The sequence below is a fragment of the Heteronotia binoei genome, chromosome 11 (genome assembly GCF_032191835.1).
Source record: "Heteronotia binoei isolate CCM8104 ecotype False Entrance Well chromosome 11, APGP_CSIRO_Hbin_v1, whole genome shotgun sequence".
NCBI classification, from domain to species: Eukaryota; Metazoa; Chordata; class Lepidosauria; order Squamata; family Gekkonidae; genus Heteronotia; species Heteronotia binoei.
In genome coordinates, this window is record NC_083233.1 from 50495279 (window position 1) to 50639457 (window position 144179).

A 144179-nucleotide genomic window follows, 5' to 3' on the forward strand; every position below is an offset into this window, starting at 1 on the left:
CTAACATCCTTTAGAATAGTGAGGGAGTTTAATTTTTTTTGGTTGAACAACCCTTCAACCCCGTGTTATTAATGGGGAATCTTACAATAATATTGTAAGAGAAAAGGGGAAAAACCCTAAGTAAACAGTTACTCTGTGTCATGAGTTACTTATGACTCAAACAAATTACTCCCCTCTCTCAACTAAATTGCACCTTTAGTCTAAATAGCATGGAACCATTTTGTTTTCACTGGGGAAACAAGGCCACCCAGAGATGAGGCTGGAGTGTCTACTTTTGACAGCTACCTTCAGTGAGTCAGAATACTATATGTATAAGCTTTAAGAAAAACAAGCACCTGCATACTTTCCATGCATCAGTTATGGAGTAAGGAAAGAAGTCATGACAACTCATAGGGCCTGGGGTAGGGAGTTAGAATCAGTAGATGTATAATGCAAGACACATACCCTCCAACCTCAAGGTCTCCACATTCCAAATTTACTATAGTTGTGACTTTGCTACCTTCCCATTAAGAATCTTGTTCTTTTCAGTCCTCATTAATCATATACCCTGGGGCTCTGAAGAGAGCACAGCCTCTTCAGACTTAATAGTCTGGAATGCCTGCTCCCTGAACCGCTCAGATTCTGAGATAATTCGTTTCCCCCAACCTCAATACTGTAAGACAATCACATAACAGCACTGAAGAACAGTGGTTCAAACTAAAATCTGCATCTGTAACCCCAGAGCTCACCAGGCCCCCCCATACACCTCCATTGAGAGTAAGGTTGGTGACTGTATGACAGTGAAATCCTTAGACGAGGCAGAATTTCTACATGAATACATTAAGCTTGTAAATTAAAAATATTTGCAACAGCCTGATGTTGTCACCTCCTAGAACAGGATGTTATGAGCAATGGCACACTGTTAATGATCAGCTGAACATCAGTCAGAAAAACAGGCACATGGGCCTGCACGCACCCCTCACTGCAGACAGTACTCCCCAAAAAGGTCAATTTTTAAATAAAGGCAGTATGTCATGAAACATGCAGCTCTTGTTTCATGTGATTTTGCATGGGCATATAAACAGCATATTTAAATCAGGCCTCTGACCAATTAATGTATCAGGTAACATGAAACTGGATGCTGTACACTGAATATCTTAGAATAAAAGTATTTGGATGAAAATATGCACACCTTCAGTGCTTTTTGTTTTAGAAAATGCTGGTACTCATATATAAGGTTGCATGCACTGATTTCCACCAAATCCTCCGAGGACTTTAAGAGCCCTCTAAAAATCTGCCATTATACACTATCGAGGAGTACCACCACAAAAAAGTCCTGCTTTATAGGAGAGTAGACAGACCTCTGTACAAAAGCAGGATACTTGCATAAATGAAGTGCTCAAGAGTATTCATGTAATGATGAGCAAAGGGCTACTTATGGAAATAATATTATTTCACTCTCTTGACTTAGTGGGAAGCAAATATCTGCCAGGAATCTTTCTTCTCTGTTTCCTCTTGCTTGACCAACTTCAAAATGAAACAATTTATGGCATCACCACTTCAGTCTGAATTTTTACAGCTGATCTACAAATTTCTTACAGCAGTACCAAAATTTATGTCATTTTTGGTCTAGCAATTCAATTTCTATCTTAACTATTTGGAGAAAAGTGTAATGGAAGAGTATTCTGCTTCTGAGAACCAGGTGATAGGTCTTAATGGAACAGTACTTGTCCCCTAACTTTCATGATTTGGAACACCTATTATAGACCAATGTGCCAGTGCAAGGTACAATGGGAAGGTGCTCAAGTCAGCATCACATAAAAAGTAGGCATCAATTACCTTTATGTAATCTGTTAATTCACCAACAGTGATACAGACCAAACCTCAATAAAATTATTCCATCACCTAAGAAGAAACAATTTAATCAGGTCTAAATGTAGCACACCAAGACTGCACAATACAGTTCAGGTGGGAGCACACTTCTGTATATGACACTTGACAATCAGCCTTGTTTCTGAAAGGTCATCAAGGACCAATGGCCAGAAGACAGTTTTACTTCTTCACAATCTGAATGACATCTTCATCTTCCAATGTATGATCTTTGCCAACTTTCTGTGGATTGTGTTTGACAGATGAGCCCCACACAAGTGCACTGAAACAGAATGTAGGCAAATTAATTGAACAGTCTATTATTTATACAGATGCATCAGCAAACTTGTTGCCCATTCTTCACATTAATTCAAAAGATTATTGAAATCTAGCTTTCCTTTACAATCTCTATGAAACTCTCAGCCATGTCCTACAAGAAACTGCTATGCTACCATCTTCCCCCTTCCTCTCTCCTATTATTTTTCTTGCTTTTCTCATTCAATGAACATCTTGCATTATATTATCAAATTACTGCATAATACCACCATTGTTCCAACATTCTGCTGGTCGTACAAAAAGCATATTTTTATGAAAACAGGTTTACAAAAAGCAAAGTACAATAATTCCCCCCAGAGGAAATCTGAACAGTGTTACGGACTACCTAATCAGTTATGTGTTTGCTTTCTTTCAAATACAGAACGGGGAAATGCTGTCAACAAACCATTTAGAGTATCATAAAGTTTGATCTGAAAATGTCGGCAAAAGATTCAGAGTATAAATTGGTAGAGAAGCAGCAGTTTGTAAACCAAACTTACTATTTAAACTCTTTGATAAGGTTTTTGTGAATCTTCATGCAGAAATCCTCCACAGTGGTCCTGGAGTATGGCAAAACTACTGGTGATGTATAATCTGGGAGCTGCCCTTTGGGCTTTGTGTAACTGCAAGTTCAAATTAAAACCATTAACACAAACGCTTCAATTTATTTTTTAAGCAAATAACCTTCAAACACCATTTCCCGTTAACTAAGAGCTCATCTTCCTTTAAAGCTCAGTTCTTGCAAACAGCAGATAAAGATGTTTCTTCTTAACTTTTTCGTCAAGGTGGGAACTGAAAAACTTCTGTAGAAGATCCCCTGACAAAGCTTATAGTGAAACGTGTTCGTATCCACAAGAGTCAAATAAATTTTCTACTCTGCACCTTGATCTCGTTTTCTCCATTTACTGGTACGGCCACCACTTTCTCTTCTTAACTATGTCACTTCAGACTGCAGGTGGGGAATCAGAGAAGACACCAAAACAGAACCCTTCTCATTAACTTGTTATTAGTGGAAGGACATGGATGTGCATTCAACCTCAAGAACCCCCCATCACCTATATTAAACCAGGGATTCATACTTGTAAGACTGCAGAGCACAGCCTCCAAGTACTATTTTACAACTTTTCCTCCAGTTGTCCAAAGGAAAAATTCAGGCCCGTGCAAAATGTCCTCCCCAGTTTCTCCCCATCACAGAATAGACTGACTGATGTGTTCAATGTTTCATTGCAAAGCCACTCAGAGGGCTAGCCTGCTGTGCTTTCAGGCAGAGAACTAGAAGTGGGAGGCTTGAACTACAAAAGAAGGCCAATTACAAAGAGCAAATGGCAGGACAACATAATTACACAGCAGTAGGAACAGGATACTGAGGCATTTGCAGCCCTGACAATGCAAAATTCAGACTCACATTCGTACAAGTTTCAGGTAGTCCCAGATTTTCTCTAACAGGTCATCAAAGTTCCACCGGTGGTGAGCAGAGATTGGAACACAGTGGGGCACCTTATAAATGATGTCTAGCTCCTCAATGGAGATCTGGTCGATTTTGTTCAACACATAAATGCAAGGTATGTAGACTCTGTAAAGGAAAATAAATTATATTAAAAAACTGTAAAACAAGGCACATGGATTATTCCCTATTAGGAAAAAACTTCAGTTCCTAGGACAACATGACAGGAAGCATTTTGAAACGAACCCTTCAATTAGATACACCCACAAAGACTCAGAGTTCCAGAACAGCTCACAATCTCCTTCCCTTCCTCTCCCCACAACAGACACCATGTGAGGTAGGTGGGGTTGAGAGAGCTCTTTGAGAACTTCTCTTGAGAGAACAGCTCTGAGAGAGCCATAACTGGCCCAAAATCGCTCAGCAGCTGCATGTCAAAGAGTGGGGAAACAACCCCAGTTCTCCAGATTATAGTCCTCTGCTCTTAATCACTAAACCAAACTGGTGGAAGGGAGGGGGTGGAAGGCTGACAAATCCTAGACTCACCTGCTTGGCTCTCTTTCTCCTCTCTCATGCGGGGTTGAGAATTCCAAGGTTTTTGTTGTTTTGTGCTGAAAAGTCAGGAATTTTCTCTGCTTCTTAAATTCCGCCCCCGCCCCCCCCCCCCCAATCCTGAGTACTCTACTGGCCTGGCGGAGATTGGTGCTGGTTAATAGTTTACATCATCAGCTTAATTGTTCACATCACATTTAATCAGAGAGCATGCATGAAAGAGTGTGCACACAAGCGCACAGTAAGTCAGGGAGGCTTGTGGAAGCTTACAGTTGAGTTTGTTGTCTCTGAGGAAAGAGTAATTTTTCTCCTTGTGCTTTCATTCTTGGTAATTTAATTTACAATTCAATTAGCACCACTCTGGCACCCCCCCTTGAAAAAATTCCTGGCTACGGGACTGCCAACACTTAACATCATGGAGCCAAATTGAGCAAGGCACTCACTTAAGCTGCAGAATGGCAATGGACAGAAGCCTGGGTAGGGCAATAGGTGCCTTCCCCACCCATTCCCCACATCCATGTTACCCTTTTATAAATAAGGCCCATTTCTCTGGGAATAACATTTTCAGCTACTAAAAGGACCAAAAGCAAAAAGCATCTGCTGCTGGACTCATCTAGGAGGGGTGTATAGCCTCTCACGTAATTCCTAACACTGAACTTTCTTGCTCCATTGGAGCACATCAGACAGTGAAAAAATCCACAGTGATGCACACTCCTCCATTAAAAAAACATCTATTTAACATTCTGCAAATGTTGGCATCCCTATGCATCATGTACCCTAGTTTTCGGTTTCCTGGGGGAAAAATGGGGAGGCATTTATGACACAGTATGAGAGCTCCAGCACACAAACCCAGTGCAATCAACTAAGCCTACAGGTTCTATTCAAACAGTCCAATTTATAGATCCTCTTGGCTTACCTGTTTCCTTCAACCACATCAATGAGGTCATCTGCAGTAACATCACTGCGCAATGTGACATCCGCATTGTGAATTTTATACTCCGCTAAGATGCTTTTCACTGTTTCGGTGTCCAACTCACTCTGTGGGCACTGATGCGAAGAACATAAAGAACAGTTTAGATAGTCTAGTAATTGAAGAACACTTCCTGCCCCAATAAATAACCATCCCTTCACAATGGATGAGAAGCTTGATCTTTTCTGTTGCTTTGTGGGATAGGTCACAAGTCAACTGGCAGTGTAGGAGCCCATCTCATGAGCCCATCACATGCTATACTGCCCTGTCAGTTTTGGCAGCATGAGTCTTGGGACTTCCACTAAGGGAGAGGGAAGGAATGTTTCTGAGCAGGGATAGTTCCCACTACATATTGGAAAGGTCCTGTGGGCACCAACCCATACTGAGGGCATCCCAGCTCTCCAACTGGAAACCCTCTCAAAGGAAAGCACATCCCTGTACACCAGGGGTGGCCAACAGTAGCTCTCCAGATGTCTTTTGCCTACAACTCCCATCAGCCCCAGCCAGCATGGCCAATGGCTGGGAATGATGGGAGTTGTAGGCAAAACACATCTGGAGAGCTACCGTTGGCTGCCCCTGCTGTACACCCATTCTGGCCTCCACTGGATCTGCATCTGCACCTTATCTAAACCTCTCCTCTAAAAGAGAGAGAACTCTCAATACTAATCGTAACCAATGTTCCCTCTAAGCTGCAGTCTTGTGAGCAAAAATTCTACTTTGTGAGCTACTAGTATTAAAGTTGTAAGCTACTAGCATTACAGTTGTGAGCTACTGCATAAATTACTGTGCTCTAGAGTCATCCTTCTTGAGCTAAGACATCCTTCCTGAGCTGGAGGCTAAAAATCTGTGAGTTAGCTCACACTCTCAGCTTAGAGGGAACACTGAGCCTAACCAGAGTGCACACTGCTATACACTTTTCTGTTGGGGGTTGCACAGTTCTAACAAGAGCACAGTTCTTCACTCCCCAGTCCCTTTCACTAAGTATCTTATTGCTTTTTCAAATCATATGATACAGGAAACATTCATAGCAGTGGGCTCTTTGCTTAGGATTACTACTGAGGAGTTCTCCCACAACAGCCAAAGCCTGCATTGCAGGTTTAGAAGAGGAAGAGATTGGATTTATATCCCACCCTTCACTACCCAAAGGAGTCTCAGAGTAGATCTCCTTTCCCTTCCCCTCTCCACAACAGACACCCTGTGAGGCAGGTGGAGCTGAGAGAGCTCCAACAGAAACTGCTCTTGAGAGGAACAGCTGTGAGAACTTGCGACTGACCCAAGGTCACATCATCAGGTGCATGTGGAGGAGTGGGGAATCAAACCTGGTTCTTCCAGTTACAAGTCTGCACACCTAACCACTACACCAATCTGGCTCAAAATAGCGAAGAATGCTTTGAGTTTCTATTTCAATTACAACATTTTTCTAAGAAACAGTGAGCTTTTTCCACGTCCTATTAAAATTGCATAAAGCAGATTGTATGTTATCATGCTTACAGTGGCTGTGAGATTGATGCCTCCTTTATCCTTTTTCTTAAAGCCAATATTTGGAGGTTTGCTATTCAGTCGTATTCCAAAGCCCTCCAACTCATTCTCAATTATCTTCTTATGTCCAAGAGGCTTCAGAACATCCAGAACTATCAGAATAAGGTTGCACGTTCGAGCAACTGCAGAGAAAGAAAAGGATCTGAAAAAGATGCTTTCTCAATCCCTTCAGAAATACTGGGAGAATGGCGTGTGCCATTTTCTATTACAAGGTAAACAAGAGATCCTAGCCAGCCTCGTTTTGCAATCTCCTGTTCCAAGCAAGAATACAAGTTATTCATATTCTTAATGGTGAAGTGCATAATGGGAAGGAGGGTTGACTGAAGATTATACCATGGTATAGTCCATACTCTCTGCTGCTGTAAGTATGCTCCTACTATGTAATTTTTGCTTTCACTTAATGTGTTATGTTAATGCTTATGCTGTGTTTCACCTCTAGCTGGTTTTCCAGATCTCTACAAGTCCAATGTCTATTGCAGTGTCTCCTGGATGTTCCACTCCATTGATTGTACTGATTTACTCTATGTAATCTACCATGACTATAAATAACATAAATACTATAAATCAGGGGTGTCGAACTCGTTTGTTATGAGGGCCAGATCTGACATAAATGAGACCTTGTTGGGTGGGGCCATGTCTGGTTGGGCCGGGCCATGTCAGGCTGGGCCATGTGTGTAGCTATTTAAGATTAGGTAGCAGAGATATAAATTTTATAAAGAACACAGAAAAACACAAATATCTTTGTTTAAAAACTTAAAAACATGCTTAAAACGTTAGCGTGCATTGGTCTTAAAGGCGCTTTCTTTGTATTTCTCCCATGGGATCCAGGGAACTGGGCAAAGGAAGCTCTGGCTCTTTCCTTCCTTCTCCAGGGACTGGGGGGGGGGGGGGGGGGAGGGAGGAGCCTCAGTCAATAGAAGGAAGAGAGGCTTGGCTCAGTACCTCTGCTGTGAAATTGAGAGAGCCTGGCAAACCAAGCTATTCCTCCCCACTTCCTCCCCAAGGGAGGAGCCTCAGCCAATGGAGAAAATAGAGGTTTTGCTCTGTAGATCCTGTGCAATTGAGCAAGTCTTGCAAAGCAAGCTGTTATGCAGAAGGAAGCAAGAGAGAGGGAGAAGGAAGCAGATGACAGCCAGTTGCTCGGGGGCCTGATAGGAGCCCCCCGGGGGCCTGATTCGACCCCTGAACTGCATGTTTGACACCCCTGCTATAAATATAATAAATAACATAATAAATAAATTCAGATGCAAGCAGCAGCAGGTAAAAAGCCACACTGTTGCTTTTCATCTATGTGGTACATTTTTATCCCTCCCTCCCTTCTTCAGAGTGAGAGTGATGCACATGGTTCCCCTCTGCCATTTTATCCTTGCAACAACTTTATGAGTTAAGCTGGGCCAGTCATCTTTTCTCAGCCCAAGCCTAAGGTCACCTGTAAACTTTATGGCTGAACAAGGATTTAAACCTAGATCTCTCCAAGCCTAAGTCAAACTCTCCAACACTTACCACACCACAAATGTTACCAATGACTAAGAAGGCTGTATTACAGCGGAAAGACACAGGGAAACTGGAGGAAGATTCCTTCCCCAGATGCTGCAAGGCTCACCTGCAATGACTTGGCGACCTCTGCCCTTCCCATCTTTGGCACCCTCAATAATTCCAGGAAGGTCAAGAAGCTGTAAGCAGAGGGAAAGAATGTCCATTAGACAAAATTAAGAAGACAGATCTTACATCCCTCTCTAGCCATGTAGAAATTAGATATGACTTAACATAAAAGATACAGCCTTGACACATGAACACAAGAAGCTGCCTCATACAGAGTCATACTTTCGGTTAATTGAACCAGAGCTGTCTACTCCAACTGGATGTCTATGCTAACTGGCAGTGGCTCTCCAAGCTTTATATTGGCTTTTCTCCTCAAGATCACTTTTTCCTCCCCTTGTTCTTAAGAATGTTTCTCAGCCAGCAGTAAAGTAAGTAACAAATGACTCATTACCATGCTCAGAACTATCCTGAATCCGTTTCTTTTTTATTACATTTCCTCTTCAGGTAAAAAACAAACAAAAAGCTTCTTAAAACATAATAGTCACCCACTGCCATTTCAGTCACATTATTAGACAGCCTCACTCTTTTTCTTTGGGGGGGGGGGTATTTGTGTGTGTGTGTGAATGTGTTAGTCATATCAACCTATTGGGGGCTTGGAGGATATTCAGAGAGGTGGCTGAAAAGAGCCTGCCCCTGTCCTCTTGACTGGGTAGTTCAAGGAAGCCTCTCACCCAGGTACCCAGCACTCAAAAGGAACCCAAAACACACATTGAGAGTTGTTCTTGAACAGCAGACTGCATCCTCAAACATACCATTCTCCTCTGCTCCAAAGTTCTCACCTGAATCTTTGCTCCTTTGTATCTAATTACCCCAGGCACAGTTGTCAATGTTGTGAACTCATAGGCTGCCACTTCCGAGTACACTCCAGCAAGGTTGCTCAGCAAAGTAGATTTGCCCACCGATGGGAAGCCAACAAATCCTATGCGAGCATCACCAGTCTTTGCAACATCAAAACCTTCAAAACAGCAATTAGGGTAATGTCACTGACAGATTGCAAAACAGGTAGAAATCAACCTTCCTCTCAGCTAGAGAATAGACCCATTTAGATCTCTAAAGGCACTCACCTTGCTTTATAATGCAAGGTAACAAACATCATGTACAGAGAAGGCAAAACAATAAAGATAAAGAACGAAAAAGAACGCATGTTTCTCAAATACTGTTACTATGCCCCTCAATGAGTGAGATAAATGCTGCCCACAGAAGCTCTTTACTCTTCAGATTTCTGGGCATGGCCTTCGCTTATGTGTATCAAGGAATCCCTTTTTTCTAAATCCAAGTTAACTTCCATATCAGCCCTACAGTAATAAAGAGGCACCTTTCTGCAAGTTCTCTTTAAATACATACACAAAATTTCAACTAAAAGGAGTCTCAATGTTTAATTGCTGAAACACGATCAACTATTTTATGAAAAAAGCCATAAATATGCGAAATTCTGCAGCCTATATACATGGTTTATTTTATTAATACTCTATTTTCCTCCCCAATTGGGACCCAAGGTAGCTTACAACATTCTCCTTTCCTCCATTTTATCCTCACAACAACCCTGTAAGGCAGGTTAGGCTGAAGTGTGTAAGCAGCCCAACATGGATCTTCAAGATTCTAGCCCAGCACTCTCATCAGTATACTACACTGGCTTTCTAAGATATCCTATACAATATCCTTGATTCGCATGACTAGACAGAGTTTGCTTGCTTGGCATTTGTATACAACTCACAGGGTTATAGACAAACAAAATTACATATAAATAAATTATACACATATAGTGCTGTATTTGGTACCATTTATTTCAATTCTAGTAGTCAAAAGCATAGACTACTTAGCTATATGCCCACCCCATACTAAATTATAGTTTTAGGTTGAATCACTATCTTCATCATTCCGTAGGAAATACGCACCTTCCCCTGGACCACCCCCTCCACCTCCTTTTGGGGTGATGAGCTCTCGACGCAGCTTGGCCAGACGAGCCTTCAGCAGCCCTAGATGGTGAGCTGTGGCCTTGTTCTTTTGTGTGCGGGCCATCTGCACAATGGTGTAAGAATATATAGTAATTCAAAGGACTAGGGCTTTTTTTGAGCAGGAACACACAGGAATGCAGTTCTGGCTGGCATGGTTTTGGGAGTATGGCCTGATATGCAAATGAGTTCCTGCTGGGTTTTTTCAACCAAAAAGTGCAGTGCTAAACAATGGTGGTGTCAGGGGGTGTGGCCTAACATGCAAATGACTCCTGCTGGGTTTTTTTACAAAACAGCACTGCAAAGGACTATGAGAAAACTTGGGGCACAAGGCTAAGGTTACAGACTCAGGGAAGCATGGATCCTTATAGAAGAGCACAAGTATTGTTCTCATGGTAGGAAAATATCTTATGGGAATTTTACCTCTGTGATCTAGAGGCCTCTGGTCCCAACAAAAGGAAGATAGGATAATTTCCACTGTCAGCAAATCAGTGAGAGCACTGAGACCTATCTCTTTGGTTAACAGGAATCAGTGCTCAGCCACAGAACCTGCTTACAGTATCTTACCTATGCTACAACAACAAAACGCTGAGATTTGCAAAGTGTTTTTCCCTTGCTTCTGGGAAATAATACACATATTTGGAATGGGGGGAAGCTTCTCAGTCAGATAGTAACTGCATCCATACAGCCCAAGTTATCACTGTGCAATCAGGCTTTGTAAAAAACAATTCTCAGATAGCGCAAAACTCCTCCTCTCTCCTAGACTTGTCCAAAGGTAATTCTAGTTCAGGATTTTGTGTCCAGCACCCACCCAGGTGCTTTTGGGAAACTTACAAGTAGAACACAATGGCAGGACAGCCATCCATCACTGTATATCCTGTCACACCTGGTCCAGCGGTCATTTTGTAGAAAAAGAGGTGCGAAAGTTCATTAGCACAACTCATTTGCATAGCACATTTGCAACTGCCACACACCTCTGACATCATTGGAAGGTGTACTAAATTATATCATCTCAGCATCTACCTTAAAATGATTCTTGAATTATCATTGTCATAGTAAAGCCTTAGTCCCATCATACTTTTAAAATTACTTTCTTCTATGTGGCCAGTGGTCACAGTGGCATGTTGAAGATTTTTGTCTGCTTGATTGGTTATTTTCCCATTTTTTGGAGAAAAATATTAGAGGAGGAGGGTTGAACAGTGGAGCCCATAAGCAACTATTTGGGGGAAGGGGGTAAGAAAGAGAGCAAAATAAAATTTAGAGGTTCTGGAGCTCCATTCCTTGGAACTCCTGCCCAAAATGAGGCCTGCCTGGTATTTACAGGTTAATTACTTCTGAATGCCAGATGCCATATAGCTATTATAAATGACAGCTATTGACAGCTCCAGCCTCCATTAATTTATTTACTCTTCCTTCACCTGGAGCCATCTAAACCACCATCCGTCACCATATTTTGCAGCAAATGAGTTCTCAAATTAAGTATGCAAAGTGCTTTCTTTCAACTGCGTTGAAACCCCTGCAGTCAGCTTAATTGGAGAAAGATTTCCCTGCCTCCACGCCATTCGAATCTGCTACGCCTCTTATTCATCATCGAGCTTCCAGCCAGATGCCCGCGATGAGTAAAGGAAGCGGCCTTCTCTTGTTCCCAGTCGTAGACTGCCGCTGTTCAGGAAGGCTCCCCCCCACTGTCACAGAAAGGCTCCTACTCTCTATCTTGCCAGTTACCTCAGCCTCTATTTCGGCGATCTTCGCTAAGGTCGTGCTCATGATGATAACGGCGGTGGCGACAAGCACAACCTCACAGCTCTTTCTCTTCAGCACTATGCCCGCGCCGGCGCAGGACTCAGCTCTCGCGAGACTTCCAACAAAAGGATAGCTGGTGGTAAACGAGAACTAATTCGACGTTCTTTGCACACCTCTCTATGGTCCTCCGATGGCTCCAGAAGGGAGGAGTGACATAGAGTGAGGAGCTAGAGCAGACACACGGTAATCGGGCGTGAACGGGCGAGGTCATTTGAACAGCTCCCACGCGCCCTGCGGAGGCCCGGAGGAGGGGTTATTGCTCTCTACCTTTCGACATTAGCTCTGCCTGAGGTGTAGTAACATAATTACATGCCTTTGACCATGTGCAGAGTTCCGTCTCATCAGTTAATACCACATGTGCATTTAGAATGGGGAAGGTGACATAGTGTAATAGTTACGAGTGTCAGATATAAGACTGTGACGTTTCTTTCAGTGAGGGTGACGTCCTGTCAGACTTGAACTCGTTTTGTTCTTTCTAGAACGGGTGGGGAACAGTGGCTCTCCAGATGTTTTTGCCTACAATTCCCATCAGCCCCAGCCATTGGCCATGCTGGCTGGGGCTGATGGGAGTTGTAGTAAAAAAAAAACATACGGAGAGCCACTGTTCCCCACCCCTGTTCTAGAAGATAAGCACAATACATGCAGGAGAAGAGAAAGATTAATAACCCATCACCTTCCCCTCTCCCGCCCCAAACTCGGGCTAGATAAAAGAGCAATTCCCTGTACATTTATATTGATTAGCCCAGCGCTATCGTGTAATTGCCCCATTTTATTATATAGAGAGAATATTTGTCATACTGTCCACCAAAAGCGTTCGAGATAGCTTACAATTATAAACTAAAACATTTTTAAAAACATAGTCAACAGAAAGTCATCTTCAGCTAACGCTGGAAACTTAGCACACCAGCCAATTATTTATTTATTATCCAGCCAATTATTTATGTATTATATTTTTTAGAAATTATGACAACCACCACAGAAAAAGCTCTGTCTCAAATTAATATGAGAAAAATTGTTAGCCTTTCAACTATCCCAGTTCCTCTCTCTCTCTCTCTCTCGGCTTGGCTTCGCGAACGAAGATTTAAGAAGGGTGCAATAGTCCACGTTTGCTGCAGGCTCGCTGGTGGCTGACAAGACCAATGTGGGACAGGCAGGTCCGGCCACAGCGGCTGCAGGGAGCCCTTCCCAATAGGCACAGGTGTAAAGCAAGGCTGCGTTCTCGCGCCAACTCTCTTTACGATCTTCTTTAGCATGATGCTTCAAAGAGCCGCAGTAGATCTAGATGAGGACGATGGTGTCTACATCCGCTATCGCACCGATGGCAGCCTGTTCAACCTGAGGCGACTAAAGGCACACTCCAAGACAATGGAAAAACTCATCCGAGAGCTACTGTTTGCTGATGATGCTGCACTCGTCTCCCACTCGGTATCAGCTCTGCAGCATCCCAGTTCCAGAATGGTTTTAAATGTCAGCTAGCACCAAGTTAAGCCCAAAAGCAAATAATTTGCCAAGATAAACCTTTTTACACAGTTGAAATGTTTTCTACAGTTCATACCAGATATTAATATTTCTATGCATTTTGAATTAGCTGAAGCTTCTCAACAGTCTTCAATAGCACCTCCAACTAAAGTGCATTTCAGTTCCGCAGGGCCTGTAAGACAGCCCTCTTCCGGCTGGCTTACAACTAACTGACAGTGGAAACTTTATGGAAGGTTGTAGTGTAGCATTTTGGCAGATCGTTTGTTCTATATGTTTTCTATTTTACTGTTTTAAATTGTTGCAAATTGATGTATTTTTAAAACCAAACTCTATGTTAGATTTTATATGTTGTGAGCCACCCTGAGCCGATTCAGTGGGAAGGGCAGGATATAAATTGAAATAAACTGAAACTGAAATAAACGGAAACGGTTTGTCTACCTTGGACATGATTTTATAGCATGGATACCTAATCAAACCTCTATAGTGAGACTTGAGGTTTGGGGCTAGCTGCGGTCCTTAGTGAAGGGAAACAGTGGAACCTCTTTTGATTTGTGCTGGAGTAGGGAGATTTTAGACTGTACCCACATGGCATGTAGAGTGAACAATGGAAGACTTATTCCACATCCAGTCCACACATTTCTGAAACAACACACCAGGATCTGTCCCTGTAACTTTGAGTCTTGTCAAGTGCAACTAATGAGAATCAGAACAAATAGTTTTCTTTTTGCCCTACTTAGTTGCCACACCAGTGCTTCATATACACAAATGCAATTTGTTACTATGATTTGATAGGAGTGACGTTTTTTCCACACTTATTTTCTTCTGCCCCTTTAACTGACATGGGGTTACCTTAAATATTCCATTCCTTCTGAGGGTAATAAGTGTGTCAAGTTACCCCTCCTCCACATAAACACAGGCACGCTAGAAATTCTTTAAATAAATAAAGTTTGGGTCTGAAAGGTTCTTGTTTTCTATACCTGTAAAGTCCTCAAGTTGGCAGAAATCTCCACCATATTTGTGTGGTGGCCCTTTTCCATCTATTGATAAGATAGGGATCTCAAATTTGCTATTATAATTGCTTTGCTGAGTTAAAACAAAGATCCATCCTGCTCAGGACACATAAATAGATAGCAAACACACAAAGAAAGATTTGGAGAGGGAGAAAGTACTTCCTTTTGCAAACATAAACGACTGAAGAGACAACAGAACTTCCCTCCCACAAAATTTTTTGTCAGGTATTTTGCATGCTATTGTGAAGTAAAATTATTTTCCCAGCATTTGAGGGCAAGTCATACAAAAGTGCCTCTTCAGACTTTCCTGGTAATCAATTACTTGGATTGTATGTGATCCAACTTTCAGCTTTCTAGCTAGGACGAATTATTTGGGGACTGCTCCAAAATGAGTCCATTTTGTGGGCAATTCATAATTGTTGCACTTTTGCTTTTCTAGTAATAGCCATACTTTGGTCATAGACCAATTTTTAAAGCATTTAGCTCTAAAGAAAGAATCCTAACCAACTCCAGTGAGTGCTTCTAGCAGAATCAGCAAATCTCCACAGTCCATTTTGCAGGTCAGCTTGCTTTGTATCATGAAGTAAACTTGGGAGTTCTAAATTTTGAGTTAGACAGCTGTTTTCAAACTGATCTAGTAATCATAGAATTTTAGACATCAATTTTTGTACCAAATTTCAAGTTTCTGTGTGGAGCAACTAGCCTTATGAAGGACACATTGAGTCTACTGTTTAGAAGGCTAATTGAAGCCTTTTAGATTTTTTTTCATAAGCAGAGTGAAATGGCATGTACGCATAGTAAATTTCTAGTGGTTGTGAAAATAGATGAGTCTTGTAGGACAGTAGTTTTCAACCTCTCCTGACCTGGGATTCAGTGGGTCAAGCAAACATGTGTCAGGAAGTCATGCAATACCAGAACCACATGACAGGAAAAAGGGAAGCCCTAACTTAAAATCTCACTGGTTTCAAGACCAGGGTCACAGGCAGTGGAGCAAGAGAAGCAGGGACAAGAAAGACAAACTGAGCAGCACGAAGGAGTATAGTGGTGACAGTTAAGCGACGGAGCCATAAAGAAATCCTTTTTACCTCTTAACAGCCTCACCTTTCCATCCTACAGTTTTTGTCAGCAGATGTGCAAAATGAGACAAGCCTTCAAAAGAGCAGCAAAATTAATTTTAAAAATGTAAAAAACTGAACAAGTGGCTTGGAACTGTTATAACAGATGAGTCTCTACATCCCATTTTGAAGCTCCCATTAGAGGTTAAAATTACTGGATCTTCTTCGTGGTCTCTGTGCAGTCCCACACATGGGTTTTCCTATCAGGACGAACCCTACCTCGGAGATTTTAAATAGCTAGCCTAGGCGTTATTTTTGGCGCGCACTCCCTCCCGCTCTGGGGAGCAGGCATCCACTGCGCATGCCTGTAGCGCGAGGGAGGCGCCCAACCCACTCAGTTTCTTTCCAACCGCCGCCCGGGATAGTCCTACCTCGTTGCGCTCCTCACTTACCTCAGATATCTAGCCTTCGTTTTCCTCAAGTTTCCTCTTATTTCATCCTTCGCTATTTCTTCATATTCTTATCTTCAAAAAAAAAAAAAAAAAAAAAAAGATTTAGATAAATATCTTCCCCGCTTTTTCCTCAGACCTCCCTTCCCCCCCCCCACCCCCCCCCCCGGGCGTATGGAAGGAAGGGACAGTAAAATAACTTTCAAAAGGTGCTCGCGCTGTAGGGCGAAAATCCCTACATCGGACGGGCATTCGCTTTGCTTGTTCTGTTTGGGAGAATCCCATAAAGTGGACGCCTGTGCGCACTGCCTTCAATTTTGCAAACAGGCGCGAAAAAACAGAGCCGCTAGACTCAGAAGCCACTTAATGGAGTCTGTGCTCCAGCCTGATATGTCGCAATCTTCGTCAGCAAGTAAGTCGCCTCCCCTACTGACTCCCCAAGGGGACGGCGCAAGGTCGGCAGCTTCAGTGGCCATTGCTCCCAGCAAGCATAAGTCCGGCGATGCCGCGAAAGCCGGCGACGGCGCGAGAACGTCAGAACAAACGGCCGCGGCGACTAAACCAAAGGGCGGGAAGCACACTAAGAAACATAAGCATTCCGACCCGAAGGGCCAGAAGGATTCGAGAAAACCGTCCGATCCGAAGGCTCCGCGGAAACCGACAGACCCGAAGGACCCGAAGATTCCGAAGGACTCGAGAAAATCCTCCGAACAACAGAATGAGCCTGAGACGCAATGCGAGCCTTCCACTCCCGGATCCGACACCCAGGAAGTGACCACCCCGGCTACGGAGTCGCCGCACCAGCAGACGGAAGAAGTTATTCCCATTCCGTCCCGATCCCCTTCCCCGCATGGATCCATGCTAGACCCTGCGCTGGAGCCGATTCGAGACCCGCAACAGTGGACTCGACACCACATCAATCCTAGATCGTTCCGCGATATGTCGAATCCCATCCAGTACAAACATGATGCTTACAGGTACTTCGATGCGCATCGGTTCCCAGCCAGGTCTCCCAGCATGGAGAGATATAGGTACCATCATGCGCGTTTCCCGGAGAGATCCCCTAGTAGAGGGAGGGACCGCCATCGCTACAACCCGAGATCTCGGTCCCCATCCATGTCCCCGAGGCGACGCCATTATGCTTCAAGGTCTCCTTCCATCGAATCCCATGCATGCTGCGGATACCATCATTCTCGGTACCGAACCGATTATCACATGAACCCATCCAAGGAAGCGACTCCTGTCCAACGGAGCAAGCAACCACCGAGACAGCCGTCTCCGACTCCTTCCACTTCGACTTCTAAACCTAGGGGTGCGATTCCAGTGGAACCCAAAAGCACGACTCCAACCAGACCGGACCTACCTGAACCCGAACCTGACTCTGATGCTGAATCCGAAGCTCAATCATCGGATTCGATACAGTCCATGTCCCCTGGGTCCCCTGCTTCAGATATCGCCAAGCCCGCGGATTTGTCACCTTCCGAAGGGGCAAAGACATACCTGGACTTGATTGCCAATATGGCCTCTGCACTTAACGTAACTCTTACTTCGGATGCACCCAAGGTGACAGACGTGGTACACGACCTGGTGCACTCAGATTTACCTGCTGGTTCCTTTCTGCCGATGCTGCCGGTACACCTAGAAGCCATCAAAGAAGCTTGGGACAACCCAGCCTCCATTCCCCCGACTTCAAAACGAATCGAATCCCTTTATAGGATCCAAGCACCGGATTCGAAGTTTTTATTTAGCCATCCAGCACCGAATTCTCTGATAGTGCATTCATCTTCTAAAACCAAACAGACCCGCCACCCGGTACCCCCTGAGAAGGAAGGCAGGAAGTTAGATACTCTTGGAAGGAAAATGTATTCAATCTCGACGGCAACTGCCAAGATCAACAATTACCTAGCATACTTCGCCGCGTATTCCCACAATATCTCCTCCCAACTGAATACGCTAGTCTCTGCCCTGCCTGAGCCCTCCCACAAACAAGCCTGCAAGCTACTTCAGGAGCTCAACAGGATTTCAAAGCAACAGATAAACACCATCCGTCACTCTGTGGGGTGCACTTCCAAGGCGATGGCCGCCTCCATTGCCCTAAGACGACATGCTTGGCTTCGATCCTCTTCGTTGCAGCCTGATCTAAAATTCAAGATAGAAGACCTTCCCTTCGATGGCCAAGGTCTCTTTAATGCCACAACGGACGATATACTGTCCACCGTGGACGACAGCCGCAAACGAGCGAAAAGATTGGGGGTAGCCCAACAGCAGCAACAACAACAGAGCTATAAGCCCAGATCATGGAAACCAACCCCCTTCAAACGTTCCAGATCCCCTCGACAATCTGAATACTGGAAACGTAAAGCTCCTCCTCCAAAGCAATCCTTTAACCAGAGACAGCAGAGACCACAACCACCTAAAAAGGCTGCATCTTCATCGAAGCAGTCTCTTTGACTTTCTACCTCTACCACTTCAGCACGTCTCCAGGCTTCTTCCATTTCTCGACAATTGGCAACAAATAACCACAGACAAATGGGTTCTGAACATTATTTTGAGGGGCTACTCCATAGAGTTCCAAGCACCACCAAAAAGACATCATTTTGTTTCCACTCCCCCATCACCTTCCCTTCAGGAAGAAATAGACACCTTAACAGCCAAAGCGGCTATAGAGCCTGTCCCAGTCCAGTATCATCGGACAGGTTTTTATTCCAGGTACTTTCTAGTCCCGAAAAGGGATGGGGGACAGCGCCCGATTCTGGATCTAAGAGCCCTAAACAAATTCATCCGCCACAGAAAATTCAGAATGATCACCTTACAATCGATTCTGCCATTAATCCCCAGAAACTCCTGGATGGCACTGGTAGATTTACAGGACGCATACTTCCACCTGACAATACACCAATGCCACAGGAAGTTTCTGCGTTTCGCCGTTGGCAACAACCACTACCAGTTCCGAGCTCTGCCCTTCGGACTTTCCACGGCACCACGGACATTCACAAAATGTATGGCGGTTATTGCAGCGTACCTCAGGCAACGCGGCGTTGCAACCTACCCATACATAGACGATTGGCTCCTTGTGGGAGCTTCAAGGACACAGTTGATGAAGGACATTTCCATCACACTTGCGCTCCTAGCAAACCTGGGCCTCCAGGTCAATCATCAAAAGTCACACCTTACCCCAACTCAAGACATTCAGTTTATTGGGGCTCGTTTGTGCACCACGGACCACAAGGCGTATCTTCCTGTGGACAGGATATCCTCCATTCAGACGCTGGCCACACAAATAATGCAACAACCCAAACAAGCGGCCTTCAACATTCAGCGCATGTTAGGACTTATGGCAGCCACAACGGCAGTTCTGACACACGCAAGACTACGCATGCGAACCCTACAAATCTGGTTCGTCCGCGCGTTTCGACCCCAACACCAATCTCAAGGAACGGTCCTCACTGTTCCGAGCCACATCCTCCCTTCGCTCGAATGGTGGACAGTTCGAGCTCACCTGCTTGCGGGAATGCCCTTTTTACGGCCAAGTCCATCAGCAGTGGTTACAACAGACGCCTCGAGATGGGGCTGGGGAGCTCATCTCGACGTACTCACGGTCCAGGGGCAATGGACACCGTACGAACAGTCGCTCCACATCAATTGCTTAGAGCTTCTAGCTGTTCACAGAGCGTTAAAATCGTTCCTTCCATCTCTTCAAGGCCTACACGTACAGATCGCCTCAGACAATGTGGCGACGGTTTTTTATATAAACAGGCAAGGAGGGACAGCATCCACCCGCCTTTGCAAAAGAGCAATGCACCTGTGGCATTGGAGTATTGCCCATCAGATCCACCTCACTGCGGTACATCTTCCTGGCATACAGAATGTTCAAGCGGACAGACTGAGCAGATATTCCATCAACGACCACGAGTGGTCACTCCACCGGTCATACCTTCTGCCAGTATTCCGGAAATTCGGAACTCCGTCAATAGATGCGTTTGCTGCACCAGACAATGCACAGTGTGCGATCTTTTTTATGAGAGGTCCGCCCTCACAACAGTCTGCAGGGGATGCCTTCATACAGACGTGGACCGGTCCACTACACTTCCTCTTCCCTCCCTTTCCGTTAATAACACGGTGCATACAGAAAATTCAACTGGACAACACAGATTGCATTCTCGTGACGCCATGGTGGCCACGTCAGCCATGGTTCACAACCCTTCTCCTCCTGTCAGAAAGCACTTACCATCACTTCCCTCTGGCACACAACCTCCTGTCCCAACAGAACGGCAGGGTTCTGCACCACGACCCGAACAGACTTCGCCTGACGGCCTGGAGGATATGTTCTCAGACTTTCCTGAAGGAGTAAGACACGTTCTCCTTAATGCAAGGAAACCGTCAACAAGGAAGTCATATTCCATGAAATGGAAAAGGTTTTCCATCTACGCTACCAAGCATAATTTCAGACCCTCCTCGGCTTCCATGCCTCAAATCTTAGCATATACACTGCATTTGTCAGAAAAGGGCCTTACGTACTCCTCTCTGAAGGTGCACCTGGCAGCAATCTCAGCTTTTCACCCGCATGTACAGGGTCGAACTGTTTTCTCACACCCTGCTGCGAAATCCTTCTTAAAGGGAATCTTACATTTGCACCCACCACTACGGCAAATGTATCCTAGCTGGAGTTTGTCACTAGTGCTTAGCCAACTAGTAAAACCGCCTTTTGAACCTATGGCTACGATACCACTTCACCTCCTCTCATGGAAAACGGCTCTTTTAGTTGCACTCACCTCTGCTAAAAGAGCAAGTGATCTCTGCGCGTTCAGAGCGGACTCGCCTTACACCATGTTTCACCATGATAAGGTGGTGTTACGGCCAGATCCCGCTTTCTTACCGAAGGTGGTCTCCGCATTCCATCTGCATAGAACCACTACCTTACCTGCCTTTTTCCAACGGCCTACGGATAAGGGCCAAGAAGCTCTACACTGTCTAGACGTGAGAAGAGCACTCGCCTACTATATAGATCGATCTGCATCGTTCCGCACAGACTCCAGACTTTTCGTGGCCTACGGCCGCCGTCATAAGGGAAAAAAGATATCTACGCAGAGACTATCAAAGTGGTTGGTTGCTGCTATAGAGCTGTGCTACAAGCTCGCGAAGCAACCAGTTCCATCTGCCATAAGAGCTCATTCTACAAGAGCTTTGTCAACGTCATCTGCCCTTGCCAGGGGTGTATCCATGGAGGACATTTGCGCTGCTGCCGCTTGGTCTTCCTCCTCGACCTTCGCCACGCACTACGCTTTGGACGTTCGTGCTAGGCGGGATGCATCCTTTGGACAGGCAGTTCTTCGCTCCATCTTTGACTAAGAAGCTGGTCCGGGCTTGGTGAGTAGTTACTTACCTTATAGCCTATAATGTGCTGCCTATGTTGCACTAACCTTTGCACTATTTTTTCCTCCAACTCTAGTGCCAGCACCCACCGCCTTGCAGATCAGCTTATCAGTCACCCATGTGTGGGACTGCACAGAGACCACGAAGAAGATAAACAGGTTACTCACCTGTAATTGATGATCTTCGAGTGGTCATCTGTGCAGTCACACACGCCCGCCCAGCCGTCCCCGCTGCTGGCTACTTGTCTTATATATCCGCGCTCCTATTATGTCAGCGGCGGGGAAAGAAACTGAGTGGGTTGGGCGCCTCCCTCGCGCTACAGGCATGCGCAGTGGATGCCTGCTCCCCAGAGCGGGAGGGAGTGCGCGCCAAAAATAACGCCTAGGCTAGCTATTTAAAATCTCCGAGGTAGGGTTCGTCCTGATAGGAAAACCCATGTGTGTGACTGCACAGATGACCACTCGAAGATCATCAATTACAGGTGAGTAACCTGTTTTTTTCTTAAAAGATATTGTTTACATTATTTCTAGTCCACCTTTCTCAATGAGATTCAAAGCAGATAGTATTACATGAATTATTGTAATCAGCAGGACAAGCCTTTACAAATTTTCTTCAGCTCTAGGAGCCAGCCCCAAAATTTAGGAGCCAGACTCATTCAGTCTTCAGAGTAGCATATTATTAATTACCTAATTTTCTAAGTAGTGTTGTTATAAAACCTATTGCTAATATCTTCTCATAATTTTATTGTATGTAAATACAGATAGTCCTCGTCAACACTACAACAAAAAGCTAACTCCTTTCCTAGGTTAAGCTGTCCCCTAATTATGATCATTCCACTGTTACTTTAAAAATTCAACTTAATTGAATATTGGAGCCAGTATAAAAAGCAACTGGTTAAGAAATGACGTCATCTACAAGCAATGACAAAAACTTCACACAAATATATTTTAATGCAATATGACAAAATGTATTCTGATGTGAAATGACACACTTTGTAATTTTCATGGAGACACAACAATAAAATAATTGCTAAAAACACTAGGTGCCACAGCAGCCTGGCTCCTAAGACTTGTCAAGTCCTGCAGTAGTATGATACATTGTGGTGGTATATTATTGGGGGGGGGGACTCTCCCCAGTCCTGAGGGTGGAATTGGTGGAAACCAGTGCAGCTTTATATATGAGTACAAGCACTTTCTAAAGCACTCCATCTAATAATCAATGTAATGAATAGATCTTGGATTGCTGACATTTGAAACAAAGCTGTCCTCTGAACAAAGCATACATATTATTCTTCATGTTCTACATCTTGAGAGAAATATAAATGCCCCTCTTTGAGACTATTGCAGTTATAAGAGTATATTGAGTTAGAAGGTGCCTTGGAAGAGAAGCATAGAAGAGTACTAATGGAAAGAGAAGGTGGCCCTAAGGGGGGGGGGACTGGAAAAACAAAGAAGAGAATGGATGTAGGGCTGGGGAGGATGGCCAGGAGCTGGAGAGGTTAGGGTGGCTAAAGTTCAGACAGCCAAATCTCAGCCTCTAGGCTTTATATTTAGCACATTTTTAACCCATCCTTCTTCCAAGGTGCTCAGGGCAAAATACATCCCTCACAAGCACCTTGTAACACTGGCCCTAGGTCACCCAGCCAGTTTAATGGCTGGGCAGGGATTTGAACTGGGGTCCTCATCAGGGTACAATAAGACCCACCCTGCACAGCCCAGTGATTCAATTCAGAGAAATTGCAAAATATGGACAAAACATCACGCACAGCTAATCAAACAAAGCTCCTGCGGGAGCAAAAGATAAAGGAATGAATTGCCTAGTAACTATATAAGCTGGGAGGGGCCTCCTCCCATCCTAAAATGTCTTGATTTACTCAGTCTGGAGTCTCGAGTGAGAAAGCTGGGCTATAAATTAAGTAAATAAATAACAGCCAAACAGACAGAGTTTGGAGACACAATTGTACCATGCCAACACATTTAAAGAAAGCATCATCCCTTCAAGATCAGTTAAGGAGAACAACTGAAAAAAGCTAACAAACCCAATGTTGAAACCAGAGGTGGTTTTAGGGAAAGAACAAGAGGTTATTACACTCCAAAAGAGCAGTGCCATTTATTCTGTTTCAGTATTAAGAAGCGTATGAAATACCACCTGTTTAAATATGAACATCACTTGTGCCGAGCAGATTTTTATTTCTGTGACAGTAATTGCTTCCGGCAATGAGAAAGCAGATTTAAAGGACAATACCGCTAGCGCTGCTGCACAAGGATTTGATGTAGGGTTTTTTTGTTTTGTTTTTTGCCATCAGCATATCTGGAATAAAAGGATTCAGCAAGCCATACATCATTCATACACACATGCCTTGTGCTTTAGAAGACTGCCATAGAAGTAAAAAAAATTATTTCACAGGGGAGTCAAGGTACTGGGGAGGGGGGCTCAAGCAGATGTTAGGATACTGCGTGGGGGAGGGGGTTTGTTGAAGGCATGTTGCTCATTTGCACATCAATCCTCACAATGGTTTCACATTTTATTTGCTGCTCAATGAGGAATTCCTTGCTAAGATTCCAGGAGTGGAAGTTTTGCATGCAATTTAAACATGCCCTGTTGCCCAGTCAAAAATGCATCCATAAAGAAAAGTGATACTTGAAAGAAGGGGAAAAAAGAAGCACTCATTATTCCTCCCTGGGATAGTGATCTGAAAGACATGCCCCAAAACTGAAGTGCTTTTCCTAGCTCTAGAGGTGTTTGTTGTGATTGCCACAGGTCAGAGGCTCCTGAAGCAGTGTTCCCTCTAAGCTGGTTAGCGTGAGCTAGCTCACAGATATTTAGCCTCTGGCTCATACCTTTTTGTCTAAGCTCAGGAAGGATGACCCCAGAGCACAGTAATTTATGCAGCAGCTCACAACTTTAATACCAGTAGCTCACAAAGTACAATTTTTGCTCACAAGACACTGCAATTTAGAGGGAACATTGTCCTGAAGAGATACCAACATTTACAGTGGCTTATTTTTCAGGTCCTAAAGCAACATATGGGCAACTCATTCCAAAAGTAAAAGCTGGAGAAAACATGCAGGCAAACTTCAGAGACTCCTGGAACACTCAGGAAGGTAAGGCTAAGGCCCTATCCTAGCTGCAATTATTTGTCTGGTATTTGAATCTAATGAAGACCGGCTCGAGCAGGGCCTCCATAACTTCTTCGGATCTAAATCAGGGTCTTGAATTGAACTGTTCTCCTGAGCCCATGCACAGAAGAGGGGGAGGTAGAGTTCCTTTCGCAATCTAGAGGCGGTGGGCCCAAGAAGGGCACTCCCGCACACCATGGGGACGGTTCAATTTCGGGAGGGGGTCTCTGCCTCAGCCAAGATCCCCGCCCCCGCTCCTTCCTTTGCAAACTAAGCCTGCTTGTGTCTTATTCTGTCCAAAGCTCAGGGATCGATTTCCCCTAGCGGGAGGGGGAAGCTTTCTCTGTAGCTCTACGGGGGCAGAGTTCTTGAATTGCACCATCTGCATTTACCAAGGGGGGAGGATTAAAGTCTACTCCCCCCCCTTTCAGACGACAGATTATTTTTATGCATGTATTGGGGGGGCGGATATTTGCAAACCAGTCCCACCCGCCACCCTGATCAGCCTGGGGCGGGGGCCTTTGCCGCTGCTTGCTCGGCATTGGCAGATCTGTGCTGGGGAGGGGGAGGGCTACTGCAGCAGCCCCCAGCCCCCGTGGCCAGGAAGGGGGGTTGGTGGTGGCGTGGGGTGGGGGCCGGCCTGCCGCCTCTGGCTGCTTTTGCATTGGCGGATGCGGGGAGGGAGGGGGGCAGGAAGCGAGGGAGGGGGGAAGAGCTTTAGTGGCTGGAGAGAAAAAGGTGGGTGGGGGGGTCCTTTATCCATAGGGTGGGGGGCGCCGAAGCTGGAGAAGAGACAGCAAAGTTTGCAACGCGGCAGCCTGGGCGGCCCACCAGCGAAGGCCGAAGCGGCGAGCAGAACCCCGCAGAGGACAGAGCGAGAGATTTTCTTTCAACGGGGGGGCTTTGTACTATCAGCCCCCCCTCTTCCTCCCCCCCAGGGGTGAAAGTGCAAGAGGAAGTGCAGCCGCTGCCATCTTTCCTCCTCTTCAAACACACACACATACACACACACAGAGGGAGGGGGACGAACAGATAGACAAGACAGAGCGCCGGCAGTCCCCGAAAACTTCCAAGGTTTCGACCGCGAAGAAAAGGAGCTGCCGCTGCCTCCTCCGACACCGGCTGCCTTCCCCGGTCCGCCGCAGCGCCTCGTGGCGGCCGCAAAGAGCTTGCAAGGAAGCACCCTCCCCCCTCTCTCCGGCGGGGGCCTCGCTGTTGCTGCAATTGCTGGTCCGTGCGCGCGCGCCCCCCTCTGCCCGAGCCTTTTGTTCCTCCCTCCCTCCTTGCTTCTGTCTCTCCGTCTCCTCTTTCCTCCTCGCTGCCTCGCGATCCCCGCGCGCCTTTGCCAAGCACAGCGTTGCGCGCTCGCGCACAGCGCCGTTGGGGCCTGGGGATTTTCTGTAAGGCGCGAGGGGTGAGCGCGTGCGCCATTCCTCCTTTTCTCCTTTCTTTCCCCCGCCCCATCTCTCTCTGTCTTTAGGCGGACGCGCGCACGGGCACCTTCGACGGGAGCGGCTGAGCGCCGAGACAGCGCGCCCCCTGCTGGCCGCAGCCGGGGAAGGCAAGCGGGCAGGGCAGGCCGGTCGCCAGCCTCGATGGAGCGGGTGAGTGAGGCGGCTGTCGCTGCAGCCGCCGCCGCTGCTGCCGCCAATTCCTGCGGTCCGACCCCGCCAGGCTGCTACACGTACCAGGTGAGCCGCCACAGCGCCGACCTGCTGCACAGCCTCAATCAGCAGCGCAAGAACGGCGGGCGCTTCTGCGACGTGCTCCTGCGGGTAGGTGACGAGAGCTTCCCAGCGCACCGGGCAGTGCTGGCCGCCTGCAGCGAGTACTTCGAGTCCGTCTTCAGCGCCCAAGGGTTGAGCGGTGGGGCCGACGGAGGAGGTGCAGGAGGGCCCGGGGCGCAGGACGGGGGCGCCGCTGAGGCGGCTGGGGGCGGCGGCGGTGCAGGGGGTGCCTCCGGGGTCGGCAGGGAGCTGGAGATGCATACCATCAGCTCCAAGGTGTTCGGGGACATCCTAGACTTTGCCTACACCTCCCGCATTGTGGTGCGCCTGGAGAGCTTCCCCGAGCTCATGACCGCTGCTAAGTTCCTCCTCATGCGTTCTGTCATTGACATCTGCCAAGAGGTCATCAAACAGTCCAACGTGCAGATATTAGTCCCCCCTGCTGCTCGCCCGGACATCATGCTTTTTCGCCCTGGGGCAGCCACCACTGATCTCGGTTTCCCCCTTGACATGACCAATGGCACTGGACTCGCACCCAATGGCAACGGAATCGCTGGAATGCCTGAAGATGAGGCCACCAGGGCTGCGCTCTCTGCAGCTACCCAGTCGTCCTTGCCTGTCCTGCAGGGGGTAGACCGCCTGCCTATGGTGGCAGGACCACTGTCACCACCCCTGCTGGCTTCACCCTTCCAGAATGTCGGTCCTGCTGCTCCCTCGTTGAACAGCAAAAGGGGAAGGGGCCGGCCCCGCAAAGCCAACCTTTTGGACTCCATGATGTTCAGTGCTCCAGGGGGCTTGAGGGATGCAGGTATTCTTCCTTGTGGCCTCTGTGGGAAAGTATTTACAGATGCCAACCGCCTACGGCAGCACGAAGCTCAGCATGGGGTAACCAGCTTACAGTTGGGCTACATAGACATCCCCCCACCAAGGCTTGGTGAAAACGGGGTGCCAGGTCTGGATGACCCCGAGGCCCCCCGAAAAAGAAGCCGGACAAGAAAGCAGGTGGCTTGTGAGATCTGTGGGAAGATTTTTCGGGACGTGTACCACTTGAACCGACACAAGCTGTCACATTCTGGTGAGAAGCCTTACTCCTGCCCGGTGTGCGGGTTGCGGTTCAAGAGGAAAGACAGAATGTCCTATCATGTTCGGTCCCATGACGGGTCTGTGGGAAAGCCTTACATTTGTCAGAGCTGCGGAAAAGGTTTCTCTAGGTAAGATAACCGGTTTTGAAAGTTGAAAGCAAATTCTCTTAACTCCTTTAGTGGCCAATGTAATACTAGTTAAAAGACCAGTGTGGAGGTCTGCCTCACTGCTCCACAGGTTAAAGTGGAACTTTGTAAGAGCTACAGTAGACCAAACTGGTATTGTCCAAGGCCACAGGCAAGGAGCAGCCTTATACTTCAGATCTCAGCTCAGTTTGCCAGTATTCTATAGTGTTTATTATAGTAAATGCAACACGTGGAAGGGAAGATGCATAACTCCAAGCATTTGTGTTATGGAGATGCAATGGCCCATGGCTCCCTTGTGAATGTGTTTGGAGGGGCATGGCTCCTTGACAACTATTTCATTTTTGTTGTGGCAAACAGTGATGTATGTATTCAGGCTGTCATAGGCAAAGGGACTCTAACAGCCTAATCCTATTAATATAATGTGTATTCAGATGTAAATCCAACTGTGTTGAATGTGGTTTGCTCCCAGAGAAGCATTTTAGAGAGTAAGAAGCCCTATTAAATTCCATGGAGTTTGCTTTTGAGTAAATGCGTTCAGAATTGCACTGCAAGAAGTCACAGCCATTTAGTGGGCATGTAGCCAGCAAGGCTGTGTGCACTTGCAGGGAGGAGAAGGGGGCTTCTTGAGAGACTGAAAATCTACGGAGTGCAGGATCTGGTTTGGAAAACAGCACATTTGTCTATCATGTAGCCATATAAAACTTATTGGAGTCCATTTATTTACTGCATTGATACACCAGTTTACTTCCCAGTGAGGACCCAATGTGGATTATAACATTTCTCCTATTTTATCCTGACAGCCACCCCATGAAGTAATGTATACTGAATGTGTGTGATGGGCTCAAGGTCACCAGGCAAGCTTTTGTAGCAACCTGGAGATTTGAACCTGAGTCTTCCAGTTGCTAGTCTGAAACTAACCATCAGATTCTGTTGGCTTAGTTAATGAGGCTTCTCATGAGGAGAATGGTTTGAAATGAACAGTCTTTTTTCTAGCATTTTGCCTTTTTCCAAATTGGGTGTATGGCAAGATTATCATAGGGGAGATCAGTTCTGGTTTTTGTGTTACAGTATGTAGATATCAGTAGCATAGAGTAAAACCTGAATTCTTCTCCCAACTTTGTCAAGAAGAATCTAGAGCATTCCCGTCATTCCCTCCTTCTTAGAAATAGATGAGAATGTTTGGAATGAGATCTGCCTTGCCTGTATATGATGACCTTGATCATGTCCAATTCATGGATTGAGGGCGAATTCATATGACTTAAAAAAAACAAACAGGGGCAGTATTCTCTCTCACCTTTGTGGTGATGCCCATGTTAAACCAGGACTTTACTTTCTCAACTACTGCTTTAGAAAACCAGGTTTGTTAAACGGTTGACACCAAATGCATGTCCCTCTTCAGTGTGGCTCTCTCTATGGAACTGATGTAAAGGGGAAAAGCAGATAGCAGCAAGAAAGAAATAAGAGTACAAAGCCTGTCTTCGTTTGCCCCTCAGTCCAGTAGGTTTCAACAATTTCCTACATTATTGTATTATACGTTACACTAGTTTCAATGGCATCGTTGGCTCGGTTCACACCATTGGCTCGGTTCACACCATTGAGGCTGCAGTCCTGTGCAAATTTACTAGGGGGTAAGACAATCCCACTGAATATAGTCAAAATTCTTACTGTTTGTGCACAGAGGATTGGGCTGTAAAAGGCCATCCCATAGATCCTGTTCTAAGCCTTTCCAGATGGCCCTCCATGCCATCTCCAGCGTTCCTGTATTTTTGTGCTTGTGCCAGCTGCCAGTTATTTTTCAGTGATTCTGACATACATATGCATGTTTTAAAGAAACATGGCAGTGGTGGTGTTGGCGGCCACTGTGAGGAATAGGTGCAGGCTCTTCCCTCACTGAAGGGAGGAGTTAGCAGCTTAACTAAAGCATCTCTGGCATGTACCCATGTTTAAAGCCTATATCCTGCCAAGACATGTGTGTTTTCATTTGTGCTTGTAGGAGCTTGGAATATACTGATTTGAATGTTGGTAATTTGTCAACATCTTATGAAAACAGTGTTCACAGAAATTAAGAGTGTTTCCTGAAACTTTTTTCTTTAAGGTTTGCTTAGTTGTTCTCCCCAACCCTTGAGTGGTCATAGGAAACCTACAAAGTTACCTAATACTGAATCAGACCTTTGGTCTGTCATGCACAGTACACTTTATGCTGCCTTCAGCTCACCAAAGTCTCAGACATGCTTCCCTCATTCTTGCTGCTTGAGATCCTTTTAACTAGAATTACAGAGATTGAACCTGGACACATCAACATGTAAAGCATGTGATCTACCTCTGAGCTGAGGCCCTTTAGGCTCTTAGCTCATTCTGAAGTGACTCCAGCATTGAGGTTTGAGTGATCATACATTATGAAGTTGCGGCCTCTGGTCTTTGTAATCTCACATTTATCTCTGTGAAGATATTTCTGTTTTATTAAAGGGTAACATTCTTCTGTGCAAACCCAAATGAAATGATCAGTAGCCGTGCACTTGGGGGGGTGGAATAATGTGCCCTTAGTTAGGGCTTTTTTGTAGACAAAGCCCAGCAGGAACTCATTTGCATATTAGACCACATCCCCTGACACCAAGCCAGCTGGAACTGTGTTCCTGTTCAGAAAAAGCCTTGCCCTTAGTATTTAAACAAAATGGCTATCTTTTACTTCCCAGTTAATGTAAAATATGGAAACATACAGTGCAATCCTGAGGTTACTTCCCTGAGAGTAAAGCCCACTAAGTAGACCTGGTTAATATGTGGTGTAAACAAGCAGCTGGTAGAGCTCAGGAAGTAATCTGGTTGGGAGGCTTTATATAAGGGTCAGTTAAAGGCAGGACTGACATAAGACATTTTACCATTCCAGGTGACTTTCTTGTGGAATTTGGGAGTTATACTGCAGGATCGTTGTAGTTTTGCAAGAGATTCTGTCTTTGCACCTGTTGAATTCCTGCATTGCTTCACTGGCACTGGTCTAAGTACATTTGCTCAAAGAATTAACTTCGGATGTTTGTCCAGTTGACCAGCCCTGGTTCAAGAAGAATGGGCACTGTTATGGGAAACAGAGTCCATTTGGAGTTCTGTTTTTGCTTTGGTATTTCACCAGTCCCATCTGCAGTTAGACCTGAATTGTTGGCATGCGGAAGGGCAGCAAGAAGTTACTAGTAAACTGTAAGATTCCTCTTTAGATATACAGAGTGGTATGGCAGTTGAACTAAGAATTTTCTGCAGCAAAAATCAAAACCTCCTTCTCCCACCCCTCTGCTTTTTGCAAAGAAAAAAAAAGAGGAGCAGATATTTAAGACTTCTTCCACTTTGGATATGAAATTCATCTTGTATTACTTCTTGGTGTACAAGACAATGGAAGCTTTTGTGGAATCTATCAAACTTAGGTACATATATTGCTTCAGAGTCTGGATGACTGAAACTCCAAATATAAATATGTTCACTGTGAAATAAATGTCATGACTTTCAGGGGAACAAATTACCAACCACAGGTTGTCAGGATTGGTATCTTTGACAAGTCCCGATGACACAAATGGGACTTCTGAGTAAGCATGGTTAGGATTGAGCCATTATACTCCCGCCATAATAATGTTTATTTGAAAGTAAGTATATTCAACATTGAGGCATTACAGAACAAACCTAGACATTCTTGCATGGAAATAAACAAATTTTAGTGGGACACTGAAGCAGTTTTATTGTTCAAACTCTGTTAATGAGAGCTCCTGCAGTTTTTTAAGCTTGAGACACAGGAAGAACTTACTTCTGTCCCCCCCACCACCCCAAAGAAAAAGCTTTTTCTTTTGTTTGAAGGAAGATTAATAACAAAGACTAAGGGACAACAAATCCTATTACAACCCCCATTCCTCTGAGCGTTACATGTGCCCAACAGACTATCTTAAAAAGAGGTTCTGAAATGTTCTCTAGCCAAAGTTTTTACTGATTTAAGAAAGCAGTGTTGTCAACTTTTCCAGTTTTGCCTTTCAAGAGTGGCTTGATTGTTAGAGCAGCTTGAATGTAGGAGTCTGCAGGTGATGTGTGGCATGCTGATGTCTTGAACCACAGGCCAGGATGTGTATATTCTATAGTATATTGGGAACCAGGACCTAAAAGTCCCTTATTTAAAAAAAGCCATATCTGTGCTTTCAGCATGGTCAGGATTACTGAACTTTTAAAGCTATGGTATTGAATTGGTTGGGGAGTGGCTATGGCTCAGTAGTAGAGCATCTTCCTTGCACGTTGAAGGTCCCAGATTCAATCCCCCTCCTTCATCTCCAGTTTTAAAGGGATCAGGCAGTAGTTGATGTGACAAATCTGCGCCGGAGATGCTTCCAGTCAGAGTAGACATTACTGACCTTGATGGATCAATCAGTGGTCTGACTTGGTATAAGATAGTTTCATGTGTTCATGTGATTAACTGGCTTGCTTGCTTGGGGACCTTCCAAATGATTTTCAAAAGCACTCCCAGTTACTCCTTTCTCTTTTCTTCAAAACTGGAACTCGCCATGTTTCTCTCCCATCAGCAAGACTGTTAGTAGTCCCTTGTATGTTCACAATATCAGCAATAAAAAACAAAGCTGGTTAGCTGACCTCATCACCAAGGCAATCACCTGTCAGGCTAGAGCATACTTTAACAGTGCACTTTTGCAGATTTACATATTAGTAGGGCTTATTGAAGTTGGTGAGGCTTACTTCCAAGTATCCTGATCCAAGAAGCATGTTTTCCCTCTTCAGAAGTGTTGGTTTTATTGGTATACATATTTACACAGATTTCATCTATTAATTGATTTCTTTAGCTGAACAGATTTCTCTAGAAATCAGTGTTAATGTTTGTAGCAGCCCTTAAAATTGGGAAACGATTCATGAAGCATTGTTGCCATTAAACTGGAGGTGTCTTTGAGCATACAAGTGACTTTTAGACCCAAACCAGAGTATCCTGTTGGGCAGGTCTATCCCACCTGCCTTACATCAGACTTAACAACTGAACTGAAGAGCTGTTTTATCTTCTGTCTCCAGATTCCATTGAGCCCTATGTAATTGGCTGAAGACAGAAAAACTGGGGGAGGAGGGTGGGATAATTAGTTTCCAAGCAGCTTTTGGGTTTCAGACAATGCAAGGCTTTCTTCCCACCAGGGGGAAAAAACTCCTCCCGTTAACAAAATCAGCAGCTTTTCAGGCTCCCTGTATTCAAAACAAAGCTGAAAAAATAGACCTAACACAACAGTAGTTTTCAGTTTCTCTTGCATTCTCTAATGGAGATTTTCTGAATTAGTAGAATTAAGGTTACAGTCTTAATAGTGCAGTCCTATTACTTGGGAAGTCCTCCTTCTGAACCCTGTGGGTTCTCTTAGAAAGCACTCAGTCCAGCAAATGTTAGCTGTGGGTAAGGCCTCTTGAAATCCAAGGAATATGAGCATGAAGTGCAATACTTTACATGTTTAGTTGGAAGTAAATTCCCACTGAGTCCAGCAGGTTTTATTCATCAGTAAGTGTGCATGGGTTTGCAGACTAAGAAGGATTTGAGGTCTCTGACTGCCAGGTCAAGGAAGTTTTCTGTGGTGACCTCATCTTAGAATGGGCTGCCTTTTCTCAGTTCAGGGGGCAGCATAAAGCTGCATTGTTTAGATAGGTCTTTTCCTGACTTTATTCCAATTCTACTTAGTTGCATTGTTGTTTATAGTATGTCAGTTTTTTTTGTCACTGTTAAATTATTAAATTAAATTTATTATAAACTGCTTTGTGCAGTGAGGAAAAGCAGTATAAAAACACAGCAAGTAAGTAACTTAAATCCTGTTGTTTTCAATTAAACATCACAGCTGGCTTGTGTTAGATTTTGTTCTGTGGGTAACTTTGGAGTAAACCTGCATAAAAGCAAGGGGCTTGGATCTACTGCTTTTTAAAGAGAGAGGTTCCAGGATGAGCCACCAGCTTTAAAATGTTTTGGATAGCTTACGTTTTTTCTTTGAAACTCCAGCACTCTGGTATTTGTATGTGTTGCCTTAATCATTCTAGCTTCCATTTTGTTAGAGAGCATTTGCAATCTTGAAATTTTATTTTTTACTTATATTTACAATTTAGACACCCACTTTTCAGGCACTGCATGCAGGGAAGCATACAAAAGTACTTAAAACATTAAACTGTATGTAAATAAAATTTCTCAGGAAGTTTATGGGGCTGAAGTTTTCAAATGAGTGTGTCTGAAAAGCAATTTCTAGATTTCTAGCTTCAGTAGAAATAGCAGTTGTCCAGATGCTCACCACTTACTGTGAATCAGGTAAAATGTGATACATTTTATTGAGGCCAACCTGACTTTGGCTTTATATGGCTTTGTTTCTTTTTATGAATTAGATAGGTCTTGTAGCCTGCTTTGGAAATGTTGTCCAAGATCATTTAACTTTGGCTCATACCCTCTTCTGAGAAGAAATACTTGGTGTGACTGGAATCCTGCACACAGGACACTTACATCCAATTGAATTTTGTGAGACTTATGCTGCTTAGCTCTGCACAGGAATGAAACCATTGTTTTCAAAGGAAATTTGTAGAAGAAGGTTTTTGTACAGAGCATAAAAACATTGTGAGCCACATCGATAAAATATAACTGATTGTGTGAGTGAATTGCACAGCTTAGCTAATGTGTCAACTGAAAATCTTTGTTGGTTTGGATGCAAAAGTAATTGTAGATTTATTCTTTTTGTGCATTTTTTAAAGGCCTGACCACTTGAATGGACACATCAAACAGGTGCACACATCAGAGAGACCTCACAAGTGTCAGGTAGGAATGACGGGGGAGGGGAAAAGGAGGGTATTCAACTCTGATAGCGTGAGCATGTAAAGAATGTGAAAATGCATTTTATGGTAGTGGGGGTGGCCATTCCTTGCAAATGTCCCAAGAGACTGTCCGCTCCTTTGCATCTGTCTTTGCCAACCCAACCCTCATCCTGATGTCATCTCTTGTGTCTCTGTCTCTTCTACATCCCTTCCCCCTTCCCAGATGTTCCTTCCTGCGTCTCAAGCCAAACCCCCACTCTGGATCTGTTTCTTTGCAGCTTTGTCTTTGTCAATACTGCAGATGGTTTCTCTCTTCTCTTCTGTGTATCCACCAACAAGTGGCTCACGTATCATCTTTTAATTTTGGGAAAATTCTAGCTAGCAATTGCGCATTAACATGTTACAGCTCACTCCCCCACTGCCCCCACTTTGAACAGCCTTCAGAACATTGCACTGAGCAAAATTGGAAGCTTTTTCTTTTTCTTTTCCCAGTGAGGAGCAGTGTGTAGTATCAGCTCAGTATTAACTGTGACACTGTGTATGTGTGTATTTTCAGTGTATTTTCAGTTACAGTTATGCTTTAGTGTGAAGAAAAACTCAAAACTTTTACATTTAAACTGAAATGACAGATTTGCATTCATTATTAGATTAATGGGGATTTCTGGTTTTTGAATTAGGTAGCCTGTAGACACCAGAACATGATGCAGTTGTCATATTTCCCAGATCGTTGCAACTTTCCCTTCCTGTTCATGCATAGACTTCCCCTGCCTCTCCCTCTTGTCAGGTTCATTATTAAATATAACCATTGTTAACGTTTGATAAAGTGAATCAGGGTGGGGGAGCAAGTGCCCCTAAATTGTTACTTTCAAAACCTGATTTTAATTAATAAGTGTCTCTGGACTCCTTTGAAGTAATTGTTAATAATGGTAACATGTAAGGCAGTGCCAGGATTTTGGAACCCTTCAGGTGGTCCCCTGGGTCTTGGGGTTGGGATTGTAAACTGATTAATTCAAGGTGGGTAGCTGTTTTAGTCCTTCGGTAGCAGTAGAAATGATCAAGAGTCTAGTAGCACTTTAAAATTTGTGGCAGAGTATGAGCTTTCATGAGTCACTGCTCTCTTCTTCAGATTTGAAGATGCAAACAGTGACTCATGAAATCCCATACTTTGCCACAAATTCTGTTAGTCTTTAAGGTGCTACTGGACTCTTACTCTATTCTACTGATTAATTCAGTTATTCTTGATGTTCTTCACAAAGAATGTCAGCTCTGTTAGGGCAGAAGACCTTTGGTCTTTGGGTTGGCAAATGCCTGTCCTTTGCTATCCTTCAGAGCCAACTCTTGTGTGCAAGACCATCTTATTTGCCACCTTGTTTTTAAGATAAGGTGGAGTAAAATAAAACCCCTTCTTAACAACAAAGACAATCCTTCCTAGAGAGTCAGAACTAGTGGGCTTGTACAGGAAGAGGTGCCCCCTGGCACAAGTTGGCCTGAGACATTTGGGAACTTAGAAGTTAATCTTGGGCCCAAAGGGTAACAGGCAAGCAGTGCAGGTCCTGAAAATATGGGTGTGCCTCCTTGTCCTTGGTTAGTAGGTGGATGCCTGCATTCTGTCCTTCCTGCTGTCTCCAAACACATTCCAAAGGTAAGCCCAGGTTGGATATGTTCCACATTTGGCAGAAATCAGGAAATACTAGTGAAATCTGTCAGACAAACTCCTTTTAAAAACTTTAATATTTGTGTGTACAGCAACTTTTCTTTCTTGCTTCATTACTTTTCCTGCTGAAATTTTGTTTTAGTTTTGGGGAAGGGGAGTATCCCCTGTAGAAACTTTGAGTAAAGTCTATACCCTTGCTTTTCCCTGCCTCTTCTTCCCTGGTGAGTTAGGGAGGGATAGGGAATTCTAAGTCCACTTTTGCCAATCTAGATTATGCTTTGGGTGACTGCTAATTTTTAACTTGGAGATTTCTATAGAGCCTTACACATAGTCCCAGACTCAAATCCTAGGCCCCTGACTATATTACATGCACTGCAAACCAGGTTGCTAAGGAGCTGACTGAGATGGTCTATTTGCTGTCTTTCCCTCTGCTAATCTTTTCCATGTTGAGTAATAACAAAAGGTGTTTGGAGAGTCAGCAAACCTTATTGGCCTCCAGGCCTTCACTTGTAGGGATTGTGAGCTTTTTATTTTGGTTTTTGTGCAATGAAATGTTTCTTTGCCAGTTTTCAATCAGACTGCCACAGTAGCAAACCTTCCCACAGGGAGTGGGAAACTCAGATGCAAAGCCCAGGTGTGACCATTTTAGGCACAGTATAGTTCATTTCTGCATAGTTGTGGGCTTTACCTTGTTCTGGCAGCAGTCAAAAAGACCAGGTTTTGAAGAAAGAGAAAAGGCAAAAAGAGCCCATTAGTCCAGGATTGTGTTGTGGGCTGCTACCCTGTAAGCATGTAAACCTCCCAGAAAAACCAACCATCACCATTAAGGACAGCAAATCTTAGATTTTCTTTTCACAAAAGCTAATAGATCAAAGACAACTGATTATTTATGCTACCTTTCTTGTTCTTACCTTTGCTTCAGAGGTAGCAACCCAAATTGTGATGATGTTGGGGAGTCTTGGCAGTCCTGGCAGTCCTAAAACAGCAGCCTGATATTTATGTGAACAGAATCCAAAATGGCTCCCATTGACTTCTGTGGAAGTTGGGAAGAGCTCAGCACCTTCAAACTTGAGCTTTCAGATTAAGCTGCTTAATGTGTCTCAGGCCTCAAATGGTTTAAGATCTATGACTGTAAATTGATTTGAAACAGTAAATAAAATTTCCCTTCTTCAGACTGGCGGGAAATAAAAGGTGTCTGGCATGGTGTGCTAAGGATGCACTGTAGGATTTTATGAATACACATTTTTGTATCTGGATTTAGCAGTCTGTATTTATAGGTCAATTCAGGGAGCTATAAATTCTAAAATCCGAAGTGACCATTGAATTGGCCCTCCATCAGTTTCAGTCTTGAAGCTACTTAGAGAGTGTGAGGCACACAATTTAGTGGCATTTGCAAACTGATAAGCTGTGTTGCCAAGCTTTTTAACTGGCCTGTGTAACTGTGCCTTTGCATTGATTTGATACACAGACATTAGCAGGTAATAGTGTTTATCTGCATTCTTTGAAAGGCTTGTTGATAATATGCAATCAGGTTGTAGCAGAACACCAGAACAGGACTGTCTACATTTTGAAAGCAGTTCTTCTGTTCTTCCTTGCCCAAGCCTTATTCACTTGTCTTGAACAGCACCAGAAAATTAAGTTGTCTGTTGGTCAGCCAATCTGAATGTTAAGTTAATTGAAAGCATGCTGTCTTCCAACAGCTGTGCACAATTTGTTTTTGTTTTTTCTCACCTCTTCTTATAAGTCTCCTTCTGACCTGTTCATGACTCCAGCTCTCAATGCAGAGAGACTTCTGGACAAGTACTGTTTTCTCCTGCTGCCATGTTGTAGTAGCCTAGCCACCTGCTCTACTGCTCACTCTAGTCAGCCCTCTGCCTCCCACTCATCTATAGTCCAGAAAGCATGGACTTCAGAAAGCATGTGGCTGTAGCAAAAGCCCCCCCCCCTTTCCTTGAGTTCATAAAAGATAAATGCAGTCTTTAAAATAAGTCTGGAAAAACTGTTGACTAACATAAGCTTTACTAACATGCACACTCATGCACATGTCTCTGATATTTATTTATTTACTTACTTCATTTATACTCTGCCTTTGTCCGCAGTGGGAACCCAAAGTAGTTTACATCATTCTCTCCTCCACTGAATCCTCACAACATTCCTGTGAGGTAGATTAGTCTAAGAGAGTGTGACTGGCTCAAAGTCTCCCAATGAGCTTCCATGGCAGAGCAGGGATTAGAACCTGGGTCTCCCAGATCCTGGTTCTGTGGTGTACATACTTGTTACCTAAAAAGTGGATGGGGAAAACTTTTGTAAAATTTCATTTATTGGTTACCAAATGGCAGCTCCTATTTGCTACTGGTGACAAACTTGGATTGTAAAAGGTAAGGAGAGGTAGCAACTGTTCTTCAGACTGGATATTGTCTAATATGATTAAACAAGCAGGGGACCCACAAAGATTAGAGAGAGGAATCTTATTTTCCCCTCCTCCACTATTTTCTCTTTTCCTCAAGCTCCCTGTAGCCTTTCCTCTTTTCCTGCTTCTCTCTTTCCCACCCACCCACCAACCTACCTTTATTTGCTCACCCCCTCCCCCAATTTTCAGTTTTCCTTCCTTCCCTCACAACGACAACCTCTCCTGAGAAAACTCTGACCAAGTTGCTTAGAGCTGACTGAGCTGGGCCCAGTTGCACAATGGGGAACCTGCAAAGACTTGCAGGGGGTATATTATTTTCCATTATATCTCCTCCCCACGTTATTTCCTCTTTCCTTTCTGGCACCCACCATAGCCTCTCTCCTTTGCCTTTTTCTTTTCCAGCCCACCAACTCAGTTACCTTTTTTATGCCCCCTCATCTTCAGCTATGTTTTTTTTAAAAACTTTATTTATATCAGAAACTATCAGGGGCTTTGAGGGTGGAGCCGGGAGACGTTTCCATTCCCTATATATATATACACACATACACACACATATATACATATATATATACACACACACACACACAGCAGTGCCATTCTCCTGAATCAGTCTTCATGTCCTCCTCTTTTTTCATTTTTGATTTCATTTTTTGCATTCAAATGGTTTCACGACAGCTGCACTTCCACTAAAATGAAAGTGAACTCACACACACTCACAAAGCAGCCAAACTTAACAATTTTGCATGCAGACACTTTTGTGATCTCTCTGGGGCAATGGTGTAGATAGCTTTACTCACCAGAGTTGCTGAATGTAACAATCTGCTGTATTTCAACCAACTTATGGAGAGAGAGGTCTAGAGGGTATTTTCCTCTATCCCGTTTTAGTTAACTCTTTACTACCCCTTTTACTATGCAAACAACTTCTGAAAGGAATACAAAACAAACAGAGGAATTGGGCTCTCTGGCTTTCTCTCTTTCACACACATGTGGCTCTTCTTGCTCACCCCTCACAGATTCAGTCTCATTGAGATTTAAAGGCACCCACACCCCTTCCAAAACAGGAAGTTGCAAGCTTCTGAACCCTCCTGAAATCTAAAGGCATATTGCGGCTGTTGGGGAGGGGCTTTCCCCTGTTGCCAGCCTGCTGGCTGGTGGAAGGAAGGAGCCTGCAAAACTAGGGGATCTCCCACCCAAACTTGGGGACTAAGAAGCCTAATATCCCACACCAAAACAGAGGCCCAAAGCAGCTTATATGATTCTCCTCTCCTCCATTTTATCCTCACAACAACCCTATGAGGTAGGTTAGGCTGAGAATATGTGACTGGTCCAAAGTTAACCAATGTGCTTCCTCTGCACTGTGGGATTTGAACATGGGTCTCCCAAGTCCTAATCTAACCATTGTGCCATACTGACTTCCATGGAGTAGCTGCTGTTGAATTTTAGCAAGTGAGTCATGCATGTCACATAGTAGCACATCAGCTAGTGGCTGCTGCTGGGCCAGCTGCCATTGAATTCTCCCTCAAAGACGAAAGCATCCCTTAGAAGTGCCCTGCCCTATCCCCTTATCTTTACTGATAGGTACCAAAGATGGCAGTACTGTTGTGGTTGCCTAGCAATATCCACTGATGGCATTCACATGTTAAAGGCACAGTTGCTGCCTCTGTTATTTTGCAGGGTTAATCCCCAAATATATTTTTAAAATAGACTTTATATTTATCTGCAAACCTGGGTTTTTTCAGGTTTGTAAAAAGATCTGTCTTGTATGTTCATGGGTTCAGTCTGTGGATATAAGTTTGCACAAATTTGATTATATTGAAAATTAGGTATATTGATGTTGATGCTGTTGTAACAGCTGCATTCTTTAATTGGCTTATGAGCCAAGGACACAAGCCATCAGAAATTCTCTTGCAGAAACCCCCCAGTTGGATTGCATTGAAATGGTGAACTGTGGAAGAAGCCAGCTCAGTGGGCTGTGCTTTAAAGCTTCAATTGGTTGATTATTGAGGGCTATTTTTAAATTAGCAAGCAGGGCTTTCTTTGTAGCAGGAACTCCTTTGCATATTAGGCCACACACCCCTGATGAAGCTAATCCTCCTGGAGCTTCGGTAGCTGTACTAAGAGTCCTGTAAGCTCTTGGAGAATTGGCTACATCCGGGGTGTGTGGCCTAATATGCAAAGGAGTTCCTGCTACAAAAAAAGCCCTGAGCAAGACTGGAAATTAAAGAGAAACTTGGGAATGAAAGAAGTAATTAAAGATTGTCTTTCCTAGCACAAGAGTGTTGTGTGCAGTAAATTAAAAGTTATCTTACACATCCTTTTGACATATCAGAATGGCACCTGTATGATGTTTTTGGTAACATGTTAATTTATGCCATTTTCATTTACTAATTGACCTTTGTGTTTTAGCAGTTAAGTATCTCTGTTCTGTTTTTCTGATTAAGAAAGAATAGCATACAAATTGGCTTGCAAATCCAAGAATCCAGGGTCCAATCTGCAGCCCAGCTGCTGTGTTCTGAACCAGGTGAAGTTTCCAAACAGTCGTCAAATTCCCAAGACTAGCAACTAGGAAATGAGTATAGGTTTGCCATGACATGCTGCTTTTTTCTTCCCCCATTTTGCTTAGCTGCTGCTTGGAAGTCAATTGTAAAAAGCTGCATTTAGCTCCCTCTAGTTTCAGTTTAAGGTAACATGCACTGCACAATGATCTACTTTGAAATCAGATCAGAATTAATTACGAAGAAGCATTGCTGCAGCAAAGCATTCTCTACGTATTAAAAATTATAATTTTATATATCTTTTTAATGTATGAAGAACTCTATTTTTATTCTTCAATGTGCTTTTTTATTCCTTGCTCATTTGTGGCATTTCAAGATATTTTAGGAAGCCCAGTCAAAGTTTATAAGGAGGCTCCTCTTTGAGAGAGCCAGTAATGGATAAGCTTCTTCTCTCTCATGCACAGCCAATCAAGTGTTTCTAGGGTGGTTCATGAAGGGTAGTGGTTAGGCAGAAAAGACCTGCACATTGGGTGAGGAGATGTGAGCAGAAGGTACACTCTCAAGCATGCTCCAGAATCCTTTGCGAAACAACTGTGCCAAGATTTCCTCAGCAACCGAGTTGACTTGAAAAGACTTGAGGTTTGAAAATCATTGGCATAACATCTTGTTCTTAGGATGTTACTGCTGTGGTTCTCAAAACAGTGGAGCAAGTCCCCTGGAGTTCCAGGAGAGAGAAAAGATCCTGTAGACACTAGAACCAAAGATTTTGTCTTGCAACAAAGAGAAAACTCAGTCTAGTATACTAACCTTCAGAGGATCAGAAAATATTCAAGAGCACCTGGTCACATCTTTTCTTCCCAGTTCTTGCTTTTTTTAACCCTTAAGGTCAACGTAGGATTTTAAAAGTCGCCCTGCATGCAGTCACAACAGGTAGAAAATGGGTCTCAGTAGTTCTCTTGGTGCTTACAGCAAAAAACATATCAGCATTACAATCACTCTATAAAGTGATGGTGGATGGAAGACATAAGTGGCCTGTCAGAGGAGTGTGTTGTATGTGAGGAAAGTAATGTTTTCATAGGATGCCGCTCTTTTGCCCTTCTGAGACATAGAAATTCAAACGCCTCATAATAGAGGAAAGTTCCAACATTCTGATAATTCTTCCAGGTAAAATATTATTGCTGCACTGTTGCTCTCTCCTAGCTGAGTTGCCAAGAGGGGTGGTAGGCTGACCAAGATGAGAGAGTGTAAGATGGCACTGTACTTCAGGCTAGTTTATACATTTGGTAGCCTTCTTGAATTTGATTCTGGCATTGTGAAAGGCCTCCAAAACAATCATGCAGAGACATAATTGGATGACCTGGCATATCCACATGGGACTTATCCGCTTAGCCCTGTGGTTGCTGTGATTGATGTGGCCTCATTGCGGTGCTGACTTGGTTCAACTTGTGTCTTCTGAATGCATCCCCACCAACAGCTCTCCACTTATTTGGAGGCAGTAGCATAGGGATTATTGGGAGAGTTACTGGCCATTGATGAGAAATTCACTTCTGGGGCATCATTTTCCTCAGAGTACTTTGACAGCATAATGTCTCTATTATGCACAGAGATAGACATCTTAGCTAGCCTATCCTGACATGGGACCAGTCCTTGAAGTTCAGAGTGTCTACTGAAATAGGAGGGGGGAGGGTTGAGAGAAAATACCTTGTTTCCATTATAATTGGGGAGCAGTTGTTGGGTATTTCTTTACCTGGCACTTGTCGATCACATATGACAATTTTAAAATTGGGGGAAATCTAACTCTCAAAAAACTAAATTTGTATTGCCTGGAAAATAAAAGTTAAAAAGCATTCATAAACCCAGTGCTTTTCCCAAATTATTACAATGCCGAATGAGTTTCTTCCTTTTCTAATCTTTCTTACTTCCTGCCTATTAGCAGGAAATTTCCAGCCTCCATGGAATAAGCTCAGAGACATCTACATCCATAGAACAGTTGAAACTTCAAGAGGTATTTCTTAAATACTGTTTATTTTTTAAAAAAAACTTCTCTAATTATGGTATATTTATTTGTCTTTGCAATGTCTGACAGGAAAGCACTGGAGTTTTCATCCAGAAATACTAACACCACTCTGATAACATTTGACTGTATTTTTAAAGACATTAACATCTTACATATTTAAATGTGTAGTTAACTTCAGACCTGATTTTGTGTCTGTTTATTAAGTTCTGATAACAGTTTTTGATTTCCAAGCTGCAGTGTTACATTTCTGACCCTTTTAAAAAGAAGTTTATTTTTGCTGATCCAGCCGATAACTAACTTTGACAAAGAATGGCCTCTGTAATACTTGGCAGCAAGTGAAAGAAAGAACTACAGCAATGGAAAGGCACTATATAGCTCTAATATGAGTTAGTAGTAGTATGAAGCTTTAAAAGAGGAGACAATCCTCTAGGAATCTGTCCTGAATGACAGCCATACATACAAGAGCATTTCAGTGCAGTCTGTGAAAGAGAATTTCTCAGTGGATTTTATTTACAATCACTTTCTGAGATTTGCTTATATATATATATGGGGTTTGCTGGTTTTGGGGGTTTTTTTAATGGTTCTGAGTCATTTTTAAACTGCAGCTCATGTTCTTTCTAGAAGCCAAATATATATGTAGATTTCAGTCTGAATCATACCCAGATTTCACTAGCATCATTTTCCTAGTTCTTATTGTCTAACTTACTGTGACTGATGAAGTTTTTCTTCTTGTCCATTGATCAGGAAACTTTAAAATCATATTCTATGTTAAAATACTATCTAAAGCCTTTCTTTCCAAATATTATTTTTTTACTAAATGAAAGCTGCACCTATTTTGCTCAGCGCTATGTCACTAGAGGTTATATTAGAACCTTATATTTTGGGGGTTTTATTTCATTTGTAATGCAAGGTTATTCTCTAACAAAGTTAATTTGTTATCATTTTGATTTTGTCCTGGATGTGGAAGAAGGTACAATCAACTGCTTAATGTTTTCATAGTATTTTATCCAAAATCTATTGAAACAAGGAGAAACTTTGTAATTGATTTTTATTAACACAACATGTATCGGACTGTTGCACATAACACAATCTGTATTGGACAATTGCGATGAGGGCAGGCAATACTTGATAGGGAAAGGAAATGATGTGGGATTATTCCTGTAGTGGAGTTTATTATCATGTTCTAGTTTTCACCTGAATATTTCTGGACAATTCAGGGCCTTTATGGTCCATTGGAAAAAACACTGGAAAAGTAGCCACAATCTAATAAGTACTCTAGTCTTGGCAGGGGTGTCAAGCATGCAGCCCAGGGGCCGAATTAGGCCCCTGGAGGGCTCCTATCAAGCCCCTGAGCAACTGGCTGTAGTCTGCTTCCTTCTCCCTCTCGCTTGTTTCCTTCTGCATCACAGCTTACTTTGCCAGGTTTGCTCAATTGCATGGGATTTTCCCTGTTTGCTGAGGCTCCTCCCTTGGGATGGAAGAGGGGGAAGGAAGAGCTTACTTTGCCAGGCTCTTTCATTTGCACAGCAGAGCTACTGAGCCAAACCTCTGTTCCTTAGATTGGTTGAGGCTTCTCCCCCTCCTGGTCCCATGGGGAAAAAAGGAAAGAACCAGAGCTTCCTTTGCCCAATTCCCTGGATCCTGTGGGAGAGATACAAAGAAAGCATCTTTAAGACCGATAATGGTCTAATCATTTTTTTAAATCTTTGAGTTTGTCTGTGCCCTTTATCCAGTTTATATCTCTGCAACCTGGCATTACTTTTTATGACACACATGTCCCTACCCAACAAAGTCTCATGTCAGATTTGGCCCTCTGATCTTAGGATATCCTTAGTGTAGGATGAGCAGGACACTTACTATAGAGTGCGAGTTCCTCCTAATTTGCTTGTGAGATGAGAACTTTCCCTCTCTAAGCATTTAAACAAGTACATGCCTGTACCAAGCAGAGGTGGATTCTTCAGTCTGCATATTCAGGCCATGATGTCTCATAATATGTCTCTTTCTCTTCCATTATGTACTGCTTTGCATAATTTAGTCTGTTGGTGCTAGTCTTGGGAAGAGAAAGGAGCCACAAGAAATCATACACAGCCAATTTGGTGGTTTCAGCAATTTCAGCAGGCACAACCCACACACTACTTGCTGAAGCATCTGACAAAGCTGAATCTGGCACATATTCACAACACTCATATATAGCCCTGGTTTTCCTCACACACCCTTTCCCTTTCACTTCTCTTTTAAGACTTCTCTCCTTATTTCTTTCTTCCCCAGAAATGTTAGCTGTCCTTCCCCCCTTTTAGTTTTTTCTGTCTTCTGTGCACCTCAAAGAGCTGCCCTTTCTCTGTCTGGCAAGCCACCTTCCATATATCCCCACATCCCTTTCTGTGCTGCCTGCTCCAGTTGATCCTTTCCTACCTCATCTTCATTGTTCCTTTTCTCTTCATCTTTAGTCTGACCATTTTACTTGGATAGAAGGTCTTCTGGCTGGACTAATAGCACACTCTTGTCAGAGTAGAATTCAATTAAAACTCAAGCAAAACCATGGTTTATTTTAGCTATGGTTAGTTTGTGAAAACAGAATTTGCTCAGTGACAAAACCTGGTTTGCCTCACAATTGGGGATTTCATTCTCTCGTTCTACTTTGGGAGTATTGCTGGGGAGCAAGCCAGGATCATGGCAGGATGTCAACCATATATCTAGCAAAGCCATAATTATGGCCAATTGTGATTAATAAATTAACTTAAGATCTTGTCTGTAGTTCCTGGTTTGACGGACCAAAACTAACCATAGTTTGTTTAATTAATCCTTGGTTTTCCATGAAATCTAAACTGAGCCAAAGTGTTGAATTACTTGAAATGGTAGCAAATGAAATATAGCTGCATGGAAAGACAGAAAAGAGCCCTGACTTCTAGGCAGAAGGTGCTGTACAGAGAGTAATAAGCATGATATCTAACAAGAACTTTAATAATATTGAATCCCAGTGGAGATTTTGAGTTTTGACTTTCTATAGTTTTATTGGGTGGGGGGGCTGTATGTAGCAAGGTGTACAGCTATGGAGTCTGGGATTCTTTGCTCAGAAGAATCCTGTACTTGGGTGGGGGGGACTTCCTTTGCAGAGTTGGGAAGCAGGTTATGTAAAGAAGCTTTTGGAGTGCCAGGACTTTGCCTTCCCAGGTTAAAATAAGCCTTCAGCCAGACTCCACCAATGTGAACAAAAAGAGACTGGTGAGAAGGAGTAAGGCTAGTGAGGTGTACATCTGGGGCATGAGGGCATGTGTGCATCCTCCTTGTCCTAATTTTGTTGATTCCCCACCTACGATGGGTTTACCATAGCTCCATATGCACCTCTATGGTATACAGTGGCAGAGAGGGACTAAGGAACCCTGCTTCCTGACCCTCTTCCCAGGAGTCCTGAACATGCCACATCATCAAAATATGATGGATTGTGTTGTTTTCCCCAACCCACTCCTGCTCCCACATTGGTTTGCTGCCTTCCATTGTGGAATATTCTTTCTGTAGGGCAAGGCTCAGCTCTTAACCCTCTGGAAATGTCTTTGCAAAGTCTATTTCCTGGCTCTAGAGCAGAACCTCGCCTCTCAAGTTGATTGCCCTGCTTTCTTTGAGAGGTTCATAGGTAAAAGAGAGGCTTCCCTTTGCACTGTGAACACATCAGTATTTTTAATTAATATTGTTAACCTGTCCTGGAGAAACTTCAAACAACTTTGAGAACTGCTTGACAGTATCATACGACCTAGGGTTATATTCTCTGGTGCTAGCTGTAACCATTTGGCAGTTTCAATCTGTGCTCTCATGAGTCACATCCTATCAGATGAACTATATATATTAAAATCACAGTACACATGTATGTTTCTGTGAGAAGAACTACAAACAGGTTCTGAAGTTAGAGTCAGAGCAAAATGCTGTCTTGGAGTTCTTGAGTTACTGTTCTATGTGTCTTGGACCAGAGGTGTACTTTACCAGCATGTCTACCCAGTGATACATGTGCCTGGCGTCCCTAAAATTGCTGGCTCACACATCTGGAATCTAGTATTCTGTTTTCAGAAGTGGCTGGCCAGATGCCTTGGGGAAGCTCAGACAGTGCATTCTAATTATTCTTACCTCACTTTTCCTCAGGATGAGATCTGTGCCCCCTTCCATTTTATTGTTTAAACAGCCCTGTGAGGTAACTTAAGCTGAAGGAGAGCACTGGCCTAACGTGACCCAGTGAGTTTCACAGTTGAGTGGAGATTTGACCATTGGTCTCCTCACTCTGGCTGCTATACCCATCCTGACTTTCTGAAGGTGATGGCTGCTTCCTAGTTTTCTTAATGTATTGATTTACTTCATTTATACCAACTTTTCTCCACCAAGTGGCTTACAACATTCTCCCCCTTTCATTTTTATCCTCACAGCAAGCCTTTGAGGTAGGCTGTGCTGAGTCTGGGAGTGTGTGTCTGGACCAAGTTCACCCTCCAAGCTTCTATGACAGAAGAGGGATAAAAACCTGGGTCTCCCAGATCCTAGTTCAACATTCAAACCACTATACAGTGTTGGCTCTGTCTTCTCTTTGGTCTCTGCTATTGAGAACCATTCTGCCTGTGGACGTAGAAAGTCCATTTAACTAGCATAACTAACTTCCTCTGTGTTTTTTTTTGTTTTGTTTTAGCTGTTTTTGCCCTCAGGCTTTGATGTGTCTGAGCTAGTGGCCATCACTACATCCTGTGGAGGGGAATTCCTTAGGCAGATTACATATTATATGTAAAAACCACATTTTTGTGTTTTCTTGTGGCCAGAGAAAAGAAAATTCTCATGCATACAGGATGGTTGTTGGGCATTCTCAGGATTCCTTACACTAACTCCAGTGGTTAGCAACTTCTAAGGGTCTTGGGACTGAGTTTTCTGGGGGTGGGTGGTTAGTTGTGCTGAGATCCTTCTACTCCGTCACTGCCTTCTTCTGCTCTGTTCCTTTTGCACTTTCACACACCTGCAGTTCTTCTAAAGGTGTTCCTCCTTTCTGTACCTTCCTTTCTGCTTTCAGATGGACAAGGAGAACTGTGCAGCCATTCCATGGACCTTGGTACTCCCACAGAAGCTCTGGTATGCACATAGCGTTCCATGAGAGATGCAGCTTCCGTGTTTAATGTCATAAATTCTTCATTGGTGCATTGGGCACATTTGGAGAATTTCCCCCACGTTGAAGGGAATGGAGCATCATGTGGATATCAGATCTCAGCAGAGCTTTGGATTGTAGCTACTAATACAGCACATGGGGATATTTCCAAAGGTAGATGTGGAGCATGATAGGAAATGCAGTATATCATTGAGGTTTCTCCTGTCACTTCTTTTCATTGAGAACTCTTGGGGCTTGGAACAGTATAAATAATTATCTGGCCTTGCAGATAAGTCCATAAAAGTTATTAGCCAACAACTTTATTTATTGTGCTTTCGTCATTTGTGTCTAAAAAAGAAAATAAGAAAGAAACTTTCTTGTCCAGTCAGCCAGAGGCTGTTCCTAACATAAGCAGCCAGGTGGCAGATACTTTACAAGCACATGGTGTTGTTCTGGCTTGCTGGATCAACAAAAAGAACAAGAAGAGTTAGCCTAAAATGGCATCCAGCCTTACTCTTGAACAGTCTCCATCCAGTTGGTGTCTTTTCTTTTTAGGAGCAGCATTCTCAACTCATTCAGAGCACTGTTGGGCATTCCTTTTCTTATTCATCCAACAGGAATAATTCCTTTTTCCATGTCACTTGAATGTGTCTGCTGAATTTGAAACTATTGTGTTTGGTATCACCTAGAGCAGATAATGGAGAAAGTAGAGAAAGAAGTACTTTTCTCCCTTTCTCACAATACAAGAACTCCTACGCATTCGATGAAATTGCTGAGCAGTCAGGTTAAAACGGATAAAAGGAAGTACTTCTTCACCCAAAGGGTGATTAACATGTGGAATTCACTGCCACAGGAGGTGGTGGCGGCTACAAGCATAGCCAGCTTCAAGAGGGGATTGGATAAAAATATGGAGCAAAGGTCCATCAGTGGCTATTAGCCACAGTGTGTGTGTATGTGTGTGTGTGTGTGTGTGTATGTATATATATATATATACACACACACACACACATTTTTTTTTGGCCACTGTGTGACACAGTGTTGGACTGGATGGGCCATTGGCCTGATCCAACATGGCTTCTCTTATGTTCTTATGGTCTTAAATTACTTTTACTCTTTGTAGCAGTGTGAATGTGTGTGTGGGAGGGAGAGAGAGAGAGAGAGAAGTTAACATGGGTCTGCTGCTGTCCACAGACTTGCAATGCTTCCTTTGCTACCCGCGACCGGCTGCGCTCACACCTTGCGTGCCATGAAGACAAAGTTCCATGCCAGGTCTGTGGGAAGTATTTGCGGGCAGCGTACATGGCTGATCATTTGAAGAAACACAGCGAAGGACCAAGCAACTTTTGTACCATCTGCAACAGAGGTAATTAATACACCAGCTTGTAATGGGGCAAAGGGTGGGCTTCGAACCTAAACTGATGAATGCCTTCTCCAAGGAGAAGGAAGGCTACAGTAAATTGTGTTCTCATTTGCTCTTGACTTCAGTGACTAGAATATATCTTGAGGCTGGCTTTACGTGTGAAAAGTCATTACTTGCTATCGCCAACATCCAGTGATGACTTCCACATATGAATGAGCCACCATAGATAATGGTTTTGAGCGATATCAAAGTTCCATCACTGCCTTTTCAGTCAAGTCAGTTTACATATGCAACTGCCAGTTTTTAAATAGTGAGAAATGCAAACATGTAAGTGCATGTGTGAACCAGCCTTTAATGGCATGATTACTAGATCTATATTCATTTTTTGTGTGACAATGGATCACCTGTAAGAATTTTGCACTGCTTATAAAATTGACACATTGTGTACAGAGCTGGTACACCATCCCAGTTTTTTTGACTTCTGTTTTCAAGGCTACATGTGTATGAAATCAGATTTTCTGATGCTCTCACTTAACAAACAGCTGCTTCTCGATTTTTCATTGTTGTTGTTTTCATCCTTAATATTCGGGAAGCTTGCAGATTTTGGAACTTCTGAACTGTAAGAGGTGGAGACTCCAGCAATCAAAGAGAAGGAAATTTAAAATGAATGGAATCTCTTCAGGGTTGCTGATTCTTGCCCAGTACAAAATGCCTGCAGAACCCATCTAGTGTAAAAACAATTGAGTTCTTGGTCAGTCCTTTCCCAGATAACATTCTGACACTTAAAAAAGAAAGAATGTGCTTTCCTTTACATTTAATAAGGTGTATATGTATGTATTTTGTGCTGAGTTTTGCAAAAGGTAGGCCTTGAGTTACAGGTCTTTTGAACTTGCACTCCAGTATCAAACTTGTTAAGTGCGAGCAGGTTCCGCTTTGGAAGAGAAGTTTTAAATAAATAAAATTTATTTAATTAATGATGGCTGTATAGTAGTGAGTACTTCTTGTCTTAGAAGTACATCCTTTTGGATTCATTGGAACTTACTTCCTAGTAGTGTGCTTAGGATTTCAGTCTCAGGCTCTGAGAAATGCAGTACAGAGACATCACAATAAAATACTAGTTCATAGCTAGTGAATTATTGATAAGCTTGTTTCAGATATTCCAGGTAGACCATTAAGAACCATGTATGGTGTCAATAGTACACAGGTAATTGTGTCTTCATCAAATACAACATGATGCAAGAAGACTAGTTATGTTTTCCATTTGCATGTGATTGTTATGTGAGCTGGGATGGATAATACAAATAAGATAACTGCTATCTTGGGAGAGTCACTGCTGGCCAGAGTAGACGGTACAGGGCTACTAATCTGGTGCAGTACAAGGAAGATTCCTATGTTCACATGAGCAAGCATAAAAGATGTTTTGCTCTGAAATTGGGGGTGTGATGGGGACAGGGAAGGCAGAGCACCTTTCAGAAAGCATCACCCTCTGGGTCTCCAGTTTGCTGCTAAAATTTATTTCCTTACTTAAGGAGATTCCAACAGGATTAAACTTTTTAAAATGGTTCTGCTGGTAATAGATGGAGCTTGTGGTGCTGAAGTGTCCAGTGGGGTTGGGTGGAATGGTGGGAGCACATCTTGGAGTTCTAAATGAAGAGGCCGCAGAATGGGGAAAGTTTGTCAAAATGAATAAGGACAATTTTGAAATGTTATTAAAGTAGCCATGGCTCACTGCTGAAAACATTGACTCATAGCCTGATCTTACACATGTTTACTTTGAAAGCATGTCTCACTGGACTCAGTGAGGCTTGCATTTGAACAGTTATAGATAGGATTAAGCCTCAGACATTTATGGTAGTATCTTGAATCGCTCTGTTTTAACATATTGTGCATCATATCAGTGAATAAGTCAGCATTACAAATTCTAATTGGTTAGGTGATCTGTGAAACTTCTGAAATGGAAAATAAGCTTTGGATTCTGGATTTTGAAGATCAAAATCTAAGGCTCTTCAGATAAGTCATCTTAACATCTTCTTTACTAAAAAATCACCCAAAATCAGTTTTGAAACATGGAGTGTGGATGATTGAGAATTCATTCCCTTGAACTGGAGTGTTCCCAGCATGTTTTGCAAAGCTGGGATTAATCATATCAACCTGTTGATTCCTTGTAGTTTCTCAGAAATATTACCTTTAAAAAATTATTCCCACTATTAGATAAGAGAATGATTGATAGCTGTTCCTATTTGTCTCTCTTTTCCAATTTCTTAAGTTTGCAGATTGGGGAAGAGACTGTTTTGATTTTCATCCTTCTATATAGCACTCTCTGCTTACTGACGTATGTTAATGACTTAAGGTTAAATTGTATTATAACTGTAAACTGGATTTAATGAGCAGGTTGGGATCTGTTATTATAGGTTATGTCAGGAGCTCCATTCTGAGTGGTGGCATAGTTTTGCCTAAGTCACTTGGAGATGCAGTCTTAAGTAGAACTCGGAGGACAGAGAACAGGCCTGCCCAGCACTACAGTTCTTTTTGCTGAAGTATCACCCCTTTATGGTTGTGCATACCAGTAGTGCAGTTCTAGACAGACTTAACTTTTCTAAGGATTGCTAAAAATGATGGCAGCAATCTCTGGAAATAGCCATTATTCTAGTGTCCTGTCTGCATTTTACAGCTGTAGGGAGAACAGCATAAGGAGAGTCTCTAAACATAACTGACAGGAGTGTCTTCCAGCCTGAAGGATTAACAGATGTTACCATCAAAAATAATAGCACACAGTGTTTCTGCGTCTATTACACTGTCTCCACTGGCATGGACAGGGCATTCCTGATTTTACAATATAAGTAGAAGTGTGACTTATTCATTTGCTATTCTGTTCTCTGTTCAGATGCTGCACCTACAGGCACCCTATCTGTTAGGGGAGTAAGCATGCAGAATCTGCTTTTCTTCCTCCATCAGTCTATATATTTATTTCCCTCTCCTTCTCCCTGCAGTAGACATCTTGTAAGAAGGCTAAACATTTTTCTTGTATAGTATGAAATATAGGTGCTGCAGGGCCAAATCACAAGAAACAGGAGACGTTTGTGATAAGAAAGGATCTGAGATCTGTCAGCAGCTTTAACTGTATTTTAAAACAGCTCAACAGGAAACCAGCAAGGAGGCTGCTGTGCTGGGGAGTAAAGGAAGCAGATGTGTGGGAGGGTGTGAAGAAACAGTCAGTTGTGGTGAGGCTGCTGGCTTTCCTCAGTGGCAAATTAGTGATGCCAAGGAAGTACAGCAGAACCTCATGTTATATAACATGCCCTTTGGTGGTAATGGTACTCCAGGATCATGCCATTCCCAAGGCAACCCTCTAGATGGCTGCCTGGTTTGGCTCCAGGGAGTAGTGAGCTCGAAGGACAGGGGTGTGCTATTGTAGTAGTTGATCAACTCTGTTGTATCTTTGCTGAGGAGTCCAATTGGATCCCATCTACAGAAACTGCTGGGAGAACATGCTGGTGATACTCAATTCTACTTCTCCTTGTCAACAGTCTAGTGGTCAGCTAATGTTCTGAATAAGTCCATCGAAGCAATAATTGGCTAGCAGAAGGCTGGTAAATTAAACGTTAATTCAGACAAGCCTGAGGTGGTAGTTAAATTAGTGGTGAAGGTGTTGGTTTGTTCTGGATACTTTTTCTCCTAAAAGGGCATATTCATAGGTTAGGAGGGTGATATTAAATCCATGCCTCATTGTATTGTCTTTCACCAACTTTGGTTGGTTTGCATGTTACAGCCTTGAGAAAGCAGATCTGGCCATGATTAACCATGCTCTGACAACATCCAGGTTATAAAGAGTACAAGTTGGGGACCCATGATAGTCATAGGGGGATCCCATCTCCCTCTCCTACCCCATTTTTCCTTCCCTTCTGTTTTGGTTTCATTTTATTTAGTTTATATCCTGCCCTTCCCACCAAAGCGGCTCAGGGCGGCTCACAACACAAAAGTTCTAACATAGGATTAAGTTTTAAAATACCGTATTTGCTGGCGTATAAGACGACTTTTTGGCCCAGAAAAACATGCCTCCAAGTGGGGGGGTCGTCTTGTACGCCGGGTGCACTTCAATTGGGATACCGTATTTCCCCGAAAATAAGACCTTCCCAAAAAATAAGCCCTAGCAGGATTTCTATGCATTTGTGATGGGCTTATTTTTTGGGTAGGTCTTATTTTCGGGGAAATACGGTAGATCCAAAGCACAAGGGACGGGTCACGGGGCGAGAGGCTGTCTTTTGCTGTGGAGGGAAAAGGTGCTGTGCAAGCCCGATCCTTTGCATGCTTACTTGGAAGTAAGCCCTTTCTGAGTTCTGTGGTTGCTCGCTCTCTGGCTGCTGTCTTTGCAGCCTTGAAACGAAAACCCAAAGCAACCACCTATACATTACGGTATTTAGCGACCTTCTGTCTCCTGTTCCTAGGGATTCGCTGCCTTGCAGCTCTCGCTTCGGGGGAGAATAAGGGGGCAGTTTTCATTCAGCAGGAGAAAGGGGCCGTGGATGCTCTTCGAGCCTTTCTCCCTTTTTTTGCTGGTGGGCAAACCAGACTTGCATTTGCTTACAGGCTCCGTCTGTCGTTCTCTGTTTGTACGGGGAGGGGGAGAGGCAAGAGATCTGCTGGCCGGGTGTGTTTGTCTGTGACTGTAGCTGCACGCAGGCAGAGATGTGCTCCCCCCACCCCCAGTTTCCACCAACGATCATTCCCCCCTTCCCTCCCCTGTATCGCTTCGGCTGTAAATGCCCTTATTGCAGATGGTCTCCCATTTCTCCAGCTTCCAATTTTGCCCCAGAGATGGAGGATGGGAAAACGCAGTAAAAAGATATTATCCAGGGCAGGGAGGATTTCTACTTTAAAAAAATATTGCAAAGATGGCTCCTCCCCCCCCCCTTTTTATTTGCACCTTGACTCCCTGCATCCTTTGGCCTGCTGGCTGGTGGGGAGAGAAGCTGACGCATCTAAAGCGATGAGCGGCCTCCCAGCTGGCATTTTTAAAAAGGGAAAAAAGCCTCACGAAAACCAGTGGCTCCTCTCCGCACATGCTGCTTTCCAGGGTTGGGGGCGGGGGGGGCTGTCTTTGAAGCGCGCGAGCCTGTGGGTGCTCTTGTGTGCGTGTGCAGGCATCCTTCTCTGACCCGGCCAGGTAACAATGAGAGAGGGAGAGACAGAAAAAGTGGCCCAACACCACCAAATTAAATTCCTGAAAGATTGGGGATTTGAACTCAAGTCTTCCAGATTCTAGTCCAGCAACCACTATACCACACTGGCCAGGAGACTTTAGTTTATTTTACCTGAATATGCCTGTGTTTGAACTTCCTTTCCTCCTTGTTAAACTCTCCCTCCTCTTCTTCTGTTGTTTCTGTACTATTGAAGTTCTAACTATAAGATTGCTTCAGGTGGGGACTTGCTTTCTGTGTTTATATTATGCACTAGTACAACTCCCAAAACACTTTCTCCCTACTCAGCTGCCATATTCTGCCACTCTTCCTCTCCAGTGAAGGCTAAGGGTGGGAGCTCAGGGGGCGAGAAATCATCCCTCTTAAAAGGGCCACGCTTATTTGGTCTAGAGATAGACTACTCTGCAAGCTCTGCCACCCAGCGCTAGATGAGGCAGGAACAAAGAGGAGAAAGTGTGTGGAAGGTGTGCGGAAGAGGGGGTAGTCTTAAACGGCGAGTATATAACAAACTCTATATTTTGAGTGGAAATGTTGGGGGGTCGTCTTATACGCCCAGTCGTCTTATACGCCGGCAAATACGGTACATCAATTTACAGCAATTAAACAATAAACCAGTAAAAACAGTAAAACAAAGCCATTTACCAAAGTACCATACTACAGCCTTCTATTCGAAATTTTCAGGTTCCGATCAGTTGTATGCAAACTGGAAGAGGACTGTCTTACAGGCCCTGCGGAACTGCCCAAGGTCCCGCAGGGCCCTCATCTCTTCCGGTAGCTGGTTCCACCAGCAAGGGGCTGTGATTTGAAAAGGCTGTCTCTGGTCGACTTAAGTCGGGCCTCCTTTGGCCCGGGGATTGCAAGCAGGTTTTGAGAACTCGATCTTAGCACTCTCTGGGGAACATGTGGGGAGAGACGGTCCCTAAGGTAGGCAGGTCCTAGGCCATATAGGGCTTTAAAGGTAATAACCAGCACCTTGTACCCAACTCAGTATATTATTGCAGCCAGTGCAGTCCCCAGAGCCCCGGCTGGATGTGCTCCCATCTAGGAAGCCCTAATAGCAGCCGGGCAGCGGCATTCTGCACTAGCTGCAACTTCTGAGTTCGGCACAGGGGCAGCCCCATGTAGAGGGCATTACAGTAGTCCAACCTCGAGGTGACCATTGCGTGGATCACCGTTGCCAGATCGTCATGCTCCAGGAAAGGGGCCAGCTGCCTCGCCCGCCTAAGATGAAAGAACGCGGACTTGGCAGTGGCTGCTATTTGAGCCTCCATTGTCAAGGAAGGCTCCAATAGTACCCCCAAGCTCCTGACCTTGTGCGCCGTTGTCAGTGGCGCACCGTCAAAGGCTGGTAAGGGGATTTCCCTTCCCGGGCCACAACAACCCAGACAAAGGACCTCTGTCTTGGCTGGGTTTAGCTTCAATCCACTCAGTCTGAGCCATCTAGCCACGGCTTGCAACGCCAGGTCCAAGTTTTCTGGGACATAGGCAGGCTGGCCGTCCATAAGTAGATAGAGCTGGGTGTCATCAGCATACTGATGGCAACCCAACCCATACCTTCGGCTAATCTGGGCAAGGGGGCGCATATAGATGTTGAACAACATCAGGGAGAGCACTGCCTCCTGAGGCACCCCGCAATCAAGCATGTGTCTCTGGGACAGTTCACCCCCAATCACCACCCTTTGTCCCCGACCTTCAAGGAAAGAGGAAAGCCATTGTAAGGCCAGCCCCTGAATCCCCGCGTCGGCGAAATGGCAAGTCAGCAACCGATGGTCGACCGTATCGAACGCTGCCGATAGGTCTAACAACATCAGTATCGCCGAGCCGCCTCGATCCAGATGCCGCTGAAGATCATCCACCAGGGCAACCAGCACTGTCTCTGTCCCATGACCCGGGCGAAAGCCGGACTGATGGGGATCAAGAACAGAAGCATCCTCCAGGAAACTCTGTAGCTGCAACGCCACTGCCCTCTCAATGAGTTTACCCAAAAAGGGCAAATTCGAGACCGGCCGGTAGTGTGCTAATTTGGCAGGATCTAATATTGATTTCTTCAAGAGAGGGAGAACCACCACCTCTTTGAGGGGCGCTGGAAAATGCCCTTCCATCAGGGATCTATTTATGATATCCCGTACAGGATATCTAAGCTCCCTCTGGCAGGTTTTAATAAGCCAGGAGGGGCACAGGTCCAGATTACAAGTTGTGGGGCGTTCAGATAGAAGGATCCTGTCAACTTCCTCCAGGCTGAGAGCACCGAAACCATCCACCGTTTCCCCTCCCTCAGTTCTGTTGCTTGCCCTGCCTGCATCCTTCAAGACTGTTGCCCACCTTGCATGCAAGCCAGAATACCCATCACCTTGCCTGCATTGTGGGCAACCCACCTATGTCCTCTTTTGCCCATGTACTTGCTGGCCAAGCCACCTGCAGCACCTCCACCCGTTTGACTCATAAAATGGCTCTGGCTCCCCCTCCCTGCTGGCCAGAAGCCTGGGCTGTCTGCTTTTCTTAAGTTGCTTCTCCAAAGTGTGCTTTCTATTTTAGAAGCTGTAGGTTATAGCAGATGTCAGATGAGTCTTTGCATTTTTTCCCTACAAACTCCCCCCCCCCCCCAAACCCAGGTTTATAGAAAGCTCTGTCATACAAAACCACAATTTCTGGATTGAAGAACTCACAGCTGGGACCATGTTGAGACTTAGATATAACAAGTGGGGACCTATGATGCTCTTGGGGGGGATCCATCATCAGTGCCTGTTGCCCACAACTGATTCCCGTCTTAAAGCTTGGGGGTGGGTGAGAGACTCATAGAGAGGAATCCCACATCTGCTCCCAGTGCCAAGCCTAGTGTGGCTCCACCACTTGCTCTTGAGTCCAGCGTACTCCTGAAATTTTGTTTTCAGGTTTTTTCGCAGACCTGGGGGGTTTCCCAAGTTTGAAGAAAAATCTGGCTGGTGCTGTGGTTGTGACCCACAGAAAGGGACTACGTGTTGCTATTAGTATATAGATGATATTCTGCATGTCTTTTTTAAAAAAAACAAACAAACCACACTAGCTGCCAAATCATTTCCATGGCAAAGTTAAGAATGCTGATTCCTATCTTCACACCCCTGAATTGACCAAGGCCAGAATAACTAAAGATTCACCTTCAGCATGACCCTGTGTAATTGAAGTTCACTTCTGAGGCCCAGTTCTTTGTGCTCCCATTTTCTGAACCAAAGATGACCTTTTCTGTAGTGGTGCCTTAGCTGTGGAATACTGTCCCTCTACCCTTGTGCCTAGTTTTATTTAATTTTTGATGTCAAGTAAACATTCATTTGCCACGGCATTTGATTAATTTTGTGTATTCCTTATGCCCTCTCTTTTACTGGACTTGCTAAGCTTTCATGGTGGTTTTTATGAGTAGAAAAGAGCAAGAGTCCAGTAGCACTTTAAAGACTAGCAAAAATTGGTGGCAGGATATGAGGTTTTGTGAGTCAGTGCTCACTTCAGTTTTTATGGCGCTGTTTTCATTTTACTGCTTTTAGTGACTATTGAAGATCTGAGTTTTAGCAGTTTTTATAATGTGTTTTATGTTGAACTTACAATAAAGCGTTTAGAGAATTCTTTTTAGAAAAGGTGGCAACAAGTATCCTAAATTAATAAGTGTGCATTGTTTTGTTTTCCATGATTTCAGTGTTTTTACTAGTCCTCCAGAGATTTCCCTAATCTCTTCTGCTGGGACTGTTCCTGTTTTGTTTTGTTTTTTTAATCTTCAGCTTAATGGAGATCTTGGTTATTATTCAACTGTCAAGGATAAGAGTATGCTGAATCCCCCCCCCCCCAATTCCTTACACTTATGAACATGGTGTTTCATTTGAGTTTCTTCCTCCTAGCAGAGAAGTGCAAACCTAGTGGGAAGAGAATTTTGTAGATTGCACCAATGTTGTATCCCAAACCAGTGTGGTATAGTGATTAGTCTGGACCTGTGTTCAAGCCCCAGTGAGTGAGTAGTCTCTTTCTCAGCCTTATTTTTCTCACAGTTTTTTTGTGAGAGCACAGTGGACTAGGGTAGACCTTTGTAACCTAAGCTCCGTAGAGGAAAGGTGGGACAAAAATGTGATAGAACTACCATTATAGGTGAGCCTTTCTCTATCCAACCAAACTTCTGTGGATTTCACATAGCAGGAGCTTTCCACCTTCCATGTAGCACACTGAACCCCCACCCCCCAAAAAACCCTGTTTGTTCCTAGGTTCAGAAGAGTCAGGAACAGCATGGATGCAATGGGAGGAGGGAAATCTCTAGCTCCTATTCCAAAAACAGAAATGCAACCTTGTTGAAGGAGCTGTATGGTTGGATACGTGCCAGCGTTCATTGGAGAGAGAGAGAGAGGGAATTTTGAAGCAGTGTTGTTGCTTTTTGTCCTTGTTGCCAAACAGGGATTGGGGTTGCATGCAAGTCTTAATTCAAGCTCCAAGGCTACCACATGAATCTGAGGGAGAGTGACTGACCCAAGGCCATGCAGCAAGCTCTCCCTGGTTCTAATTCAAGACTGTGACCACTACATCACACTGACTATCCAGTGGCTTATTCTAAATAAGAGGCAATGCAATAAACAACTGTATTTTCTCTTAATTTGGGCCAGTGAAGAAGAGAGACATTATTTTAGAAGCTTTAGGTCACAGCAGACAAGTCAGAAATAGCAATTTGGAATTTTCCTATTTCCCCTTATTTATTATTTATCATGTCTTTGTACTCTTATTCTTTTAGGAGGAAAGTGGTTTATTCTTTAAAAACTGTATTATCTAGTTGATAAGGGCTGATGATACTCATAGTGGAACACAGTCATTGATTTTGCTGGGCTTCTGAGAGTCACCCTAAGCCCTCAGACAAAGAATTATTTTAAACCTCCCCCTTCACACCATCCAGATCCAATCTCAAACAAATCAGTTTAAACCAAGCCCTGAGTCAAGGAGGAGCCATTTCTGTGGGAGTGTACAAGCATGCAGAGCAGTAGAAAGAAGAGGGAGTGAATGATGAAAAGGGAAGGGTACAGCCAAGTTGCTGCGGATTTTAGAGCTGCATATCAGCAGCACCTTGCCAAGCTCCCAAGACATTGCCCTCTGTGGTTTGTTTCCAAGTCTGATTTTGCTGAAATGCATTTCTGGTTTCCCGACTAGAGCATGTTCTCCGCTGCCCTCTGGAACAGGCCTTCTCCTCTCCCTTTTCTCTCCATCCAGTCTACAGAGTAAAACCCCTTTGAACTGCTCTTTACAGAGAGTTGTTGTAGCCTAATAGCTAAAAGATTGTGCTGTGGACCAGGAAGTCCTTGGTTCAGATGTTGTCCCTGCCAGAAACTCACCAAGTAGCCTTAGGCAAGTCATACTTCTGTCTACCCCCCACAGTTAACCTGCAAATTATCCTCCTTTCTCTGTCCTTCCACTGCCCAAACAACACATTCGCCTGCTTTCCATTGTTTTTTTGATGTGTGACACCCTTGGAACATTCTGAGGCATGCTAAGTGCCCACTAAAGCATTTTTTGCAGTTTTCAGAATTCATCACTGATTCTGAGATGTGTCTGGCTTAGAGTTTCTAAAGTGTGTGTTGGGGGGGGGGGGGGGTCCAGAAGAATGTGAAAGCGAACAAAGCAATATCTACTACTGTAAATCTGTGGCTAAACAAAAATGTGTCTGGGCTGGCTGCTAAAGTTTTTTAGCCCAAGATCATTGTACACCGTTGTTACTTTTCATTCTTATTTATATACGTTGCCTTTTAAACTGCACACCCTGTTCAATAATCCTCTTTTCTTCACACAATTATCCTTCTGAACTGGATCAGTGTCCCCACCCACCATTTTACTATGGAGTCTCTGAAACTGTCACAGTCCTTTGCCCTTTAAAACTACCAGCTTTTTAAAAAAAGAAATCCCCATTTTCTGCAAGAGGCCAGTTAACAAAGGGATATATGTCTACCTTTCTCAGCCCCCTTTCTACCCAGGAGCGCTGAGTGTGCAAAAGAGAAGAAAATAATACAATAATAAAATACTCCCCCCCCCCCCCAAAAAAAACCCTGCAGTAAGCTTCCTTCTCCAAAAGGAAAACAGTAGCACGATCCTCTGTGAACTAAGTTGGGCATGTGTGTTGTTGCTTACACCAGCCTACCTACACAGTCCACTCATCTACAAGCGTCCTTGTTTTCTGAAGCACCATCCATAGATTCTAAGAATTTCAGAGAAACAAGTCAACAAAGTCAGTGGAAGCTTTTTAAAAAAAAAAAAAAGCTGCTGCCATTTTAGCACATTTTGGAAATGCAGTTTTTGGCTTGCAGTGATAGCAGAACCAAAAAGTAAATTGATTACAGCTACATTAGTTGCTGATGCTCTTGAATTAACATGGTAGGATGAGTGCGTAAGGTTTTGCCTTTCTCTTTATAAAAAAGGAGAGCCCACAGAGAAGCTGTGGTTTTTCTGCTGAAAAGAGGATTATGCTGAGCAATATTTTAAATAAAGCACAGGGTAATTCAAATGGTTTATGGCAGTTTTTCAGTAAATACATAAAATAGAAGGAGAAGCTAGGGGAGAGACAGTGGCTCAGTGGTAGAGCATCTGCTTGGGAAGCAGAAGGTCCCAGGTTCAATCCCTGGCATCTCCAAAAAAGGGTCCAGGCAAATAGGTGTGAAAAACCTCAGCTTGAGACCCTGGAGGGCCGTTGCCAGTCTGAGAAGACAATACTGACTTTGATGGACCAAGGGTCTGATTCAGTATAAGGCAGCTTCATATGTTCAAGCTGAAGGTCAGGGGCAGAACATCTGGTTTGTGTACAGAAGGCCCCAGATTCCATTTCTGGCATCTCCAAGTGAAAAAGCTGTTGGGGAGCAGTGCTGGGAATGACTTCTTCCTGGTTTCTTGGAGACTCTGTGCTAGTCAGGTCAACTGTGTTGAGCTGACTATTCAGTCTCGTGGAATAAAGCATCTCTGTATAACCATATGAGGTTGCAGAATTGCATGCTGTCCCCAAGAGAAGAAACATCCAGTTTTTCGGATTTTTTTTGTTGTTTTAAAGAAAGCAGTTGATGTTGTTGAAGAAACAGAACAACCTGCATTCAGAAGCACTGTCTGACAAGGTTTTGCATCTGCTAGGGGTGGTCGTCTAGAAATCTGCAAAGACCTTAATTCTCCCTAGAGCCCTTTTTCCTTGCCAGAAGTATATCTTATCTTATTTCTCATTTTTGAGCGAGTCCTAATCTAGTGGAGCACACAGAGTGTTCTCAAGGGTGGTAACACATAAACAGTTTTTAAAAATCCAGTCTGCCAAACAGTATTTACATATTTAAAGACACAATGACTTGCTGTTTTCCTGCCCAGCTCAGCAAACTCGATTTAGTAGATTGCAGGCTATTTTAGGAACTGGCCAGACTCAATAATATGGAAACATTTACTATTTGATTACCTGCAAGAGAGAATTTTTCAGACCTCAGTCTTGTGGATCTGATATGGATTCTAGCATTTCTCACCTTCATTGTAATAGATTTTCTTGCAAAGGCACTCATGCACAGACTTGCTCCCTATAATTTCTAGGTTTTTTATTTGTAAGCCTAAAGGGCACACTTCACATTTTGATACCTTCTTCAAAAGCGGCCAGATTGCACTTATTTTGGCTGATGCACAAGTTCTTTAGAGGACCCAAGAAGATCTGGAAGCAGATAAGGGGAAAGGCAGAGGTGTGTCTGTACTGGTGGCAGGATCTCATCTCCTTTTATCTTGTTTAGGTTTCTCCTCTGCCTCCTACTTAAAGGTCCATGTTAAAACCCACCACGGTGTTCCCCTTCCCCAGGTCTCCAGGCACCCGGAGCCCATCCCGAATGGGGGAGCAGCGTTCCACAGCATCAGGACCTATGGCATCAAAGGCAAGCGACTCCCTGCTCTGCACTTTCCGTCTCTCGGCGTAGGACTTTGTGTTGTTGGATGCTGGGCATGGGAAGGAGGAGGGGAAGAGGGAAACGGTTTGCAGAAAGCAAGTGTAAGGGTCAGCAGAGTGGAATGGTAACATTTCTCTTGGACTGCAAGTAGAAGGTTGCATGTCTGAATGCTCTTTCATAGAGAGAGAAAGAATCCTCATTACATGGAAAATACAAGCATCTCAGAAGACAACATGAGCCCTGCTGGATCCCAGCACTCTGTCATTTATAGTGGTTCTGAACATGGAAGCTCCATATTTTTACTTACGTTTAACAGCTGTTGACAGACCTCTTCTCTTCCTCCTCAATGACTTTGCCCAGTCCACAGTGCCACATATTGAGTGAAGGAATTTCATGAGTTAATTATCATTAGGTGAAGAAGGACTTTATCTAGAGGAATGATTCTGGCCTATCCCTTTCCCATTAAATATTAGGGTGTTTCTTTTTCATGTAGTGAGGGTTTTTCCCCCCCTCATGAAGGAACATTCAGACACAGAACCATACCAGTTGATGGTATTAAATAGGAAAAATAAGTACATAAAACAATTATCTGTTTTGCAAGCTGTAGCTGACAATGCTCCTGAGCAAAGGATTTTCATTTCTCCCCCTCCGTGCTTCACAGGATCTGTGGGGAAGGAAATCAATTCGCCACATTTTCTTTGAAGCAGGTGAAGCCTTGAAGTGAGAAGGCTTGAACACACAGTTGACTCTTTTGTTAAGATTACTTTGCCTGTGAGATGCCTTTTTGTAGCTGGCCTCCAGCTTCAGTAAGGCTCAAACCAGGTTCTTAGCAGTTAGCTTGTGTCTGGGTTGTGTAACATCAGACTCGTATGGCTGAGACCACCTTTATAAAATGCCTCCACAAAGAAAACAAGCTTGTCAGAGAAAAGAGTAAGCTAGGACCATTTCCTTTAACGTTTGAGGGGGGGGGGGGGATTGCATGTAGTTTTCTATGGAAGAGTTCTTTGAAGCACCTACATGTAATTGTAAACAGTACAGGCTTGATAAAGATTTAAAATACTCAGTGATAGCATTAGGCCTCAGCTTCTGGTTCTACTGGAGAAAATATTTTCAGGCTGAATGCGATGTCTACTCAGGGTTCTGTTTCAATAGTCTGCTGTGCTGTGGGCTGCCCGTGAATGTCCTGTTCAGGTGGCAGATTTTGCGTGCAGCAAAGGGCAGTGGATGGGGAGACAGATCAGAGCCCCAGGGCACAAAAACTCTGTGGAGTTCTCTGCAAGTCTCACTCAAAGGAGCTGGACCTGTGTAAGGCCATAGTAATGTTCAGTGCTGTGCCATGCAGGAATACCTCCCAATACATTGTGCCTGTAGAAAGGGGGTAACATACCATTTGCACTTTCCTCTTCAGATCTCAAATTGCATCTGGCTAAACCTTGACATCTGATTTTATTGCAGTTGTTCTGGTTTGGTTTAGATTGACTTGATTGATCTTATTTGGGACATTTTGTAGGGGAAAGTTTACAAATAGCTTTGCAGTTTGTGTACAATAGTGTTGATCAGGCTCTGTTTGCCACTGTCTGTCCTGCATGATTGCCCCTTCTACATACATACATACACCTTTATTGGCATAAGAACACGAATAGATTGCCCCTTCTGGCACTGAGTATGCTAGGAATTGCTACTCCTGTAGGAAAGCAGTGGATATTGTTGTAGAATTCTCTTTCCTAAAAAGCATTTTGTATTCTTTGTGGTGTGCCGTGCTGATGGCTGGAGGTTTGCTTCAGTATGTTGTTCGCCAGATGGACATTGGAAGAGTAGTACCATAACTTCTTGGTTCCAAACCGTGAAAAAAATCATAAAGATCAGTGTGGCTCTTCGTGTCTCTAGAGTTCTTGTCTGTGTTTTTCAAACATGGCAAAAAACCCCCCACAAAACTTTAACTTGAGACTGGAAATTAGGTTTTATATTCAAGTAACTGTAAGGGATGCATAGACAAGGGGAAGGTGGTGGGATGATAAGTGAGTAGAGCCTGAATGAAGGATACCAGCTACATTGGCTGGGGAATATGACTTGGTAATTAGGGATAGCCTCTCTGTGCATGACCCAAATGGAATAGTCCCTCTATGCATGACACTTCTTCAGGTTTTAATAGTATTATTTAATCCAGGTTATAACATACAGGTCTTTAAAAGTAGTTTTCCATTCTGATTCCAAGTTGGAGCTTCACGACTGAAGAAGACTGCCTCAAGGCAGAGAGCAGCTGTTGATTCCATAATGGGAGGCTTGCTGAACTCCTCTTGTAAACTGGTTGTGCTTTTGTTGTGTCCTGTGATTATTATACAATTTACTGGCCATTCTTACGCACAGCAGTCATTTGCACTTCAGTGCTGGGAGAAGAGACTTCCATGTGCGGCTCTGCAGTAATGAGAGACCATTTATACACAATACTCGGTGAACCTGAGATGTACACATATATAAGGGCATGGGTAAGGCATTTTATACAAATGTTGCAGGTACCTCCAGTGCCACTGCTGTTCATAATATGAAAGTAAAGAGCCAAAAGCATGCGAAATTGATGTGCATTATGGCCTAGCTTGGAAATAGCTACTTATCTACTCACCTTTGCAAGTCAAAATATCCAGGTTTGCTAGGCAGGGAAGTTCAGTCTACAAAGGACATGTGATTAAGTCAGTGGCTAGTAACAAAATGGGCTGTTGACTTTTATAAACTCATTTGTGCAAGGTGAAATAGGGTATGCATAGGTTGTAATGCTAAAGGATGCTCTTTCATGTTGCATGTTAAAGGAAGTGTAGAGTTGTCATCATTGGGGAAACAGGTGACCTCCAGTGTACTTAAAACTTGCAAGGGTCTAAAAACTTGCCTTTTCTTTCTCTCCCTAGAAGGCCAGAAATGCTCACATTCGGACCAGATTGAGAGTTCAGATTCCTATGGCGATCTCTCCGATGCCAGCGACCTCAAGACCCCTGAGAAACAAAACGCCAATGGTTCCTTCTCCTGCGACATGGTGGTCACGAAAAATAAATTGGAGTCAGAGGGAGATAAGAAGTACCCCTGTCCTGAATGTGGAAGCTTTTTCAGATCCAAGTCCTATCTCAACAAACATATACAGAAAGTTCATGTTCGCTCCCTGGGGGCCCCATTAGGGGACTTGGGCCCTGCACTAGGGTCCCCCTTTTCACCACAACAGAACATGTCTCTTCTGGAATCATTTGGGTTTCAGATTGTTCAGTCTGCATTTGCATCCTCCCTAGTGGATCCAGAGGTCGACCAGCAACCAATGGGGCCGGATGGGAAATGAAGGCCAGCTTTAACCTTAACAAAACAGCAGTCTGTTTTATGTATAATTATAAAATTATAAAATGGCTCTGAACAAGGGGGGAGGTAACAAAATCCAGTTTTGTAGCTGAGGCATTTTTAATACCCTTTAGGTTCCCTCTTTTACTTGTTCTCCTCTAAATCTTCCCTGGGTGGAGAATGTTGGTCACCTGACGATTTTCAGGGTGTCTGCATGACAATGAATTGATGATGACTTTTGGGGCTGCAATGCAGGCAGAATTTGTGCAAACCATCCAAGAGGTCTGTGGATGACCCAGCTTGGAACCAGGAAAGAATGAAAAACCACACATGCGTACACATACTGGGAGAATTTTAAAGAACTTAAGTTGATCCGGCAGAGAGAGCTAGCCTTCTTGATACCCTTGATCTTCCCTTTCTCTCTGCCCCATAACCCTTTCCTGAGATTCTCATATTAGCATCATTGTCTGCTCATAAAAACACACCCTGTGATATCTAGTAGGTAAAAGTGCCGTTGTTCTTTTTACAAAACAGAAATCAGGTTTTCTTTTTTAAAATTATTTTTGTTTTTAAAGAATGTAGATTCACATCAAAGTGGGTGCCACAGGATTGATGGGCAATGCCACCACTATCTGGCTGTCAGCAAATCCAAAATGTGTTCTTGGGACAATCCAGTGGGAATTCTCCTGCACAGTCTCCACATACAGGGGTCCTATTCATTTCAGTGGACCTTGGCAGGAGAATTTCCAGCAGATGGTGCCCCTGGTTTGTTTCTCTAATCTTCACAAACTTTCTATTGGTTTTCTGGATCTCTCTTTTTTTGTTATTATTACCTTTATGATTTTAGGACCTGTTATAGTGATTTGCCACTGAGATACCCTTTCAAGGCAATTATACAGAGAGCTCTTAAAGCAGCAGTCATATTAGGGTTAGTATTAATTTTTTTAGATGTATCATAATTAATAACTTGGCTAGTTGATTGTTTTTTAAGTCTATGGAATAAAATAGTTATGCAAAACAGAAGAAAGGAAAAAATGAATAGAAAAGGTTAAAAATAAAAAAATAACAACACTGCACACTTGGTTGGTTGATGCTGGTTTAATGCATAAAAGACCCCAGAAGATTAAATTGATCAGCGATAGGATACATTTTTCTGTACCGCCAACATGTTTAGTGCAATTAAATATATAGGGTTCACAGAGTGATTTTTTTTAAATAATTGGATTGGACTGCATTAAAGAAGTTAGAACGTTACTTTACACCCCTTCATTTTGTCTGGTTTCTAATTTGAAAAGGTATGAGGGGGGATTTTTTTAACAGTTTAAACAGTTTAGTTCCCATCTTGAAATGTTCGCATCTGAGAAGTGGGAAACAAGAAGACATTTATCACATCAACAGTCTGAAATGTTGCCTTAGGTGGGGCTTATATGAGAACTGTTGACCTGATACAGGCACATGATTTCTAAAGCATGTTCAGGAGATCAGAAGCACCCCTTGGGCTTGCTCCTCCTTCCTCTCTTCTAATCAGATTTTCCCCTCACTTTTGTTCTGTGCTAACAATTGTTATTGTTGTGCCTGCATTTAAGTTAACACTATTATTGGCATTAACTGGGGTTGGTTGAAGCAGCTTCAAAACCATGGATAGCATTAGTGTTGGTGCAGCTGACAAGGGAGCAGAGGAGAGAAGGAGCACACTAGCCCAAGGGCTACTTCCCATTGGTTAGTCATAGCTAAAAGATCATGAAACAGGATATCTGCATAGGGCCACTGTCTCTTGATCAAGCCCTGATGACGGGCAATGAGAATGGTAGGGTTTCAGTTCCTTCCAGATTGACTGGAATTCCTTCCAGATTGACTTGTTTAGGGGATGTCTTTGAGGAATAGTGCCTGCTTGTCTCTCTTCCCCCCACCCCCATTAAGGTCAAGTGACCAAGGAGGCTTAAATTTCCCTGGAGCACACACCAGCAGAAGATTATGTTGGAGTCAGTATTCAAAGAAGCACCTTCCAGTCTTTGACACTCTGCATGGCATTGTTTTACAGCCCAGCTCTTTAAATGCAAAAAAAATTAAGGGAGTCCACTGCAGCAAGTAGTGGACTATTCTGTGCTGAAAATAGTCATCAACTGAATCCCAGCCCACTGGAGAGTACCCTTGAGGTGAAAGCCAGTAAAATAAAGTCCATTTGTGATACTAGAATTTCCTGACAGGCTGTTTTAGGGAAGGTAGTTGAGGTGCTGGCCCCCCACTCCTCACTTAATTTTCAGAATAGCCGTCCAGTAAAATTGGTCCCAACCCTCATTTCAGATAATACCATAATGGCCCCCATTTCAATGAGGAATTCTCACTTTATGCTTAATGAACACTACTTTCTCCTGTTCGTAGTCTTTTGATATGCACACATTGCCTTTGTTTGAATAACAAACATCTGCAAATCTCACTGGAGCCAGTGAACAGAACTCATATATAATTCAGATTCTAAATTAGTGTAACAGGGTACTCTATGTTACTAAAACTTGAATTGCCCATAGGATTAGATAGGTTTGTAAGCAAGTGCTCTTTAGTTATTTCCTACTTTATCCTAATGGAGTTGGAATCCAGTGCATGGATTATTATAATTATTGAAATACTGGGTTATAGTAATGCCTTTCAGTTAGCAAGAGAACCAAGAGAATGAAAGGAATTGTGTGTTTATTCCCTAGCAAAACAGATCCTCAGGGCAATGAAGATGGCAACTCTGGTTGATCCTCAGGGCAATGAAGATGGCAACTCTGGTTGTTCACCATGGAACTTTGTTTGGTCCAAGCTACAGTTATGTAGAATTGTGGCTGTCACAAATGAGGTGTTCTCCCTCCCCAAAGTTGATAAATACATTCCTGTATAATTCAGGGCATTATGAGACTGGCCATTTTGTTTTCAATCCCTTTCCTAATAAATGTAGATGGAGTTCTAGGGTTTATTGATAAAAATGAATAAATCACAGCAAACTGGAAGAGTGAACAAACAACTTTATTATACATGGTAAAACAATTTTCTGGTAAGCATCTCCTTTTTTCAGAGTCTTTTGATGTAACTAATAGTTCTTGGGAATGGAAGAAATGCAACATATGTATAAATGCATGAAGTGGTCTTAATACTGAATGCTGGACTTTCAAGGTCTGTATCATTTATTATGACTGGTCAAGGCCTTTAAGGACGTAAGAAGAGCCCTGCTGAATTAGACCAGTGGTCCATCTAGTCCAGCATCCTGTCTCACGCAGTGGCCAACCAGTTCCTCTGAACAGCCAACAACAAAAAGGCATAAAGATTGAGGCCTTCCCCAATGTTGTCTTCTGGCTGTGGGATTCAGATGATTGGTGCTTCTCAATGTGGAAGTTCCCCTCAGTCATCATGACCAGTAATAATTGATAGAGTTATCCTCCATTAATCTGTATAATCTTTAAAGCTGTTTATTTCTATAGCCGTCACTACTTCCTTTGGCAGTGAATTCCTCATTTTAATCAATATGTAAAGTAGTATTTCCTTTTGTCCATTCTGAACCTACTGCCCATCAGCTTTATTGGATGGCCTTGAGTTCTAGTATTTTGGGGGAGAAATATAAAAATACTGGAACACGAGGGCATCCAATTAAGTTGGTGGGCAGTAGGTTCAAGAAGAACAAAAGAAAATACTACTATACCCAGAGAGTGATTAAAATGTGGGGTTAGTATGGGAACAGTGGCTCTCCCTATGTTTTTTGTCTACAACTCCCATCAGCCGCAGCCAGCATGGCCAATGGCTGCGGCTGATGGGAGTTGTAGGCAAAAAACATAGGGAGAGCCACTGTTCCCCACCCCTAACCTAAAATGACCCATTTTAATTGGAAATTACAGGATGGAACCCAGGACATCCTGCATGCAAAGCAGATGCTCCACCCTTGAGTCACAGCCTCTTCCCTAATTTGTGTCCATGTTCTACAAAGATGGCCCAACTCACCACTTTCAGTGCCTGTTTTTCAATAATTTAATGAAGATGGCAGATAAGAGATGACTATCAACACTTCATTGTGGCTGGAAGCCAGTTCTCATTGATTTACAAGTACAATGTTCTGCTTAGGAAAAGATACCCAAATGTTTCAAGGATGAAATCTCCATACAGTGGTTATGAAAGGGTTCTCTACTTCCAAGCAAGTCCTTTTATATAAGCATGGTTTGTATCCATCACATTATGATCAAAATTTTAATAATACATTTTGTTGCTGCTCAAGAGCCAGAGACTGCTCTTGGTGATCCATGTGCTTGTGAACACACACACATACACCCTGAAGATAAGTAGTGGAGAAACAAAAGGACACCAAACTCTGTTGTCCAAGGTCATTCTGGGAAACAAGGACTGAGCCATAAATAGCTCTTTCTAGTCAAGGTCTTGTTTCTTAACTACAAGACAAACTTCTAGCTCAAACATTCACAATGATTCTCTGCTGTGCCTAAAACAAAAAGAATGGCAAATCAAAAATGGTATGCTTTCCACAAATTGTGTGTTTGCGAATGGCACTTTACAGAGTTAACACAAGCAAAAGCAAAGGTTGTTGCCTTTAAGGAATTTACAATCTAGACTTGGCTTCAGTTGTGAAGGGAATGCCACTCTTTATGTGACCAGTGGTATATTGAACTGTAGAAGTTAACAGTTCTTGGGTGTTTGCTTATTTATTCATTTTTGTCAACAAGCCCTAGAACTTCATCTGTTGCCAGGTGTTTGCTACAGTTCTTCAAATGCCTTCTCAAAAGTTGCCCAATGTAGCTAACCATCCAAAATCCTCCACAATAAAGAGTGACTGAAATAATTAAGCTTCTTTGCAATCTCCTTCATTCCTTTAGTGCCCCTTTATTCCTTGGTTCTCTAATAGACCAACCACCTCCATACCTAGTTTCTTGCCCCAATTAAGTGCAATATTACTGCTTGTCTTGTAGTGTCCATTGAAATTAATTGAGCTTAGAAGGATGTGATTCTGCTTACAAGGGCACTGTTAATGTATTATCACAATATTATTGACAATTTCTGTTGGTTTTGCCAGAGCATGTGCCTTTTTGTTTTGCTCTGGGCAAGACTCCATCTATTATTTATTTGTTTGTGTTATAGTCCATCTTTCCCACAGGGACTCGAGACAGATTACACATAGTCAGTACAGTGAACAAAATTCAATAACGAATGCATTAGAATATTAAAGTCTGGTACCATTAGAAAGAAACAGAAGCATAGCTTAAGTATTAACATGACATATTAAACAGTACAGAAATCAAATAATAGGATCCTACTTACAAATGCTATATATAACAGTATAGACCAGGCGTGTCAAACATGCAGCTTGGGGGCCAAATGAGGCCCCTGAAGGGCTCCTATCAGGCCCCTGAGCAACCAGCTGTCATCTGCTTCCTTCTCCTCGCTTCCTTCTGCATCACAGCTTGCTTTGCCAGGCTTGCTCAATCACAGGAACTACAGAGCAAAGCCTCTATTTTCTCCATTGGCTGAGGTTCCTCCCTTGGGGAGGAATAACTTGCTTTGAGCTTTCAATCACACTGCTGAGCTACTGAGCCAAGCCTCCCTTCTATTGGATGAGGCTCCTCCCCATCCTGGTCCCCTGGGGAAGGAAGGAAAAAGCCAGAACTTCCAGTTCCCTGGATCACACAGGAGAGATATGAATGGAAACACCTTTAAGACCAATGAGTGCTAATGATTTAAGCATTTTATTTTAAGCTTTTAAGAAATCTTTGTATTTATCAGGGTCCTTTATAAAGTTTATATCTCTGCTACATGAAATTACATTTTATAACACACATGGCCCAGCCCGACAAGGTCTCATTTATGTTGGATCCGGCCCTCATAACAAATTAGTTTGACACCCCTGGACTATAGACCATAAGTTCTAATCATTTATCCAAGTAGGTATGAACTATTTTGTACTGTGCAGCCTTAATAGCTGAGCGGAAAACCCCTCTTGAATAGTTTTGTGTAGTTAAAAGCCTCATTTCAAAAAATTGTATCCTTGACTATGGCCATGTCAAGTAAAGGGCCATGTTAGTCTGAGTAGAGCAAAATTCTAGTCCACTAGCACCTTAAAGATTAACAAGCTCTTGTGAATCAGAGGTCACTTTTTCTATTAGGTAGACAAAATGAGCTTTGACCCATGAAAGTTTATACCCTGGGGGGGGCGGTGTTTGATCCTTAAGGAACTACTGTACTGGAATTCTGATTCTGGTAGTTGCTAATATGTACTTGCTTGGACATTTCTTAATTCGTGGTATGCGTTAGCTGACCATCCATTATGGTGATTTTAACTTTCCAAGCATCTGGACTGGAAAGCTTTCACTTTCTAGATCCTTCCTTTCAAATTTCCTTCTAACTACCCCATCCCCCATTTTTCAGAAGCTTCCTCTATGGAAATTGGTGTGTCATAATCTTTTAGTTTGCAGCTGCTGGAATAGCCTGGGGTCAGCCATAGCTAACTCAGAGCTGTCCTTGAAAGGGCAGCTTCTGGGAGAGCTCTCTCAGCCCCACCTACTTCACAGTGTGTCTGTTGTGTGTGGGGAGAAGGTAAAGGAGACTGTAAGCCACTCTGAGACTGAGATTCAGGGTGTAGGGTGGGGTATAAATCCAATATCTTCTTAGCTTCTTTCCATAGACGTCTAGTGTTTCTATTTGGAACTCCTATTCCACATGGCAGCTTGTTCAAGTACATGGTGGCTGCACTATGCCTCTGTACCAAAATAGCATTTTATCCCTTTTTGAAGGGTGTTTGTGCCTAACAGATCCAGCAATCCTAACCAAGTAATGATGAAGGATGGTACAATTTAAGAGAAAGGAAATCTAGCCCAGGTGGAAAACAGGCCAGCTGGGAGTTGTCTTGCTGATGTGAAATGGGAGAAAGTGAAACTATGGCTGGGATCACACATACCAAATAATGCATTTTCAATCCACTTTCCAACTGGATTTTGCCAGTTCACACAGTAAAATCTAGTTGTTAAGTGGACTGAAAGAAGATTGAAGTGCATTAGTGTGTGTGACTACAGCCTAACATTTGCAGACAAAGGCCTTCGTTGACTGAGTTAGACATCCAGCCCCTCCCTTATTTTTTTGATTCTTGAGTAGTTGACATTCATTTCAGTGAGGCTGGTGACAGACAAATTTGTAGTCATCTATGGTACAGATCTGTCAGGCTCCCTTGCTGTCACACTTAATAGCAGCATCCTGACTGCCAAGTAAAGTGCATACCTTCTCATCATGCTTCATCGCAGGGTTGCCTCAATTTACAGGTTTACTTCCCAAGTACTGCAATCCACCACAAAATATGTACTTTATAAAAGTTTCCTAGTCTCATACTAAGGAGAAAGAGCTAATGCTTAAATACCCAGCTCGGCACATTTGGAAGATGATATGAGGTAAAAATTTAGTGTGGAAAACACATAGCTGAAACAGGAAATATATGGACACCTGGTTTCTGCCCCTTCCCCCCCTTGAGACAATAACTCTACCATGGGGTGCTTTACTATAAGGTTTTCAGCAATCACAGGCAAGTACAGATATCAACACCTACATAAGCTCTGGCAGCTGAGCTTTGTTTTCAATACCAAAATCCATTTAGCCTCAATAAAATCTGGAGCCGCAGCCAAGGAGCAGCCAGTCATTACATAAACTGCCCCAACATGTTCTTTTGGCAATTTCCCTCCAGGAAAATAAGGAGTTGTCTTTGTAGTCTGTGGATAGGCACATGCCTTGCTGTGTAAAGAGCCAGGTGTTTTAATGGGTGTTATATAGGAGATTACATAAGCGATGCATGATTTTGTCCAGACTATTTTGAACTACACCTGTTAACAGAGATAGCAGGTAGAATATGAGCCCTCTGTCTGAAAATAGTCACACGGGAACTGGGTCCCTAGTTTTGGCTCTCCAACCCCTCTCATTGAGAAAAAGGTTTAATGTGAGTTAAACGTAAGTATCTGTTAATGTGAACATAAGCACACTGCAGCTCTGTACACCTGAGGTTGTCGTATTGAATATTCTGAAGAGAGTACAATTACATTCTTAAATTCCTTTTTAGTGTTTAAAAAAATATCCAAAGCGAAGCCATGCCTTTGCAGTTGGTTTCCAACTGCACCTCCCAATGGAATATAGTTTCCACAAATGGTGGAAATGTGTCTTGAGTCCAGCATTTTGAGGCGTCTGAGAAGTCACCCCCGAATGGCCACCTGTCTTCAGCATCCACCCTGTCTAATAGAGTACATCTGATCCTAGAAGCTCCCTTTTGTAGGGCAGGCGTCTGACTTCCCTGCTTAGGACCCAGCAGGCGTCGGCGAAGGCGTCTTGGCTGCAGCCGCAGCAGCTCCGGGCTGAGGAGGTGGAGCTGCAGTTCTTAAAAAAGACCAGCCTTGTTTACTGCAAGCAAGAAAACGAGTCGTACAGAGCGGGGCTGCAGCGTCGCGCTGCTCTGGCGATGGAGCCCAGCCGGGCTCGGGCGCTACTCGTGAGCTGCTGGGCGCTGCTCGCCTTGGCCTCCGCCGCCGAAGGTGAGCTTCGCAACTGCACCCCCCCCCTTCCTCAATCGGGTCGGACACATGCCCCCCTCCCCACGGCTCCATCTTGGCTCGAGTGAACAAAGCCGAGCTTCTGACCGGCGCCCCTTTAATGGACCCCCTTCCCCACCCGCACCCCAGCCCTGGTTTAGGCGAAGGGGGAGCTGCGACAATTCAACTGGCTCCCCAACTCCACTTTCCTGTTTGGCACCATTTTGGCTCCGCATTTTTGCTGCCTGTTTGCAGCCATCTTATCTTTAGATCCTGCGGGGTTTTTGTTTTGTTTTGCAAGAGGGTGGCGGTTCCTCCGAGGTCTCCTTCACCTCGTCCCCCATGCAGCTGATTGTTGCAGGCTCAACTCCAGGGTCGGGGGTGGCTGGGTGGCAGCACGAGCGGAGCTCCTGCAAGCGGTGTTTTGCAGGCAATTTTCCGCTGCTTTGCAAGGGTTCCGACGAGGATTGATGCAAGCAGATGCAAGCAGCTGCCGAGTTGTGGAGGGTTTGCCGTTTGCGTAGACGAGGGGGCGCCCGATGCAAGCGGCGGCAGCGACTTGCCCCATCACGGAGTCCCCACCCCCTTTCTTTGCTTTTCTGAGTTGGTTCGCGAGCGCATCCTTACAACTGAACGAGTGGCCGAACATGTGAGTGGGGCCGTGTAGGCAATATGCATACAGCAGCGGTCTGTGGACCGCCTTTAGACACGCGTGAAGCTCATGCACATGTTGAAATGCCCCGTAGGGCCACAACGATGCCTCTGCCACCTGCAAACCCGTTTCTCGAGTGCCCGGTGAGAGGAATGGTCGCTGACTGCACAACCTGGGGCGTGCAGCCGTTGCCGGGGCCCCAAAACAGGACAGGCGAACAGCTTAAGGCTAGCCGTTTTTACCAGCGACTAGAACGCCCGCGCACTCTGCAAACGCCCAGAGGCACTGTGTGGCCGAGGATACAGCGAGCAGCTTCCTGCATTGCGCAGGTAGCAGAGCCAAAAGCCTATGATAATACGGCCTCGTGATTGGCTGACACTGTTTCCAGGCCTCGAGCCAGCTTTCCATTGGATGCGGCTTTGAGGTGATGTCATTGTTCAAGCTGCCTAGCCTAGGCATGTAAACAACTTGGTCGCGCCCCCTGCACGTGGAAGGCCGCGTAGGCGGCTCGCCCTCTTTCTCCGTGGCTAGCTTAGCTGTTTGCCAAGGGCGGGTGGGGCGATGTATCCTGTATCCGCAATAGGGATGTGGTGTTTTTTGCCCACTACAGGTTCATTCCCAGAGAGATTAGTTGCAAGGTTTTTAAGACCATACATTTCTAACCCCTGAAGTAGGCCTGGGATCTTCAGTTCCGGAAGCGAGGTTGTTCATACCGTTGTTGGTCTTAAAGGTGCCATTGAACTCAAACTTTGTTCTACAGTTACAATATTGTGAAGCGCTTGACCTGTTCTTGGCTTATGCCTTATACTGCTGCACAAGTTCAGACTGGAATGTCCACCATCATTTCAAACAGCAGAGAAAAGATGCAAGAGCAAATTGGAGGGTAAATGCAGCAACTAAGCATGGTGAATGGGTGTCATGCAACCCCTAAGCTACCTGTTGAGGATCATTTAAGTGTATCGGAGCATGGTGGTCTCACAACCAGCAACACCATTTCGAGTCCACCCTTTGATCAGTGTGTTACATTCAGGAAACACATTTATAGGAGTAAACTGAATGCCATTTTTCCCCCTCTCACAGATGTTACCTCTAGTGTATTACCTCCTGTTACTGCTAAAACTGTGGATGCTGCAGAAGAAGACCATGTTTTTGAATCTGCTAACAGCTTACCATCCCGGAGTGAGGCAGCTGCTGTTCAGCCCGTTGTTGGTATTAGCCAGCGGGTCAAGATGCGATCAAATGAAAAAAAAGATTTGGGCACTCTAGGTATGATGGGGTTCCTAAAAATATATTGCAGTGATGACTGATGCTCAAGAGGGATGTGTTTCAGAGTTGTGAGCCGTATCTAGAAAACCAGTGTGGTAGAGCTGGTTAGAGTTGGACTAGGATATCCACATCCCCTCTCTGATGTAAGAGTTCACTGGGTGACCTGCAATAAGTCACACTCAGTCTAGCCTACTTCACAGGGTTGGTGTTGGAAGGATAAAATGGAAGAGGGGTGAATGATATTCTAAGCTGCTTAGGGCTCCCACTGCATGGAGAAAAGTGGCACATAAATATCTACAAATAGACATTCCATACTGGCTATCTGCACTTCCTAGCTCTTTCTGTGCTGTACTCATCTTACGGTTCCTTAATGGTACTCCTTTGGCCATGGCAGCTATGGAATTTCAACATTCCTCACTTGTTCTTTTACCAGTCATCTTGCTACATTCCAAAACCAATTCCAGATTCTCTTCAGAACCTGAATGTTAGGAGAAGCTAGGTAGACAGAATGTTTACAAATATACACCATTTCCATAGCTTCATTGTGGAATTTGGATTGAGGGGTGCACACACACCTGACTGGTTGTTAACTGCTGCATCATTAAAGTCACTTCTCTCTCTCCCCTTTCCCCAAACAGGCTATGTGATGGGACTTACCATGATGGTGATCATCATTGCCATTGGAACAGGAATTGTCGTGGGATACATCTACAAAAGGCAAGTATCACTGAAAGTTCCTTCCCTCTGAGGAACCTGAGCATTTGAGAGTAGCTTTGCCGTGTATCAAAAGCCTACCCATTCACCTACCCACTCCTCTTTGGTCCTTCAGGTGGCTCAGCAGTCCCACTGCTAAGATCATAATTCTGCTTCACTATTACAAGGACAATATCTGGGTTTCTGTCCCCACTCCTCAGAGTAGCAGCTCCCTCTCCCCTCTGGGCAGTAACCAAGCAAAGATGCCACTGCAGCAGAAAACCAGTCAGTCAATATTACCCTCACTCTGCCCAAAGTAGCCTGAACAGGTTCCTCTATTGAAGTGCCTTCAGGCCTAAGCTTTGCAGGGGCCAACTTAAATAACATCCTAAGTTTGGGGAGGGGTTGAAGCCTTTGAGTCAATCACTGCCTGAGGGAGAAAGCAGTCTGCTGTATTTAGTATTGTGGAAGATGCTGCCCATTTACCTTTGAGGCATTGCTCTTTTGGGAAGGAAGATTTACAGTTTTACAGCTCAAAAGAAGGAATGAGAGGATAAACAAAAAGGAATGCCTTTTAAAATGTTTGCTTTGAAGCACTAATTGGATTAAGGATACACTTGCCCAAGGAATGCCTTGGGTGGGGTGGGGGGGTAAAAATTCCAGTAGCCAAATTTCTTTTACTGCTGTGCTCAGGTACATTAAGAGGGATGGAAAAATTCCTCAGCCTCCTTTCCATTCATTCCTAAGGATTGTATCCTATGGCACAGAGCAAAGAGAACATTCTCTATATACATAGAATTGAAAGGACTTGAGTTCAGAATCAACAAATACTTCTGGCAGGGAAACAATGGAGGAGGAGGAGATGGTAGATTTATACCCTGTCCTTCTCTCTGAATCAGTCTCAGAGCAGTTTATAATCTCCTTTATCTTCTTACCTCACAACAGACACCCTTGAGAACATTGAGAGAATGGTCAAAAAGAGGGAATGGTTTTGTCTTTCATTAGGGCTCATTTTACTGGAAGGACTTCAAAAGCCAACATTCCCTCTTGCCCTCTTTGTATTTGCTAGCAGTTGATAGAAAGGAATAGCTTGCCACAACACTTGACATTTACTTTGCCTGCTTCTTTGTCTCAACTTTTTTCATGGGAAGTGCAATGTTTAAATCAGGGGTGGTGGGGTGGGGGACGGGGGAGGGGAGCAAGGTAACAAGATAATGCATGGGATGGAGAAAGTAGAGAAAGAAGTACTTTTCTCCCTTTCTCACAATACAAGAACTCGTGGGCAGTCGATGAAATTGCTGAGCAGTCAGGTTAAAACGGATAAAAGGAAGTACTTCTTCACCCAAAGGGTGCTTAACATGTGGAATTCACTGCCACAGGAGTGAATTCTACAAGCATAGACATGTCTACAAGCATAGACAGCTTCAAGAGAGGGTTAGATAAAAATATGGAGCAGAGGTCCATCAGTGGCTATTAGCCACAGTGTGTATATATGTGTGTGTGTGTATATAATTTTTTGGCCACTGTGTGACACAGAATGTTGGACTGGATGGGCCATTGGCCTGATCCAACATGGCTTCTCTTATGTTCTTAAGGTCTCCTTTTTTCTGAAGAACAGCAAACAGATTATAAGATTAAGTACTGCTAGGATGGGTCTTAGTGGAATATGTAACCTTTCCAGAAATGGGGGGAGGGGCAGTTTTTCTCCAGGTTTTTTTTGTGGTGGGGGGGAACAACACAAGGACATTTCATATATGAGCAATACTTGACTTTCCTATCAAACTTAAATGTGTTTTAATAGCATACTTTATCATTTAACTTGTAGGTAGCATATAACATTGTACTGTTTGGCATATTTATAGAATTTAAAGGAAATGTCCCTTAAATTTGAGAAGCAGAATTGTACATTTACCCAACCCTTGAGAAAGTGCTGCACATTGCTGCAAGCACATATGCTACCTGAGCCCAAGGGTATCTTAATTTTTGCTGTGTGCCAAAAATAAAGTAGAAAGCATCTTCAATATAATAAAAGCCATTTTGTCTTGGCAAAACCAAGCAAACCTTGGGTGAGACTATAGTGCATCAACCTTTGGCCTGTTAAACTATCAGTCAAGAGTACTTACATGCCATTAGTTGAGTCCGCTCCTCTGTCCTGCCTGAGTGGCTGTTACTAGCCAGCAAAGCTGATTCTGTCAGTAAAAGGCAACCGACTTTAGTTCTGGTAGTTACTGGTTCTCCCTATTCTCCCATTGGCTGAGCTGCCAGTTGCACTGATTCACAGATGAGCGAAAGAACTTTTGCCTTGATTGGCTGAAGGGGAGGGGGGGGGGAAACAGCCAGAGAAAGGCTTCCCTTGATTGGCTGAGAACTCTTCCGTATCCTCCTCTGGAAAGGAGAAAAAATGGCATCCTATGGCAACAGATACAGAGAAAGGACAGTCTTTCTCCACAGGGCAGGGGGGAACCAAAGCAGCTTACATCATTCTCCTCTCCCCCTTTTGATCTGAACAACAACCCTGTGAGGCTGGAAGTCTGTGACTAGTCCAAAATCACCCAGTCAGCTCCCACAGCAAGAACCTGGGTCTGGCAGAACCCGTTCTGAAGCCCTAGCTCCTATGCCCTCTACAGAATCTGCAGGAATTTCCCACCAATCTGGAACTGGCAGCCATAGTCAGGACTGGCCACAATGAGTTCTGCCTCAGAGGTCTTTAGCGATAGCTTTCAGACCAACAGTCTGTCTCTGATAATGTTGTTGCTCTTAAGCACAGGACTTCAATCTCTCTCTGTGTCTGGCTTTCCCTCCATATCTCTTTTCCTGTGTAGAGGCTGCAAGCAGGGGGAAGGTAATGGAAAGCTGAAGTCAAAGGGGCAGCTAAAGGGAAGGCAATATGGTTGCCAACTCCAGGTTAGGAAATTCCTGGAGAATTAAGGGTTGGGACCTGGAGGCATGGGACCTCAGACAGGTACAATGCCATTTCCTCCTGGTGAACCACTGTTGCCAATTGCCAGGTGAGGTCTGGAGATCACTCAGAATTACAACTGCTCTCCAGATTGGAGAGATCAGCTCCCCTGGGGGAGTGAATGCCTCCATTTGGGTGGGTGGGTGGAAAGACAGCAAGGGGGGGGGGGCACTCACCCAGAGCCTTTTTCTATATCCCATTGTATTTTTCTCCACAACAGGCCTTATTCCTAGTATGTGTATAATGTACATAGGACTTGCCCTTACTGTGTAGATTCTTACATTAAATATTTCATGCCATATGAGTAAATCCATGTCCTAAACCACATTTTCTTCATTCCAAAAAGAGGGGAGGGAAACCCCTTAAAGTAACACAGCTTTCCTTGATCCAGTTTTAAGAATATACAAATAAGTTGGCCTCACAGTATTTATTTTTTGCTTCAAGGGTCAGATGAGGTGGTTATACTGTTACCTTCCCATAAGCCATCCACTGGGTTAGAAATAGTGTTGAGTATTACTGAGTGACCCTCCCTCAGCCTTGCATAATTGCTGAGGGTGGGGCTGCCTCAGATGCATTCCTCAGTGCCATCCTCATGATCACTTAAATAGCAACCTAGCAACCTTTGTGCCTAGGCTTGGGCCACGAAGAGGTTTCTCTACAGAAATCATTGTTGAGGCAAACTTGCAAAACCAATGCGGGGGTGGGGGTGCTGTGTTGTTCAAAAGAAAAAGAATCAAGTGCCAAGATTAAGGTCTTGGCCCTGTGGAGAAGCAGTTCACTGCATTTTGCTTGTGCTACAGAGCAGGAGTAAATGAACCATTGGTCTGGTTCCAGCAGAGCTGCTCTTACTTTTAGGGCAGCCCTCTCTGATTCTCTTCAGGGTTGCAGGGTACAGGTGGACACAGGGTAGCCATTGTGGAGGCTGGGATCAGTCACAAAATGTGAGAGCGCACCCAGCCAAACATCCTTCTATGATGGAGGGAGCTGTTTCCAAACTGGTGCTGCCTGCAGACCGACACAAGTTGATTCTTCCCAAACTCTTCTGCCCTAGCTTCTGTTCCACTGAGATGGAGCAACTCCAGAACTGTTCCTTTCTTTGTGGCAGGAGAAAGCAGACACCAAGAACACATTGTAGGGAACCATATCGGAGACCAATGTGCGAAGGTCCTCTGCTTCAAGATGCAGTGAGGTCTCTTGAATTACAATTCGCCATGTTGCCCCTTTCTGACCCTAGGCTCCCTCTTGACCTTAGGCTATCAAGATTAACAGATAGATAGGTACAGAGAGAGAGAGAGAGAATGTTTTTAAGCCTCTAAACTTTTACACCTTAACTGCATCTTGCAATACTAGCTTCACTAAAAGAACTCATTGGCTCTCACTCAGTGTTTTGCAAGTATAATCCCTTCAGTTATGAAAGGGTTAAGTTGTAGTGTCAATAATAGCAAGTTTAGCATAGAACCAATTAGGTATAAAATAGATTCTTCCCACCCAAAGGGTGGGATTTTATTCTTAATGAGGTGAATTTAAGATTGACTATTGGCTAATCAATATATTGGAGGTAGGTCTTGCTATCCTGCAAGTACACAGAGGGTGAAGGTTTTTTTGGGGGGGTGGGGAGTTCCGTTCCTTCCTTCTTAGGGTCCGAGGGAACAAAGAAACAAGGTGGAGTCAATCAGAACTAGAAAGATGTTAGCTAGACTGTTTTCTTTCCATGTAATCCTTTCCCTAATTTTAAGTAAACTTTTTCTTAGAAGTTAAATACATGTCTGTGCTGCATTAATCCACTGTGCTTCATTTACTCTGCTAAATATCCAACAGAACTAACCATCTTTCATCATCTCTCTCACCAGGGGAAAAGATCTCAAGCAGCAGCATGAGCAGAAAGCTTATGAGCGTGAAATGCAGAGGATCACGTTGCCACTCTCAGCTTTCACCAACCAAGCCTGTGAGCTAGTGGACGAGAACACAGTTGTGGTGCACACCACTCAGACACCTGTGGAGGAAATGCACAATGGCGACGCACCCTTGATGGGCCAGGCAGGCACTCCTGGAGCCTGATTACAAAGCACTAAGAGATAACCCTGCTTTGACCACCATAAGCCCCTCTCCTCTCATCCTTGATAATGGGAGTTCATTTTTTTTTCCAGTAAGGGAGGGATAAGATGCCCACACAGACAGAAAAGATTTGTAAAGGGTGTCAGAACTGGCCTATCCATAGTCTGCTGATGCGGAGCAGATCCCTGGACTGTAGAAGGACTAGTGGAGCTGTGACCTGAGGCCGTTCCTCCTCCTGCTACAAGAGAAGTAGCACTATGGTTCCTGCAGTGAAGTGCAGCGAGTCTGCTGCTCAAGAGGCCACTGTCCTCTCCCTTCAGTTCTCCTTTCAGTGTGGATGGTGTTCACAATTCCTGGTACCTATAACTTGGGGGGATTCAAGCTGTTCTCCCCCCCCTTTTTTTAAAAAAAGTGTTTGAATATTTGAATGTAGATTTCATTTATGTGTGAGAGACAACTGCCAAAAGAGTGGCAGTGCCACCACCAAAATCCTGGCACATGTCTGTGTTTAGTGATTGAGGGATTTAATTTGGCAGTGAATAATTATACTTTTTTAAAAGCCAGGTAGTGTGTGGAAAGCTTCCCATATGCTGAAGATTCAGCTGTAGCTGAGGATGGCTTTCTTAGTACTAGGCCAAGGGAGAATGAGGAAAAAAATCATGGCAAAAAACAAACCTTTTCCACTGCCCCCCAAACTGTTAAAAACAATCCAGGTCTTCCACAGCCCAATCCTTACCTGCCTGAAATTAAGAAATATGGTCCTCTGTTCCTGCAACTTGCTAAGACCCTCTGAGTCTCTGGGATCAGGGAACAGCCTAGAGCCAAGGAAGCAACTCCTCCTGAAGCTACCCAGTTAGATTGAGCAGGAATGGAGAATTTTGACCTCATAGGGATTATTTCTACACTCCTTTCCCCAGAGGTTCATTTCCAGGGAGAAAAAAAAAATGTTTGCTAGGCTAAACCTGACCAAAAAGACTTTGCTAAAAGGAAAGTGCCAGTCAGTGACAATGGGATGGCTTGTTGTTTCAAGAGTGAAAGGTTCAGGGCCTTTTCCTGAAAAGTAGCCAGTTTGGATGTAAAGACTACTTAAGCAGCTGTATTAGTAGAGTTTAAGCACTTATGGGTGAATTTTGGCCAGAGCTGGATGGAGACAGGAAGAGAAAGTATGGAAAATATACGAAGACCAGCTGTCCCTTGTATAGCTGAATGTGACAGCAAAGGGCTGATTCCACCCATACAGATCTTTTAACCCTTCTCCACTCCAGGCCTCCAAGCTGCCAAGAATAGAGATTTCTTGCAAATTATGTCCATGAGCAAGAACAAGGGAAACATTTTTAAATTTTTAAAATGCCTTTGAATACCATTTCTTTGTAAGCATCTTAAAATACCTCATGATTATGAAATAAACTATTCAGGTTGTGATTAATGCCTTGCAGTGAGTCATAAATATACTGGGCCAGATTCTGTGAAAAACCTCAGTGTTGTTAATGCATTTCAGTGCCTGACTGGCAGTCAGTGCTGTTCTCTATCAGCGGAGGAGGGTATCCTTGTATGGGTTGTGCCTCTTCCTTGCTCCATGGGCAGGACATATACAAAGTTTCTGCAAAGCCTTCCATTATCCTGAGGAGGCACTCCACCTCCTCTGTCCATGCCCTGCATGCTCCATGAATGGATAAGCTTCCACAGCTCTCCCACCCCATTTATTAGAAACATACCTTTAAAATGGCTGGCCTCCACCTCTCACAATCAGTAGTGGTGGAAAGTATATAAAGTTGTTTGCCATAAGAGGCAAGTTTGGCTGCTCCTCCAGCACTAGCCCCTGCAACATTGGTGTCTGTTCTTCAGCTGTCGCTCTTTTTTCCCCTACTGAAGCACTGGCAGGTGGAATGGACAGCCAGACCGCTCCCACTCTGACATACTGGTGGTGGAGTGGCCCATCAACAGAGCTCTCCTGAGCCAGGGCCTGTCAACCACACAAGGCCAAGAGGCCCTGTCAAGTACTGGCATTGAAAAGGGTTTTCCTCTCATCTTTCTTTGCTGCAGGACGACTTCCAAGGCAAGTGGAGGGGCAGCAGGTAACTACCACCAGGAGGGTATGTTCTTTAACCTCCCCCTTCATTGTCCTCCAACAGGGCTTCATTACCCAGCCCTTTGTCCTTATATTATGCCTGAACAGAAAAGACATTAAGTGCAATTCGAAGTGGGGGGGGGGGAGCAGATCTAGCTATAACTGGTGCCATTTTAGCTTTTCTAGGCCAGCAGACCGTGAGGCCTGCATGTAGCTATGCCTTTGGTCTCCAGAGCAAGACACTGCCCCCTCTGGCCATTGTGAGTCATTACACTCCAATTCTGCTTCAGACGCCATGGCTTCTATTTAGGAAGAAGGATTGGGGGGGGGGGGGGGGGACGTACCATTTTTTGCTCCAAAGCACTGGTAGCGAATGGGCCCATTTATAGAGCTGCCCAAAGCTCAATTCAAGCTGGTTTCTCACATTTCATCAGCTCTACATGGCCATCAGGCCTTGGCAGTATAAGCAGCCCAGTAGATTCTTCTAGGGTAAGATAGTTGTTTTGTTCCAGGTGTGATTCACTTGCACAAAGCTGCCACATTCAGGACAGAGAAATTTCTGTAAGTCCTAGCCTCTGACCTGTTCAGGTATCAACAGGATGTCCTTAAGATCCTCTGGGGTCACTATAACACATGAAATCCTGGTGGCAATCAAGGGGAAAAAGCAACCAGTACCTTTTTTCCCAAACAAGGTGGGAAGAGATCAGTTCAAACTTTCTTTGGGCATTCTTGAGTACCTTTCTGACAAAGGGACTTCAGACTCCACTAGACAGCTGGGAACAAATCCTGATTCATCCTCATCTAAGGGCTCCTCAATGGACTTCACAATCTGGCTGTGTGCATTCTAGACCTCCATGCCCTGAATACCAGGTCTCATTTCTCCAACAGGCCAGTGCAATGTTGGCTTAGGTTCCAAGCCACCAGATACCAGGAGGCAGAGTGTCCCCTGCCTGACTTCTTGAGTCTCCTCCCCAACCAACATACCAAAATTCTAGCACTAGGTACATGTTGGGTGAGGGTGAGGGTGCTCTCTCAGCTCCCAGGACACAAAGGTCTCCACACCCTCCCTACATCTTCACTGGTAGCCAGGGAGTTCCAATAGAGTACGAGAGAAACAACAGAGGACATCATATCTTGCTGGACAAAGAGACCCGGGTTCCCTGGCTTGGTAATGATAGCACAACCACCACTGAGGATCTTCCCAATGGACCACAACATCCGTCTACAGGGTTATGCCCCTTCTCATGAAAAACTTAAAGGAGTATGCTGAAGTCACCCGGATGGTTTTCCACTGGTACAGTTGGGGAAAGAAAACCAGCGCACCTACTGCAAGTGGATTAGAGGTTCTCCACTAATTTTAGGATAGAATGCACCAGAATCAACTCTCTGCATTCCAGGTAGTGACGTTTGATGGGTTCCCCGTCCTGTTCCAGAACACCCACCTGTTAGACAATGTCACTATCTCCCCCAAAGGAAGCAGCTCTATCCAGTCCTTACACTTAACGTGATTTCCCTTTGTGGAATTTCCTCAAGGCATTGGGAGTTCTGATCAGACCACTCGAGCCCTTGAGATCTGCCATACTGAGAATTCAGGTTTTCAAAGTAGCTTCTCATGGCCTAATCCTCAGCAAGCAGGGCTTCAGAGCTATCTTTCTTCCAGCTCAGAGATTAGCTTTATTTCCTTCCAGAGGACTGGGTGACCTTATGGCCAATCCCTTTTTCTTGCCATCTATTAACTCTTAATTCCACAGGGACTAGGGTCTTAAATCTGCAGTCATCCCAGCCATCCTATGGAAAGGGACTAACATAAATTAAACATCTGGGGATCTCTAGAGGTCCAAGTTTGGTTTAGCAATGTTGGTGCGCACTACCAACTAAACAAGTTTGCCTTGGCTATGGCTACTTTAGACAGAAATCTTCCACAAAAAGTAGCCTTTGTACCTCTAGGTTCCTATTGATCACATTCTTTCCCAACAACAGAGCTTCACTGTACATTTATCCAGATCAGAGTGTACACTTCCCTGGCTTATGACAGTTAACATCTCCTGTCAGTCTTAATTCTGCTAGAGCAGCCACTACATACAAAACCCTCTCCACCAAAGTATCCACTGCATGTGGTGAGTTGTGTTTAGACCTTAACTTTGGTGAGGCACTACAACTAAACAAGTTTGCCTTGGGTGTGGCAACTTTACACAGAAATCTTCTCCAAAAAGTAGTTTTTAATTCCTCTCCTTTCAATAATAGAGCTTTTCAATATCCCAATACAAGGATATCTTTTCCTCCACTGAGGGAAACAGAATATTGGGCTTACCATGAAAGCTTCTTCTCATCAAGTGGATTGGAATCTTTCCCCCACCCTAGCTGGCAGAGGAGGAACTGAAAAGGAGCTTCCAAAGTCAAAAGGGACATTTATCAGGGTTTTCCTCATCTATTTTTCAGTCTTATAGTATCCCGACTTACAGGTCTTCAGAGAGAGTAGTTTCTTAAGTGATTGTGTCACTAGAGGTGGATCTATCTCTACTGGAAGCCTGGCAATACATGAACTGGGGAGGTGGAGCACCTCCTTAAGGTAGTGGAAAGCTTTGCAAGAAATTTGCACATGCCCTGCCCATACAAGGATACCTTCCAATGCATTGATGAGTAGAAACCCTTATGGTAAAGTTCAGTGTTTCATCCCCCACATACACTTCCAACTCATCACCTTTGCTCAATTCAGGCAAGGTCCAGAAATCCCATTTGCTTGAATAGCTCTCCATCCACTTTAAACTTCATTCAGAACACCTTTCTTCACAGATGGCCAACTCTTTGAGAGGCTGGCCTGCAGGTTCAGTCAGTGGGCTGGATCCTACCAGGTTTCTACTCAGTCTGGCCCCATCCTAGTACTCATGCCAGCTCCTGTCATGTGGTTTTTGTCCATGGGTCTCAGGACCTCCAGCATAGCCCTTTTGATTATCAAAAGGGGCTGTCTCTTCCTCTTTTGCCGATGGAAAATTTGGCAGGCTGTAACTCTAACTAGACTTAGCCAAGAAATACCAAACATATTCCTCAAAAGCAACTGACCTCTTTCTGATGAAAACATCAGCTTTGTTTCTAAAGTCCACATGGGGCACAAGTAGAGAAATCTATATTCTGAAGTGGCAGGTACAATTTCACTGTCCTACAACATGAATCCTCCTCTTTTCCATTAGTCACCAAGAATAATCACTCTATCAGCACAAGATCTGCAGAAGTAAAGCCCTCATTATTTGCAAATCTTTCTCAAAATCCATGGTGAGTTTAATTTCCTCTCTTAGAAGTGGGAAACCCTTGGTCATGAAGAATTCTCTCTTTTCCATCAAAAGCTATATTCCAATACTCATAGCTCACCTGTGTTCACTGCCCGTTACATCAGCCCACAAATTCCCACAGACTTCTACACAGTTTCTCATCCAGTATTTAAAACTACAAAGGCTAGAAGGCTGCTGTCCTAAGATGAACATAGCCTAGTCTAGACGCTACTGTGGACTCCTGAAGATGCTTGCATACATCTTAAATACAAAATCAGCTTTGTATTCATAGGATAAAGTTTATTATTGCTTTTAATTTAGTCATAGAACATTTTGTTGTGCTATCACAACAGCCCAGAATTTCCTGAAACTTGTGATCCAAGTTTCTTGTAAGACAGAGTCTCCGTTTTATGAAGATGAGTGGGTGGGAGCAAAATCTGACATGAACACTCTGGACCTGGTGATCTCCCTCCACTGTCCCACCACAGCGAAAGGGCCAGTGTCGCTTAAAAACACAGATTAACACAAAACTTGAGTCCTAAAAGACTTGGCTCTCTAAAGATAAAAGGCTTCATGAGTTCTGAGCACTCTGAACAGCAAACTCTGGACCCCATACTCCACAGCAAGACCCAGGGCTAGATTACGAAAGGACTGCAAGAATCCACTTTGAAAGAGAACCAAAAGCAGGCACAGATGTTTGACTGGGTTTCCCGAGCTCTGATGCTGTCTCACAATCTAGTGAATCTAGCGAGGTAAACAATGTAGTGAATGAGCCACCTTCCTAAGGAGGATTACCAGAAATAGTTCCTGCTCTTTTGAAAACAGGTGTACAAAGACAGAGCCAAATCCAGTGGGGAACAGGCAGCAGTGTTCCAAGAGTGTGGTTTCAGCCTGAAGGGGAAGGGTAAATATGATTGACAAGGCCTGAAATGGAGGACAGAGGTAGTCACTATTGCCATACGCTGTAACTTCGAAACGAGTGGTCCCAAATAAGAGAAATATCTCACTCCCAAGCCAAGTACAAGTAACATCAAGATACCCAAATGCAGCACACCAGGCTCTCGCTTACATAGCTGCCATTTCCACACGCATTATGCCACAAAGGAAACCTCCAACTGGGAAGCACTTGGGGGCACTGTTGGTATTCAAGCTGGGAGATGACCTCACCTGTTCTCCCCACAGTGTACAGGGTCATTCCCATTGATGTCTGCAGCTCCTGATGATCTCCTGCTGCCACCACCACAGAAAAGCAAATGGATGGGATCTGGTTCTCTGTGGTCTGTGTAACGCTTTAGAATGTGTCTTCGGCAGCATTTGCAGATGTAGTGTGAACAAGAGCCAAGGAGTGGGGCAATGTGCTAGGGAGAGGGCTTCTGTTTGAGCTGCCCCGGCAGAGGCATTTCCTGATACCAAGAGCTTTAACCAGAAGGCTAAAACTCCTGCAAGGTTTCCTACTAAGTGTCCGGGGCTTTAGTCAGGCTCCGTTGGATCAGGGAAGTAGAGTTATCTGGAAGCAGCATTTCTGGGTTCCTGACAGTTCTACCACCTCAAACACGTTGCTTTCTTGGACAAAAATACCCACACTTCTTCACACCTTGTAGTCTATTGAAGTTCTAAGGCACCGCAGTAATAAGGTGACCCTCCCAAAGAAGTAGGCCTCAAGGGTAGTGTTTCCAATCAATTCCAATCAGTTACTGAAGCCACTGGCAGGCAAACTTCCTTCTGCTACAAAAATGTGCCACAAGTCCACAGGAGAGAGCTGGAGGAAGTTGAGAGGAAGAGGCCAAAAAACTGGGCCTGCCTGATTAATGCCCTGGTGAAGTGTGGGAGGAGCAGTTCTTGCCTCAAAAGCTGCCATCGATGGAAAGGATGCAGAAAGCCACAAGGACTAAGTGAGGTTGCTAGGTAGCTTGTCCCGGATAAGCCCATACTGCGTGCTGATATTGTGGTCCAGTTCCTCCAGTTCTGAGGGAAGAGGGATTCCCAGTTCTCCCAGATAAAGAGAGAGAGCTTCAAAAGAATCCTCCAGTTTTGAAAATGGGGGCCTGGAGAGAATAATAGAGAAAGAGAAGTTAAGAGAAGTCTAACTATGAACAGCAAGTATCTCAGCTACCTTTGGCAAGGTGGAAAGGGAAGCTCTTCCAGATCAAACTGGAAGCTTAGTTTACTGTGGAAACAACAACCAGAAACAGAATAAAGCAGTGCTGGGGTGCTGGCAGACAAGCAAGGCATATGGACCCTTATTTACTGCCAAACCCAGCAAAACAAAATTATCGGACCACCCCCCACCCGCCAAAAAAAAAATACTAAACTCTGCCAGGCTTTATGCCATTAAAGGTCTAATTATGACAATGAACTCTGCAAGGACTGCTTGTTAGTTGAACTAACTGCTCATTAACTAGTAGAGTTTTTAAGAAAAATGCAGTCTGCAAAATGAATGGCAGGTAACGACTCTGCTCAGAAATCAATCAATATTGTGGAAATAATTTGACTGATTATACTGCTTTTATTTTATTTTTATTTTATTAGATTTATATTCCACCCTCCCCGCAGCAGGCTCAGGGTGACTAACAACTGATTAAAAACACAACATGAGACCATAAGACTTAAACACAATCAACAAATACTATAAAATAAAATAATCAATTGAAATTATATAATCGGTAAGCAATCGCACCGCCAGTACTATCCAAGATCTTGTCAGGTATGGTGCTCATGATGTTAATTCAGTGGTGTTGGTCAAAATTATCAGTTCTGTGGCAACTAGGCTTCCCAAATCCCCCGCCTAGCTGGGGGACCCCCGATTTGGAGCCTTCTCCCCCCGCTCGCCAAAAATCTGGAAAGCGGGGGGAATGGCGGCCCTACCCACCCAGCCCCGATCGCAGCAGCCTTTCTTTAGTTTTCCCAGGCTGCTTCCCGCCCCCAATCAGCTGGCTGGCGGGGGGGCAGGGGGAGAGAGGGAGCCCCGCCCGCAAAGGACCATGTGCCTTTGCACCTCCAGAGGCTTGACTTGAAAGGCTTCAATTTAGGATGGTGTGTCTGTGTTTCTGTGAAGAAGCTGGCAGCAACTGGTGAGTAGAGAGGCCGATCCGCTGTTTCAGACTCGCCAGAAAGGGGGGGGGGAGAGGGAAACGTCTTCATTATTCCCTATGTGATCGATTCTCATAGGGTATAATGGGGAATTGTTCTGGAGGTTTTGGGGGTTCTGGGGGAGCTGTTTTTTGAGGTAGATGCACCAAATTTTCAATATAGTATCTAGTGCCTCTCCCCAAAGTACCCCCCCCCAAGTTTCAAAACGATTGGACCAGGGGGTCCAATTCTATGAGCCCCAAAAGAAGGTGCCCCTATCCTTCATTATTTCCTATGTAAGGAAGACATTTAAAAAGGTGTGCTGTCCCTTTAAATGTGATGGCCAGAACTCTCTTGGAGTTCAATTATGCTTGTCACACCCTTGTTCCTGGCTCCGCCCCAGTGTCTCCTGGCTCCACCCCCAAAGCCCCCAGATATTTCTTTAATTGGACTTGGCAACTAGTGGCAACTTGACAGCTATCTCCCATTACTCACTGAATGCAAGGTGGAATAATTCTGTCTTGCAAGCCCTGCAGAACTGCAAGAGGTCTCACAGGGCTCTGATGTTATCCAGGAGCACGTTCTTCCATGTGGGAGCTGCCATGGGGAAAGCCCTGGCCCTGGTGGTTGTGTTTTAAGTTCTCCTATGACACTGAAATGTTTTATAAACACTGTCAAATGTTGACAACTATCTTCCCTTTTTTAAAAGATAGGGAAGAAAGGTGAGGAAGGAGGAATGAGCTGACCAGTGGTTGACCTGGACCATGGAAGAATGATCAAAGCCATAAAATCATAGAATAATACAATTGGAAGGGACCTCCAGGGCCATCTAGTCCAACCCCCTGCACATGCAGGAAATTCACAAATGCCTCTCTCTAAATTCATTGCTATCAGATGGCCATCTAGCCTCTGTTTAAAAATCTCCAAAGAAGGAGAGCCCACCACCTCCTGAGGAAGCCTGTTCCACTGAGGAACGCTCTACTGTCAGGAAGTTCTTCCTAATGTTGAGCCGGTAACTCTTTTGATTTAATTTCAACCTGTTGGTTCTGATCCTACTATCTAGGACCACAGAAAACAATTCTGTACCATCTTCTATATGACAGCCTTTCAAGTACTTGAAGATGGTGATCCTATCACCTCTCAGCTGCCTCCTCTCCAGGCTAAACATACCCAGCTCCTTCAACCTTTCTTCATTGATCCCCAGACCCCTCACCATCTTCGGCACCCTCCTCTGGACCTGTTCCAGCTTGTCTATATTCTTCTTAAAATGTGGTGCCCAAGACTGAACACAAAACTCCAGGTGAGGTCTTACCGGAGCCGAGTTCAGCGATACCATCACTTCACGTGATCTGGACACTATACTTCTGTTAATACAGTTCAAAATTGCGTTTGTCTTTTTAGCCACCAAATCATACTGTTGACTCATGCTCAGGGCATGGTCCACTAAGACCCCTAGATCCTTTTCACACATACTACGGCCAGGACAAGTCTCCCCCATCCTATAACCATGCATTGGATTTTTCCTACCTAAATGCCTTGGGAGCTATTAGAACCCCTCATTTAAGATCTTATTTTGCAGTGCTTTGCCTTCCACTGAAAGCTGCCATTGCCAGAATGAATTATGCTGGAGTCCCAATGCTGAACACTGCAGCCAAGCCCAAAGCCTGAAGAGTTCACTCATGAAACTAGCAATGCAACTGTGAGACAGAAATGCCTTCACCAACTCGCATGGAACCTTTGGAGTATTATACAGTTCTTTTTAAAAGAACAGTGCATAATAATTAAAGAGCATCCAGACACCCCCCCTTATCAAAGGTATTGGCATCCCCCCATCACAGGTGGATCAAAGACTTACCTACTCTCTGGCTCGAGCCTGCAGCAGATGGCTGCCAGAGGGAAGAAAGCAGGAGGGCAGTCTGCAGGAACAAACTTCTCCCAAAAGAGCTTCACATTGAGTCCAAAATCCAGTGTGCGAGGGAGGCAATCTGGATCAGCATACACCTGTCCTATGATCTAGAGAGAGAAAGTAGAAAAAGCTAATGGGTGTTTATAAAGATCGGAAAGAACTGGGATGTCATAATACCGCAATCTGTGACGAGGGGAGGAATTAGACCAACTCAGCAAAAGATTATCTCAGGGTGGGTAAAGTAAGCAAAACCTGATCAGCTCAGCACAGCAAGGCCAAGCATTGCTTGGATCCTTAGTCTTACCTGCCTGTGGCTCAGGCAGAGCTGCTCTTAATGTGTCTCTACCAGGCCAGTGAAATTACTTCCAAGGGATCCTCCCTTTTCCTACATCTATTTTTATCCTTGAGCCCACTTTACTTCAATAAAGTATTTAAACCAGTTAATAAGGACATTTAAAATCGACACAATCTACTACAAGCCTTAATACAAATAAAAAGCCCCAAATACTAGAGTAATAGTCTGCTAGCCATCTTCAAAAGTCCTCCTGCCTTAGAATTTCCTTATAAAACTAAAATCAGCAGGGCGGATGCTTGTCTGGCATGCTCAGAAAGCCTACTCTGCAATTTGGAGGCTATTGCTGAGAAAAATATAAAGACTATGTGGTGGCAGTTTTAACCAACCTACAGAAGGAAAGAGAAATGAGATGCTGATGAAGTCTGCACGAGCACATGCTGCAAGAAACAGTCCTTGATGTGTGTCCCAGTCTGTGAAGGGTTTTCAAAGGCAAAATCTAGTACCCTTCATGTAGCAGCCAGTGCAACAATGTGAAGAGTGATCTAGTAAAGGATAGGTGAGAAGCATAACAAGTAGCCTGGCGTCTTTTGGGAGGGGGTGGGTGGGGACAGAGAGTCAGAAATCTTTGCCGGAGTGTAGAGAAGTAAGCAAGACCTCAAGAGATTGTCCCCCAGCCTTATGTTCTTAAACTTTCAGGCTAGGAGACAATCTCTTGAGGTCTTGCTTAGTTCTCTAAATTGAAACTTCTGTTTCTTCCTTGGTAGCAGCACAGTTCACAAGGGTCACAGGAATTATAAACCAGAATAATTCTTATCTATGCCTTCAGAGGCATCTGGCTCTCTCCTAGGCCAGGGCTCATTTGTCCTTGTTAAGGGGCAAAATTAAACTAGACTAATAGATGTTGGTTGAAAAGGCTAATGTCTTGGAGCTATCTTCTCTTCATGGAGTTTGGGGGTCCTGTTAGTTCCAATACAGCTAGAACTTACCTCGCAGAGTACAATGCCAAAAGAAAATATATCCACTGTCTCATCATAGCTCTGCCCTGTATAAACATATAAGAGATTAATTAGAATGGAGACACTTCTAGCAACAACACAGAAGAACCAAACCACATGGATGTGGGAGCAGCTGAGCATAGGATCAGCATTCTCCTAGGCTATATCAGAAAGATAAGGAGAGAGACCAATATCTGGGGAGGGGAACACGCAAGATGTTTGGGGCCCTTTCATGGCACATAATTTAAAAAAATATTATTACTGGCATCCTACCTTTCCTCCGTGTCACTCAGGAATATCATAGACGTTTCTCCCCTCCCAATTTTTACTCAGGAATATCATAGACGTTTCTCCCCTCCCAATTTTTACTCTCACAGCTCTCTCAACTAGATGAGGTGGAGAGGTATTCACTTGCCCAAGGCTACCCAGTGGGCTTTACAGCCAAATAGGGGACCTTTGTACAGGCAGATACATTGAGGACAGGGTCACAGTGATTAGCAACAACAGTCAAATGAAAACTCCATGAACACAGACAATATATAGCTGAAGGCCAGAAACTGAGGCTATAGAACAAGGCCCTGGCTTTGAGTTTCCAGATCTCTCTGGTGAATTGCTATTGGAGACAGAGCTGTGGACTAGTTCAGGGATGAAGAAAAGGTAGGCTATGATCCAGTGGTGAATCACATGCCAAGATCTAGTGTCTACTGGCTGCTGAGATCCTTGGAGCACCTTAATACTGCCACCCCCCAAAGTTCTTCAGAATACTTATGCCACTTCATTTATCTTGGTACATTTTTATTCCCCTTCAAGGAATTCAGGGTAGTGTATGTGGTTCTCCTTCCCCGTTTTTGTCTTACACCACCCCTGGGTGATAGAGATTAAGCCCAAAGTCACCCAGCAAGTTTCATGGCAGAAAGGAGATCTGGACCTCAGTCTCCCATTGTACTAAACTGTTGCTTTACACATCTGAAGCCTTCTACTGTGTCAAGCTATTAGTCTATCTGGCCAAGTGTTTTCTCCTCTGACCACAGCTGGTCTCCAGGGTCTGCCACAGAAAAAAGTCTTTCTGAAACTGCTATCAGAGGTGATTCAGCTGCGCTAAAAACAGGACTTTCTGTATGCAACACAAGATGAGTAATGCCTTCACTGCTACTGAAGCTGGTGGGAGTTGAAACAAACCAGCAAACTGCTATCTAAAACAGGGGTGTACTAGAGATCTGAAGTTCCAGGCAGCCATGTAGAAATACCCAGTAATGGTATCCACTACAGGTCAGACCTCTTACCATTCAGCATCTCTGGTGCCATCCAGTAGGGGTTCCCAACGACAGTGTAGCGCTTCTTCCGGTCACTCTTGCGCAAAGATCGCTTCTTGGCTGATGGCTTTTCCAGGATTGGCTTCTTCTTCTCTTCCACAATCAGTCTGGACAGGCCAAAGTCAGCAACCACAACTGTTTTGTCCTGGAGCCAGAAAAGAGTATCAGAAGCTATTCCAACTCTCCTGAGACATAATCTGAATGCCCTCCCAATTCTCCCAGAAGTGTCAAAAGCATGTGATTTTTAAATATATATATATATATATTTTCACTCTCCTCTTCTTCAAAAATGTTTAGAGTAGCAAACATGACTCCCTCTTCTCCCATTTTATCACAACTCTGAAGAAAGTTAGGCTGAGAGAAAGCAACTGGTCCAAGGTCACTCCAGTAGATTCAGGATCTGAACTTGTCTCCCTAGCCCTAGTCTCACTGTAACCACTACACCATGCTAACTTTAGCTAATTGTGAAGTGCCTTCAAGATGAGAGTACAATCCATGAATCCCCTAGACTGATAGAGAGGAGAGACTTAGTAGGCTTTTTTGTGGGGGAAAGGAGACAAATAACTTCAAGGGCTTCAGGGTCACTGAAAACCCAAGATGTGAGCAGATCAGCCAAAACTAATTAGGAGAACCCAAATAAAGCACCTACATTCATAACCTTTGCAGCCCAATCCTTATGCATATTTACATGGAGATCAATCTCATCATGTTCAACTGGTTTACACTCAGGTTAGTGTTCCACTGATTGCAGATTAAAGAGAGAACACTTCCTGACATTCAAGAAGCAGTTTTAGGTACGAAGTCAACAAATAATTGGAAAAAGGATGCAAAAAGCAACAGCAGACCCACCAGTTTGATCAGGCAGTTATGAGAATTCAGATCTCGGTGAATGATGCGCATCGAATGCAGATAAGCCTGTAGAGAGAGAGGCAGGAATAAGATGCATTTAAAACATACCATTTTCCCAAAGGAGAGCTTTACAAGTTCCCTATGGGCCAAGTTCCTCCATCTTCAGAGCCTTTACAGCTCTTCCCGTTATTCTCATAGGTGAATGTGGAGGCTGAGAATGAAGTCCTGGAGACCAATGAAAAGCTCCCTGTGTGCAAAAGACCAGTAATGGCTCCTTGGAGGGAACTGACCAGACAGACCCAGATGAATACTTTGTCTTGCCGAATGGGAAGACAGCTGCATCCACCATGCGGGAATCCCAGAAGGCAGCATCCACTCATCCCCAGCACAGTAACCGTCTAGCACAAACCTTACCATTTCATGGCAATTGTGGCTTGTGGAAATAATCTGGTGCTGCACATAACTAAAGAGGCAGCCTAAGCACCAAGCGTTAATGCCAGAAATTGTCCCCTAGCTCAGGTCAGACCTTCCTGAGCCAGTGGGGTGGCTATTGGAACATCACAAAATGCAGTTATCACCCTAAGTTTTAGGGAGGAGAAAAAGCTCAAGTCTCATATGCTGCCTTGCCATCTCCCAGGTCTCCAAGGTGGAGTAGCCTGCAAATCCAACCAGGTTTACAGTGGACAATGTGGGAGAGGCAACTCACCATTCCCGAGGCAATTCCTTTGGCAAAACTGACCTTCTGCTCCCAGGGCATTGGATCCTACAAAATAAAAGATAGCCTCCAATAGCTTGCTTTTTTCAGACATAAGTAAAATTGTGACTACCTAAAGAAGCTCTGGCCAGTATTTGGATGGGAGACCTCCAAGGAATACCAGGGTCACGATACAGAGGCAGGCAGTGGGCAACCCACCTCTGAATGTCTCTTGCCTTGAAAACCTTATGGGGTCAACCTAAGTCAGCTGTGACTTGATAGCAAAAACAACAAAAAGAAGCACAACAGCTTACCAGTTATTGGTGGAGAGCTACTAAAAGTTCAGTTTACAGATGTGCCATCCTAACATCTCTCCCATCAAACTCACTACAAGAAATGTGTCAGATGTCATGCCAGTTAGGTAGCATGTTTACAGGAAAGCTGCGAGCAACTCCTATGCCATGACAGACATCTGTCCTGCTTCCCTAATGCCATTTTACTGCATTGTTAAAAAAAGCCACTGCCTTTCCCCCGAAAGCCACTCAGCCACCCCAAGACTGCCTCATTCCACTTCAGCTGCCTGTTCAGTTCTCTGCAAGCTTAACTCACCACATTCCGGAGAAAGTCCTTCAGGGTCCCTCCTTCAATGTACTCAGTCAGAAGATTAAGTTTCTTGTCCTTATATAACACACCAATGAATTTCAGCACATTGGGGTGGTCTAAGCTGCGCATCACCTTCACCTGAGAAGACACACAACAACACTAGATCACAAAAGGAGAGGATGGTATGCATTCTGGCCTCCAAAAGTAGATACACAGGACTATTTCATGACTCTTTCCTCCTTCAGATGTGAGAGGAAATACCAAGTGCCATGGCATTCAAGTAAGGTTGCCCAAAGCCAGACAAGAACCCAAACCCAGGCTCGCTAACATAACTACGATTGTACCACCAACAGCTCAACAGGCTTGCATCCTCTTTCAGTAAACTTCAACAGGAAATCATTTCTTAGCAGAGCTTTCTTTGAGCAGGCACTCACAGGAACACAGTTCCAGCTGGCTTGGCACCAGAGGGTGTGGCCTAATATGCAAATAAGTTCCTGCTGGGCTTTTTCTACCAAAAAAGCCCTGTTTCTTAGTAGGATGCATGCATCTCATTCTGGACAAAGCGTGCCATGGAAGCACCAGAGGCAGCCTACACTTCTGCTATGGGTTGCACCTACCTCTGTCAAGAAGGTCTTTTGTGTCTCCTCATCACAGCGGATCAGCTCCTTCATCACCATCACTTGCCCTGTTGCTTTGTGAGTCACCTGAAGCATAACAAATAATAAAAGTAACATTTAAGGAGCTATAAAACTCATTTTAACGATGAACGGCACTTGGATATATCTTTACAGGGCTCCAAGGCTTCAGTCAGAACTAAGATGAGATTCTGCTCAGGACAAGGTTTTAAAAAAAACACACCTACTGCAGGCTTCAGTCTTTTGGGTCTGCTAATTCCAGGCCACTCACCCTTGACAACTGGCTGCTCTGATTATATAAGCAAGGTCTTCAGGGACTCAAAGTGCAAAGCCATTATGACAAATGGGCACAAGAAGAGCCTTCAATGGTGCACATACCAGCACACTCATTTTGCCATGTACATGCAACAGTTCATCATTGCTCAGTCCACAAAACCCAAAGAAGTATAGCTCATGGATGCAGGTACACCAGAATGCCAACCTGTTGCTTGCAAGACTCAAGGGATAAGTTTGCATTCGTGCACAGTTTGCACAAGACCTGGAAACTTACCTCTCCATCCTCAGAGCTGAAGGCCCCCCAACTAACCATGGTGTGCATGCACACTCTCATGTGGCTGTGATGCACTCATGAATACCAGGACTGTGTGGATGGGACTGACTGTACAGTTCTTTCCTTCCCATTGCAGTTCTTCCTTCCCAGCAAGAGAGATACAGGTGTACGAAAGGGGCTTAAGTGTGTGAACAAGCTGAAGAATTTTTCAAGACTATAAGCAGAAGGATATGATAACCCTCAGTAATTTGAGTTTGTATTTTAAATACACAAACACCTCACATGCTTAAGGGAAACACAACAGTTTCCCAAAAGAACTGCTACAAGAAGCCAAGGAGCCCCATCCCTGAGTCATACAAGAACAGGAACAACAAGAGGTTCTTGGACTGGGGCTGCTCCCCTCAAAATCCACCCTTGGTGTTTTGCAAAGTCATTGGAATTGCTTTCAACAGAAGCTCACTCTGGCTGCACTAACATGGAATATAACAGCACCTTTGCATATCAGAGTATCCAGAGAGAGCTTTGCAAAAGGGGAGGGGGAGGGTGGCTTCACAGTCACAGCACCTCACTTTCTGCAAGGAGCTCCTACTATTGACACAGATAGGGTTGCAAAGAATACAAAACTGGTCCCCACCCTGAGACGCTTACACTAACAAATCTGACATAAGACAGCCAAAGGGAAAAGAAGCAGGCGCAGGGATAAATGGCAAGGACATGCATCCAGCCCCACTTACATGCACATAGCTTTAGTTTCAGTCAAGGGAACAGGGTGCACAGTCAAGGTGTTCCATCACAAAAAATGCACCGCAATTGTGTGTTACAGTTTTGCTTTTTTAAAAGGAAAAGGAGCAAGCTTCCTAACTCTACTCACCCTACCCCAATAAATTGATTCAAAAGTGTGTGCCGGGGTCGGGGGGGAGGGGTGGGGAGAATGTGCCTGGAAATTCTTGAGCCCTTGCAAAGCTATGAGACTAATCACACAATGCTTTTTTGGGGGGGGGGCTTACTTTTCACTACCTGTTACCCACCGCTCCCATGTTTTCTTGCAAGGATCTAAAGTCTCAGACTCCAATCCATTGTGCTATTGGTCAAGGAGGGTGGGAGAAGATGCGTCCCTTCCTCAGCATTGCAGGGAATTCTTTCTTTTCTCCTTTTTGCCCTGCAGGCAAAATGCTTACTGAGGATAGGGACTGGGGTAGGTGTAATCCTCAGTATCATTGTTTGTGGAATTTTTTTGTGAATCTAAGAGCAAAAAAACAAAACAGAAACAACCTCTTTCTGCATTTGTGGGGTTTTCCCCTTAGCATGCAGGAAACCCCTCTGGGATCCTATCTGAATGGCTGGTACAGGCTAGTTTTCAATCCCCTTTTTCTTGAATTGATTCCCAACTGGAATAATTAGTCTCATATTCTGTGGTTCCTGGGCATGCTCAGCGTACCACACAGGGTTGTTGTTGTTGTTGTTGTTTTTTGGGGGGGGGTTCTTCTTTGGTTACTATACTAATTTGTATCTTGCCACATACCTGGGGAATTCCCAAATATACATAAACCCCAAGCTTTTCTCTGAGCTGCACAGCTTCTGCTGGCCACTTTCCTATTAGGAGGAGACATGATGGAACTTAGATAGCACTCTGAATTCTCCAAACTGCCTTGCTCACATTATGTCAGTGCATATTATTTGGCTATTGCCTGGGAAGCTTGCCTGAAGCCATCTAGGTGAGATTTGAAGCCAGACAATATAGTGGCTAGAACACTAGAGCTGAACTAGGGAGATGGGAGTCAATGCCCCACCCTGCCACAAAGCTCACTGGACAACTCTGAGTCAGTCCTCTCTCAACCTAACCTACCTCACAGGTTTGATGTGATTAAACAATCAAGGACAAAATGTGTGAGGGATGGGTGGGAGATGTTCTGTGCTCACTGGAGGAAGGGAAAGATTTAAAATATAATACACCAATCTGGATTCCTTGGTTCACAGTTCAGCCTCTTTTGCTACACCAGATTACTGGGCAATTGGAGGTTTATCTGTTTTTGGGCAATGGCTGGAAGTGAGGGGGGAGAAGGAGGGAAGAACTGCCCACCAGGCTGTCAGAATTCAGCATGAGACCAACTTAAAACCATCACACATCATTATGCACACCTCAACTTCTCACTGTATTAATTTCTCTTTTGTTTTTAAACAGTGGCATGGGGATTCCATTGCAGGGCATCCACAAACATGAGGCCACAATTTGTCAAAGGATTCTTAACCGAACCAGAATGCACAGGACAAGGCATGCTGCAGACAGAGAGAAGAAGAAGATCCAGCTTACCTGGGCCTGTTATTTGCCTACCCAGAAAAGAGGAGGAAACAAGCTTGTTAGTAAAGAAAGTTGCCCAAAGCTGGAATGCAGCCACAGACAGTCAAGGCCAGGCCCCATTTACCAGAAGGATGCAGCAAGAGGAAGCTGTGGATTCTTGCCACTCTCTTAAGCTGGATTCAAAGCACAGGACAACCTGCTCCCTCGCTCTTTGGGCTGTCAGCAGAATCCAGCAATTCTCCTTACAGGAATACTCAAGTATGAAAAGCAGAAGATTGGGGCGGGGGAAGGAGGCTAGTGAATTCAGGCTGGCAAAGTTCAAGTTTGCCACATTGAAAGACTCATTCAAGAAGCAGACTTGGCATCTGACCTGCAGTTCATCTCATTCTAGAAAACAGGCTGTTAAGTATGCAGGAACCACAACTATTCAGTAGAGCAGGGACCCCAACCTTTTCAAGCCTGTGGGCACCTTTGGAATTCTGACACTGGGTGATGGGGGCAACCACAACATGGATGCTTTGAGAGGCAGAGTCCCCCCCCCCCTCCAAGGACAAACAAGTACAAGGAAGAAGAGGGGAGATTTTTTTTAAATACAGTTATACAGTTATATAAGTTGCCCTGCACCTATAAAAACAAAGGAAAAAGGAAGTCTGGCCGAGTCAGTGGGTAGAGGATCAAGGGTGGCTGAGTAGCTGCAACTCCTTCCTTCCAACAACGGGGAAGTGATCAGCTTTGCCCCCAGAATGGTTAAGAATTTGCCTCTTCATTCCAGCCTTCTCATACTGACTTCTCTTTCACTTTCCTAGCATCTTTGGTCTCCTCAATTGCAAGAGTCTTAATCTTATTTTATCTCAGTAAGCTTCTGAATAAACAGACTGCAGACCAAGAACAATATTTTCAAAAATAGTAGACTTGACTCAAAACAGATCATCTGAAAGCAGATCATACTGATCACTTGCCAATCAAGTTCCCATTAGCTGCAGATTTTCAGTTTTAAAAAAATCATCTGACAGGGAACTCAATATTCACATTACTGCACTAAATATAGCCATGTAGGCTCTTCTCACCCACTCCATTTAACTAGACTGACATACAGAATACAAAATGTACTATAGAAAGAGCAAAATGAAACTCGATAATCAATGCCAGCTGCATAATCTATTTGAAGGACAATGTAAGAAAGTGTGAACAAAGCAACACCATTCATAAGATTCAGATGAGCACCAGAAATTAACTCTAGAGAAAGTAAATGGCCAGTTTTTGTTGGGGAACAGATACCCAAAAGCCAACTGGCATACTATCTCACCTTAATAGCTTGGCCAAAGAAGCCTTTCCCCAACACCTCACCATGGATCAGATCACAAGGCCGGAAGATCTGTTGGGAACAGCTGGTTGAGGAGCGGAGGGATTCAGAACGACTGATGTCACGGTTGAGGATGAGTGGTTCCTTTGGGGAGCTGGGGCCAGGCGACTTAGAAATGCTGTTGCTTCGCCTGAGGTACAAGACAAAGTTATATTGGAACAGATAGGGGGATTAAAATTGAAGCTTGATGGATTAGAAAATGGATTGAAGGACTTAAAAACGGATATGACAAAGTTGACACAAACCAAAAATTCTATTGACACAAAACAAATACTAAAGCAGCAAGGTACAGGCGACTTGGAAATTAAACAGGAAGAATCAGAGAACAGGATTACTAGATCAGACATGTATAAGGTAAAATATACTTCAAGATTTTTAAGCATATCAGAAGAAATAAATGAGGATTTATTTTGTTCAGTAGTGGAAACATTGACCCCCACGCTGGAAAAAGAACAAAAAAAACCTGAGAGGGAAATTAAATATATATATATAGGTTAAACTCTCTAAAGCTAAAAAAGAATGGCTCACTTAGAGAAATACATTCAAGAGACATAAGGAAACAGATCAAAGATGTAGTTTGGAGAAGGGAAAGGGAGAAACTTATTAGATCTAGAGGTCAGAAAAATAAAAAAATGAAAGAGATATTATGGATAATTAGGCATTTAACTCCAAAACCAAGAGAGGTTTTAAATAACCAAGAGAGAAATTGGCGTAAACGGAAGAAATACCAAAAATGGAGTATTTAATAGGAAAGAAATACCAAAAATGGAGGATTCATAATTGGATGGTGCTGCTGAATGGAATGCCAAAGCAAATAGTTAGACTAGGGGGGCAGGTCATACAGATGGTTAAAGGTGTATGGAAGTAAAGTATTATGCAAGGTGTCAAGCGTCATCGATAAAATATCTTTAATGAGTTTTCTTTGAGTGCAAGTGAAAAGGATAAATGGGTTTAATTTGTAATGTAATAGTGAAGGTGAATGTAGTAAATGGTGAATAGAGATAATGGAATTTGAATGTATATATAATTAGTGAAAACACTGCCTTCGACTTCTGTTTTAATAATATTTTCTTTTGTATGGTAACAGGCTTGTACACAATATATTAATTTAATAAACTGTAAAAATATATATATAAAAAAAAGACAAAGTTATGAGTGGTTGCCAAGTTGAAGAGCATTTAGTACCTTAGCCACCTGAGTGGGAGGGGAAATGTGACCAGGATTGCCCAGGCTGAGTGACTGTCTATATGTAAGCTGCATACAACTCTCTTATCCCAGTTTTCAGTTTTGTTTTTAAATTTTTCTACTTATCTTTCATTTAAGACAAGCTCATAAAGTCAGACAATAAAATTAGATTGTTAGGATAGATTACCCCAATAAAACACCAATTGCTTCAAGTTAACAGACGTTTGATTTTTCCCCCAATTGTCCCCAGCAAAGTTAGAACTGACCAATCTGTAAGATGCCCCACTAAACAGGACTGCCTTGGAGAAAATGCCAACCATGGTGCCCTTCTGGCCTTGTCCAATAGCCCATTCTATAAACTGGAGCCATGACAGAAGAAGAATGCACACTTGCCAAGGAGGCCCATGCCTGACAGATGGAAGGCTGTGCCAAAAGTAACCTGAAGTAAGGATCTAAGCTGTTACACAGGTTCAGGAGTCCTTTAGGCATGTAGCTCCCCGAGGTTATGCAAGGCTTTAAAAGGCAGGAACTAGCCCTTGGAATAGAGCTTGGAAGCTAACAGGGATTTTATCCCTCTCCCAAGGATCTTCCCTGCCAGACTTCAAAAAGACAGGATAAAAGGTTCTTGTTTGACACCTGACCTAATTGACCATGCTTCAGATAAGTAACAAGTCCACCAAAACCCATACCATATACAACCAAAACTATCTGGAGATGAGCAAAGGAGGCTGAGAAGCTTAACAGTGACCCAGTACCTGAGGGAGCGACGGCGCAACGTTCCTTGCAGATTTTCCTTTAAATCCAGAGGGGAAATAGGACAGGGAGAGGTGGGCTTTTTAATACGTGGGGGCAGCCGGGAGTCCAGGCGCAGTCTGCCCAGGCGTTGAGAAACGGGGTCATGCTCAATCAAGAGCTGAAGAGTTTGGCTCGTCTTGCGAATCAAGTCCTCTACCTGAAGAGCAAAACCAAGGAAAGCATTCAGTGGATGGGGAATGGGTGCTTCCCGCCTCAAAAAGACCCAAGATGTATGCAGACATCAAATGCCTGATCGCTGCAGAGCCAAGGAGGGGAGATTATTACAGCCATCACCATTAGCTGACATAAGTGTAGTGATAAGATTTCTTCTTGTATACCTTTTTTAAATTAAGCCAGTTACAAGATAAGTCAGCATTATCCCAGATGCACACAGCAACATGATATTGAGAATCAGATCACAAAACACCAAGAATCTACTTTTGAGTTCAACAAGACAACTGAAGCCTTCCCAAGAGTCAGAATAGAGATCCCAGCTGTTCTATTTCAGGCCTCAAAAAATGATCCAAGAAGAGAGGAGAAAGTCAGATGGAGACAGATGTAGATGAGAGAAAACAAAAACATACCTCTTCTGTTTGTAGTGTGCGAATCGGGGTTCCATTTATTTCTAAGATCCTGTCTCCAGGATGAATAGCGTTCTGGACATCAGGACTAATATGCATTCGGTTGACTCTAAACAGAGAAGACAGTGTATGCAAGAGATGCTGATCAGAAAAAAATAACAGTTCTGGTTTTTCAACAAGCAACATGCAGACAGGAGAAAAAGAAAACAACTAAAAATCAAAAAGAACAGAAGCCTCTGTAATCCCTGGTTTTCTGATATGCCAAGATATTAGCAAGCAGAAAGGCTGTTTTATTTAAAATATTGGTATACCACAACATATTAACTTCATTTAGACCTCATTTTTAACTTCATTGGGGACCCAAAGCAGCTTACAATGTTTTCCTCTATTACACTTCATCCTCACAACAACTCAGTGAGGTAGGTTAGGCTGTGAGTGTGACTGGCCCAAGATCACCCACTGAGCTGTCATGGCAGAGTAAGGATTTAGAACATAAGAACATAAGAGAAGCCATGTTGGATCAGGCCAAAGGCCCATCCAGTCCAACACTCTGTGTCACACAGTGGCAAAAAATTTTATATATACACACACACTGTGGCTAATAGCCACTGATGGACCTCTGCTCCATATTTTTATCTAAACTCCTCTTGAAGGTGGCTATGCTTGTGGCCGCCACCACCTCCTGTGGCAGTGAATTCCACATGTTAATCACCCTTTGGGTGAAGAAGTACTTCCTTTTATCCGTTTTAACCTTTCTGCTCAGCAATTTCATCGAATGCCCACGAGTTCTTGTATTGTGAGAAAGGGAGAAAAGTACTTCTTTCTCTACTTTCTCCATCCCATGCATTATCTTGTAAACCTCTATCATGTCACCCCGCAGTCGACGTTTCTCCAAGCTAAAGAGTCCCAAGCGTTTCAACCTTTCTTTATAGGGAAAGTGTTCCAGCCCTTTAATCATTCTAGTTGCCCTTTTCTGGACTTTCTCCAATGCTATAATATCCTTTTTGAGGTGCGGCAACCAGAACTGCACACAGTACTCCAAGTGAGACCGCACCATCGATTTATACAGGGGCATTATGATACTGGTTGATTTGTTTTCAATTCCCTTCCTAATAATTCCCAGCATGGCGTTGGCCTTTTTTATTGCAAACGCACACTGTCTTGACATTTTCAGTGAGTTATCTACCACGACCCCGAGATCTCTCTCTTGGTCAGTCTCTGCCAGTTCACACCCCATCAACTTGTATTGGTAGCTGGGATTCTTGGCCCCAATGTGCATTACTTTGCACTTGGCCACATTGAACCGCATCTGCCACGTTGACGCCCACTCACCCAGTCTCAACAGATCCCTTTGGAGTTCCTCACAATCCTCTCTGGTTCTCACCACCCTGAACAATTTAGTGTCATCCGCAAACTTGGCCACTTCACTGCTCACTTCCAACTCTAAATCATTTATGAACAAGTTAAAGAGCATGGGACCCAGTACCAAACCCTGCGGCACCCCACTGCTTACCGTCCTCCACTGCGAAGACTGCCCATTTATACTCACTCTCTACTTCCTATTACTCAGCCAGTTTTTGATCCACAAGAGGACCTGTCCTTTTACTCCATGACTCTCAAGCTTTCTAAGGAGCCTTTGATGAGGAACTTTATCAAAAGCTTTCTGGAAGTCAAGGTAAACAACATCTATCGGGTCACCTTTGTTCACATGTTTGTTTACCCCCTCAAAGAACTGTAACAGGTTAGTGAGGCAAGATCTTCCCTTGCAGAACCCATGCTGAGTCTTCCTCAATAACCCGTGTTCATCAATGTGCCTACTCATTCTGTCCTTAATAATGGTTTCTACCAAATTTCCCGGTATTGAAGTCAGACTGACAGGCCTGTCGGTGCGGGAGTTAGCAGAGTGAGCTTGGTGACCTGCCCGGCACAGGGCTCCAGGAAAGAAATCAGCCAGACACCTGCAACTAGTGCCAAAATAGTGTATTTACAGATATATACAATAAGTGCTCACTAGTGCAGTCCAATACCTTACTCCAACAGAAAAAATGCTCCGCCTACACACCAACTCTCAGAGAGAGACCTGTGTGTTCCACACACCGTCTTCTTATAGTTCTACTACCCAATCCTGGCTGTGCACTGTCATGCTGACTCAGCAGGTTTCTTCTCTTGGCTTCTGCCGGCTCAAACCGGCCTGCTGATAAGGTCATTGTGACCTAGCATGCCTGCTAGATCACCAGCTGTCAAAGCATAGCTGTCAGACTGGGTTTACATAGATTCATTACACCAACAAGGCCTGTAATTTCCCAGATCTCCTCTGGAACCCCTTTTAAAGATGGGGGTGACATTTGCTACCTTCCAGTCCTCAGGAACGGAGGCAGATTTCAATGAAAGATTACAGATTTTTGTTAGAAGATCCACAAGTTCAACTTTGAGTTCTTTCAGAACTCTCGGATGTATGCCATGCGGACCCGGTGACTTATTAGTTTTTAATTTGTCTATCAGTTGTAGGACCTCCTCTTTTGTCACCTCAATCTGACTCAGGTCTTTCAACACCCCTTCCAAAATTAGTGGTTCTGGGGCGGGCAAAAGGTTCTCGTCTTCCACAGTGAAGACGGAGGCAAAAAATTCATTCCACTTCTCAGCCATTTCCCTATCCTCCTTCAGTAATCCTTTTACCCCATGGTCATCCAAGGGCCCCACTGCTTCCCTGGCTGGTTTCCTACTTCTAATATATTTGAAGAAAGTTTTATTGTTGGTCTTTATGTTTTTTGCAATATGCTCCTCATAGTCCCTTTTTGCCTGCCTGATTACAGTCTTGCATTTGATTTGCCACAGCCTGTGTTCCCTTTTACTAATCTCACTTGGACTGGTTTTCCACTGCTTAAAGGAGTCCTTCTTACCTTTTACAGCTTCCATTACTTTGTTTGTTAACCATGCAGGTCTTTTCTTATGCCTGTTTGTGCCTTTCCTAACTTGTGGTATGCATTTTATCTGAGCTTCTAGGATTATTGTTTTAAATAGTGACCAAGCTTCCCCAAGGGTTTTGACTGTATTTACCTTTCCTTTCAGTTTCCTCCTCACATGCCTCCTCATCTCAGTGTATTTACCCCTTTTAAAATTAAACATGGTTGTGGCGGTCTTTTTGGGCAACTCCCTATTTATACAAACGGTGAAATCAATAACATTATGGTCACTGCTCCCAAGTGGCGCAATCACTTTTACATCTCTCACCAAGTCTTGGGCATTACTTAAGACCAAATCCAGGATCGCCCCACCCCTGGTAGGTTCTGAGACCATCTGCTCCATAGCACAGTCATTGAGAGCATCAAGAAACTCAATCTCTTTCTCTCGACCAGAACACATATTGACCCAATCAATCTGCGGGTAGTTAAAATCACCTATTACGACACAGTTTTTACGTTTAGCCGCTATCTTTAAGCCTTCCATCATATTATAATCGTCCTCTCTCTTTTGATTTGGTGGGCGATAACAAACTCCCATAGTTAAATTTCCTTTTGGGCCCTCTATTTCAACCCAAAGCATTTCTAAAAGGGAATCTAATTCTCTGACCTCAGTCTTACTGACATACAGAGCCACCCCACCTCCAACCCTTCCCTCCCTATCCTTCCAATATAACTTATATCCAGGAATCACCGTGTCCCACTGATTCTCCTCATTCCAAGTTTCTGAAATTCCCACAATGTCTATGTTTTCTCCCAACACTAAACATTCCAAGTCACCAATTTTACTTCGAACACTTCTAGCATTTGCATACAAACATCTGTAATTTCCCAGGCAAGCTAGGCCCGCCACCTTCCTCCTGCCGCCTCGAGACTCAGGCAGACAGTCCATACTGTTTGTCACCATCACAGTGGACAACTCTGGTCCGTTACCCGGTAGAAAAATAGCAGCCAACCCTTCATCTCTTTGAGACGAGTCCTCCCGAACCATCTCCTGTCGGCTTTCCCCCAAAATTTAGTTTTGACTTAGTTTAGATTTGAACTTGGGTCTCCCAGATTCTAGTCCAATATGCTAACCACTACATCACACTGCCTCTCCACCATGCATATGACCAAGGCAGTTAATATTCAACTCACTAGTTAAAAAAAGGATGGAATGCATGAGAGCAATGAGCACGCAGGGATGGAAGGTAAGCACCATAAACAAGAAGGGATCAACAAGGCCCAGAATACAATATAATGCAGCTTAGTCAGCACCCCATAGGTTTCTATACTCCTCCTCTTACTCCAGTTCTCCCTTGTACTGTAACCATTGTCAGCCTTTAAACCAGAGAGTGAAACCCACTTTTAGCCCTCATTTCAAGTTATTGGTATGCTCACGAGGATGCAACAAATCCTTGGTTAATGCCAGTCCAAGAGGGAGAAGGGATTTGCCTAGACAGGGTATGCGAGAAGCATGACAGCCTATGGGGCTTTTTCGTACATGCAGTTAGGAGATGGAGAGCTTTGTGACATCAGATCACTGCCTTTGACCCTTGAAAACAAAATAGCCCCATAAACACAGGAACTTTCATTTATAACACCAAGGAATGGAAATCCAGTCTTCAAAAAGCAGTGTGCAGGAACTCAATCAGCTATTGCAATAAAAGCCAGAAAGCCAAGAGTTGGGATCTTTCACCTTTCCACTGTAATTCTTGGGTTACAGTACAGCAGATCCATAAAGTTTAATAGATTCAATAGTAGATGCTGCAACTTCCTGACTCCCAAAATTTCTCACCAAAGGCAGCTTCTGACATCCAAGCAGCCCCATAGGACATTTAGTTGAGTTCATACTTACTCTTGCACTTGGACACTGGTGGCGTAGTTTGAACAGCCACCATCGACAGCCACCGACAATCCTCTCTTGCCATCGGTGGCTGCTGGCATAGAGATGAGCGTCAGTGTGTAGGGCAGCTGTTCACATAACAACTCCGTGGACAGTCTCTCTATCATCGGTGTCAGCACAATCTGGTTATGGCATTTGCCACTGAACAAGAGAGCAGAGGAAGTTACTTCAGTGACATTCTTCCATCCCTGCTGTTAGTTTTTGAAGGAAAAAAAATGTGTGGACATTATTGTTCCTCAGTGGCTAGCCTCTAAGATGGAGAAGCCCAACCAAGCCAATATATTCACCCACCCCCATAACAAGTTCAATGGCTATTGGCAGCCCATTCTAGGCAAAAGGCTTCTGTATGATCCTGTATTTGTATTCCATTTGCTGCAGTACATGTACTTGGTACATGCAGTACCAATGTGGTGTAGGGGTTAACAGCAGTGGACTCTAATCTGGAAAACTGGGTTTGATTCCCCATTCCTTCACATGAAGCATGCTAGGTGACCTTGGGCCAGTCATAGTTCTCTCTGAACTCTGTCAGCCTCACAAGTGCCTGTTGTGGGAAGGGAATGTGATTGTAAGCCACTTTCAGACTCCTTAAAGTGGGAGAAAATGGGGTACAAAAACCTACTCTTCTTCTTTACCAGCCAAAAATGCCACATCTCATCCATTGATGTGCATAGATGCAGTATCACAGAAGATGGAATCAAAGACAAAGGAGAAAGTTCAAAAAGTACCTCTGCCACTCCATAGTTTGAAAGCCACTAATATACATTACCATGGCTTCAACTACATTCCAGGTGAATGCAGTGCTGCTGAAATGTCAGTTGGGACATCTTCAGTGAAAAGATCCATACTGGCAGGCCAAGATCTTTGAAAAAGAGCAGACTCATCTACTACTGACTCCCCCCAGCACAACACACCGTCTCAGGCAAGGATTAAGTATGTTCTAGGTTCATGCAAGATACTGGCAAGTGCCTTGCATGAACCAAGCACACACCCTCCAATGCTCCCTTTGAACACATGTACATATATAGCTGCCTTATAATGATTCAGATTGTTGGTCCATCAAAGTCAACATTGCCTACTCAGACTGGCAGCTGCTCCCCATGGTCTCAAGCTGAAGTCTTTCATACCTACTACCTGATCCTTTAACAGAAAATGCTGGGGACTGAATCTGGGACTTTCTATATGCCAAAAAGATGCTCTACCACTGAGCCACAGCTCCTCCCCTTTGCACCAAATCCTCAACAATACTTGGGGGTTCCTTGGCAGATGAGTCTTGAGGGATCCTTTTTGTATTAATGCAACAATACAAAATTGCTCTCTGTAGGCAGCAAGTTTTCACACTGTATTGTATACTAGTGTAGATCATCAACTAAAGACATAGGCCTTTTGCCTTTCCCTACATATAAAAGGCAGCCAGGTCCCACCAGGACTTCAAATGCCAGTTAATTAGACAGAATGAGGAAAGGCTGGCACAGGCCAAACACAGCATCAGTCATTACTCATGCCTATTCCAACAGCAAGCATTACACACACCATCTTACCAATAAAGAACAGAGTGCTGCACCAAAGCATACGTGTCACCATCTTCAATGATCACCTTGCAGCTCATACAGGCAAAGCATTCTGGGTGGTACTTGTATTCACCAGCAACCTGGAGAAGTGGTCCAATTGGAGATCATGAAGTATTGAATAGCACAGCAAGTTGGAAGTGAAATAATCACCTATTAAGCTCATCACTTCTTCCCCACATCCCCTTTCCTAAGGAATGTTTTGCTCCATTCATACCCAAGGGTTCAGCTGATGCATCCTTGCCAAGGGGTCAGATATTAGCACAAAATCAATTTTTCTTTTAGCCAGGAAGCAACAACATACAACCTGTCCAACAACCTTCCCAGAAACCAACCATGCTCCAAGACCTGTGACGTATTCCCTTGCTGGCATGACCATGGGCCTTCCAAGAAGGTGGATTTAGCCAAACACCTCAAGAATGATTAAGACCTTGTTTAGGACGGCCTTCAGGCTGCTGGGAGCAGAAGGAAACCAACTAAGTTTGACGGCTATGACCAGACATTCTTCAGTTGATAAGGTAGCTTTAATGTATTATTGTAAGGCTTTATGTATTTTGAAAATACTTCAAGGGGCTCAAAGAAATAATAAATACAGTACTTTATTTGGGGCAGTGCTACATGGAGAATCCCTGCCTTGGAAAGCAGTCCTAAGCAATGCATCATGAACTTGACATTGATGTGAAGTACACTTGCAGTGGAGAGTTGCCAACTGGCTGCCTGTAAGTAATCTTTAACCCCAGAGGTTTAATTCTATTGGACTCTAACAAGTTTTAAACATGGTACAGGAAGTTTGGTAACAGTTTCACTTACTAGGAAAAAGAATTTAAAGGCATTTGCATGTTGTATAACAGAGATGACAAATGTCAATGTAGCATTAAAATGTATTAACAACATTACTGTTTTGAACTGCTCACCTGCCATTAGATGTGCATAAGTATGGGCTGCTGTCACTGGGAAGCCCTCCCTATTGTGAGACTGGGCAACTTATCATGAGGCTTCATTTGTGAAGCAACTAGAGATGTAAAAGTCTGGAGGGGGGCTGAAAAATGCAAAAAAAAAAAAAAAGCCTCTTCCCCCAATTCCTTCTCCTGAGGACTTATTTTCACATTTTTCAATGAAAGAATTGGAAATTTTAGGAGAGCACTAAAAAAAACATACTCCTGTGAAATATGAGCAAAAACGGTGTGTGTGTGTGTGTGTGTGTTTCTCCTTCAAAATGTATAGCATGAAAAAATCTGGAAAAAATCAGAAATGTTGGGGAACACTGTAAAAAACCTCTGCATTTTGGAATGAGTGAAATGAAAGGCAAAGAGTTTACTTTTTAAAAAGTGTAGTACAAAAATGCTTGTGCATGACAATCTACATTAGCTAATGACAATTTCTCTGTATGGAGATATTATTTATTTATTTATTTAATTTATATCCCGCCCTCCTCGCCGAAGGCAGGCTGAGGGCAGCTCACAGGTTAGGGTCAAACAATGACCAAACAAAATAAAACAGTAATAAAAATAAGACATAAAACAATTATTAAAACATCAGTCTCGATAGGTGCTAGCGCAATTAGAATTTCAGTGATAGCAGATGGCGAGTTGGTCAGTATTAGGTGTTCCAAAGAGGACCTAGGAACGTCACAGTGTGGTAAGAGAAATCCAGAGTAATGTTTAGGTTTATGGGCCTAATCCGTTGCTATAGATGTTACCGTTATGAGAAAGAATGGCGTAAGAGTGCCGTTTTATAGGCCCTATGGAACTGTAGAAGCTCTTGCAGGGCCCTAACCTCCTCCAGCAGCTAATTCCACCAGCTAGGTGCAGCAATGGAAAAGGCCCTGGCACTTTGACTTAAGCCTGGCTTCTCTAACACTGGGGACTGTCAACAGGTTTTGAGACTCGGACCAAAGTGCTCGCTGGTGCATATGTGTGGGAAGGCAGTCCCTAAGGTATGCAGGACCCTGGCCACATAGGGCTTAAAATGTTAAGACCAGCACCTTGAAGCGAATCCGGTACATTATTGGTAGCCAGTGCAGCACTTTCAGCACAGGCTGAATGTGTTCCATAAAACAACTCCCACTAACAGCCTGGCAGCAGCATTCTGTGCTAGCTGAACTTGCCGGATTTGGGACAAAGGCAGCTCCATGTAGAGGGCATTACAGTAATCCAGCCTCGAGGTGACCATAGCATGGATCACAGTTGCCAAGCCGTCACATTCGAGAAAGGGGACCAACTGCCTTACCATCCACAGATGGTAGAAAGCTGACTTGGCAGTGGCAGCTACTTGGGCCTCCATTGTTAGAGAGGAATCCAAGAGCACCCCTAAGCTTTTAACTTTGGGCGTCGGCATAAACTGCGCTCCATCGAGAGTCGGTAAATGGACCTCCAGTCCTGTACCACAACAGCTTAGATACAGGACTTCCATCTTCGTCGGATTTAATTTCAGTCTACTCAGTCAAAATATACATTTTCAGTAATTTTTGTTTAAATGCTATAATTAATTTAATGATGATAATTATCAGAGGTCAACGTCTTCAATATTAGCACATTTTAAGTTCAAATCCAAAAGTGCTGAAAATTCTACCGATTTTGACTGTATAAGTGTTTCTGTCTAAATATATGTTCTCAGGGGTCCTTTTGTAGAAAAATAGGTGGTGGAGCTGATCCAGGGGTTGTTATGCAGCTGCACCTACTATTCAATGGACAAGATAGGTAGGTGGGGAAGGAGAGGGGGAACCCTCAGAAAGGCTCAGGAGCTGTGCTCCTGTGAGCTCCTGCTGAATTCAAGGCCTGTATGTTCTTATGTTTAAAAAAACCTGATTCTTGTCTTCAACTCTTGTCTTCAAACCTGATTCTTGCCCCCCCCCCCCCCACCTCTTAGATGGCCAAAATTAAGAATGTGTGCTTCAGTAGCCTAGAGTGCAGTAGTTTGGAACTAAGTACTGGGTTTGCTTGCTTTTTACTTTTTAATTTCATAAATATGCCAAATAGTTCGATGTTATATGCTGTTATAAATTATGCATTTTATGTTGTCATTATAAGTTTGATAGGAAAGTATTGCATATAGTTCATTATTTCCAAATAATTGTTTTCTTTCTCAAGAAATCGGCGAAAAAGTCTTCCCACGCCTTCAAAATTTCCAGAAGTTTTACATCTCTAGAAGCAACACACACTTTCAGCCTCCAGGCTACACTCTGGAAAGCAGAGCAGCCTCAGCTGTACAGACACTGTTCATTGTTTCTTTACAATGAGGATACAAACTGCCACAGGCAGGCAGGAAAATTCATGGAAGACAGCAAGGACAGACATGCCCTGGCAGTATTCTAGGCCTGAAAGAGGGCATAGAAAGGTGACCAGGGATACTTATGGTTCTTGGAAAGCCAATCTTAGTAACCAGGCAAAAGCCCTGACCAGAATAGCCCTAATGCAAGTCTCTTCACCACTACCAATGCATACCCTTTTATTGGCTCAACAACCCTTCATCTGTCAATAACTGGCAGCATCTCAAAAGGAACAGAAATCTAGAGCCTTACCATCACAGGTCCAGTCATCAGCAAAGAGCAGCCATGGCAAGATTCTCCAAACTTCCTCCAGTAGTCCTTGTGGCAATAGAGCTTCCCATCCTTTTCATAGTACCAGTTTGTGAGAAGGTCCTGGCATTCTGAGCAGCTGGGAGACAAAGTACAATAATTTATACACCCACAAAAAAACTTTTCCCAACCTTACATCCTGCTATCTAGCTTCATTTTATTAACACACACACAAAGTACGTTTAAACTTGGGAGTGAAATTGTACATTCATAATATTGTTGATGCTTCCTCTCTCTCCTTCTACGCCAAGAAGAATCTGAGAAGACAAAAAACAGACAGAAGAGGAAAGATACCCAGAATTCCCAAGTGTGACCAGCGTACACATTAAAACAAACAAAATGGTCTCCCTTAAGGGAGAGGTAGACTGAGGGAAGAGGAAAGAATGAGAGATATGCTTGAAGATCCGATGGAAAGAGTGTCACAAAGCAAATACTAAAGGATAAGAATCTAAAAGAAGACTAACAGGCACATGAACTGGGTTCTGCCCTTATGCACCACTTATGTTCTGGACTCACACTTTGATAGCTGATGTGGAACCATCAGCCCGCAGTAAAGCTAGAACCTGAATCCAGGAGTATCCAGGCAATCTGCAATGTTTCTTGTAAACTAGATGGCTTGAAGGGAGACTTCACCATCTTCTAAGCTGGTCTGCTCTCCATTTCCAAAGACAACTTCAGCATGAGCAACACAAACTTGGTCTCCACACCAGTTATTGATACAATTAATGGGAGGAGACAGATTTCACATACCACAACAGACTCCAGAAAGCATCTAGGCTTTCTCATTCACACTAGAAAGTTTAACCACAGCTACGCTGGTAAGCCTGCCTACAAAACCCACAGTGGACAGCTCCAGCAGTGGATTTCACTCCTTATGAGAAATTAGCATCATAGAGTTGGAAGGGATCATATAGGACACCTAGCCCAGTCAGGAAAGCCTTTCCAAATGCTGGATGGAAAAGTGCCATATGGAAGGAAGGCTTCAAGAGACACAAGGCTTCCAGATCTCTTTGTTACACTACTGGCCCTCAACAAGTAGGCCGAAAATAGGCCTCAAATGGTTCCTCAGCCTCCTCCCCCTCTCATCATTATTGCTTCACACTTTTAACTGCGACTTGTGCTGGGTAACATGCTCCAGCCTGGATAGCATGCTTCTTTTATTGACACTCCCAGCACACAATACCCTAAGGAAGCCTGGCAGCCAAGACAAGGTGCTGGCAGCCATCATGAGAACTGGGTGTGCCTGGCAGCCAACCCCACCCACAGCACCATCACACAGACCACCTCCACACACACACAGAAAACTCCCTTAGCCTTGTTCTAGAACACCTGCGCGGGTGGCAGGAAGAGCTTTCCCCCTCTGCCAGGAGCCTCAGTTTCTTATTTCCATTGTCAGACTGCTTTCAGAATGCAAGCACTTTTCTTAACAGGAAAATTTCCTACCCTCAACTCAAATTTAGGCAACTTATTACAAAGAAGGCAGCTGTACAATGCCACAGTGCAAAATATGAAGGCATAACTACAAAGCTGAAGACATATAATGAAGAACTTCTCAACCCAATGTGACATTTAGGGGGTCTTAATTCTAAACCTCCCAGCCCCCTTACTCCTAACAGTTCCTGCCTCCCTACCATTGGGCCTCTCATTCTCCATCTCCACAGGTGCCAATGAATTAAATGCCTCCTTAGTTTTAAATATATATTTAGTGCTGAAATGGCACACTAAATACACTCTTATGTTCCCAAGCTGTATTTATAAACCATTTCTGAAGTTGCTTAAAGACAGACTAATATCACTGACAAATCTTCATCAAGCTGCCACTGTAGCCTTTCCTGCTACTCCTTTCAGCATTCCCCCTTACAGATACCCCGCCCTTGCCCAGGACTGTACATCCACCCCATCAAGAACAGGGTCATATCTGTCCTCAGTAGCATTCAATATACCGACAGGCCTCATGTTGCCATTATATGGCAGGTGGGTTCTTGTGTAGCATTCTCCCCTTGAGGAGAGCAGGTGACCTGCCACACTGTTTATTCACAAGTTAAGAAAAACAGACTACGTTTTAGAGAGCCAGTATGGTGTATGGTCAAGTGTACAGATTCTTATCTGGGAGAACCGGGTTTGATTCCCCACTCCTCCACTTGCAGCTGCTGGAATGGCCTTGGGTCAGCCATAGCTCTTGTAGGAGTTGTCCTTGAAAGGGCAGCTTCTGGGAGCCCCACCTACGTCACAGGGTGTCTGTTGTGGGGAGGGAGGAAGGTAAAGGAGACTGTAACCACTCTGAGACTCTGAGATACAGAGAATAGGGCGGGATATAAATCCAATATCATCTCCTCCTCCATGGTCCAAGTGTACTCCATGGCTTCCATCACTCTCCCATGAATAAACAGCAACCCTTCTCAGCAAACTTCTTGCAAGGCCACCCCCACATCAAAAAGCAAAGTAAGAAATAACATTTTTGTGTGCATGTCCACTTTAGATCACATAAAGGGAGTCCCAAGAATGCCCAGTTGCCTTGTTCCCACCACTTTACACTGATTTGTTTTCTTGACAGAAACTGGAAGAGGAACTTGATTCACAGCAGCAGCTCAGTTATTGCCTAGCTTATATAAAAGCAGCCCTCTCCTAGACCAGGAGGACTGGGAAGTGATTATCCGTTTACCATGGGGCTTTGATACTCATGCCAACAAGCCATACTCATCTTTTACAAGGAAACACTCCACCTCTGCCACATGCACATACACGCCTAGAGAGTACCACACAGCTCCAACTCTCTCCTTCAGTTTCTAGGTTGAAAATGTTACTTGAAAGAGTGGCACAAGTGGCATATGAAACAGCTGCATGCTTCAAAAATATTTGGATATGTTATGGCAGAAGTAATAGTTTCAATGAGAGAATACTGCACACATTCTACAAGAAACTATATCTGTTGGGGATTCAAAGACAGGTTTTTAAGACTGCTCCCTTCATGACCTGGCCACCTCAGTTTCATTCTAAAGAGCTGTCAGGATGCCTGAGCCCATTACTGTGAGTGCCGCTTGGACAGGGTCTGCACCTATCACTTATTTTGAAAGATGTGTGGCTGATAACCATAACTCATTCACAGCAGCAGGGCTGGCCTGACCACTAGGTGATCATCTAGGGTGCCAAATGCTGAGGAGCATCAAACGGGCACTTCGTCTACTGATCTGAAGGGAAAGCTGGCATGGACTGGCTTCTAGAACTCTCCATATCACTGACTCTGTCATTCTATGGTGCCATGATATAATGCAGGGGGCTTTCGAAAAGCTCCTCTCTCTTCATTTTATTATTAATTTTGAATGTCCATTAAGTAAAATATTCATCCTAGACTTTTCACTTTTCTCTGTTGAATTAAAATAAAAAACCCTTGGACCAGCTCTGCACAGTAGGCTGTTTTGTAGATAGGTAGCAAACCTGAAGGAAGCTGAAGAAGAGGACACCCAGAAATGTGATAATAAGACAATGAAGTCTCTTACTACCCTTTTCCAAGAACTGGGCAAAAGAGCTGAATAGCAGACTCTTCAGCACAGCAAAGCCACTAAGGGCACCAGCAACAGAACAAGCATTTCTGAAGTGATGCCTGTTCATTCAATGGCATTCCAGGCAGCGCTGCTGCTTTATGCTGACTTAGGATAATCAGCCTCTATATACTTCTTATCCTGATTGCCTTATCTATAGAGTCACACCTCCCAGACCCAGGCAAGCAGGTGTAATAAAGGATAAAAGGCGGCAGCTTCAACACATACTGGGGAAAAGGTGAGAGGGGCTGAAACATTTAAGCAACTAGTCCTTTGCAACATCATTAAACAAATCTGGGCAGAACAGATTTCCAACAGAAACCCGCTCAAGCCTGCGGAAGTACTATTCACGCAGACTGCTTCAATTGGGCAAAATTTGCAACACATAAAAGTGTTTCCTCATGCACAGTGCACATGGAGATGGCATACAGTGTTGACCCAGGCAGCTTGCTGGATACAGTAATTAATATAACCCTAATGCTCAAAACACTTATCTTCTTGTTTCACACTTCTTATTAGGGCTTTTTAAATCAAAAACGCACAGGAATGCAGTTCCAGCTGGCTTGGCATCAGGGTGTGTGGCCTAATATGCAAATAAGTTCCTGCTGGGCTTTTTCAACAAAAAGCTCTGTATGTAACTATGGTGACATCAGGAGGAGTGGTCTAGTATGCAAATGAGTTCCTGCTGGGCTTTTTCTACAAAAAACCCTCCTGCTCCTGACAACCTCCACATTGAGAAAGACCATGTTAGAGATGTGTATGGGTTAGATCACAGAGATCACAACTTGCTTTAACCCTAAAATCACGGGAGCTACCTGGATTGCAGCTCAAGAATCAAGAGCTACCTGGATTGCAGCTCATTCCAAAGGTACTAGTCTGTATGCAGAGTGTACATAATCCTTCTAGAGTCTGTGCACCACATTACTAATCCTACAGGATTTTCAACTGCCATGACAATCCTCACTGTATCAAGAGGTCCATACCACTTTAATGCACGTGTTGTGGCAGGCTGAGCATTCATGAGCCAGAATCCTCTTCCACCAGTTGCACAAAGTGCTTTCCTAAGTAGGTGGAGCGAGAGAGAGAGAAGAGAAATAAGGTTTTTTGCAAAGCTGGGCCTAGAGGCCAAGAAAATCTAAGAGAACAGTAGGTGTGCCACAGAGTTCTATACAGAACACAAATGAGTACAGGAGCCAAATGGGTTGGGTGTGAGCCACTCCCAACCAGAGGCCTCTGGTGATAAATGATAGTATCTTTCCTGTTACGTTAAACACCTAAGTGGAACAATTACTTTCCATAGTGAGAAAGCCACGTTGCTCAGTGCTTTTTGTGCAGTTTGTACTCATTTCCGTACAGCTTGCGCGGGAGGACTTGGGCTGGACCTGTGTCTCCCACTGCACTACATCTCTCAGTGTGACTCAGAATCCACCCCATTCCCCCTTATGGTCAGGATTTTTCTGTCCTCTGCTGTCACTTGCTAAGTCAGCAGTGAGCAGACAGGAGGCAAAAGCTTGGCACAGCAGAGAAGCTCTTCTCGGAATCTATTACTTCCACACACACAATATACAGTGGTATTGTCCTGGAGTGCTTCATTTAAAGTGTGTGGCTGCACAGGTCCTTACAGGGACCCCTCGGACTGTACACATTCAACCTGTGCTGCACAAGCTGAACTGGCTCCCAGTGGAGCACCAGATCCAGTCCAAGGCCGTAGCCAGGATTTTAAGTCAGGGGGCTTTTTAAAAAGTCAGAGGGTACCCTTTCCTATCCACTGTGAGGCTTGCCACTTCTCAGAAGCTCCACAGCCCATTCCACACCACTTCCTTCACATCCCTTCTCTCCGCCTGCTGCTTTTGCTGCTGTAGTGCCCTGTGCCCTGCTGAGCTCTCCCAGCTTCGGCTTCACTGGCTCAGCCATGGCAAAAAGAAAGAGAAAAAAAACAGCACTGCCCCTAACTTCCAGGCAGGGCCCCTTGACTCCCAGAGGGGCCCTGTCTGGAAGTTAAGGACAGGGCCCCTTTGTGACTACGGGCCTGCCAAGGTCTTGGTTTTAACTTTTAAGGCCCTTAGCCATCAGGGACCCACATATCTTTGGGACCGCCTCTCTCAGTATGTCCCTAGAAGAGTGTTAAGCTTTAGCAATAAGAACTTTCTGGTGGTCCCCAGTTCAAGAGAGGTCTGGCTGTTCTCAACTAGGGCTAAGGCCTTTTCAGCCTGGCTTCCACCTGGTGGAACTCTCTGCCATCTGGATATTATACGATTTACTGTCAATGTTTAATTTTAATGTTTTAATTTTTACTATCTACTGTACATATTTATAGATATATATTTATGATGTATATATTTATGATGTAAGCTACCCTGAGCCCTACTTTTAGGGAAAGGGAGTCAACAAATTAAATTTAATAAATAATAAAAATATGCAACAGCCTGCTTTTCAAAGTCAAGGTTTTTAGCTCTTTTATGGTTTTTGCCCATTTGTACAGAGAAAGCACCAATGTTGACCTGATGAAGCTCCTGACAATAAAAACTTCAAGCCGAATGCACTTGTTAGTCTTAAATGTTACAAGCTTTGCTGGCCAGCTCCACCAATCTAAGAATAGAAATGAGGGAGGGGCGGGGCATCGCTCAACAATGGTGGACGCATAATTCTGAGCAGGTTTCCACTTTCCCCGACCTAAATCAAACTGCCATAAATCGGACAGAGAGATATGAACAAAAATAAACACAGAAAATCAGCAGCTAAAAACAACGCAAGAAACTTATGATCAACAACTGTTGAAGACTTTTTTCGGCTGGAGGAGCAGGGGAAACCCCAACTCCCTTATACACCAGAACAACTAAAAATTGCGCCGGCTGCTAATGAAGGAGAAAAAGAGCAGATACAACAAGAGTCAAATACTCTTACAAAGCAAGACCTTATGGAACTTAAAGATGACCTACGCACATTTATAAAAGAAGCAGTTGATGTCCTACAATCAGTTAAGCAAGATATAGATCAGTTAAAAGCGACAATGACGGAAACGAACAAAATGGCGGAGCATGCAGCAGAGATCAGTGAAGCAGCAGCGTCCCAAATACAAAGCCTGCAAAGGTCAGAAAAAAATCTTGCAGATAGACTTTTAATTGTAGAAAATAGATGGAGATCGTGTAACCTTAAATTAAGAGGGGTGGAGGAGGACAATAATAATAAAGGGGACCTGGCAAGTTGTGTGTCTCTGTGGCTTGGAAACGCTATCGGAGCAGAGGACAGGGTGGCCCCAGCCATTGTTAGAGCCTACAGACTGGGGGCCTTGGCAAGAGCAAGAAGAGATAGGCCTCGTGATATCTTGGTGCAATTCTTATATCCAAGATCAAGGGACAAAGTTTTAAGAGAATCCAGGAAAACTGGAGGCCTTATGCATGAGGGAAGGAAGATACAGATCTTATTAGATCTCCCTACAGAGGCAATTCAAAAACGTAGAGCTCTTAATTTCTTTGCAAATAAACTTTTTACGTCTAATGTGGGATTCAGATGGAGTGCGTCTTTGGATATATATGTATTTCGCAACAGCTCTTTGATGGAGGCCTCAGACATCACGTCAGGAAAAACGCTATTGAAGGACTTAGGGATTGTACTAACTCCAGAAGAAGAAATGAAAATCTCCACTAAGACCCCTGAGGATAAATGATAAGTAAAACTCAAACATTCTTCTAAAAATATTTGTTTTTTCTCTCCTCTGGAAACATCAACATGACTGAGATCAATGTGTTTTTGTGCAACATAAATATGTATTTTGTATATTTGAATATTTGTTACCATCTACAGACTTTACACAAGACTTATAGTAATATTAGACTTAAAATTTAAGAATCTACTACCAATAACGATACTTTGGAAGCTGGAATACTGACAAAATGGACAGAGGTGACATGACTGGAAGACACAAGAGAGGAAATAAATATTCTCATGTTTTTATTTTTTTAATTTCAATTGGTATATTATGATGTCCTAAATGTTAAAGTTATTAGAAAATACAGATATACCACGAAACAATACATTTATTAATACATAGTTTAGAGAGCATTACATTTTATAGAGGCAAGTGTTAATGCTATTACAGGAAAATATCTTACAATATAAATATCTGATTAGACAAAGATAATTTTATAAATTTAAAAATTAGGAATGAATTAATTGGGTAATTAAATTTTTTAAGCTAAATTGAAATGAACTAATATAAGTTAATAATGACTTGTTTTCTGTTTCATACCCACTTCTTTTTCATATATCTATTTATTTTACAAACTTGACCTTCTCTTTCTCTGAATCTCCTTCCTTCTTCCCCTTTCTTTCTTTTCCTACAACCCCCTCTTTATAAAGACATATGGGACTGGATAATAAATAAAATTGATTTAGGTAGGGGTTTCTGGATACTACTAGATATAAAAGTATGTATGGGTCCATATAATTCATTGAAACAACTGACAAGGCTGTTAAATGAAAGTATTTTACAGTATAAATATTTATTTAATATGTGTTTAGCTATATACGAATAAGAAATGAATTAATTAGGTAATTGTAAAATCTGAACTAAATTGAAATGAATTGACACAAGTTAAAGATGAAGTATTTTCTTTCTACCCCCACATTCTTTTTCATATTTTTATTCCTTTTTCAAGGCTGGACTTTTCCATTTCTGATGCCCACTACCTCTCCCCCCCCTTTTTTTGTCTTTCTCTATCCCCCTTTATAGAAAGGTATATGAGACTAGTCAGTAAATAAAATTGATATATGTACGATGGTATATATAATACTAGAAATAAAAATGTTTATAGATATATAGGTAGAGGTTGAATTTATGGATAAGAAAATATAGGTATGATAGGTCACTGTTAATAAGTTAACATGATTGTTAAATATAGTTAAAGACGTAAGTGGTAGCTAAAGTTAGATTGTTTATAATGTTTAAAGAGCATGATTAATGTGAATATAATGGCTTTATTAGAATATTTCATAGGTTCCTATATAGTATTGTTATACTTAAGATGTTTTTTGAAATTATATGTACAAAGTTCTTAAGATAGGCAGTAGAAACACTTCTTTAAGAGAAAGGGAAAGTAGACGGCTTTGCAAAGTAACTTGTTTGTTTTTTCTTTGTTTAAAGAAAATTAAATTAAGCCCCCTGTAGGTAAATTGTTCTTTTCAGACAAGGAAGCTTATATATAGCTTTCTCTCTTCCCCCTGTAAAGGGAAGAAATTCTGAAAAGCATCCCTATTTAAGGGAATCACATTTATAGTTTTCCTGTTAAGTTGTGTTAGGTTAAAATACGGTTGAGCACTCTTAAATTGCCTTAAAGATGGCACACATGTACAGACTTCTTAGTTGGAATTGTAGAGATCTTAACAACATAATAAAACACATAAGGCTTCTCAATACTATGCAAAGAGAGAGGGCAAATATTGTATGTCTTCAGGAGACACATCTGAAAAATGCAAACGAAAAATTGTTATCCTCAAATTGGTTTAATCAAAACTATTTGGCTGCAGGGACATCAAAATCCAGAGGTGTAGCAATTTTGTTTTCAAAATTGGTACCTTTTCATTGCCAAAAAATAAAGTCTGATCCTAAGGGTCGTTATATTTTTGTTAGAGGCGAGCTAGACGGCCAGCCACTTACAGTAGCATCCTTGTATGCCCCAAACGCAAACCAGAAAAAATTCATTAAAGAGACTCTTAACCTCCTAGGAGAATTTCAAATTGGTGAAACCGTAATTGGTGCAGACCTAAACTATATAATAGATCCAACACTGGATAAAATGCATAAACCAGGGAAAAAACGGGCAAAAAACTACAGAACTATTAAACATAATAGATTCGTTTAATCTGGTAGACATATGGCGTTTATTGAACCTGGAAGTCAAGCAATACACACATTATTCTAGTTTACATCAAATCCATACAAGAATTGACTTTCTTCTTGTAACTAAAAGGCTAGCTAATCAGATTCAGGAGGCTGATATAGGACCACGCATAATCTCAGACCACTCGTGGGTAACCTGTATGCTCTCCACCCAAAATGATGACAAGCAAGGATATCATTGGAAATTAAACAAATTATTATTGCAAGATGAATTGATATGTGAAAAAATAACAGCTTCAATACAGGAATATTTTAAATTTAATTCAACTAAAGACATATCACAGGAGACTTTATGAGACGCATTCAAAGCTGTTATAAGAGGGCAGTTAATAGCAATTGCATCCACCTATAAAAAGGAGAAACAAGCATAATTAATAGAAATTACTAGTAAAATTAAGCATCTGGAACTTCAATATGCTAAAAAAGGAGGCAAAAAACTGCTAAGAATTCTAGAACAGGAATGTAAAAAATTAGACCTATTAGAAACATCCAAAATACAAAAAAACCTTAATGATACTTAACCAAAAATATTTTACCAAAACACCGAGGTCTATTAGGTTGCTTAGACAGAGGACTATCCAGAAAAAGGTATCTCATCTTATTCATAATATGCGTAACCCTCAAGGACAACTTACTACTAAATCTAAATAGATAATTCAGATATTCTATAATTACTACCAACAGTTATACAAATCAGAGAACCCTGATCGGGCCAAAATTAAAGCATATCTTAACTCTATAAATTACAACATCAAAATAACACCTGAACATTTTCTTTTCTAGAACAAGAAATAGCACAATTTGAACTATCTGAAACTTTAAAACACATCAAAAACAACAAAGCACCGGGCAGAGACGGTATACCTATTGAGTTCTATAAGAAATTTAAATCGGTGATATTAGATCCCTTAGTACAAACGTGTAATTCTGTTATGATTAAAGGAACTATGCCTATTACATGGACAGAGGCCAGAATTACAGTGATACCCAAACCAGGGAAGGATAACAATACCCTACATCTTACAGACTAATATCGTTTTTAAATAATGATTTTAAAATATTCTCAGCTATAATGGCTAACAGATTAAATAAAATTATTGCAAACTACATACATAGTGACCAATCAGGCTTTATCCCTACTAGAACTCGCACAGATAATATCCACAAAACTTTGGATTTAATTTTTGTAGGAAAACAAAAATCAGTTCTTTTGGCCATTGACGCTGAGAAAGCATTCGACAAAGTGGAGGTTCCATATCTGCTTACATTATTACATCATATGGGCTTTGGTCCAAAATTCCTAACCTCCATTGAGGCTCTGTATGCTAAACCAAAAGCACAAATATATATTAATAATTTTAGGTCTGATGATTTTAATTTACATAGAGGCACAAGACAGGGATGTCCCTTATCCCCCATCTTATTTGCCCTCTTAATAGAGCCATTAGCGTTTGCTATAAGAAATGACAAATTAATTAGTGGTATTCAAGTAGGAGAAGAGGAATATAAATTGAGTCTCTTCGTGGACGATGCAGTCTTTTATTTAACTAAGCCCTTTCAGTCAGTTACATTACTGCTTCAACAAATTAAAGAGTTCAGCGGAGTGTCTGGATTTACTATTAACTACACGAAATCTGAATTGTATCCTATTTTTGTGCTGCCAACTTCCAAATTGGAATTAATAAATGCCTTTCCATTTAAATGGGTACAAAAATCTTTCAGACACTTGGGAATTCAAATCCCATTAAATCTACAAGATCTTTATAATGTAAACTATAAACTTCTTGATTGTTCTATAAAATCTAGCTTGGAACAATGGGGGTAAGCTTAATCTAACATTGTTGGAGAAAATAGATATGATTAAAACCTTTGTACTTTCTAGATATTTATTTCTATTTTATAACTTACTGTGTTATATTTCATTTAAAGAATTCAAGGACAAACAAAACCTTTTTTCTAAATTCATATGGTCACATAAAAAGCCTAAATTCCAATTTAAGTTAATGACTAGACCAATAAAACAGGGGGGATTGGGTTTACCTAATTTAGAAGCCTACTATCTGGCTGCTAATTTAAAAAATGTGCTATGGTATGCTGTGAAAAGCTGTGACAAAGCCTGGGTAAACATCGAAGCATCTTATTTACTAGGGGACCACTTATGGGAAGCCATCTGGAATCCAAATGATAGATATTTCATTTCCAAGGACAATCCTTACTTATCTTTAACACTAAAAAACTGGGACAAATACAAAAAAATTCTAATACCATCTAGTTCACCTATGGCAAGCTTTCTAGGACAAGCCTGGTTTAAACCAGGTCGTGCTACTAATGATTTTAAAATCTGGAGGGAGGCCGGAATTTATCAATTTCAAGACAATATTAAAAACAAACAAATGTTGACCAAAACAAAACTGGAAAAAACAGGTTTCCTACCTGTAACTGATGATCTTCGAGTGGTCATCTGTGCAGTCACACCGATGGGAGAAGGCGCCTGCGCCGATCACGATCGGTAAACTTCAAAGCTGCGGATTTCCGCGCCTCCGTCCCAGCACGCATGCCCAGACGCCCCACTGCGCATGCCCACCGGGACGGGGAGCGGACATCCCGCCAGTTCCTTCTGACCGCTGCGTTAGCCCACAGATGGACCGACGGCAGAGGGGAAGGAGGGCGGGTAGTGTGACTGCACAGATGACCACTCGAAGATCATCAGTTACAGGTAGGAAACCTGTTTATCTTCTTCGTGGTCTCTGTGCATCACACCGATGGGAGATTAGCAAGCCAAAGTCCTACCTGGAGGAGCGGCGGTCCATCAGGAAGAGACAGACTGCAACACAGCACGGCCCACCGAAGAGTCCTGACGCCTCCTCAGGTCCAGCGCATAATGCGAAACGAAGGTATGCGCTGAGGCCCATGTGGCAGCCTTGCAGATGTCCGGAAGAGGGACCCCTCTCATGAAGGCCGTCGAGGTCGCCACAGCCCGCGTGGAATGGGCCCGGACTGGTCCTGGAAGCGGCGTCTTGCGGAGGAGGTAACAGAGACGAATGGTCCCAGTAATCCATCCCGACAGCCGTTGAGACGAAATCCTCCATCCTCGCGACGCGGACGCGTAGGACACAAATAGTCGAGAGTCTTTCCGGGAACCCTTCGTGCGATGAAGGTAGAAGGACAGCGCCCGCTTGACGTCCAGAGCGTGCAACCGACGCTCAGAGTCCGACGCCGGGTTAGGAAAAAACACTGGCAGGCACAGATCAGCATTCAAATGAAAGGGCGAGAGCACCTTTGGCAGAAAAGTTATATCAGGCCGAAGCACCACCCCCTCCGGGGTAAAGCGCAAATACGGATCATCACACCGGAGAGCCGCCAGCTCGCCCACCCTCCTGGCAGACGTGATCGCCACCAGAAAAGCTGTTTTCCAGGCTAAAAGATGAGGAGAGCATGTGGCCATCGGTTCAAATGGCTTCGCTGTTAAGGCTTTTAACACCAAAATAAGGTCCCAAGCCGGCGCCGGAACCTTGATGGTAGGGTACAGCCGGGCAATCCCTTTAAGGAACTTCTTTGTGTCCGGATGAGCAAAGACGGAACACCCCTCCACCCGGGAATGCTCCGAGGAAACAGCTGCCAAGTAGACTCGGACGGAAGACACTGTCAGGCCCCCGTCCAACAAGGACAAGATAAAGTCAAAGATGACAGGCAAGCCTGCCCCGCGAGGCTCAGTCCCAGCGTCCTCAGCGAACCGGACAAACCTTGCCCACTTATAGGCATAGGACTGCCTAGTAGAAGACTTTCTGCAGTTCAACAGGACGAAGCGCGCCCGGTCCGATAACTGCGAGCGCTGAGGCGCCACGCCGTCAATTTCAAGTGCGGCACATCGTGGTGCAGGACCTGGCCCTGATGGGAAAGCAGAAGGTCCGGGGCCTGCGGAAAGTGATGAAGTTCCCCATTGGCAAGGCGCAGAACTATCGGGAACCACTGCTGCCTCGGCCACCAAGGGGTGACCAGGATTCCCATCCGTCTGTCCCGCAGAATTTTTTGCACCACCCTGGTTATCAGAGGAATCGGGGGGAAAAGGTAAACACTGAGGTGGCTCCAAGGAACCAGGAGTCCGTCCCCCAGAGACCCAGGATCCGCTCCCCCCCTGCTGCAAAACAGGTCGCACTTATTGTTGTCTTGCGTTGCAAACACGTCCAATTGGGGAGTCCCCCAATGCCGGAACACTGGACTCAAAAACTCCCAGTTGAGCTCCCATTCGTGCAGGGAGGCCCCCCCTCGGCTGAGGAAGTCCGCCCGCACATTCAGCTCCCCGGGAAGATGGGTCGCGGCAATCGAAACCCCCATGGTCTCGCAGAACTCCCAGATGGTCGCAGCAAGCAAACAGAGGCTGCGGGAGACCGTGCCCCCCTGTCTGTTGACATATGCCATGGCCGTTGTATTGTCTGTTAGAATGGCCACAGAGTTGCCCCGAATCAGCGTCTGAAAGGACTGGAGAGCGTGGTACATGGCCAGCAACTCCAGGAAGTTGATGTGCCGGTGAAGATGATGGTCCGTCCAGGGGGCCCCAACGCAAAGACCCTGAGTGTGTGCCCCCCACCCCCAGAGGGATGCGTCCGTCGTGATCGTTACCGTCGGAGCCCGCCTCTGGAAGGGGACGCCCTCTGTCAGCCAGCACTTCAGTCCCCAGCAGTGCAGGGAGGCTACCACCTCCGGGGGGACGTGCAGTAGTTGAGAGAGAGGATCGACGTTGCACCGGAAGGCTCTCAGGAACCATAGTTGTAGCGGGCGCATGCGGAGCCTCGCTAAGGCGATGACAGACGTAGTGGCCGCCATGAGTCCCAACAGTCGCTGGACCTGCCGAGCTGACAAGGTAGGGTGCTGACGTACTGCGTGGACCATTTGCACAATGGCGTCCGCCCGATTCGGAGGGAGAAAAGCTCTGCAGATCGTAGTGTCCAGGATCGCCCCTATGAATTGCACCTTCTGGGAAGGGCAGAGGTGAGACTTTCCCCAATTGACCTGCAGGCCCAAGTCCGCCAAGAGAGTCACAGTGACGTCAATGTGCTGCAGAAGGAGCTCCCTGGAGTCCGCCACCAGCAGCCAATCGTCGATGTACGGAAACACCATTACCCCCTGCAGCCGCAGGTAGGCCGCCATGACCACCATAGTCTTGGTGAAGACTCTCGGGGCTGTACACAGGCCAAAGGGTAGGGCCCGATATTGGAAGTGGTCCTCCCCTATGGCGAAGCGCAGGAACTGCCGGTGACTCGGAAGGATGGAAACGTGGAAATATGCATCTTTTAGATCCAATGTCGCCATCCAGTCGCCACAACTGAGAAGCGGCAGGATGTGCTGCAGGGACACCATGCGGAACCTGTCGCATCGAACGAAGAGGTTTAGGGCCCGGAGGTCCATGATCGGCCGTAACCCCCCATCCTTCTTGGGAACAGTAAAGTAACGGGAGTAAAAACCACGGCCCCGCTGGCCCAGAGGGACCACTTCGATAGCCCGTTTGCAGAGGAGAGATTGCACTTCTTCCTGGAGGGACGGGGAAGGTGGGGTATAAACAAAATGCGGGGTCCGGGGAAGGCGAATGAACTCTATCCCGTACCCGTGCTGGATAACAGATAGGACCCATAGGTCCGAAGTAATGCGGGACCATGCTGGCAAAAAAGGGAAAAGGCGGGTAGGGTCCACAGCCGTGGATAGGCATGGGGCCGGAAGGCAGTCAAAGGCCCTGCTTCTGTTGTTTGGATCCCTTCTGTCTGGTCGACTGGGTCGAAGACGGTGAATACTTGGGTTTAGCCTGATACTGCTGGCGAGGAAAAGTGGGGGACGGCTTTGTACGCCAGGACTGTTCCGGTGACTTGGAATATGGCTTCTTGGGCCACGGTTTCCATTGGCGTTTTTGAGGACGAGAGGTAGACACCCCCAAGTTCCTGGATGTCTTCATGCTCTTATCTAACTCTTGGAGTACAGAGTCAGTGGTGGAGCTGAAGAGACCCGACCCATCAAAAGGGAGGTCCTCAATGAAAGCCTGTGTGTCCGGCTGGAGCGCAGTGGACCGTAACCAGGAGTGGCGCCGCAGTGAAATGGCCGCCGTCAGTGCCTTGGCACACGTGTCCCCAGAATGTTTGGCCGCGTTTAGTTGTTGCTTCGCCAATAGCATTCCCTCCTTCTGAAGCTTCTTCAGAGCACTTCTACTCTGATCCGGAAGGGTATGGAGAATAGTAGAGACCTGGTCCCATAGGGCATACTGGTACCTGCCCATACATGCCGAATAGTTGGCTATTTTTACGCCAAGGGAGCCCGTTGAATAAAGCCGTCGGCCCATAGCATCCAGCTTCCGACCCTCCTTATCAGGGGGGGGGGGGTGGAGTGCGTCTTCTTAGCTTTTGACGAGGAAGACACAACTACGGAATTAGGTTTTGGATGGGTATAAAGGAACTCCGCTGTGCTCTCTTGGATCCTGTACATATGATCCAGACGTCGTGAAGACACTGGGGCAGAGGCCGGCTTGTCCCAGGAGGACTTCGCTGTCTGCAGCATGACATTTGTGAGCGGGAGCGCCACCGCCGTTGACGTGTCCCTCTGGACAATATCGAAAACACTGTCTGTGACCACCGTTGCGGCTGTTCCGTGGTGAGGGACAATGACTGTGCCATTCGTCTGACCAAGTCCCCGTAAGATTTTAAGTCCTCTGATGGGGAAATGGGGTGCTCGTCCGAAGTTTTGTCCGGCGGGGAAGGCACCTCAGGGGAGGAATCTTCCATCTCCTCCGGGGACGATTCTCGGTGGGATCGTGGGGATGCCGAGTCCGAAGGCTCCGAAGGGTTTCGCACCGGTGGCGACACTGGTGCCGTCGGTTTGGTAACGAGCTCAGGAGCAAGCTTGGGGCGTTGTTCGACCTCGGGTGATTTCGGTACCGAGACCGATGCCGATCGCTTCGGGGTATGGTAGGACGTCCGAGAGCGATACGATGTTTCCGACCGCTGGTCCCACTCCGGTTGTTTGAGGGGAATCCATGGGAAGGGTGGCGGCATGGAGTACGCGCCATACAGGTACTGCCATTGGCGCTGGTCCCAAGGCACATGAGTCACAGGTCGATCTTGAGTGTCCTCACGGTGTGGAGAACGAATGTCGAGGGGTCGATCCCGACCGGTGTCCCATCGATCCCGCAATGGGCTTCGGGGGCGAGGGGTCCTTGGGCCTGGTGTAAGACGGCCTGTCGGACTCTTGTCGGGTTTGAGAGGTTGCGCCGATTCGATCTCGGAATCCGAGTACGATATGACGAGCTGGGTAGACATTGACGAGATCTGGGGGCTTTGTCGACGCACCGGCGATGCGAAGAGCTTCAGCGGAGGGACAAGCCGTGTCGGTGCCGGAGGTGATTCCGGAGAAATCTGCAGTGGAGGCTTAGAGTGTTTGGCCTTATCTTAGCCTTCTTAGTCTTTTCCGTGTGCTCTCCAGCGTCATCCTTGAGCCGTTTTGCAGGCACAGAGGGATCCGCTGCGGAAGCCGAGCCCGAGCGCTTTGGTGGGCGATCGGCGTCGGTTGGAGCTCGATCGGCGTCGGCCGTTTTCGATGTCGATGGCTCGACGGGCGCGGCGGTCTGTTCCTCCGCCATATTCTTAGGGGTAAGCGCCTGCTCCATCAGTGCTGCAGCCAGTCTTGCAGCCCTATTTCTCCTCGTCTGTTTAGAAAAACGGGCGCAATGTCCGCAAGAGTCTGGCTTGTGGTGCTCCCCTAAACACCATAAACACAACGAATGTCCGTCGGGTGGTGCGATTTTACTACCGCACTTGGAACACCGGCGGGAAAACCCCCACCGCCTTTCCTTGCGAGACCAAAGGCGGGAAGGGAAGAAAAACGGGGGGAGGGGGCCACCCGCGGGTGGAGGAAAAACACACACCCCAGACCCCCGAAAAAAACAATCCTAACTATTCTATACTATACTACACTATACTAACACTAACTACACTAATATATACAGCTATTGAAAAAACAGAACGAAGTTCACCGACCGTAGCCTATGGATCGACTGATCAGCGCGGCGGTCAGAAGAGAACTGGCGGGATGTCCGCTCCCCGTCCCGGTGGGCATGCGCAGTGGGGCGTCTGGGCATGCGTGCTGGGACGGAGGCGCGGAAATCCGCAGCTTTGAAGTTTACCGATCGTGATCGGCGCAGGCGCCTTCTCCCATCGGTGTGATGCACAGAGACCACGAAGAAGATCACAACACAACATAACTATTCCGTGGTTTCAATACCAACAACTTCATTATGTCCTGCATAATCCTAGGATTATAGACATAGTAGATAGGCCATTAACACCTTATGAAAACCTGTTAAAAAATCCAAAGCAGGCTAGGACTTTAACTTTGGTTATTTACAACATTCTTAATAATAAAAGTTGGTCGGAAATTACGAGCCAACAAAAAGCATGGGAAAAGGATTGTGGTATAGCATTTACTCCAGAACAATGGCAGAATATATGGGAGTCCCCTCTGTACACTACCTACTCCTTAAAATTAAAGCTTCAAAATTATAAACTCTTCTCACGATGGTACCTAACGCCTAAAAAGTTCTTTCTGTCTCATATAAAACCTACCCCTGAATGCTGGAAACAATGTAAACAGGAAGGGTCTTTTTTACACTGTTGGTGGCTGTGCCCGGAAATAAATAATTTTTGGAAAGAGATTAAGCAAATGGTAGACAATATCGTAGAGGGTAATATTCCCTTTACCCCGGAATCAATCCTCCTGAATTACTGGCCAAATTTAAAACTTTCTTTAGTGAAAAAAGAGGTGGCAGCCCTACAACTCATGGCAACCAAAATTCTGATAGCCCAATATTGGAAGAGAGATGTGACTCCGAATAAACAACAATGGATGTCTAAGGTGTGGGAAATAATGGCATTAGATAAACTAGCCATACAAATAACGGTAAATGACTTACCACAGAAAGACAATAATTTTATTGAAAAATGGCTCCCTCTTTAAAATTATATTAATTCAGAAGCAGAATTTGAAAGATGTATACCAAAAAATACATTAACTTTTCGTATTATTGAAACTTTTTAAATTTAAAAATATAATATCGAACAGTAAAACACAACTTATCTGAAATATGGATGGTAAATGCATAATAATGAACAAATAGAAGACTGTAAGAGTGCTCTTATTAATATTAATATTGTTTTGTATATATTCAATGTGTTTATTTGTTTTGGTGTTTATGGTGTTTAACGTTTGCAAATGTTTTTTCAAAAAATCAATAAAAATTTAAGTATCAAAAAAAGAACAGAAATGAGGCAGCTGCAATGCCTATTACAGGGCCACTGTTTATCTCAAGCAAGCCTCACTCTGCTCAGCTATCAGTTATGACAAGAGATTGACTGAGTTGTGAACATGCACAAATCATACCTCTATTTTAATGCTGCTTGACTTTAATTATGCAAAATGGGCTTCACACCCAAAAATCAATTTTAAAAGATTTGTGTTTAATTCCAAATTGCCTTTTGGAAGATGTCACAGTACTACACAATGCACTAGATCTATCAAGTGTTAGCTTAACAGGGCCCATTTCCAAAAAAAGCTGCCATTACATCTTGGAGGAAGAGAAGAGAACCAACATTTTGGGGAGGGGGGGCAGGAGTGCTTCTTCAAGGAAGCATGCCAGAAAAGTATAAGAACATAAGAGAAGCCATGTTAGATCAGGCCAATGGCCCATCCAGTCCAACATTCTGTGTCACACAGCGGCCAAATATATATATATATATATATATATATATATATATATATATATATATATATATATATATATACACACACACACACACACACACACACACACACACTGTGGCTAATAGCCACTGATGGACCTCTGCTCCATATCACACACAAATGAATGGAGATGAAGAAACTCATCCCATGGAGGCCAAACTTCCACACAGTAACAATGCATTCTATACAGCCTCTCTGGCACCTAATTTACTGAGGGTTTTTTTTTTTAAAAGAGACTGCCTACCTACCTCAAGCATAGTTATATTCCTAGCAAAAAAAAAAAATTCTAGCAAACAAGTGCCTTGCTTTGCACCTACCAGCCTCTACACCATGCACTACGTGGACAGAGATGCTGGGGAAAACCAAAGACATCTAGGTTAAGAATATGCTGGAGGTGGCAGCAGAGCACAATCAGGTATGTTTATACACATGTGCCTCAGAAATGATGCCCATCTAATATTGAGGAGGTGCAGAATAAGTGAGATATCCAACCTCTACTGTACAGTTCACCAATCTGACTATTACTGCATTCACATCTGGATCTGGTTGAGGGTGGATGTGAACCTGGATCCAAACCACATGGCTGCCACACTTGCCAGGTATCACTGGGCAAATCCTTCAGCTTTAAATGCCCTTCCATCAAGATACAGGGCCCTCATTCACAGGACTGTTGCAAAACAGATGGCAAAAGCATTCTGAACATGAATTCAATGGCCCAGAGACCCCTCCCCATATGGGTATTCAAGGATAACTCAGTATCGCTGTATGCTACTATTTCTACTGAGAATTCTGTACTGTAATAAATTCTGCAGCATATACAAATTAATATTTAATTATTCTCATTTGCAAGCACACAACTGAGTAAAGGAATATGAGTTCATGTGAAAAGATGTGGATTCCTCTTTGATTATTACTCCTAGTACTGATGCCTATACCATCAATCCCCCTGTAACACCAATCCCCCTGGCATGCTTGAAACTGCTGATTAATCCTCCAGACTGGGTTTATCTATACATTTCTACAAGCCAAGCAGTACAATATTGATGACAATCCATTATGACTCATATTAAACAAAACACTGTAGTTGCAGGCAAATCAAGAAAGAGGGTCCTTCTAGGCAGAATGCATGACCCCATTTAGAATGCAGTGACTTCTTGAGTGTTGAAAATCTAAGGAGGTAAGTGGAAAAAAAAGAGATCTGGCCTCATGCCTCCAGACACAAGTCTGAGAAATGCTAACATACTCCTTCTGGCAACTATTGCCTCCACTGTGGCCTTCAAGTTACTTTTCAGGGTATTTTGCACAAAGCACTCAGCAGTATCCACATGTAGGAAGTTCTACCTCCTCTTGAATAATATCGTGTAGGTCTCATTTGCTACCTAATACACATACCCCTGACTTACTATACTTTGGTCTTTCAAGGCGCTCGTGGGGCATAAAGAGTCTGAACCTGGGTTTCCCCTCTACAGATCCAGCACCTCACATGGACTACATTAGGGTTGCCAACCTCCAGGTCGTGGCTGAGATCTCCAGGAATGCGAATATATCTCCAGGTGACAAAGATCAGTTTCCCTGGATAAAATGGCTGCTTTCAAATGTGAACTCTATGGCACTACATGCACTGAAGTCTTTCCCCTCCCCTCCCTAAATCCTTTCCTTCCCAGACTCCCCCCCCCAAAAAAAAATCTCCAGGAATTTCCCAACCCAAGACTAGCAAACCTAGCTAAGATGCCAAGCAAACATTTTGGAGGTGAACCTGAAAAAAACTTGCCTTGATACAAAATCTGGCACACACCCCTGAAGGAGATAAATGCAACTGTGGCATGACTTGGGATGGCCTGTGAATCCTTTATCTTCTCAATCTACCAGGTGGATTTGAGGCTATCCTCCACTTTAACAGAACCGCTCCAAAGGTCCAGCCATACTCTGCATCGGGGCTTTTGCACACAAAATCTGCTACCCTCCCCATCCCCAGCACATACCCTGGAGATGCCAGAGCACACATCCCAGAAGCCAAGCATCTCTTACCAAAACGTCTCCTTAGAACTGAAGTAAGCTGGGGCAGACAAGTAGCTTCCCATCTCCGGGCAGTGGCTCAACCCGCTCAACGGCAAACCTGTCTGACTGCTTTAGCTGACATGACAACAGCCGGGGCTCGCTTCACCTCCCTCCAATTCAGCTGCCTCCAACTAAGTCAAGCATAGGACTGTCGGATCCCAAGCTGTGTGCTGATCTTGAGACTTGCCCCCAGCTTTCATGGCTGCATGCTGCTGCTCTTTAGCACCCCTCATGAGCATGGACTTCCCGGGAGGACCATCACACATTCTGGTAGAGGCTGACAGGAGAACCCAAGAACTCAAGACAAACTGCTGTCAAGTTTCTTCCTCCTTCCCTGGTTCCACCCTAAAGGTGGAGGAAGAGGAGGAGCTCTTTTCAGAAAGGAGGGTGGACAGTCATTAAAACAGTTTGGAGAGGAGAACCAATGTGCAAAAGCTGGAACCTACAGCCACAGAAACACTGGAAGGCACATATCCTATTTAAAAAAAGAAGATAAACTGGGGATACAGAATCAAGTCAAGAGTGCTTGAAAATCCAGTCAGCCGTGACCCAGCTGGGGACACATCAACCAGAGAGTGCTGTTACTTCTGCTAGCAAGCTCTCCCTCCCCTCACCTCCTTCACAGCCCACAAGGGAAAAAAGGCAATTCCTGGCTTGTTGTATAGCATTGCCTACCTGCCAGCTCAATTTGACATCCACCAACAGCAGCAGCGGGGTGGGCTGGTTATGTGTGTTTTTTTTAATTGCATGCTGCCTTGGGCAACATGCTCAACAGGTGGCAACATAAACGATATATAACTTCTGCTCTGAAAAATAAGGAGTGGGAGGCCAAGTCCTCGCCTGAGGTAGAACACCTGGTAATAAATAACCTCCTGATCAAGAGTCTGAATGAAGGACTGCAATTTCTGGGCCCACTTGCAGAGTCTCGGAACATCACTGTGCAGAGGGTTGGACTAGATGACCTTGGAGGTCCCTTCCAATTCTGTGATTCTATGATCACCAGCATTAAATCCTTTGCTTAAAACTTCACTGACTTCATAGGGGTGTATGCATAAGAACTGCTCCAGTGGATCTGCAGGAACCTGGGGCATCACAGCACTCATAAACAATCAATTACCCCACTCAGTTGTGTGAACAGGGAAATCTAGCAGCTTCTTCAAGAACTCTACTCTCATCTACAGATTTCAGTACAGCATTCAGGGAGAAGACCTGTTGGGCGTGCCTCTCACAGAGCTGTCACTGTCTCATGAGATTTCCTGGACTGCAATCTTTCCCTCCCACTACTTAACAAAGAAACACAAGCTGTTAAGGAAGCAAAAGCTTCAATACCATGAGAACGGACACTTGCATGGTTCCCAATCATTTTAATAGGTCTTGTTGAGAAGGACTACCTAGTGAACCAGGGCTGTATCTGCCTGTGCTACTAAGTGCTAGAAGGGCAAGGTGAAGCAGCTGCAATGAAGGTTTGTTTCCAAATGTGTGCTGCAAGGCTTCCGTTTAAGATTAAACAGAAGTTACAGGTAGCTGCACTGGTCAAGTCAGCTCATATCTTAATACTTTTTATTAAAAGCTATCAAAATCACACAGGACAACATGCAAGTTTTCAAGTTCCTCAGAACACTTCTGTCAGGCTGAATGCGCAAAAGCAAAAGTAGTCTGATGAACAGCTTTGGAGAATTCAAAAGCCTGTACACCCTTCTTTGCCATTTTGATTTGTCTTAATTAAAAAATGTTGCACAGATTTGTTTCCACATTTAGGGTAATGAGGAAAGCAGAAACATGCAACACAGGTGGTTATAGCTTTTTAGAAACTGCAGACCAACAGCAAAACTTGTTTCCGAAGTGCACCCATACAGAGCAGGAGTGTAAATCCCCCTCTGATGCATTTGAAGAATTCCCCCCTCCCACATACACAACCTAATAACCTGTACCTTCAGATCTCATGACCTAGTTTTTCACTGGAAGAGAAATGGTTATCCAAAAAGTGGCATGGTTTTTATTTGTTTAAAATATTTGCCAGTCGCTGCTATCACCTCTCACTTACCAGGAGGACACCCATGGACTCAGTTTTGGGATCTATGGGGCATGCAGGCTTACATTTCTTGGCATACTTAAGAGACCCTGGTTTTCCACTGAAGCGAGTCTTGCCATTCAAGTGCAGGCAGTAAACTTCTTGCCTTCAATACTTTCCTCTCAATAAAGCTATTTCCCCCCTTCCCTGAAAATACGAAAGCCATGGCAAGCTGCTCTTATTTGCCTGCACCCCTGCCACATGGGTGGAGGGGAGGGAAAGAATCTCCTGCAACAGCCAGGATCCTTTGCTTAGTTGGGCTTTTACAGAGTAGATGTAAAATGAAAAGCCAAGAGAGAACAGTAATAAATCCTGCTGCAGCCCGTTGGTTTCAGGGAAAGGGGGCAATTCCTCCTGACAATTTATCCAGCTCCATTGGAAACAGCAGTAGCATGATGAGTCTGCGTCTAGGAATGCATTCTTTTCACATCTCCTGCACTGCTCCTTAGGAAGAGTGCTCACATCCCAGACTCTTCTGGATTATTAGTTCCATACCATAAAGGGGGGTGGGGGGGGTGGGGGAGAGAAACCAGAACAGAACTGGCAAAAGATTTGCCTCACATCACTGGCAAGAGGAGGAAGACTGTTTTCTCAGGGCTGATGTGGAGACAGAAACCCCATCACAGTCACACAATCTAGTTGGCTAATACTCAACCTTGCATATTTGAGGACTTGACTGATAGATGCAATTAAGCAGAAGATGGCTCTGCAAGAGAAACCTGCTGCAAAAGAGATAAACTTGAAAAATACACGGCACTGTAAATGAATCTTATTTGGTATGCTCTGTCTCAAAGACAAGGTACAGATTCAGGAAACATCCTCTTCACAGGAAATCTCTTTTCTTCTGAAGTAAGTTTGGAAAGGAGGTAATAAGGATTGGCCTTCTCACACTGCCGAAACTGAAGGAAATAAACCAGATCACCCAAAAATAAACACAGCAGTTCTGATAAAGCTAATGTTAGAAGAGCCATTTACTTTGCTTCATATAAAGCTTACAATGTTTTTGGACCACCTCCAGACATTTATTTTCTCAGCTTCTGAGAAGAAAACTCCTAAGTATTGTATCCAGGCTACCTTCACCCTGCCCGCTATTTCAACCCTGAGGTTTCATTAAGATTTCAGGACTGCTTGTTAACCTCGCATGCAGAAAACCTGCAGTGGTTCTGCAGGAACAGAATCTCCAAATAACCCCCAGGAAGCTGATCTTTCTGTGGACTAATTTGTGTCACCAAAGGAGTAAGTGGTCTTGTAAATGCCCCTAGAACTCCTGTTCAGAACATTTCCATTACTAATTGGGGCTGAAGTTTAAAAATATGATTTCACCTGGAAGGCAACAGTTTTTCTGCTTCAGATTTCGTACTGTAGAAAACATTTTCAGAATATATGTCAGGAACAAACACCCTTGTGAAGATTTGATGAAAGGATTCCACACCTCTGCTCCAAAGCCATTTCCTCGTGATTGTTCAGAGAAAAACCACAGACCCCCAAGACATTTGTTGTGCACAGTCTACACATCTTCCTTCAATGCTGCACATCTGTTTGTGGAACCCCCCATTTTCTCAGTGAGATGCTTCTCCCAGAGAGTAAATCTGTCGCTGTCACAATTGGGGTCATAGCTATAGCTACCAAAGTGCTTTTTTTGTTTACAACCACTCATCTGCCAGCATCTTTTCAGAAGAAATTTAAACTGGATTTTCTTCGGCTGCATGATCGCAGCATGGGAGTTCTTTTCTCTATATTTTTAAGGGCTAGGAAAATAACAGCAAGCTTCCATAACACCTTCTTTCCTGCCCTGCCATTATGTGATCCTCTAGGTTAGAGCAGGGGTCCCCAACCCCCAGGCCAGGAACCGGTACCGGGCCATGGCCTGTTTCCAAAGGACCATGCAGCCTCGCTGCTCTCCCCCGCAGCCTTGCCGCTCCCCTCCTTGCAGCCTCCCCCCGCTCCCTGGCCATTCTCACCATTTTAAGGCCAGGGAAGAGGCCGTGAAATGCCTCCCAGGCCGACCCCCTCCCCCAGCCGATCAGGTGATAAGTGGGGAAAACGCAGCTGCTCCAATCACCTGATCAGCCTTAAAATCGTGAAAACAGGGGGCAGCGAGGCTGTGGGGGGGGGGGAGGCTGTGAGAGAGGAGGAAATGGGGGGAGGAAAATGAGGAGGAGGCGCAGGGGGAGGCCAAATTGGGTATCCCCACCCTGCTGGCCCTGGGGCTGCAGTGGGCGGGCTGGCCCTGGGGCCAGTCCCTGGGGCCAAAAAGGTTGGGGGCCACTGGGTTAGAGATTCTTCACATACCACCTGGTTAGTTGGGTTTTTAAAAAACAAACAAACCTCAGCCCTTCCTCCAAGAAGCTTAGGGCAGCATACACTATTCTGTGCTCCTCTGATATTCCTCACAACCACCCTGTAAGAGATGCTAGCCAAAAGCCACCCACAGCAGATTGCAGACTTGAACCCAGAGCTCCCAGAGCACAGTCTGGCATGCTAATCACTCCATCACACCAGGTCTCAGTTGCTCATACATACAGACAATTGGAAGGCAATGAGCAATATCTCTTCTGTGTCTGAACGCATAAAGAGTCAGATTTATTTATTATTTTGTCAGCTGAGGGTAAAGCCAAGGGCAGAATCGGTTATTTTCCTCCTCCCTGAACTACTCATTGCATAAGGTACAAATGCAGTGGGGCAGGCGTCAGAAGGTTAGCAAGTGCCTCAGGTGACAGAACACAGGAGCCACATTCTTCAGGCAACACAAGAACTGCAACAGAAGGAAGAGCATGAAACCTGCTCTTTTAGCACCCAGAAATTAATCTCTGATTTGAACATCTTGGGGAGTGTGTGTGTGAAATTCCATAGGAGTCCATAAGCTGTGATTAAGCTTTGGGATCATAGAATAACTTTAAATACCTTATGCGGAAAATAGTTTGAAAACTTAATCAGTGGAAGCAAGACAAAGTCTAATTTCACAAGCCACTTTCTCATGAAAGAAGACAACATTTTGCTTAAAAGAAGTCCATTCACACATTTTCCATTTGGCTTCTACTGTTTTTTTTTTCTCCATGTAATCACCTCTGCAACAGAATCCAATTCTTCAGTTTCTCTCAGAGAACATATAACAAATTCCAGAAGAGAAGCAATGTTTAGTCTGTTTTAGCAAATACAAACAGGAGTCTTGGAGTACCTTAAAGATTTTTTATACACTAGCATAAACTTTCATACAGAAGACTAGTGATACTCATTAACTGGCTCAGAAGTCACCTGTGACTCTCCAGAGCACTGCTCTTCAACATGCTCCATGTTCCAGGAAAGGGGGCAAGCCATCGCCCTCAACTCAAGCCTGCTCAAGAAGCTGGGGTTGGCAAGGTGGGGGGAGATGAACCTTCCATCACTTATCTTCCCAAAGCCATTTTAATGTTACTTTCCATCCTCATACTGTGTCCCTATAGAAGAAAAGCTTACTCAATGTAGCAATGTTGTGGGGGTGCGAACACCCACTTGAAGGAAAGGGTTCAGTCTCTGCCACCAGCATGGCAGTCTTAGCCCTAAATGAAAACTGTTTCATTTGATGGCTCAAAAACAGCCATACAGCACAGCTGGAACTCTGAAATGTTTCCTGGAAGGCACAGCACAAATGAGATCAAGAGTCTGCTTCCTATAAGGCATACCTGGAATGTAATCAGGACAGCATGCCGTACAGTAGCCAGAATCAGCAGAAGAGGAAAGATGGGAGAAGGACCTTTCATTCCAGATACTGGCTGCCCACTAGTCCTCTGGACACAAAGTAAGAAGAGAAGAAGAGATTGGATTTATACCCCACCCTTCACTTGGAGCCTCAAAGTGGCTTACGATCTCCTTTGCCTTCCTCCCGACAACAGACACCCTGTGAGATGGTGGAGCTGAAAGAGCTCTTTCAAGACTGCTCTTGAGAGAACAGCTCTACTGAGAACTCGTGGCTGACCCAAGATCACCCTAGTAGCTGCATGTGAAGGACTGGAGAATCAAGTCAGTTCTCCCAGATTAGAGTCCATGCTCTTAACCACTACGCCAAACTGGCTCTCAGATTAGTGCTGGGGCAGCATACCCCAACATAAGAACAGGCAGGAGTTGCTTTTATGAGGCAGAAATCCCTTAATAACCCATAATTACTGGATCTAATGATGTCATGCACTCAAATCATCAAGCCAGCATGAGCAATACTCACTTTATCTTTCAAGATACCAGTAATCCCCATTGAGGCACAGTTCTTTCCCACACAAAATAAAATCAAAATTAAATTCAAGCAAGTAGCTCACATGTTCCACTAAAAGCCTCTGCTTGGGACCAATGGATGTCAAACCAGATGCATACATATTTAGATATTCAAAGGATTCTAATCATTAGCCTTTAAACTTCTAAACTATTTCCCCGGAACAGTTCTGAAGAGTACCAAGGTGGGGCAGTGGCTAGCAAAAAGGTTAATGCTTTAAAGCTCATGGTGGGGCCCTAGATAAACTGCTTTCATTCAATTTAATTTACGTGACAGAACAACTGGCGGGCTAAAATGTTATTCTGAACATCCTGGTAGAAGGTTAGGGTATCAAATTAAACAAGGAAAAGTGCTGCAGTCACACGAATTACCTGAACCTAGGTCCACATGTTCAGATAAACACTGTGCCAAAGTAAGACTGCCATCTCACCAGCTACAGACCGACCCAAGAGCTCCGTAAGTCCACCAAGCAATTCTTGCTCTTACTGTTCTCAACTGATGGCTGCTGCCAACACAACCCGAGGAATGACAAATCAGCAGTTTAGGAAGGATATGCCATAACAGCACCCACTTTGACAGCCAGCTTCAAGTGATTTGATGGGGAGGGAGTAAGTAATATTACTTCAAGTCCCAAATACAAAATGTGCACCATGAAAGCTCACTGACTATTCAGACTGAGCATGATACCCATGGCTGGTCAGAAGCAATAAAGAGGCTGAGCAGCACTTTCAAAAAGGTGGCCCAGTATGATACAATACGGGTTTATTTAGGGAATTCTTATCTCACCTTTCTAGTCAAAAGGAACTTTCACAGAGGCTTCCAGTACTAACAGTAAAGCCAATATACTAATTAGGAATTTTAAAAACAGTATTTTACCTCGTTACTCTTTCACTAGTCCAGGGGTGTCAAACATGAGGCCCAAAGCCCAGATCCAGCCCCCACAGGGCTCAGATCTGTCCCACAAACAACTTTCTTTTCCTGCTTCCTTTTCCAGGGCTGTTGCTGCAGCCGCACAGTAGCTTGCTTTTTCCCTAACTACCCCAGTAGCTCTTTAATTCCTACCTCTTGCCTCTTTCTCTCTCTCTCTCACGCACACAGACACACACACACAGGTACACAGAGAGCTCAGAGGCTGTTTCCTGTGCGGGAGATACAGAGACAAGCCTCTCTCTCACATGCACACACACAGACACACATGCACACACACAGAGCTTCTGCTTCCTTCTCTGGGACTTTTGCTCCTCTCTTGGGGAGGAAAGAGTGAGAGAGAGAGAGAGAGAAAGAAAACAAAGTTGGAGTCCCATGATGGCAGCTCCAAGACCAACAGTGTTTTATTATTTATGCAAGCACAGTTCTTCCTTGGAGGGAGGGAGGGTGGATAGATGGATTCTCCTAACAAGTACAATGTACATTGAGGAAATTATTTTGGCCTATTCAGAAAAGTTGGTTGCTGTTTTTTAAAAATATTGGATTTCTGTGCTCCTATCTGGATTTACTTTCTTTCAAAAAGACTGATCAGAAATTAGAAAACTTTGAGCGGTCCTTATATCTTGGAGAGTGGAGTGATTTCAAATGCCAAATGATTATAGCACAATGGTAATGAGACAGAAAAACCATCTCTCAATTCAATCCAGCAGGATGCATTGTCTTGAGCTTTATTAGCAATTGCAATTCAGCAGTCTCTCTTTCTAATCTCCCTTTGAAATTCCTTTGTAAGAGCACTGCTACTTTTAGGTCAGCAACTGTATGTTGTGATTCTTTGCATCCTCCCAGACTGAATCTTCCTGGATGGAACTGAGACTTACGTTTCCTGTCTCACTACCTATGCTGGCATCTCCATGCCTACTAAAAAAGGGGTAAAGGTGGTCCCCTCTGCAAGCATCAGTCGTTTCCAACTCTGGGGTGACATCGCATCACAACGTTTTCACAGCAGACTTTTTACAAGGTAGTTTGCCATTGCCTTCCCCAGTCATCTACACTTTCCCCCAGCAAGCTGGGTACCTACTACCATGCCTCTGCATATCACAGCTAATCCAATCAAGTTTGCTATTGCCATTCTCCTGCTAATGCCATTTGAAATCTGAAATCACCTTTACATAGTTTATATCTTCAATACCCCACTTCACACTTTATGGCACGCATGGCCCAGCCCAACAAAGTGACATTTATGTTAGATCCAGCCTTCATAACAAATGAGTTCAACACCTCTGCTCTAGCCAACTAAATGCAGAAGCCAGAAAACTCAAGAAATATCTCAGCCCAAACTTCTTAAGAAAAAGAGAGGATTTG

The 144179-nt window shown here is 44.1% G+C and overlaps 4 protein-coding genes across 14 annotated transcripts in view; 2 read left to right on the top strand and 2 right to left on the bottom strand.

The window, feature by feature from the left end:
• Nucleotides 1-1885: 1885 nt before the first annotated feature.
• Nucleotides 1886-12143, bottom strand: DRG1 (developmentally regulated GTP binding protein 1). The gene is made up of 9 exons (XM_060250365.1): nt 11945-12143; nt 10163-10286; nt 9047-9222; nt 8269-8338; nt 6618-6787; nt 5073-5203; nt 3569-3736; nt 2664-2786; nt 1886-2131 (listed from the first exon to the last, which is right to left on the bottom strand). Exons 1-9 carry the CDS (start codon nt 11984-11986, stop codon nt 2032-2034), a joined length of 1104 nt encoding a protein of 367 aa, XP_060106348.1. The 5' UTR covers nt 11987-12143; the 3' UTR covers nt 1886-2031.
• Nucleotides 12144-25294: 13151 nt separating this feature from the next.
• Nucleotides 25295-66953, top strand: PATZ1 (POZ/BTB and AT hook containing zinc finger 1). 9 transcript variants are annotated; one of them, XM_060250350.1, is made up of 7 exons: nt 25305-25737; nt 25988-27445; nt 34193-34256; nt 42745-42816; nt 49127-49298; nt 62230-62367; nt 65280-66953. In XM_060250350.1, exons 2-7 carry the CDS (start codon nt 26103-26105, stop codon nt 65696-65698), a joined length of 2208 nt encoding a protein of 735 aa, XP_060106333.1. In that variant the 5' UTR covers nt 25305-25737; nt 25988-26102; the 3' UTR covers nt 65699-66953. The 9 variants fall into 9 exon arrangements, with proteins under 9 accessions (XP_060106341.1, XP_060106339.1, XP_060106336.1 ...); XM_060250353.1 differs by having other exon boundaries at nt 25299-27445; nt 65283-66953; XM_060250352.1 differs by having other exon boundaries at nt 25303-27445; nt 42748-42816.
• Nucleotides 66954-73239: 6286 nt separating this feature from the next.
• Nucleotides 73240-83273, top strand: PIK3IP1 (phosphoinositide-3-kinase interacting protein 1). The gene is made up of 4 exons (XM_060248928.1): nt 73240-74231; nt 75961-76146; nt 76785-76863; nt 81649-83273. Exons 1-4 carry the CDS (start codon nt 74159-74161, stop codon nt 81854-81856), a joined length of 546 nt encoding a protein of 181 aa, XP_060104911.1. The 5' UTR covers nt 73240-74158; the 3' UTR covers nt 81857-83273.
• A 4193-nt stretch (nt 83274-87466) lies between these two features.
• The window catches only part of LIMK2 (LIM domain kinase 2), a 66386-nt gene continuing 9673 nt past the window's right edge, over nt 87467-144179 (bottom strand). For 2 of the 3 annotated variants that reach the window (XM_060249449.1, XM_060249448.1), the window contains exons 3-16: nt 114250-114385; nt 110703-110812; nt 109117-109305; nt 104323-104428; nt 103699-103895; nt 101702-101888; nt 97529-97615; nt 96918-97049; nt 96321-96377; nt 95615-95680; nt 94736-94910; nt 93444-93499; nt 92112-92269; nt 87467-89232 (exon numbers count right to left, since the gene is read on the bottom strand). In XM_060249449.1, the coding sequence (XP_060105432.1) occupies nt 89076-89232; nt 92112-92269; nt 93444-93499; nt 94736-94910; nt 95615-95680; nt 96321-96377; nt 96918-97049; nt 97529-97615; nt 101702-101888; nt 103699-103895; nt 104323-104428; nt 109117-109305; nt 110703-110812; nt 114250-114385 (1813 nt within the window). In that variant the 3' untranslated portion in view covers nt 87467-89075. Of the gene's footprint in view, nt 89233-92111; nt 92270-93443; nt 93500-94735; nt 94911-95614; nt 95681-96320; nt 96378-96917; nt 97050-97528; nt 97616-101701; nt 101889-103698; nt 103896-104322; nt 104429-109116; nt 109306-110702; nt 110813-114249; nt 114386-135546; nt 135767-144179 lie in introns of those variants that run through there. The other variant, XM_060249450.1, reaches the window with a different exon arrangement.

Excerpts from the sequence above, each read along its gene's own strand:
- DRG1 (XM_060250365.1), bottom strand. The coding sequence starts at position 11,986 with ATGAGCACGACCTTAGCGAAGATCGCCGAAATAGAGGCTGAG. Across the intron at positions 10,287-11,944 it reads TCGCCGAAATAGAGGCTGAG|ATGGCCCGCACACAAAAGAA; the intron begins GTAACTGGCAAG and ends ACCATTGTGCAG. Across the intron at positions 2,132-2,663 it reads CTTATCAAAGAGTTTAAATA|TGCACTTGTGTGGGGCTCAT; the intron begins GTAAGTTTGGTT and ends ATTCTGTTTCAG.
- PATZ1 (XM_060250349.1), top strand. The coding sequence starts at position 26,103 with ATGGAGCGGGTGAGTGAGGCGGCTGTCGCTGCAGCCGCCGCCGCTGCT. Across the intron at positions 42,817-49,126 it reads AACAGTTGAAACTTCAAGAG|ACTTGCAATGCTTCCTTTGC; the intron begins GTATTTCTTAAA and ends TGCTGTCCACAG. Across the intron at positions 49,299-62,229 it reads TTGTACCATCTGCAACAGAG|GTTTCTCCTCTGCCTCCTAC; the intron begins GTAATTAATACA and ends TATCTTGTTTAG.
- PIK3IP1 (XM_060248928.1), top strand. The coding sequence starts at position 74,159 with ATGGAGCCCAGCCGGGCTCGGGCGCTACTCGTGAGCTGCTGGGCGCTG. Across the intron at positions 76,147-76,784 it reads AAAAGATTTGGGCACTCTAG|GCTATGTGATGGGACTTACC; the intron begins GTATGATGGGGT and ends TTCCCCAAACAG. Across the intron at positions 76,864-81,648 it reads GTGGGATACATCTACAAAAG|GGGAAAAGATCTCAAGCAGC; the intron begins GCAAGTATCACT and ends CTCTCTCACCAG.